Source organism: Euleptes europaea, chromosome 13 (assembly GCF_029931775.1).
Source record: "Euleptes europaea isolate rEulEur1 chromosome 13, rEulEur1.hap1, whole genome shotgun sequence".
In the NCBI taxonomy this organism is placed as follows: Eukaryota; Metazoa; Chordata; class Lepidosauria; order Squamata; family Sphaerodactylidae; genus Euleptes; species Euleptes europaea.
Window position 1 is genome coordinate 60,409,051 of NC_079324.1, and position 142,487 is coordinate 60,551,537.

Below are 142,487 nucleotides of genomic sequence, written 5' to 3' on the forward strand. Positions count from 1 at the left end.
ATCAGATCTAAATGAGATGCCCAGTGATGCTTGGGTTGGCAACCTCCGGATGGGGTCTGGAGATCTCCTGGAATTACATCTCCAGACAACAGAGATCAGTTCCCCTAAGAAAATGGCTGCTTCGAAAGGGTCATTATACCCCACTTAGGTTTTTCCCTCCCCAAACACTGTCCCCCACGCTCCACCCCCAGACCTCCCAAGAATTTCCCAACTCAGAGTTGGCAACCCTACAGCAATCCTAGGAGGTAGTTTGAACTGAGAGATACTGATTGGCCCCAAAACAGCCCGTGAGGTTTTGGCCTGAGTGGAAATTTGAACTCGGGTCCAGCACATTATGCATTTCATCACATTAGCTCTCACTCTGACTTCGCTGTTTGCATGTTTTTTAAACCAAAGCATTTGGTTTTGTATGTCAACCAGATATAGAAATCCCTACCTCATCTGTCTTCATAGCCCCCTCTGTTTCATTTCATGATCAGGCTTGTCTGGAAATATCCTGCAAGCCCATAAATTATTTATAAGTTATTAGAGGCTGGATTTCATGTCACAGTCGATACAAGCAGTGATTTGCAGCAGCCATAAGATTGAACCAGGCTCTGTTACTTTTTTAAAAAATGATGTCTGTGGCAAAGGGAGCAGAGAACTTGCAGGATTTAGAACCCCCACCCCAGTTCGCGAATCGATTCAGGTATGGTTTTAGTTGCTTCGAGTCACTGGTTTGATTTTTTTTGCTAACAATGTTTGAATGCACTTAGGAGCAATAATTATTTTCAGGACAAACGGGATCTGTTGTATGGAAGGTTGAGACAGTAACACTAATCTGTCAGTGTCAGGCATGGAGTCACAGATATTAAGCATTTATTTTAGACGATTGCTGTGCAATTGGGCCCAAGCATCACATCACAAATTAAATTATACGAGCATTCATACCCTTGGTGATTTAACATTTGCCTTCTCCCCCCCACTTTCCTGCATTTAATTTGACGTGGAGAAATCAACCTTGAAAGGTGCTGGACAAGTCAAAAAAAAAAAAAAGCAAAAATAAATAAAAACCCTTCTTAAATACCATTTAAAGTAAGAACAGGCAAAAATACCACTCTTTGATTCATTTCTTCTCTTTATGCGGTGTTGGAGACCATTCCTGAAAGAGGGGATAGATCCGCGGCGGCTGGGAGCGGCGCAGCCACACAGCCTCCTCAGAGGTTTCCTGGCCACCACGGAGACAAAAAAAAACCCTTTTAAAAAACAAAAACAGAAAAACTGGGGAAATGCCCCATTGTGCAAAGCAAGGCTGTGCCACCAAAAAAGGTGGCACAGCCACTCCGCTGCTGGAGAGGACGTTCCCGGGATGAATGGGGTTAGGAAGCTGCCCAAAGGCAGCTCTGCCCCCAGAAATACCCAGGGAACGCCCCCCTGTGCTGGCGTAGGCTTTCCCTTCCAGGAAATCCTTGCCGGCATGGCTGTGCTGGTGGCGGGGGCCGGTGGATTCTGGACGATGGGAGAGAGAAAGAAAAGGAGAAGAAGAGATTGGAAGAAGACAGGAAGGATGGAAAGGAGGAAGCAAGCAGGTCTGTGTTAGCTGTTCTTTTGAAGAAGCAGAACTTTGCCACAAATCTCCTGTGGCACAAGCGACAGTCTGGAATTTCTGGAACTTTAGATTAAAGCATTAACTTCAAAAAACAGCATACATTTAAAAAAAACCTTCAGACTGGTTTGCGAGAGAATTTTTAGTGACTCAAAGGCTAAACTGGCAACATGCATGCAACCCTGTAAGTGAACTGCATTTAGGGTTGCCGACCTGTGTTGGGAAATTCCTAGAGATTTGGGGCAGTGTCTGGGAAGGGTGAAGTTTGGAGAGGGGATAGAACTCAGCGGGGAGGGGATGCTGTAGAATCCACCCTCCAAAGCTGCCGTTTTCTCTAGGGGGTGTGATCTCTGTAGCCTGGAGATCAGTTGTAATTCCAGGCGATCTCCAGGCCCCACCTGGAGGTTGGCAACCCAATCTTAATTGAGAACATTTATGTGTTCCACCTTTGTTGATTCTTCTACTTTGCACAAAGTTCTGGGAAACGGAGAAGTTGCTAGCTGCCCCCTTTTCCAGCATCCTGCTCAAAGAGAGAATAATTCCAGCAGGGTACTTTATGTTACTGTGATCCGTGCCAAGGGAGGAGGGCAGGGCAGTGGGGTAGGGTGGTCTCTTTGCCACAGCCTGGCACATACACATATTTCCTTTCTCATCGAAAATGTATAAATGGGCTCTTCAGTTCTCTTCTATATAGCCAGAGTTATTCGAAAAGGAGATTCGTCCTCCCGTGCTCTCCCCCACCCCTCCCTGACCTGATTCGTGACTGTGCTTACACAAAATAGCCGTCTAATGCCTCTGTCGTTTCACTTTTGTTTCATTTCTCAGGCATGGAATAATTCGATATGCTAATTTTCCAGTAGCCATTTGGTGTAAGATCTTTGCTGTCATTAAAGTTTAAAAACGCCAATTTCAAGCTGGGAACATTGTGGTGGGGGAGCTGCGCGTAGCTGACACATTTAATACGGAAAGGAAAGCCTGAAATCCAATATTCTTTTCTCAGTAATGTTTTAGAAGAAATAAGATCTTATTTTCATGGATCCATATTTAAAACACTTTTTTTGGGGGGGGGTGAACGTTTCCCCCTCCCCTTTCTCATTCCCTGCTGCCGCAGGTCGGTATTTGATTGCCCTGTGACCTGTAACAAGATTTAATAGCTGCAGCGAGGCTGTATTGCATTTGGACTCACTCCATCCTTCTTCTGTAATAACTGTTGGCTTCCCAATGAGCTCTTAAATTCACAAGGTGACGTCAAAACCTCATCTAATAACAGAAGGGAGATTAAGCCCACATAAATGCAGCCGTTTCCCTTAGTATTCTGTGCAGGCAGCCGCTCTTGCATCTCTCTTTGTGCTTGTATCTACAGTATTTGGTCTCTTCAAATATTTGCTGAGAACGTTCCGTGTTAATAGTGATCCCCGCTATTTTCTAATGCTGTGCGCAGAGGACATTAATTGGCAGTTGGGATGAAGAAAACGCTTCTGATTCTAGGCCTGTGGATGGCGTGGTATGCAAAGGCCCGGCCAAATTGCGTTCCCATTAGTCGCTGTAATTGCCTAGAGGCTCTCAATGGGATGGTGCCCGTACCTGGTTGTGTTCGGCATTGGCTTTCTCCACAGTCTGGCTCACCTCGAAACATGAGTCTGTGTTTTTAAAACTGGATTCACCATGCCAGTGCTGGAAGGAGGTAAGAGGGTAGCGAGGCTGGGTAATTTCTGGGTCTTGAGAGCAAAAAAAATGCTCCACCACCCCTCATATCGTGTTAGGCAACCAAGGCCAGAGGTGGCATGAAAGAATTCTCGGTTTGCACACCTCTTCCCCTGGTATTGATGAATTTGCTTTGACTCTTAGGAGCCAAGCCGGCCTTAAAACTGAGGAGCCAAACTCATTTCTTTCAGCTGTTTGGGTTTTGTGTGGTAATTACCATTTTTTTTTGTTTCAAAATGTTTTTTATTTTACATTAAAAGAATACAAGACATAGACATACTATAACACTAACATAAATAAAAAATGTTACAAAACATACAATATGGAACAAAAGCTACCATATTACCCATTAACAAAGTGTGTTCTTTGCCATCACATAGCGGTATGAGACACCAAGAGCCTTTCCTCCCCCAGTTTTGCTGGATAACACATGAAGCTGCCTTATACTGAATCAGACCTTTGGTCCATCAAAGTCAGTATTGGCCATTTATGCATGGGAGGTTTTGCCTTGGATTTGCCACCCTCCAGATGCCCATTTTTCCCATCTGAAGTCCCAAAAATAAGCCCCCATGCAATCTTTTCAGAATTCGGATGGGGAAAATGTGCATCTAGAGAGCAGCAAATCCAAGGCAAAACCCCTCATTCATAATAAATGACCACAGTCTACTCAGACCGGCAGTGGCTCTCCAGGTTCTCAGGCAGAGGTCTTTCACGTCACCTACTTGCCTAGTCCCTTTAACTGGAGATGCCGGGGATTGAACCTGGGACCTTCTGCATGCCAAGCAGATGCTCTACCACTGAGCCACAGCCCCTCCCCAACAACATAACTTAAACAGGCCCTTGGGCATTAGACTCAGAGCTAACCCTACTGGGTTCTACCTCCAGAGCAGGGTTAAAATTCCAGTTCACCCCTGCTAAATGGATGGAGTTGATTTTTCCTGTTTCGTAAGATTTCTATAGGCTCCAAGTGGCAGAAGGTCTAATGACTATTTTTCAGTCTGAAATAAAATGTCGCAGTTTGATTGTCCATGTCTGCTTGAGAGATTATCTTTGCCACTTCATTATTAACACATTCTCCCCCGCCCCCCCGCCAGCATCTTGCTTCTGTGCAGTTTTTATTGCTTTTAAATTGATGGTTATATGGTGGTAGGGTTCTTTTAAAACACAAAGATACACACAAGATTAGAAATGGTTCTAGAGGGGCATGATTCTGTTTAATCAAACCTTTTAAAATAAACATATTTCTGAAGGGAGATTTCTTAGTGGTGGGAGATTTATGGGCTTTGACAGTCAGAATTCCTGGAAATACAATGTCCTTTCAGTGTGGGGATTTAGATTCTAGGCCTCTGTCTGCTTATGGCTATTATTGGCATGTTCAATAATATCCATTAAGACCAGTTTAATGAGATTATCCCCGCCCAGTTCTGGAATGTTCTCCTGACTGTCAGAGAAATTCTCTGGGTCAGTCTGTGAAGGAAGGAGAACGTGTTGGGGGGGGTCCCTGAATGGGAGTGCTTCCCTCGGGGGTCTGTCATGTCAGGGAAATTTCCTCTGGGGTTTGTGCTGACAGTCCTAATAGCAATTTGAAAGCAGTAAAAGGGCATGAAATGAGGAATCGAGACTGGAGGGGGAAGAGTTGTTTATCATGTAGCGCGAGACAGCTAATTTATTTAGGACTTCTGAGGGAGTTGAGATAGGCCTGTTTTATTACTGCCGTAATGAAAAACTCTTGCAGCCAGAGTTCATGGGGCGGTTGCTGCAGTAACGCCACCAAACGTGGCCTCCTTGGAGCAAGTGATTTCTGTCCCAAGGTAACATTAGAACATAAGAAAGGCCCTGCTGGATCAGACCAAGGTCCATCAAGTCCAGCGGTCTGTTCACACAGTGGCCAACCTGCCTCTGGAGGATGGGAGTGATGACTGTTTTGGTCTTAAGATGGTACAATCCATTGCCGACGTCACTTTAAGGGGGACCGTATCCTTCTGGGGTGAATGGAATTCACCTAGAAGGTGATATGACCAATGGGTTTTAGAACTCTTCCCCACCCTTCATTTTTCATGTGTCTTTGATACAGGGGCCGATCGGGCCATTTGCATGCCAAGCTTTTCGGCAGCCGTGCCCGTTCCCTCTTCTCATATGGCAAGGTCCAATCTTCCCTTGTTCTGACGTAGACAAAAGCAGAAGGGAAATTACGAGGTCACGGTGATTGGGGATGGTGTTGCACAAGGCTAAGGTTTAAGTGAAATATTGAGAACTGTAAGCTTTAATGGGCTTGATCATAGATTAAAGGTAAAGGTCCCCTGTGCAAGCACCGGGTCATTCCTGACCCATGGGGTGACGTCACATCCCGACATTTTCTAGGCAGACTTTGTTTACGGGGGTGGTTTGCCAGTGCCTTCCCCAGTCATCTTCCCTTTACCCCCAGCAAGCTGGGTCCTCATTTTACCAACCTCAGAGGGATGGAAGGCTGAGTCAACCTTGAGCCGTCTACCTGAAACCAACTTCCGTCGGGATGGAACTCTGGTCGTGAGCAGAGCTTGGACTGCAGTACTGCAGCTTACCGCTCTGCACCACGGGGCTAATCACCTAAAATTTTAGTTGATTAACTGGTGGGGCCCAATTTGAATTAACAAGAGCATCACTGATTAACGTTTGACTGAGAATTTTAAGGCCGCTTTGGCTGTGGGTGTTATTGTTCTTAAGAATGCAATTAAAGCTATTTCAGGATGGCCATTCCTTCTAACACTGAGCTCTTGTGTTTGCTAAATGGCAAGCTTCCCTGCAGATTAACATTTCTAAAAAAGCCCCAGTACTGAGACCAGGAATATGAAAATTTATTTATGAACGTATAGGTGATTGTACCATACAATTGTTTCGTGTAGCTCAGTATAGTCTGTTTTGATAGTAGCTGTCCAATATTTACTTCCTAAAATCCTGTAACTGAAGAGGCTGGGAATCGTTCCTGGAATCTTCTGCAGGTGACTTAGTAATTGAGCCATTACCTCACATAGGTGATTTTTTTTTTAGATATTGAAGGAAACATGAAGTAATTTACAATTAATAAATCAACTCTGGTTGATTAATGGGTTAAAGGCAGATGACTGCCTAAAAGCACTCCTAATTTCTCAGCTGTTGCATGGAAAAGAACATTGGACACCGAGGACTACCTTTCATTCATTAGTGACTTGCTGGCAATCCTCTCGCCTCACTTAAGAGTGGGGGGTGTCATTACTGAGTCTAATGCTGTGATAAAAGCTTTTGTGGTTCTTTTTTTAACTTTGCCTCATCTCCGCTAGAAGCCAGTAAAATCTTTTACAGGCAGGGCTGTGAAATTCACTGGCTGTAATGTTGGTAATTGTTCTCGGTAGCACATCTAGACTCTCCTGCTCTAGCAAGAACAGATTTAGGGGGCTTGATAGGCTTGCCGTTTGCCCACCTGTGGCAGGTACATCCCTGCCTTTGAGAAATACAGGAGTGGGGAAGGTGGAATATTTTTTAAAATAAAATGCATATTTTTCCTCTTTTATTTCAGGGGGCGTCAATGCACGAGCTTCGTTACTTAAGCATCCTCCAGTAAATACCTTTGGCTTTCGTTTCTGACCGGACCAAAGGGCCTGCTTGGATTTCAAGATGCTTATAAAGGAGTATCGGATTCCGCTTCCAATGAGTGTGGAAGAGTATAGGATTGCCCAGCTGTACATGATACAGGTTGGTACCTACACAGTTGTTGACATTCTTTCCCCTACAAGAACATCGAGTACAAGATAAGTAAGATATATCTTTCCTTTGGGCCATCATACATTAGGAATATGTCATCTTGGGAGTTACACAGAACTGTTTATTACCTCTTGGCAAGGCTGGAGTAACGGTGAGTGTGTACAAATGATTAAATGGCTTAAAAAAAACCTGAACCTTTGCATAAGTTAGCATGTAATTTCTCAGGAGGACTTACTCGTATACGCAGGGCTTTGCCCAAAGATGATGTTTCTGGAAAATGTGCTGTGATTATTTCCTCTTAATCTTCTCTACCACATTTAAATTAGATGTTTAACTAATAATAATAAAAAGTGCAGTAGGAGGGGAGGAAGCACATTAACTATGAAAAATTCAACAGTAGGATCATAAAACTGTATAAAGAGAGATATTTAGTAGCAGAGAGTAATTCAACGTGGGGGTTGGTGACGGGGGCGGGGGGGGGGAAGCCTTTCTTCTGCTTTTGTAGTTTTTCTTCTGAACTACATTTAGGTCCAAGTTCCATGCTTTTGACTATGGGGTATATGAGAAGAACATAAGAAAGGCCATGCTGGATCAGACCAAGGCTCACCAAGTCCAGCACTGTGTTCACACAGTGACCAACCAGGTACCTTTAGGAAGCCCACAAACAAGACAACTGCAGTAGCACCATCCTGCCTGTGTTCCACAGCACCTAATACAATAGGCATGCTCCTCTGATCCTGGAGAGAATAGGTATGCATCAAGACTAGAATCCATTTTGACTAGTAGCCATGGATAGCCCTCTCCTCTATGAACATGTCCACTCCCCTCTTCAAGCCTTCCAAGTTGGCAGCCATCCCCACGACCTGGGGCAGGGAGTTCCACAATTTTAACTATGTGTTTTGTGAGGAAATATTTCCTTTTATCTGTTTTTAATCTCTTACCCTCCAGCTTCAGCAGTTGACCCCATTTCTAGTATTATGAGAGAGGGAGAAAAGCTTCTTCCTGTCCACTTTCTCCGTACCATGCATAATTTTATAGACCTCTATCCTGTCTCCTCTTAACTGCCTTCTTTCCAAGCTAAACAGCCCTAAGCGTTTTAACCGCTCCTCATAGGGCAGTTGCTGTAGTCCCCTGATCATCTTGGTTGCTCTTTTCTGATAAAGTATATTACAGTCAGGGGCTGTCAGTAGTAGATATGTGTAGCTGAACCCTGATCCCATATTTTTTAATAGTAAAGTGCTGGTGGAAAGTGCTGTCAAGTCACAGTTGACTTATGGTGACCCCGTAGGGTTTTCAAGGCAAGAGACACTCAAGAGGGGGTTCTCCATTGCCTGTCTCCATGTGGGCTGAGAGAGTTCTGAAAGAACTGCAATTGGCCCAAGGTCACCCAGCAGGCTTCATGGAAAGCAGCTTTTAAGAAGAAGAAGAAGAGTTGATTTTTATATGTCACCTTCTCTTCCCCTCCCCACAACAGACACCCTGAGAGATAGGTGAGGCTGAGAGAGAATGACTAGCCCAAGGTCACCCAGCTGGCTTTGTGTGTAGGAGTGGGGAACCAAATCCAGTTCACCAGATTAGCCTCCGCCGCTCATGTGGAGGAGTGGGGAATCAAACCCGGATCTCCAGATCAGACTCCACCGCTCCAAACCACCATTCTTAACCACTACACCACTCTGGCTCTAGTAAAGGTAAAGGTCCCTTGTGCAAGCACTAGGTCATTCCTGACCCATGGGGTGACGTCACATCCCGACGTTTCTTAGGCAGACTTTGTTTACAGGGTGGCTTGCCAGTGCCTTCCCCAGTCATCTTCTCTTTACCCCCAGCAAGCTGGGTACTCATTTTACCGACCTCGGAAGGATGGAAGGCTGAGTCAACCTTGAGCCGGCTACCTGAAACCCACTTCCATCGGGATCAAACTCAGGTCGTGAGCAGAGCTTGGACTGCAGTACTGCAGCTTACCACTCTGCCCCACGGGGCTCTTAAAGCAGCTTTTAGGAGAGGGAAATTAGAAGGAGAGGAGAAGGCACTGTACCTTTTCCCCACTTACTTTTTCTGTGTTCCAATCAACCCCAGGTGGCTCCCTGCCTCCCCCCAATAAATTCTCAAAAAATATCTGCTGGGGGATACTGTTTGAAGCAGGGAAACGGGGGGGGGGCTAGGGAAAGGGTTTAGCTGCACCACCCATTCGTCCCGCTTTTCTGTTCCGAGTTTCTTCTCGCCCTTGTGTTATGAGAGAAGAATGAGTTCTGCTGAGCCTGCAGGTCACTAAGAAACTTGACACCAGCTGCAGATCCACGTCTGGTGCCTGAAGCCACAGTGGCAGAGAGGATGACGGATGCTCTGACGCTAGGTTGGAAGCCTGATGTGGGTGGTGGAGAAAGGCCACTGGGCCTAGACCTGTGGGAGCTCCCAGGGACGTCTGGCATCCTGCTGTTGGGAGAAGATTCCTGGAGTTGATGAACTCAGCAAAGCAATATTTTATGCTAACCCCAGCTCCTTCGGTGCTTTTGTTGCAATAAGTGACCTTGAATCTGATTTGAGTGCTACTGGGAGCCAAGGGAGGCGGTGGCTGCTTTTTCTCTGCTAAAATAGTTTCTGCTTTAAAACCCAGGTGGAAGCGATAAAAATGTACAGGGCCAGTTCTCTGCTGGGTCGCTCTTTGCTCATCCGTTCCAGTGGGTATGCAAGGTTGCAATGAATCATCTCTTTTTCATGCATCGTTTCTCCTCCGGTGGAATCCCCTGCTGAGGTTGAAAGTGTACAAATGCTGACGTAGGATTAATTGTAGCTTCTGAAGTATTTGTCACTTCCCCCCTTCCTTTCCCCCCCTCCCTTGTTTCTGTCTTCACGGTGCTTTCAGCACTTTGGCCGGCTGCCTTCTGGGTGGTGTTCTGCAAGCAGCGCATAACAGCTTCCATCAATTAGAATTAATTTTACATTACAGGAGTGGACTTAATGTACCCTGCACTTGCTTGCAGATCTGAACTTGGAGTTGGTTTCCTTTATTAGATTTTAGACTCTGTCAATATCAGCGTTTTCCATCTGGAAGTTTCCTGTTGCAGGTGTATGCTGGAGAATTTGGGTCGGTGCCTCTTTACCATGCTCAGCTGTGGAACGCGTTGGCTCTTCTGCCTGCCTGCCTGTCTGTGGTTTCACCGCTCCAAACCACCGCTCTTAATCACTATACCATGCTGGATCTCCAGGTATTTCCCATCCTGGAGCTGGCAACCCTATCCATTGGTCCTGCAGTTATTCCAGGCAACTGCCCTTTTACTTGGCGCTGCCGGAAGCATCCTGCACGCATGTGCTACAGAGAACAGATGTCTGGAAACAATAAATCCACTTACTTAATTGGAAGCCATGTGGGCATGCCTATAGTAGAATAGGGGGTTACGGAGCTGAGGTGAGGTTACAGACTTCAGCTTTTATTTATTGCTCCTTGAAACAGGAAGAACTGGCACCAAATTCGGAGCCCTAAATTGGGTGGAGACTCGGATGCGACCCCCACTCCCCAGTTAAACAAAACTGCCTGCCCCAGTCCGGCTCCTTTCTGTAACATCTCATGTCCTGTCATTGTGGTTCTCTGTTTTCCTCCACTTTTGTTCCACATTGTGTGGGGTGGGGGGAATGCAGGACGTCACAACACAAGGTCTTCTGTCATATGCCTTGGAGGGGAAAGTGGTGCTAGCTAGATGTGCAGCTAACATTTTTGGCAACAGCTGCATGTTCGGGGTAATGGCTAATACCTACTTGGCCCTCTACTGCTTCTCCCATGATGACGGAAAACATCTGTAATTATAGACTTAATGTTATTATTGTGACAATATAGATGGCCAAAAGCCGAGGAAAGACATAAGTTAGGGCCAGGGCTGAAAGCTTTACTTGCTTAATGGATGCAATTACTTCATTTTGATCTGTTTAAGTTTATAAATACATCCTTACCGATGCGGGCTGAGGCAGGGAATGACCTTATACGAACAAAATGGAAGCTTATTGTAAAGCAGTGTATGGAAACATATATTTTGCATTAGTAAAAAGCTTTGTCGAAGGCTTTCACGGTCAGAGTTCATTGGTTCTTGTAGGTTATCAGGGCTGTGTAACCGTGGTCTTGGTATTTTCTGTCCTGATGTTTCGCCAGCAGCTGTGGCAGGCATCTTCAGAGGAGTAACACTGAAGGACAGTGTCTCTCAGTGTCAAGTGTGTAGGAAGTGTAATATATAGTCAGAAAGGGGTCAGTCAACAATAGCCATGCAGATTAGCTTTGGATTTCACACATTAACAGATCACTTCAGGATACAATGGTTCCATTTTAACATACCACACCCTCATTAGCACATTATCTTGATACTTACAGGACAATGATTAGCACATTACCTTTGATACTTTTTGCAGGACAATGATTCAGCTCAACCCAACTCCTTTCTGACTATATATTACTCTTCCTACACACTTGACACTGAGATACACTGTCCTTCAGTGTTACTCCTCTGAAGATGCCTGCCACAGCTGCTGGCGAAACGTCAGGACAGAAAATACCAAGACCACGGTTTCACAGCCCGGATAACCTACAAGAACCAGTAAAAAGCTTTATTTGGCGAAACAACAGAATAGACCTCTGCCTGAAACCCTGGAGAGCCGCTGCCGGTCTGAGTAGACAATACTGACTTTGATGGACCAAGGCTCTGATTCAATAGAAGGCAGCTTCATGTGTTCATTGCTACCAGAAGTTCAGTGATTTCAAATGACAAGGATTTGTAGAAAGTGGTTGTGCCATGGATCCGGAAGACTCTTCTTCCAAATACCATCAAACCATCAGCATTTTCTACAGATAATGTAGAGCTTTTCACATCACCTACTTGCCTGGTCCCTTTAACTGGAGATGCCGGGGATTGAACCTGGGACCTTATGCATGCCATACGGATGCTCTACCACTGAGCCACAGCCCGTCCCCTTGGAGACCACCATGAGATGTGATAACTAACTGAATGCAAGGCAGTGGATTCCTGACTGGCAGATAGGTTTGCAGGTGGCTCACTAGGACTTTGTTTGGGGCCCTTTTTTTTTGCTGTTAAGTTAGCCTAGCAAAAGAAGCTAAAGAAGATGCGATCATACATTTGTTTTGGCCCTGCATGTTAATATGACAGGCCTACGGCACCCCCTTGTGCTTTGGGGCCCCCTCTTCACAAACCTTTCTTCCCCTGTTCCCATACTTAACCTGCCAATTTAGGATGCTACTCACTGCATGGCATTTAAGCTTACACTTCAGTACGATTAATTTCAGATGCTTGCCATAGCCTAATTACACATTACGTACAAAGGCATGTAAGAGAACCTCAACATCACATATTTGCAAGAGTAAGCATGCATTGGGGCACCACTCAGGAGAAAAAGCCTCTGGGGAGGAATAATTTGGAGGGGGGGGATAAGGGATAAGTGTTCTCTTCCCTATGTTTCTCCATTCTAAATTCCACTCTATTCTTGGTTCTTCTTGGTTTTTTAAAAAATTGAGTTCTTTTACATATGTGTAGCCCATGGTGCAGTTATGTTCCTCTTACCATTAACCCCTCATTTACCAATATCACCAGCATGGTGTACTGGTTAAGAACAGTGGTTTGGAGCAGTGGACTCTGATCTGGAGAACCGGGTTGGTTTCCCCACTCCTCCACATGAAGCCAGCTGGGTGATCTTGGGCTAGTCACAGCTCTCTTAGAGCTCTCTCAGCCCCACCTACCTCACAGGGTGTCTGTTGTGGGAGGGGAAGGGAAGGTGATTGTAAGCCGGTTTGAGTCTTTCTTAAGTGGTAGAGAAAGTCAGCATAGAAAAACCAACTCCTCTTCTTCATCATCATTTCTCTTGTCACTATCACAAATCTCTTCTAAGGGAAAAGCATCTCTGCTGCAGAGAAATGCAAAGGCTGTTCTGCAAATTAAGTTGCTTCAGATATTTTGAGGCTTTGCATTATTTTTTTCCTCAAGCATAAAAAATTGTCCTCCTTTGGCCACAAGTTGTGATTCTTGTTATTGCTCTTTTATGCAAGCAACCATTCTTACAGAGGGGCATTGTACTGCTAAATCCTTCTGGAGGCCTCCTTCCCCTTTTATACACTGTGCCCTTCCTCTCAACTATTTTTGGGCTGCCAGAGCTTTGCTGATATTGTTTCCTGGCTTCCTGCTTGCCAAAAAACAAAACAAAAAAAAACCAGTCGCAGATAGTACCAAACTGGGACGTCAACTCTAGATCCAGGAGCATCTGCTATTTTTATTTGTGTGTATGGAGAGATACAGCAAGATCTGGGTGAATGGTTTGCTATCCTAACAGCTGGCAGAACTCCTGTCCTCTTGAGGTCCTTCAGATTCATAGCACTGTGTTACAGAGCCATCTGTTTTGAACAGCCTGTGAAAGAGCAGTCCCTTTGGTGCCGTTATTGACAAGCTACCTCTTTCTCATTTTACATATCTACCACTCTCTTCCTGTCTCTAGACTCTTCTGTTGCACACAGTTCAGGTTAGTGTCCATTGTCCAGATTTGCCCCGAGCCTTCTGCCTCGGACCAGTCCTGGGAGACTCGGCCGGATGGGCCAAGATAGAACAAAGATAACTGGTTGAGGGTGTCATGCAACAGTTCCCATTCTGACAAGCCTTTTTTGAAGGCTATTGTAAAGACATCTGACCCTAGGGTTGCCAACCTCCAAGTAGTAGCTGAAGATCTCCTGCTATTACAACTGATCTCCAGCCAACAGAGATCAGTTCCCCTGGAAAAAATGGCCGCTTTGGCAATTGGACTCTATGGCATTGAAGTCCCTCCCCTCCCCAAACCTTGCCCTCCTCAGGCTCTGCCCCAAAAACCTCCTGTTTGTGGCAAAGAAGGACCTGGCAACCCTATCTGACCGGAAGCCCCTTTGGGATAGGGGGGCAGCCACCTTGACGTGAGAAAATGTTTCTTTAAAAAGTCACTGCCCACACTACAGCTGATTGGTGGGATCTACCAACAGTTGGAGGGGTGGGGCACAGAGACATCAACAGGCAGGCATCCTCCTGCTTCTCTCAAAGGCTGCTGTCTTCTCCAGAGGCAGAGCTCTGCCAGCAGGAATGTGCAAATTGTAGCACTGATATCAAAATAGATTGTGGGTTCCCTGGCTATGAAAAAAAGAAAAACCAAAGCCCCCTCCCATCTCCGGTCATGTAGATGGCAGCCCAGGCTGGAACTTTTTAACTGCTCTGGGCTATGAGAAACATAAGAACATAAGAAAAGTCATGCTGGATTGGACCAAGGTTCACAGGAACGAGGTCCACCGGTCTGTTCACACATTGGCGAATCAGGTGCCTCTAGGAAGCCCACAAACAGGACGACTGCAGCAGCATTATCCTGCCTGTGTTCCCAAGCACCTAATATAATAGGCATGCTCCTCTGATCCTGGAGAGAATAAGTGTGCATCATGACTAGTATCCATTTTGACCAGTAGCCATGAGTAACCCTCTCCTCCATGAACATGTCCCCTCTTAAAGCCTTCCAAGTTGGCAGCCATCACCACATCCTGGGGAAGGGAGTTCCACAATTTAACTATGCTGCTTGCTTCTGCTCCCATTGGAATTATATCCAGCTTCCCTTGGGTCCCACTACCTGCATGCTCATGGCCCAACATCCTCCAGACTCTGATCTGTCAACCAGTCCAGTTTTGTTCTTTTTCTGTCCACTGCTCTTGCTGTTCAACTAGATTCACTGGCACAGACATGCTTTGGCAACACAGACATTTTTGCCCCGTGGACTGAGAGCTTGACCTCTGCCTCAGTCTGGCATTATTGCAGGGTTCTGCTGGTGACAAGGATGGGGTCAGGCAGGGTGCCCCGGTGTTGGCTGAGCCATCATGACAAAAATGAATACCACCTCAGCTGAAAATAAAAATGACAAACTATTGGAAAAGCTCTGCATTCATTTAAAGAATATATATTTGGTGAATATAGATTCTTTCCTCCCTCCCTCCATTTCTTTGTCTCACGCAAAGATTCATGGGAGATGACAAAAATTAAAAAAACACACACACCAATAAATACAGTAAAAGCAGTTTACAAAATTAAAAACAACATCAGTGTCCCCTTTGTAGAAATGCCATCCTGAAAGGGTTATAGGTATCATCCAGGACCATGAACTGAATCTAGAAGCTAATAGGTAACCAAAGGAGAGGCTGTAGAATAGGTGTAATAACCTCTCCTTGTAGCTCCTGATTAATTAATTTAGTTGCATTGTTCTGTACCAGCTGACATTTCTGAGTTGTATTCAAGGATAGTCGCTTGTACAGTGTGTTATAGTAGTCTAGCCTTAAGGTTACTGTGGCATGGATCTATGTGGACAGATCAGCTAGGTGAAGGTAGGGAGCCATCCTTCGTGCTAAAATGTACTTAGGTCTGTTCATGGGTTCAGCGTTAATTCATTTAGAGTTCCTTTCTTTTTTAATTTTATCATACAAACTGATTTTATTCTACAAACAAACCATGCAAACATACATAGAAAAATGGTTATTCTAATTCTAATACAGCTCACAACAATACTGTAATCACAGTTGAGATAATATGAGTGATTCAACACAATGCCTTAGATGTCAACTGTTCCCGTATAATACAAAAGGAGTTCCAGGCATCATAAAGCATTGTTTCCAGCATGGTGTAGTGGTTAAGAGCAGTGGTTTGGAGTGGTGGACTTTGATCTGGAGAACCGGGTTCAATTCCCCACTCCTCCACATGAGCGGCAGAGGCTAATCTGGTGAACCGGGTTTGTTTACCCACTCCTACACATGAAGCCAGCTGGGTGACCTTGGGCTAGTCACAGTTTTATTAAGAGCTCTCCTACCCTATTAAGAGCTATACCTACCTCACAGGGTGCCTGTTGTGGGAGGAGAAGGTGATTGTAAGCTGGTTTGATTCTGCCTTAAGTGGTACAGAAAGTTGGCATAAAAAACCAACTCTTCTTCTCCTTCTCAGTGCAGTGTCCTCTTTTATTATTGTTCAAGAATAATCCACATTTATGTCAATCAAACTTCTGTTATTGGACTAGTAAGACTTTTCCAGGTTTTAGCCTGGTCATTTTGAGACCCTGTTTAGCCCTTTCATTGAGTTCAGCCCCAAGTGTTTCAAAGTGATCTCCTTGTATTCAGTACTCTTTGTATACATAATAATTACATACATTCTAATCAGATTGTTTTTAGAGGATGCATGTTTTGACTCAAATGGCGTGCACCGATCCCATTTGTGTCTGCCAGTGACATCATTTGATTTGCTATTAGTGCTAATGATTTACGTGCTAGGCAGAAGCCTGACCAAAGCTAGTCTAAAAAAAAAAATCCATTGGATTGCTGATGCAGTTGCGTTGCCGTGGAAACAGATGTTGGCGCTTAAGGCTGACTGTATCTATAGCGTGATGTTAGCTGGATAAGTGAAACAAAACAGACTAGGGATGCCGATAAACCTTAAAAGGAGATGAATATCTAGAAGAGCAAGTGGGAAATCCCCTTTCACAATCCCTTTAATTTTTTGGAGGAATAGGCTGCATAATTTAAAACTGCGCTCAATTACTATGTATGGTTGTGAAGGCTGGACAATGAAGAAAGCTGATAGGAAGAAAGTAGATTCCTTTGCAATGTGGTGTTGGAGGAGATTGTGACGGATTCCGTGGACTGCCAAAAAAACAAATCAGTGGGTTATAGATCAAATCAAGCCTGAACTGACCCTAGAAGCTGAAATGACTAAACTGAGGCTATCGTATTTTGGTCACATTATGAGAAGACAAGAGTCACTGGAAAAAATCATGCTAAGAAAAGCTGAAGGCAGCAGGAAAAGAGGAAGATCCAACAAGAGATGGATGGACTCTATAAAGGAAGCCACGGCCCTCAATTTGCAAGGCCTGAGCAAGGCTGTTTTGGAGGACATTGATTCCTAGGGTCGCCATGAGTTGGAAGCGACTTGACGGCACTTAACACAGAACTTGTGGTAAAAAAGTGCTTTGTGTTTTTATTTGGGCATCTAGTCTGTCCCCACCTTGGGATGGGGGGCACTATAAAAATACAGGCAAAAACAGAACAAACAGGCCTTGCAGTGTATCTTAAAGAGGCCCAGGGACATCTGATTTTATGTGTCTGTTCACATAAATGGGAATGGTTCTGTTTTAACAGGGACTGGAGTGTTAGGGAAAGGGACCTTGAACTCTTCCAGGCTTTGCCTTCCCTTAGCCTTTTGCTCCAGGCACTTTCTGGAAGAGTTGGTTTTTATATGTCGACTTTCTCTACTTCTTAAGGAAGAATCACACTGGCTTACAATCACCTTCCCTTCCCCACAACAGACACCCTGTGAGGTAGGTGAGGCTGAGAGAGCTGTGACTAGCCCAAGGTCACCCAGCTGGCTTTGTGTGTAGAAGTGGAGAAACAAATCCAGTTCACCAGATAAGCCTCCGCCGCTCATGTGGAGGAGTGGGGAATCAAACCCGGTTCTCCAGATCAGAGTCCACCGCTCCAACCAATGCTCTTAACCACTTCCCTGGTCTTCCAGCACTCTCCTCACACTGTCTTTCATTTGGTCTTGACCAATATCTGGGGTGTATGAGGCAGTCCCAAAGTACACTCTCTACTTGCTGCCATCTCCATTCTTTAAAATTGAATATTATGCAGACTTGCCTTTAGAGCGACAAGTTCCCGAAAGCTGACACCTTGGGCGGGGCTGCTGATCTTAAGACGCGAACTGTTGTTCTTTCTGGCCCACAGCAAACAACACCTCTGACCAGGAGGTTTTAAAATGGATATTCCAGCAGCTCAAGTGGTTTTTTCTCCTCTGTAATGTCCTTGATGCAAGGGTGCCTTTTCAGATTTCATTTGGTTTGTTGAAGGGGGAGGAGGTCCCAGTCAAGGTCTAGTCTTAGATACGTTAAAAATTAAGCCCTATGAAAAGGTGTTTTCTTTTTAAATTTTAAGACCATTTGTTGTGATTTAATTTTTTATACCTCATAACATTTGCAGCAATGTTGTCAAAACAGGCCAGTCACTTCTTTAAAAATAAAGGGATTTGTGCTTTTAGCATTTGTCACTAGTGCCTGTGTCTGTTTAATCATTCCTAACAATATTCCACAAATACAACTGGCGAGGTGGCTGGAAATGATTCTGAAGAATAATTGCATGGGCGGAGTGCCCCCCTATCCTACCTTAACTGATTTCTTTGCTTGCTGATTCTGGGAGACTTCAAGTCCTGGTTAATGGCCAGTTGTAAAATACCTAGTCTTGCAAATAGATCTGTATATCCCCATCAGAATGCTGCTGACGTTGCAGACAGATTGCCTAATGAGTTGTGTGTCTAGAATGAATGATCCAAAAGAATTGGTTAATGGTACCCTGCTCTGACTCATACCTTTGGAAAAAGACAGCCCCTCTTAAAGCTGACGCTCTCATGTACACGCAGCTTGCTGCAGAATACACAGGAGGTTGTTATCCAGAGGTCTTGGACAGGAAAGATTCACTGCAAACCAGCTGTGCTTTAGTTGCAGGTAATTCTGCCAATAACTGTCAGTGAGATTCTGCTTTTCGGATTTTGCTTTAATTAAATCTCCCAGCAAAGACAGCTGCAAACCTCGTCATCTATCATTGTCCTGTTTATTTGTTGCTCTTAGATGCTAGACCTCGCAGGTTTTGCTGTTGCGATGGGAACCTGCACTAGGCAGGCTTAAGGCTGACTGGTCAGCATTCCTTTTTGCTCATGCCAGCATTTCAGAGTCACAAGGTACTGAGTGTCCATCCACCTGGGGCAGAGGCAATTCTGCAGCTATAAAAAGGAGAGGAAAACGGAGTCTCTTAACGTCAAACCATGGTAGCTTTTCATTGGTCTGGACTTCTGCTTTGGTAGCGATGTGATACGATCCACACATCTTATGATTCTTGCTGCACATAGACATCGGCTGCAGGTGGACAGAAGAATTTGTACAGAGGAAAAGATCAGAGTCCCAGGTTTAAAAAGCTGCTCCAGAATTTCCATTGAACCCCCATGGGTTGCTTGGAAATTTAACTAGTGAGAATGTCAAACTTCCTTGAAAGACAAGTTGCTGACCACTACCTATAGTCCTCTAAAATGTGCAAATTCAGACAAATGTTGGCTTGGTTCCAGGGATCACTGTCTGTTCATGAGGGGCAGTGGTCTCCAGGCCTATGGGAATTGAATATGCACCCTAGAAGTGCTGCATATTCCTTTTATCTGTTTTGAATCTCTCACCCGCCAGTTTCAGCAGATGACCCCACGTTCTAGTATTATGAGAGAGGGAGAAAAGCTTCTCCCTGTCCACTCTCTCCGTACCATACATAATTTTATGGACCACTATCATGTCTCCCCTTAACCGCCTTCTTTCCAAGCCCTAAGCGTTTTAACCGCTCCCAGTCTGAATCGGACCAGCATGCCCCCGGGAATTAAGTTCCAAGCATGGGACTTCAGACTTATCTCTGATTGACAAGACCAATGGGGAACAAGTGGGCTTTATAATGTGTGAACTGGCCCACTTGTATTCTAGGTGCCTGCTTTCTACTGTTGCTCCCCCACCCGCAAAGACAGAGCTGTGTTCTGTAAAATGCACAGATTTACCTGTTATAGACAGTAATTCCTGGTACCTTGTCAACTTGCTCACTTATGCTGCAGTTACTCAGTGACAAAACACGATGATTACCTATAAATATGTGAAAGGGGAAACAACCTGGGTTAGACAGACATGAAGGATAAACAGGGATGCAGTATATAGCAGTTGTATGAGTGAGCAGTCAGACAGAAAGTTGGGACTGGTTTCATTAATTTTGCAATCCTAGGGGTAGCATTATTACATCTCTGCTGGTGCATATATTGTATCCCCGGGTGGTTCCTAAGGATGTGGTCCAGGAAGCTTTGTCCTAGTTTTAAATATAGACTTCTAAAAAGTACATGCTTAAAATGCAGTGTTTGAAGAGATGCTAAGGTGGGTTTCTTTGACATGGAGGTAAGTCTCTATGTAGCTCTTGCTGCACTCTGCATCTTTTCTTTTCTAACTCTGCAAGGAAAGGGGCTAGAATAAAAGCCTACCTCTTTCAGTGAAAGCTGAGAACTAGTACATTTTGCAGTAGCTTTTAAATAATTTTCTAATGCTGTAGCAGTCTGTCAATTACTTTTTTAAAAAAGCCCAAGAAAGGCCTCCAGAGGGAGGGATGGCAGCCATGACTGGCTGAGGTGAGGAAAGTGGCGCAGATGTGGGTGTAAGTTACAGAAATGCACGCCTTCCCATCCACGCAGCATCCAGGAAAGATTGCAGCAAAGCGAGGAAGAACATGGAAGAAGAACGTACAGAGGATATCAAGTGGATGCTCTCAGAAACATACTGGCTTTAAGGAAGCTGAGGCAGAGAAGAATATCCGTGTGGAAAAAGACAGGCTCTGTCTTTGTTCTTACTGAGTTAACCTCTAAGGGTCAAAAAAGCCACGGCTTCACTCTCTGGGTGCTAATAAGGACAGAGGTTGCACTCCCATTCTAGAATGACTTTAACAAGCTGGAGAGCTGGGCAGATAACCACAAAGTGGAATCCAACAGAGTTGAATGTAAAACAGTATGCGAGAGAATAATGAGCGACATTTGCAATGCTGGGAAGCCCTTCCTCGGAAAAGTTAGAGGTCATTATGGTGGGATAACAAAGCAAGCATGAGTTTGTCATGCGCTGCAGTGGCACGCAAGGTCAAACCCATCCGAAGTTGTGACAGCAGGAGCATTGTTTCCAGGATGCTTAGAAATACTATCTGATGATCTCCTCCAAATGGAAGTATTGCCATCATTGTGATAACGGATTCCAGCTGGAAATTACGAAGCAAAAGATGCATTTCTGGCTATTTGTTCTTGGAAAATAGGCTGTGTTGAGACTTTGCTCTCTTGGAACAGCAGGGTGTACTGAATGTGATGTTGTCAGGTTTTGGGGTGTTACGCTGATATGAGCCCTGTGCCTCTCACTTACAGTAAACACAGAGCCAGGAAGCTATATAAATACACCTCAGCAATCCGTGGAAACGAAAACACGCCAAGCCATTTGTAACTGTTGTGTAACTTGGATGTCTTTGAAAGGTTGTTCTGTAAGCTGTAATCACCAGTAAATAAGAGAACAATACATATCATCTGGGCTAGGAATCTACTCTAATGCCAAGCTCAGTTATTGCCTCTCAGATTTGCACATCCTTTGCAGATCTGTACTGAAAAGTAGGTTTTGCTGGAAATATTGTTTATGCATGCACTTCTTCTTCTTCAATGTGGTGTAGTCATTAAGAGCGGTGGTTTGGAGCTGTGGAGAACCGGGTTTGATTCCCCACTCTTCCAAGATCGATTATGATTGGGCTAAACCACTACCCATCCCAGCAAACCAGGACCAAACATTAAATTGTGAACTGGCAACATAATACATGACTCTCAGAATAATATAAATACATATATTTTGACTGATATCCTTAACTGGCTTGATGAAATTGCTGAATTAGGTTTTCAGAGTGTGGCCTTTCTTATTGGGGAATCTGGAAAGGTTTGCTCCTCTGGTGCTGTTATATAATAGAAGATTTCTACATGGAACACACTTCTGTGACGGAATTAACATACAACCTGAGCATATACTATGCATGACAATTGCACATATTGAACATGTTTTGGTGTGCACACATGTTCTGGGAAGCTGTAATTGGCAGTCATATAAAATCCTAATTCTTCTTCTACCATTTACCACAAAGGTCATTATAGTATTCTCTGGAGAGCCAGTGTGGTGTAGAGGTTAAGAGCGGTGGTTTGGAGCAGTGGACTTTAATCTGGAGAGCCAGGTTTGATTCCCCCTCCTCCATGTGAGCACTCCTCCACATGAAGCCTGCTGGGTGACCTTGGGCTAGTCACAGCTCTCTTAGAGCTCTCTCAGCCCCACCTACCTCACAGGGTGTCTGTTGTGGGGAAGGGAAGATGATTGTAAGCCAGTTTGATTCTCTCTTAAGTTGTAGAGAAAGTTGGCATATAAAAACCAGCTCTTCTTCTTCCTTTTCCTCCTCCTCTTCCTCCTTCTTTCATTGGGGAAAGGGATCCCACAGGTCTGCATCTCAAACCCCCCAACCCCGTCATCTGCAGAGCTGGCTGCAGCTTTTATGCTCGTGAAGAATTTTTGATAAATGGGAGTGAGTGACGGGGTGGGGAGTTGTTCTGCTTGCATGACATTCATCGGAATGGTTCTTTCCATAGCTGCTGTCGCGAAGTCATGTGCTTGCATCCTGTCCTGTGTATGTTTATGCCGTTTTGCTGGGAGATTTATTTTAATAGAAGCCTTTTAAGTAACTGCCATTCTTGCTAATCATAGTGCATCTGCTTCTCTGGGTTCCCTCTTATTAGTAATTTAATGCTATTACTTTAGCCAGGATGGATCTGTGTCACCATCTGCCCTGGAATTCTATCGACGGGGGCTGCCCAGAATGCCAGGAGTCGGTGTGACAGCCGCAAGGGGAGAGTGCTAAGGGGATGACTGGATTTTCTCTTGTAATTCAGTGTAAGAGGGTTTGCCATGATTATGTTTAGATGTAACTCTACTCTAAAAGCGTTGAGCTGCTCTTGCGGTCTGCTGAAGGGATCGTTCCCCTTGGGCATTCCAGGGGGGGCATGTTCTCATTTCTCCTGATCTCAGATTAACGCTTGGTTTGATCACACTTTTGTTTCCATGGGGTGGACAGAGGGTAAAGCGTTGAAGATTCTGCCTGCCACAAATAAGGCTTTAGCTAGCGGAAGAGCTCTGTAGAGGCACTGGGGCAGAAACAGTATCCCCTCAAATGGCAGATTTTTTTAAAAAAATTATTAATAAAAATGGACAGTCAACAGTAAATATATGCATAAACTAAAAACAAGTAGTCACATAATCACATGAAGTCACATAAAATATTTTACAACCATAGTTAAATTGTGGAACTCCCTGCCCCAGGATGTGGTGATGGCTGCCAACTTGAAAGGCTTTAAGAGGGGAGTGGACATGTTCATGGAGGAGAGCATGCCGAATATATTGGGTGCTGTGAAACACAGGCAGGATGGTGCTGCTGCAGTTGTCTTGTTGGTGGGCTTCCTAGAGGCCCCTGGTTGGCCACTGTGTGAACAGACTGCTGGACTTGATGGGCCTCGGTCTGATCCAGCATGGCTTTCTTATGTTCTTAACCCTGCATCCGTAGCCCCTTCTCGCTTAACCGAAACTATATTTTATTATAAAATTGACATTTCCATTCTTTGAATGGTTCTTGTCCATAACAGGTCTACGCTATTAATATCATTATTATTTTTTGGTTAAGCGGTTAGCTTCACTAAAATATACACCTGTTTTATTTTTGACAAGCAATCATGTATCTTAGGGGAGGTTTTCTGGTTCCACTGCCTAGTGAAGACCATTCTAGCTGCAGTTAACATATGTGACACTACATATGTGACACTACGTTAGTTCAGATGGCAGATTCAATAACGTGGTGGTGGAAAATGCCAACTTATGGTGACACCGTGGGGTTTTCAAGGCAAGAAACGTTCAGAGTTTGTTTGCCATGGCCTACTTCTGCGTAGCAACCCTAGACTTCCTTGGTGGAAGTAAGTCCAAATACTAAGTACGCCCAACCCTGCTTAGCTTCCAAGATCTGACGAGATTGGGCTGAAACTACATTGTCATTATTTTGGCGGGATGCAGTGTGTTCAAAAAGCCCAGCAATCCAGTTCTCCAAATTCTGGGCCAAAGAAAGCAGAATTCAGTGACCTGCCTAAATTGGCAAATTTAAGCAACCTTAGGACGGATGGTGGTTACTTTCTTGCAAGTCCTGTTTTACTGCTTTCACAGTATAAAGTGCATCATGTATAATTTAGCATATGAAATTATACTTTTTCACATATTTATTAAATTAAAAAGTGTATAAATGTTTCATTTCTCTGCAAGCAAAACTACAAATGTAGACAATACTGGGAAGACAGAGGGCTGCAAACTGCTGCAAACAGTACTACCTTTGCACACGTTTTTGTCACCTGACAGAGGGGGGGGGGAATTAAACCTGGAAATAGAAAGCATACATTTTGTTATAAGCAAAGGGAAAGGGCAGATATAGGGACAGACAAAGTAATCTGGTAACAAATAGAAGTGAAGGTCTGCTGAATTTGACTAAAATTTTATTATCTCCTCCTGCACCTGTTTCCCACTGTGGCAAACCAGATGCCCTCACACCATGGAGGCTATGGCTTTCTTCTTTGTTATTTCCCCACAGCAACTGGTATTTAGAGGTATACTGCCATCAAACATAGAGGTTTCATTTAGCCGTTACAGGGAATAACCATGGATTCCCTGAGGGCAGTGAGTTTAAAAACAGCTGCAGTTAGGGTTGCAAGCTCTGACTTGGAAAATACCTGGATATTTTAGGGGTGGATCCCGAGAAGGGTGAGGTTTGGGGAGGGGAGGGACCTCAGCCGGGTATAATGCCATAGAGTCCACCCTCGAAAGCAGCCATTTTCTCCTGGGGAACTCATCTCTGTCATCTGGAGATCAATTGTAATGGTGTCAGATCTCCAGGTGCTATCTGGAGGTTAGCAACCCTAGCTGCAGTCCTAAGCATTTTTCAGAACTTTCTCACTGCACACATCTAGACTTGAATGTTGCAGACTTATTCATGGAGCCTGCGTCTGTTAGTGGAGGACGAGGCAATTCTGTGCTCAAACGTGGGCTGCTTTAAACATTCTTTTTTTAAAGGCTATGGAACCTTAAACACAAAGTATTGCCTGGGAAAAAAACCCACATGGGCTGTCTCTCTCCCTCTCCTCCCTTATTAGCTGTTTTTCATGCCATCAGGTCCTCAGATGGAGATTTGGGTCTTTCGCATCTCATTAATCATTCTTTTTTTTGTTAAAACAGGAGTTTCTTTTCATCTTGTTTGCCTGCCAACAATAAAAGGTCATTACTAAAGTGTCTTTTACAGTCAATTCATAACTCTAATCTCAGCATGTCTTTAATTCCCTAAGTGCCAGTCTCTCAAAAGCACTTGTAAAATGCAAACCAAAGAAGGGAGAAAAAATGAAAGAAAAGGCTGAGAGCATTGTTTGGTTGCAAAAGGAAGAAATGGGAAAGGTCTTTCACTAGCCTTGATGATGAATTGAAAAGAATTGAAAAGAATGAACAGTTTCTTCCAGTTTAATTTGAGACACTGCGTATAACTTTTCTTATGGAAATACTAGAATTTTCACAAATACTATGGGATATTCTCTCGTATAAACTAAGCCTTGGGACTGAACAGACTAGGCCCATCTTGGGCTTTTCCATATTCTTGACTGACTCTTTGGCAGTCAATCCATAAACGTTGGAATAGGTTTGGGCATGGTTCTTCCACACATCCGCCCTTCCTCTGCATTTTCACAGTTGTGAAGTCAGTTTATTTCTCCACAAGGGGTGTACGTATGAGGATGCTCTGAGAGCCTTTGCCTTTCTCCCTCACAGGACATCACTTCCCAGAGCTCTCTGGGGAAAGGCAACAAACATTCAAACCAAGGTTTAAGTTTGTAGTGTTGCAATGCCCAGAGTAACTTTGCACATTCCAGTGATTCATGGGTGAGATGCTTCCTGTCAGTTGCATCAGAAAGATTTATTGGTGTTTTACCTGTGTCTGCACACCTGAAGTTTCCTAATACTGATAAGACGATTAGTCCATATAGCCCAGCACTTCTGCTTGGACGGTTCTACTCTTCTTTTAGCTGTGAATCCTGGGAGGTTGAACGAAGGACCTTCTACATTCAGAGCATGTGCTCCACCACAGAACTGTTGGCTCTTCCTTGAATTGTACATTTTCTTAGTCCCAAATGTGTATGGCCCAAATGTGCATGTAGGCATGCTGTCATAAGGAGAGCACTGAATCTGCAAATAATCTCCTTGTCGTTTCAGAAAAAGAGCCGAGAAGAGACATGCGGTGAAGGCAGCGGTGTAGAGATTTTGGAAAACAGGCCATACACAGATGGTCCTGGTGGCAACGGGCAGTACACCCATAAAGTATACCATATTGGTATGCATATTCCCAGTTGGTTTCGGTCTATACTGCCAAAGGCAGCATTAAGAGTCGAAGAGGAGTCCTGGAACGCGTATCCTTATACAAGGACGAGGTATTCTTTCTCTCCCCATTCTGTCCTTATTACATTTATAATTTCACAGATACATTGAATACACAGAGTGGTTTGTAAGGTTGCCCTATATTTGTCTCCTCAACAGCCCTGCGATGTAGGACATGGGGGGAAAGGAGTACTTTCCTTCTGGCACCCCATGCTTATGGTGGTGCTCTGTTCATGACAAAGCAGTTATCTCATTTGCTTGTAAGCTTTCTCTCAAGCCTGAGTTAGAGAGTTTGTGAGGAGTATACAAAATCACAAACTCCCAAGACATTATAGTCTGTATCTTTGCAAACTGGTTGAATTCTTATGTTTCATCTCATGATAGGCATTCTCAAACGTTTGACCAGATATAGCCATGGCCGAGAGGCAGCATTGTACAGTGGTTAGAGTGTTGGACTAGGGCTCTGAGTGACCCAGGTTAACGTCCCCGTGACTGTGAAGCTTATTAGGTGAGCTTGGGCCAGTCACATGCTCTCAGCCTAGCCTACCTTACTGGGGGCTCTTTTGAGGACAACATACAGGAGACCCTTGACACAAGCATAATAAGTAGAGATCCGTCGCTATAGTCTTTAACATTCCCAGTCCTTCAGCCCATCTTTAATTGCAGTTTGCATCATGGGACTCATTTTAATTCACTTCTGAATTCTGCTTTTACCTTTTGGCTGTCTGTCTTTGCCCGGTATCCTCCCCTACTTCCCCCCCTTTCCTTTCTCTCCTCATTTTTCTGCTTCCCACTCTTCTTTCCAAAGAGTAGTCATGGGGTCACTGGTATAACTCACCTTAGGTCACGTCAGGACACATTGTGAACATCCCAGCCTCTAACAGGTCCAGACCTGCCAAGCTGGGGTTCATTCTGTGCTCCACTGTCCCAGCTCTGTCCCTGGGAGGGGAACTGCCGGGACTCAGCTACATCAGCTAATTGGTCTCTATACATCAGAAGGCCAGAGCAAGTGATGCTTCCTGACCACCACCCCTTTCTGGATCACACTTGCTTCTTGGTCTCACTAACTTGGGGATTCTTGGCTATAGGCCTTTTGTCTTTTCTCCTGCTGGCCTTGCTCCACTTTTCTCTATCCCGCCCCCTTGTTTTAGTTTGTGTATTGTAAGGAGCCTTGAACAATTTCTGTGCAAGAGTAAGAGTCCAGTAGCACCTTAAGGACAAACAACATTTCTGGCAGGGTATGAGCTTTCATGAGCTTACCCTGCCAGAAATGTTGTTAGTCTTTAAGGTGCTACTGGACTCATGGAATTGTAGAGTTGGAAGGAGTGGGGAATCAAACCCGGATCTCCAGAACAGAGTCCACTACTCCAAACCACCGCTCTTAACATCTACACCACACTGGCTCTCCCTTGAGGAACAATGCTGTAAGCCGTCTGGGTGTAAATATTTAAATAAATCGATGTGATTAGGGCTGAGTGAGACCAATGGAAGGGAACCCCCCAGTGCAAAGCTACAAACAACTCTGTGGGAGATTATTTTGTCTGGGGCAGGAAGAAGTCCAACATCTATCAATGTGAAATCCCATTTCTTTTTTGGGATGCCACATATTTCTTTTTGAAAACTCAGGGGTGTCGAATTCAATTGTTACCAGGGCCAGATATGACATAAATGTCACTTGGTCGGGCCGGGCCATGCCTCGCCAGCCCAGATCCAGAGTGGAGGGGTGGCTGCCTCGCGGGCCAAATAAGAGCCCTCAAGGGGCTGGATCTGGTCCGCGGGCCTTATGTTTGACACCCTTACTCTAAACTAAAGAACCTACGTTCTAAACTATTGTTGTGTCATGCAGAGGATAAGCCATTAACTCTAAATTGGCATTTTGAGCAAAAGTTGGCATTAAATCTTATAAAAACAAGACGTTAATGAATTTTGTGTTATGCTGTAAGTCCGTGAGTCTTTCTGCTTTTACTCTGGAAAGCGGCTGTATATATAGCATGCTGGGTAAATGGATTTTTTTTTTTAAAGAAGCACTCTGGTGTGATTCTCTCTCAGGCTGCTTTAGGCTGAGTTTCCCTGTTGTGCTTTCTTTCTCAGGTACACATGCCCATTTGTGGAGAAATTCTCTATTGATATTGAAACCTATTATATAACTGACTCAGGAGAGCAAGCCAATGTGTTTAACCTTTCCCCTGCAGAGAAAAGGCAGACCGTTCTCGGTGAGGATCACTTTCTCCATACTACTGTTGTATATGCCTGTGTGTTTGTGTGTCTTGTTACTATTATGATTCTTGTTACTATTATGATTCATCGACGCGACATTCAGTAGCGTGGTACTTCGTGGAATAAAGGCTGACAAGGCCTTTACCCTGAGTATGAGGATAGATTCTTTGTTTACTGGGGGGCGAGAGTTTCATCTATGGGACCCATTTGGGATTGCTTCCAAGGAAAGATGGAGGAGGGGAGGGGCCGTGCTCAGTGGTAGAGCATCTGCTTGGCATGCGGAAGGTCCCAGGTTCAGTCCCGACATCTCCAGTTAAAGAGACTAGGCAAGTAGGTGACGTGAAAGACCTCTGCTGAGACCCTGGAGAGCTGCTGCCAGTCAGAGCAGACAATACTGACTTTGATGGACCAAGGGTCTGAGTTAGTATAAAGCAGCTTCATGTGTTCAATGCCAGCTATTGCTCCAAGGCCTGGACCTGGAGGGGGCGGGATTATGCGCATGTGTGCGCCAGCAGCAGCAGATTGTTTAATTAGTTCTGCACACAGCCTGTGCTGGCCAAGGCAGAGAGGAAGTGCGGCGGCCAGTGATGTCAGCAAGCTGTGTGGCTGCCTTGTTTTGGCTTCGGCGACTTCAATATTTGGGAGCAAAGGGCCGACGGGCTTGCTCTGTCCTTTGCAAAATCTAAGCTCCCCACGACTGATCCCGCAGATATTTCTTAATGAGTCCCTGGAACTATTTTAGACTCATAGAAGGACTTGTGCTCATTGTTTTGTTAAGCCTTGGCCAATTTAATTTTTTAAACTCCCCCTCAAGTGATGAATCAAACACAATTTTAGAATTTAGTTGTGCTTCTCAGTTTCGAAATGGTTTGGCAATTGGCTCGGGAAACTTCTTTTATAAACATGCCAGTCTGCATCTCTTCTCCGGCCTTCATGAAACTAGGACCATAATTTTTAGCATATGGCTCGATAGTTCTATAAGTTGGGACTGTTTCTGTGTTAGAGCACTGAAACCACAAAGCGACGGAATGGCCAGCGTGGTGTAGTGGTTAAGAGCAGTGGTTTGGAGTGGTGGACTGGAGAACTCTGATTCCCCACTCCTCCACATGACTGGCGGAGGCTAATCTGGTGAACTGGATTTGTTTCCCCACTCCTCCACATGAAGCCAGCTGGGTGACCTTGGGCTAGTCACAGCTCTCTCAGCCTCACCTACCTCCCAGGGTGTCTGTTGTGGGGAGGGGAAGGGAAGGTGATTGTAAGCCGGTTTGAGTCTCCCTTAAGTGGTAGAGAAAGTTGGCATATAAAAACCAACTCTTCTTCTTCTCTTCAACATGGTATAGTATGGGGAGCCTACTACAAATGGCTGCGTTTGGGGGAGGGGGGTCTTTAGCAACAGGTCTTGTGCATGTTTGGATAAAAAAGAGCTTGCAGCTCTTGAGATCAGTCCGTGTCAGCGCACTGTCCGTATTTGGGGAGGCGGAGGGTTCTGGGGGCTAACATTTCTGGAAATGTGTTTTCCCAGCAGCAGTCATTTATGGGGCACTTTTCTCCTCTGAAAACAATCTTTCTTTATTCTGTTCCATATGTTCGCAGACCAACAGGCCACGAGCAAATAAATAAATCTAGTAATACAGAACAAAATACAATGAACGCATGAAGCTGCCTTCTACTGACTCAGACCCTTGGTCCATCAAAGTCAGTATTGTCTACTCAGACCGGCAGCGGCTCTCCAGGGTCTCAGGCAGAGGTCTTTCTCCTCACCTACTTGCCTAGTCCCTTTAACGGGAGTTGCCGGGGATTGAACCTGGGACCTTCTGCGTGCCAAGCAGAAGCCCTGCCACTGAGCCATGGCCCCTTGCGAAATCAGGATGGTCTACTCAGACAGGCAGCAGCTCTCCAGGGTCTCCCGTCACAGAGGCAGAGGAACAAAATCTCTACCGCTGGCTTACAGAGATCTTGTAACTCATTTCGAAATGCGACTGGTTAACACCAGCTGAGTGGTAATGCCTTCTCCATGCATGGAGTGCCGATGGTGATGGCGGGGGGTGGGGGGCATCTCTTTTTTGGGAACCCAAAGACCAATTAATTCTCCGATAAAATTAACGGAGATATTTAAAAAAGCTTTCAGCCTAAGATTTAAATGCCTCCTGATTCCAGTTTCGGCATACAGGTTTATTTTAAGAGAGCCATTAATTAGTTCTGCTCCATTTGCAAAGCCACCTTTCCCCTGCATTGTGAAGTGTTTCTTGAATAACTCTCGAGGCTTAAAGAACGGGAGGGTTCTGGCTGCAAGAAGAAGAATGTGCAAACAATACCCTCTGTGGTGAAGAATGAGCAAACAATACCCTCTGTGTACCCTGCTGCTTGGGCCAGCCCAGCGTGGTTTGGTGCCCGAGGCAGAAAGTTCACACAACACTCCTTCCTCCCACAAAATACCTAAGGCAAGATCCAGCCAGAAGTTCTCCTGAGGAAGCCTCACTGAAATGAATGGGAGCTACTTTGCACTTGCACGGTTCTTGTTCATTTCACTGGACTTATGCCTCATTGGTCTGCCTGTTAATGTCCAGTTTCAAAGGGAGAGCCGTGCAGGCATGTCTGTTGCCTTCAGGTTCTCGTTCCGAGCTCCCAAGAAGCATCTGCCTGGCCGTGGCTCAGTGGTAGAGCATCTGCTTGGCATGCAGCATGTCCCAGGTTCAATCCCCGGCATCTCCAGTTAAAGGGACTAGGCAAGTAGGTGATGTGAAAGACCTCTGCCTGAGATCCTGGAGAGCCGCTGCCGGTCTGAGTAGACAATACTGACTTTGATGGACCGAGGGTCTGATTCGGTATAAGGCAGCTTCATGTGTTCATGTGTTCACTGTCGGAAACAGGATGCTGAGTTGGATGGACTTTAGCCTGAGCCAGCAAGGCAATTCCTGTGCTAGTTAAGAAGCTCCCATGTGCTATTACCAGCGTGGAGTAGTGGTTAGGAGTGGCGGACTCTAATCTGGAGAACCAGGTTCGATTCCCCACTCCTCCACATGAAGCCAGCTGGTTGACCTTGGGCTAGTCACAGCTCTCTCAGAACTTTCTCAGCCCCACTTACCTCACAAGGTGTCTGTTGTGGGGAGGGGAAGGGAAGGAGATTGTAAGCCAGTTTGATACACCTTAAAAGATAGAGAAAATCTGCATATCAAAACCAACTCTGCTTCTCTGCATGGTGTAGTGGTTAACAGCGGTGGTTTGGAGTGGTGGACTCTGATCTGGAGTAGTAGAAAAGGGCAAGAGTCCAGTAGCACCTTAAAGACTAACAAAAATATTTTCGTGAGCCACAGCTCGCTTCTTCAGATACAACTAGAATGTGAATCCATCTGTCTTTAAGTAGAGATGGATTCACATTCTAGCTGTACCTGAAGAAGTGAGCTGTGGCTCACGAAAGCTCATACCCTACCAGAAAATATTTTTGTTAGTCTTTAAGGTGCTACTGGACTCTTGCCCTTTTCTACTACTGCAGACAGACTAACACGGCTACCCACTGTGAATTGTCTGATCTGGAGAACCAGGTTGGTTTCCCCACTCCTTCACATGAAGCCATCTTGGGCTAGTCACAGCTCTGTTAGAGCTCTCTCACCCCACCTACCTCACAGGGTGTCTGTTGTGGGGAGAGGAGGGGAAGGGAAGAAGATTATAAGCCGGTTTGATTCGCCTTAAAAGGTAGAGAAAATCAGCATATAAAAAACAACTCTTCTTGTTATTATTCATTTGCTGAGGTAATCGAACATGCTTGTGACCGTCTCTGAGGCATTCGGACACTAGTTGCTGGACTAGATTGGGGTCCTCAACATGGTGTCCATGAACACCATGGCTCCCACTGAGACCTTTTTCTGACGCCCACCAAGTGTTTTTAGGAAGTGAGAGGGGCCGGGTAGGGCTTTTGCCCAGTGAGGCTTCTGACTGACTAATGGGGATTTGATCAGCTGTGCAGATTTTTTAAAATGTTGCTTTGGCAGCTGCTGCCAACACAGCACAAGGATCTGCACTGTGTGACTGAACTTAAGCTGTGACAGCCATTTTGTGGCGGGCTCCACCGCCTCCTGCGGCCGGCAGCCGTTGCATGGCACCCATTTTGTTGCTGTGCCCAGCAGGCCTTGTCAGAATTCCAAATGTGCCCGCAGGCTCAAAAAGGTTGGGGACCCCTGGACTAGATGGACCTTTGGTATAATGTCCTAACTGTCAAAGATAGGACATTTTAGAGGACTTTCATTCATAGGGTCGCCATGAGTCGGAAGCGACTTGATGGCACTTAACACACACACATAATTCTCCAGGGCTTTTTTAAGGTCGCCCCCACTTAAGGCAGCTGCCACACCTTACTATGGTAGGACCTAGGGTCGCCAACCTCCAGGTACTAGCTGGAGATCTCCTGCTATTACAACTGATCTCCAGCCGTTAGAGATCAGTTCACCTGGAGAAAATGGCCCCCTCAGCAATTGGACTCTATGGCATTGAAGTCCCTCCCCAAACCTCGCCCTCCTCAGGCTCCACCCCAAAAACCTCCTGCCGGTGGCGAAGAGGGACCTGGCAACCCTAGTAGGCCCACGTCTGGACACGGCGCTGAAATCTTGCTTTGGGGCTGTTGTTTGTACCCTCTAAGCCCATCTACCCACAAATTATTCTGGGAACATGCCATCGAGAGCCAAGGATTGTAAGCGGGAGCCCTGGTAGAATTGGCATTCCTTGCAGGTTTCATCCACTTAATCTTTGTACTGTAGCAATTCCTGTGGAACTCTAGTTTGAATTTATCTGTATTCTGTGGCGGTGCGCTTGAAATAATGGGAGATTGATATTGTAATGGCCAATTTAGTTCTGCTGGAATGTAGCATTGTTCAGAAGAGATGCTGCAGTCAGATGTGAAAGAGAGAATTCAACTTTACAGGAAAATACCCTCTCTGAGTGGAGGCCCTATTTGTGGCTGCTGGAGAGGAAATAAACAGAGGGCCTTGCTGTGAAAAGTGTAAATATCAGATGCTTCCATCTACATAGTCAGAGGCTAAGTGGCTATTGTATTGTATTTCTGTAATTTCCAGAACAAAACCACACTTTGGAAGAGTGTTTCGATGTTATCTTCTTACTGTTTTTTTTTTTTTTAAACTTGATTTCTTCTGCTCTCAGATCCCATCGACATTGTTAAAGATCCCATCCCCCCGCACGAATACAAGTCCGAAGAGGATCCCAGGCTGTATCAATCCATGAAGACTAAAAGAGGGCCTCTGTCCGAAGACTGGATCAAAGAGCAGAAGAACAACCCGGGCAGATACCCGATCATGTGTGCGTACAAGCTGTGCAAAGTGGAGTTCAGATACTGGGGGATGCAGTCGAAAATCGAGCGCTTCATCCACGATGTCGGTGAGTATTTCTACCCTGTTCTTTTTCTGGGGCTGCAGGCCTTGTGCCACGGTGGTTGTTTCTCCCCGGCTCAACCAGTCAGGCATTCCCAAAAAGTCCTGAGAGTACACTGGCAAAGCTCAAGCTGTAACTCGGGGGGGGGGGAGCAGGGGAGCAGGGCAGCTGCCGGCCCCGTGGCACGCAGAGAGAGCAGCAGAACTGCCTCTTCTACCCAGCCCGCTCCTCCTGTAGGAGAGGCAGTTCTGCCGCTCTCTGCATGCCACGGGGGTGGCAGCTTCCCTCCTTGAACACACACATGAACCAGACCCTCGGTCCATCAAAGTCAGTATCGTCTGCTCAGACCAACAGCGGCTCTCCAGGGTCTCAGGCTGAGGTCTTTCACATCACCTACCTGCCTAGTCCCTTTAACTGGAGATGCCGGGGAGTGAACCTGGGACCTTCTGCATGCTAAGCAGATGCTCTACCACTGACTCCTGCCCCCCCAGTTATGGCCCTGGCAAGGCTTGGCCTTGGAACCAAAGGCTGCATTCAAACGTTATGACCAAGCCTTGGAAGTCTGCATTCTTGTGGACTTTCTGCTAGTTACCTTGCACCTGGCTCAAGAATGGAAGACTTCCGCATCAGGAAAAATACAAGACTATGGCTTGTCTCTAGTGTGCAAACCGGTATTAAAATGTGATTTGGAACTGTGGTTTGTAGGTAAAAGGGTTTGTTTGTTTTTGTCAGAAATGTGGACGTTTTCCATTTCCAAGTGGCTTGTAGGGTGAGGAAGAGGGTGCAGGAAGGTGGAGTTTGCATGGCCAGCTCTCCCAAGGCTTATTCAGATGATAACAAACCGTGGTTTGTGGTTTGTGCATGATAGTGATGGGGAAAAGTAAGCTAAAATGTGGCGAGTGTCTGGATGGGCCCTAACCACCGGCCTGCTACCCTTTTGCAGGTCTGCGGAAGGTGATGGTGAGAGCCCACCGGCAGGCCTGGTGCTGGCAGGACGAATGGTACGGGCTGACCATCGAGGACATCCGGCAGCTGGAGAAGGAGGCCCAGCTGATGCTGGCCCAGAAGATGGCCCAGTTCAGCTGCAGCGACAGCGAGTCGGAGCAGCACCTTTCCAAAGACTCTCTGGGTGACAATGATACGGAAACAAAGGCCATATCCCCGTCTGCTGAGGCAGGGGACGCCACTAGCAATACTGGTGAAGCCTCATCAGGGCGAGTGCTGACCAAGCAGTGGTCGACGTCTTCCAAGTCCTCTTCCAAGAGAGGAGGTGAGTTGTGTTTGACAGGATTGGTTCTGTCTTGTCATCTTGGAATGCTTGAAGAGGGGAGTGGACATGTTCTAATAGTGGTATTTTCTAACAGTTGGAGCGGTTCCTCTGTGGAACAGATTTCCTCGGGAGGTGGTAAGCACGTCTTCCCTGGAAGTTTTTAAGAAGCGGTTAGATGGCCATCTTTCAGCAATGCTGATTCTGTGACCTTGGAGTGGCGGACTCTGATCTGGAGAAGTGGGCTTGATTCCCCACTCCTCCACATGAGTGGCGGACGCTAATCTGGTGAACCGGGTTGGTTTCCCCACTCCTCCACATGAAGCCAGCTGGGTGACCTTGGGCTAGTCACAGTGCTCTCAGAACTCTCTCAGCCCCACCTACCTCACAGTGTGTCTGTTGTGGGGAGGGGAAGGGAAGGTGATTGTAAGCCGGTTTGAGTCTTCCTTAAGTGGTAGAGAAAGTTGGCATATCAAAACCAACTCTTCCTCTTCCTCTCCTCCTCTCCATAGTATGCATCCCAATCGGGATTCACGTGTGTCTCATGGCTTCAGCGGTTGGTTTGTCCCATCTGAAAAGAATTCTTGCCGGGATGCACCTTACCCGCTGAATTGGAGAATGCTAGCAGTTTGCAGGCCGTCTTACTGCTGGATTACTCCTCATAGAGGGTAGCTAGAAGGCCTTAGAAACCTTCCTGTTTACCTACTCTGGAGACAAATTCTTCAGTGCAGAACATTATACCTCCCTCTAATGGAGAGGAGTATGCATTTTTAATAGGCCTGTCACTTTAAGTTCCTTTTAAAAACTACAAGCCAAGGAAATGTGCAACAGGTCGGGTTTCCTCGACTGCGGTGTTCCGTTCTGGCTGAAAATAGACAGTGGTTTTTCCAGAGAAGTGACAGGGCTATGGTGGAGTCAATATATGCTGCAATGTGTCTTCTCTTAGACTGTGGTCAAACTGATTGCTTAATCGCTGTGTGACCAGGGACGATAGTGGAGGTGAGCGCATTATGTTCAGTGATGGCAGTGGTTCATACCACCATCTGTGTCATACCCTATTTCTTTCCAAAATGCTGCAGGTAGAGTGAGAGCTCTAATTGCCATGGCAGGCAGGCAAGAACGGGTAGCTAGCAGGGCGACTGGAACGTGGAAGAATCCAGAGCACTGAAGTTAGGGCAGCAACACACAGTTTGATTGGTTAGATTAATCCTAATAATATGTTCTACATACTGATTGAAGAGGTAGGGAGATAAAATACATCCTTGCCTAAAACCTTTGCCAATTGGAAACCATTCAGTTTCTCCATATTCTGTCCTAACCGTGGCCTCTTGTCCAGAGTACAGGTCACACATCAAAACTATCAGATGTTGTGGCACACCCATTTATCAACAGAAGTATAGTGTCCAGATCACACGAAGTGATGGTGTTGCTCTGCTGTGCTTAGACCTCACCTAGAGTACTGTGTTCAGTTTTGGGCACTGCAATTTAAGAAGGATGTAGACAAGCTGGAACGTGTCCAGAGGAGGGCAACGAAGATGGTGAGGGGTCTGGAGGACAAGTCCTATGAGGAAAGGTTGAAGGAGCTGGGTATGTTTAGCCTGAAGAGGAGAAGACTGAGAGGGGATATGATAACCATATTCAAGTACTTGAAGGGCTGTCATATGGAGGATGGTGCCAAGTTGTTTTCTGTTGCCCCAGAACGTCGGACCAGAACCAACGGGTTGAAATTAAATCAAAAGAGTTTCCGTATAGACATTAGGAAGTACTTTCTAACAGTTAGAGAGGTTCCTCAGTGGGAACAGGCACCCTCGGGAAGTGGTGAGCTCTCCTTCCATGGAGGTTTTTAAGCAGAGGCTAGATGGCCATCTGTCAGCAATGCTGATTCTATGACCTTAGGCAGATAATGAGAGGGAGGGCATCTTGGCCATCTTCTGGGCATGGAGTATGGGTCACTGGGGGTGTGGGGGGGAGGTAGTTGTGAATTTCCTGCATTGTGCACCGGGTTGGACTAAATGACTCTGGTGGTCCCTTCCAACTCTATGATTTCCTTTAAAAGCAGCCATAGCTTTTCATGATCCACACAGTCAAAATTTATACATTAGTAAATCAATATGACGAATCAGCTGGAGAGTCCTTTAATTGGATGAAGGCCACAGTATTGTTGCATGCACGCTCGATGAGGCAGGTTCCCCAGCAGGCAAGCAGAACAGGAATTATATTAACGTCAAAGGATGCAGTGGAAAAAGGCATAGAGTTGGCCGGGGTGGGGGAGCGCAAGAGAGCAGCGACAGAAATGCCTCGGTGATTTGGAGGCTTGGAAACTTCTACTGTGGCATGATAGCCTCTGGTGATGTGCTGTGCCTGGACATGTACTTGTTGAATGGGAAATGCTAAACACAGAACAAGCAGCACTTAAGGAGCTGTGGTGTGATTAATGCTTGCATTTCACCATCCCCTGTTTTGGAACTCTCTGGCCTACACTGTCCATAGCAAAAGCATGTTCTTGCAATTTTCCCAAGAGGAATATGGGTTCATACAGCAGGGGCTGGTTCACCAGGGGAGATGTTACTAAACCTCCAGAGGGAGGGGCCCAAATCTTGAGAAAAAGGAAGGTGTTTAAGAGCAGGGGCTGTGGCTCAATAGTAGAGCATCTGCTTGGCACGCAGAAGGTCCCAGGTTCATTCCCCAGCATCTCCAGTTAAAAGGACCAGGCAGTAGGTGATGTGAAAGACCTCTGCCCGAGACACTGGAGAGCCACTGCCAATCCGCTTAGACAGTAGTGACCTTGATGGACCAATGGTCTGATTCAGTAGAGGGCAGCTTCATGTGTGTCCATGAAGGTCTTCATCCTTGCATTTCCAAAACATTATTTGGCTGAGATATGCAAAATGACTATTCGGACCAGAACCAACGGGTTGAAATTAAATCAAAAGACTTTCCATCTAAACATTAGGAAGAGCTTTCTAATGGTTTGAGAGGTTCCTCAGTGGAACAGGCTTCCTCGGGAGGTGGTGGGCTCTCCTTCCCTGGAGGTTTTTAAGCAGAGGCTAGATGGTCATCTGTCAGCAAGGCTGATTCTATGACCTTAGGCAGATGATGAGAGGGAGGGCATCTTGGCCATCTTCTGGGCATGGAATAAGGGTCACTGAGGGTGTGGGGGGAGATAGCTGTGAATTTCCTACATTGTGCAGGGGGTTGGACTAGATGACCCCAGTGGTACCTTCCAACTTTATGATTCTATCTGCCGGCAAAAGACCCTTCTTGATTGTCAGTAGATAAACCCTATCCCCTTTTCCTCCATGCTCACCCCAGCCTACTTTTAAAAACATAAGAATGTAAGAAAGGCCATGCTGGAGCAGTCCAAGGTCCACCAAGTCCAGCAGTCTGTTCACACAGGGGCCAACCAGGTGCCTCTAGGAAGCCCACAAGCAAGACGACTGCAGCAACATTATTCTGCCTGCGTTCCACAGCACCTAATATAATAGGCATGCTCCTCTGATCCTGGAGAGAATAGGTATGCATCATGACTAGTATCCATTTTGATTAGTAGCCATGAATAGCCCAATTCTCCATGGACATGTCCACACCCCTCTTAAAGCCTTCCAATTTTGGAAGCTGCTGCTTTGTTGTTTCCTTGTGCATGCCTTTAGATGAAGGCTGCTGCTGGGTTGGGGAGCAGGGAAGGTAGGATAAGTTTCGAGCAATAGCCTGTGCTCAAATGTTTGAGAAACACTGGCTTAGTAGCCAGAGGTATTTACCTCCCATAGATATTTGCACAAAGTGGTGTATGCATCTGGCACAGAACAGAAGTAACCATTGGAATGCCCATTGCAAACTGTATGAGATTTAGGACTGTCCTGCCAACCATCATCCTGTACATAGAAGCCGTGGCCGGCAGATGTGTTGCTCTGCATCTGACTCAGGCAATGGGAAACTCTTGGCATCTCCCTGGACCTCAGCATCTTGCACATGTCAGCAAAAGGCTCCCTTTTTGTTTTAAGCTGGATCCGTTTCGCCGGGGAAGGCAGTGAGAGAAGCAAATGGTAATGATTCAAAGTCTGTATTGACTGGGCGTTATTGTCGAATTCCAAAAGACCAATGTTTTTGCATCTGTGGAACATCTGCTCTGGAGGACTTCAACCACTTCTTAAATTGAATGCCCTCTATATGTGGAACCTAGGGCTAAATTTCTTGCTGGGTTGGTTTCTGTCCTAGTGCTGAGAAACTAGTATTTTTGTTAAAAGATAACGATGGGTTTGTTTCTTATAGAACTGCCCTGTATACTCTGGTGGCAAAGAAAATAAGGTCCCATATGGTTGCTAAGGGATCTGATCCTTCAAGTTGATTTTAGTGGTCGCTAGGTCCCATTCGATCTCGATGGAAGTTGGTTTCAGGGAGCTGGCTCAAGGTTGACTCAGCCTTCCATCCTTCCGAGGTCGGTAAAATGAGGACCCAGCTTGCTGGGGGTAAAGGGAAGATGACTGGGGAAGGCACTGGCAAACCACCCCCTAAACAAAGTCTGCCTAGTAAACATCAGGATGTGACGTCACCCCATGGGTGAGGAATGACCCGGTGCTTGCACAGGGGACCTTTACCTTTAGGTCCCATTGGCCGATTGGGACACCACCACAATTTTTAGTTATTATTTTTTGTTGTTGTTTCTGTATGCATCGATTTAGCATAGTTTTATTATGTATATTTATTATTAATCCACAGTTTTATTAACCTAGTATTTCCTTTTATTATGTATCTGTGGTATCCTTGACATGTTTGTAATGGCCTATGGCTAAATGCAAATAAAACAATTCAGCCTAAGTCTGGGAAGTACATCACAAGGGTATTTTAATCTTCACCTGAGCTAGGTACGGAAAAACCGCTGCACTCCGCAGAACCACTGAGGTTTCCAGCCGATTGGGAGGAGGGAGCGGGTGCTCCGTGTTTGCGGCTTGATCGGTCTTACGTTGTCTAAGTGAGACCCCTGGTGTAAGCAGGGGCCCTTGTTACAAGTCCGCCGGTATTATTATCTGCTCTATTTTTAGCACCTATTATGTGAGGACCTTTGACGTCAGTCTGGAGTGATCTAGCTGCGTCTTGTCAATCACCCTACTGCCTTATTCCCAGAGGGATGGAGTGGGATAGACAACTGCTATAGAGTGAATGCTGAAGCCATAATTAGCCTTGCCACTGATCCTTGGGGGTGGGGTCAATGGCCTTCCACATGACAGTTAGTAAAATTAGAATCCCAAAGTGGTTGGCTGGCATGCTTGTCCTTCTTTTGGTGGCACTATAATAAATAAATAGGTTTTCATGCTGCAACGTCTTTTAACGTGAGCCGCAGGTTGTCTTTCAGTGGCTTGATGTGAATTTAACAACCTCTGGCCCTTTCGCTGTCTTTATTAAGGGAGATGTGGCTGTTGGTATTTAGCGTGGATTCCCTCATCTTGTTATCCGTTACCAGACATCAGAGAGCGGAAATTGAGAAGAAAAAATCAGAATCAGCTTTAGGGAGCCAGTGTGGTGTAGTGGTTATTAGCGGTGGTTTGGAGCAGTGGACTCTAATCTGGAAAACCGGATTTGATTCCCCACGCTTCCACATGAGCGGCAGACGCTAATCTGGTGAACCAGGTTGGTTTCTCCACTGCTACACATGAAGCCAGCTGGGTGACCTTGGGCTAGTCACATCTCTGTTAGAGCTCTCTCAGCCTCACCTACCTCACAGGGTGTCTGTTGTGGGGAGGGGAAGGGAAGGTGATTGTAAGCCAGTTTGATTCTTCCTTAAGCGGTGGAGAAAATAAAACCATATAAAAACCAACTCCTCTTCTTCTTCTAGAGCTGGGGGAAGCCGGATATCTGCAAGGTCCTCAAAACTGTCACAGTTCATAGGGCGAAATGATACTCCATGCACAGTTGTACCATTCTATCTCTGGATAGGTTTAATTTTAATTTGAAAAGCCACCTCGGGACTTGTGGTACGCATAGAGACCAGGCTGAAGAGACTCCCCCCACCATTCCCAGCCTTTTCCTGTCCTGAAACAACCAATGGAGCCTGTTTTCTTTGCTGGGGAAACTTGCTTATAGCCCTCAGCACACATAAGATTCCCTGGTACTGCAAACAGCAGCTCCCCAGGGCCTGAGGAACAGCTCTGGGTGACTCAAAAACTTGCAGATTTTTTCCCTAGTGTAACAAACTGGTTTTTTCCCCCCTGTCGCGGTGACTTTGGAGGGGAATGTTTACAACCAGGTGACTTCCTTTTCTAATTGCCAACCTGAAAACTGAAATGATTTTACACATCCTCCCAACGCTTATAAATAGCTGCCCTTTGGAAACAGCAGCCCGGGATTGCCGAGCGTGGTGCTCTGGCATCTCGAACAATAAACATCGCTGGGAGGAAAGTTTGACATCACAGCGACATCACAGGGCATGCTGTGTGTTAACACTTAGGGGATGGGTTTTCGGCAGGACTGCCCAACTGTATCTTTGCCGCAAAGGGTACGCACAGACTGCCTCGCTTTCAGCCCTTGACTTATGCCACAAATCCTGTCTGTTTCTCCTAGCAAGCCCCTCGCGCCATAGCATCTCGGATTGGAGGATGGAGAGCATCGCAAGAGATTCAGACGAGAGCTCGGATGACGAGTTTTTCGACGCGCACGGTAGGTGGAGCAAAATAGGAGCAGCCGCTGAATCGGGCTGGGTGTGAACATTCTGTACACATCTGTGCTCACACGGGAGTGTATGTGTGAGACAGAAAAACTGTCTCTTCTCATTTGAAACTGTGTCACATTAGTAGCAGAAGCTGGTCGGCACACACGATCGAAAGCCGACGTGTGCTTTTTTCCTCGGCAGGTCGTTCTACTTAATGTGGGTACTTTTCATGCTCGCTGTGATACGTCTATGAATTTAAGTGTGTGTTCGTTTTCTTGTGGAGAAGACTCAAAAATTTCTGTTCGATGCCAAAAAAACCCCCAACCTTCTGGTGGTAAAAACAGAAAAATAATTGGTTCTTGTAGGTTATCCGGGCTGTGTAACCGTGGTCTTGCTATTTTCTTTCCTGACGTTTCGCCCGCAGCTGTGGCAGGCATAATTATCAGCAATTGCTGTGTTTTTATGGCACCCCAAAACCTGCAGCCCAAGACAGGTTGTCTCGTGGTGGGGTCAGCCCTGTTTTCTAGGTACATTGAGCTTGCGGCCAGTACACGTTGCGTTTCATTATGGCATACAGTGTTGGAAGATCTCTGTTTGCTAATGCGAAAAAGCTGTGACTGTAGTCAGCAACTTGCCTGCTGGGTGTAATGCAGTCGTCTTTCCGTTTAGATAGATTAGTAAGAAGATTATCATTGAAGGCCATAATAGCGGTGCACAGTGGTTAGAATATTAGGCTTAGGCAAGGCAGGCCAGGATTCACTAGACAACTCTGGATCAGCCGCTGCCTCTCGTCACCATCCTGTTTGATTTTTGAAGTATCTAAAAATACTAGCCGTAGTACAACCATAAGGGGAAAAAAATCATCCAGCCCTCTCAGCAGGTTTAGAATCTGAACTCCCCGGACCAAAAATCACACATGCAATGTAAAGAGCAGGAGGGCTGAAGTGTGATCATAAAGCAGCTCTTCTTCACAGCCCCCAGTCGATTCAGAAACCTGTTTCAAGTGTATTTCAAGTTGCTTGTTTAATCACAGGCCAGAAATGCAGTCCTTGCACGTTTAGAACAAGGTGGTGGAGGCTAATCTGGTGAGCCAGGCTGGTTTCCCCACTCCTCCATATGAAGCCAACAGGGTAACCAACTCTTCTTCTTCCTCCTCTTCCTCTTCTTCTTCCTCCTCCTCCTCTTCCTCCTCTTCCTCTTCCTCTTCCTCCTCCTCCTCCTTCTCCTCCAAACTTGCAAATGTCGTGGGCTGATCAGTGCCACCTGCAGCCGGATTCAGACTAGCGGAATTCTCCTTGAGAGCCCTTTTCAAAGCTGAAGGAGGAAAGACACATTTGTACTGAATGCAGCCAGGGTGCTTCTAAACCAACCAACACATTTTGGGAAGTGGAGCCCCTATTTGCCAAAACCTCTTGGTCCCGGTCCAACCGGAACATCTGCACTTGCTTTATTGAAATAAACGGAGATAACTCTCCATTAAAATGTGAAGCTTTTGGCTGAAAGGCTGGGTATAAATTTTGCTAATAAATTTATTTAAATATAAATTAAAATTTACTTTTGAGAAGACTCTCAGCGAAGCGACGCACCATTATTACCGGTAAATAGCATTTTGATTTTATCTGGGCATCTGATTGTCCCTGTTGCTTGGGGTTCCCCCTGACTGTTTGGATAGAGGCAATCATAAAGGAACATACCACATTCTAGAGCTAGATTTAGCTCTTTAACATGGCATTACAGTGTCACAAAAGGAGCTTATTTATTTATTTATTTATTTCATGTTATAAGTGCTTTAGGAGCCCCATGGCGCAGAGTGATAAGCTGCATTACTGCAGTCAAAAGCTCTGCTCACGACCTGAGTTCTATCCCCACGGAAGTCGGTTTCAGGTTGCCGGCTGTCAGGCTGCTATCTCGGTTTCGTTATTGCCTCTGTCTCTGTGCTGTATTGTCTGCCCCCCAAGGTCGCATGCCTAAGCCTAAGCCTGGGAACTCAGCTCCTGGGAAACTGTATTCCTGCGTGTAATCTCCCGCCTTTCCTGCCTTATAATATCTCCCAGCTAGTGAGCCTTTCATAGCTGTCATTTTATTCGTTTGCACTGTATGCCTATTTGATCAGTAAAATCCACCTGTTTGGACTCTATACGACTTTGTGGTGATTTCTGGTTCTGTGGGCCAAGGGCTGACATTATGACAGCTATCACACATCTTCACCATTCTCCTAGCCAGGCTGGAGCCCAGGGGGGTTCGCCTGCCACTTGGATGGGAGCTGTGCAGCTCTCCAGGTGATTTACTACCCTGGAGCCCTTCTCAGAGGACCCTACTCTGTTACAGGACTTAATTGCTGAACTTTTCCGGACGAACCGAGAGGTTTGCCGCTTGAGGGGACTGGTACACGCGCAGTGGCAATCTCTTACAGGACGTCTCTGGATGTTAACATCGGAGGATACTGATGCTCGTTTAGATCTTCAGGACTTGGATCAATTACTGGACGATGCCCGATTGGCGACTGAGGATTTACAAATATTAACTGGACTTTTGGATAATCTTATTTCTCGACAAACTCTTTCTACCATGGCGGGAGCCCCACCGGAGGGTTTTTCCCTGATCCCGGATGCGGCCAGCTGCCAGGCTGAGGCCAAGCGAGTCGCTATTAGCACCGCTCTTCTCCTTGTGGAATGTACAAAAGACACCCCGGTAGCCACCTTGGCTCAAGTTTTGACCCCGACGTTTGGAGCCGAGGCATCCGCACTGGCGGTTCGAGTACAACCTCTGCTGGGCGGGGAACCTGACCCCATACTCTTGCTCCTCGAGACAGAACTTTTGCCACGCATTACGGCAGAGGCTGCCCTAAGACTTGAGAACGCCAAAGTTCTTGCGGATCAGCAAGCCGCCGAAGCGGCTAGGGTCGCAAGAGAGAGAGAGGCGGCGGAAGCAGCCAGGGCGGCTGCAGCAAGGAATCAGGCGAACGTGGACACGCGCCCCAAGGACTATGTACTGGGACTATCAGGTCTCACCTTTTCCCCGGCGTTTGTCCCGTCGCGTACGACCCAACGCGCACGCCGTTTGGCTGACCGACGTCGAGACTCAGATGAGTCTGAAGACGAGGATTTATATGGGGATAGCTCTCAATGGGCCACGAGCTTCCGAACCAGTAAGCCTCATCTTACTGGGGGCCCAAGTGAGGAGGTTCATCTTTTACGAGCCCAGAATCGGGAGCTCTCCGACCGTGTGGATCAACTCCAAGAAGTAATGGAACTTATGCTTCACGAGAACAGGCAATTACAACAAACCCTGATAGCTCAGAGACAGCCCGTTCCGATACCGGGTCAGGCGGTACCCGTACAACCACCCGCTAATGTGCCTGCTCCACCCTTACCTCCTGGAGCTCCTGTTGCTCCTCCGCTCCGACCACCCGTGCAACCACCTGCTAATGTGCCTGCTCCACCCTTGCCTCCTGGAGCTCCTGTTGCTCCTCCGCCCGGACCACCCGTGCAACCGGGTCAGCCCGCGCCCGGCCCTTGGAAGCAACTCAAATTGAGGACTACGTATGACGGATCTCTTGAGACTTTGCCTTGTTTCTTGCATCAAGTGGACAGTTATATGCGAGAACAAGGTCAACTTTTCCCCACGGAAGATAGCCGGGTGCGGTACGTAGCTTCCCTCCTGACAGGCAAAGCGGCTGACTGGATGGTCCTCCAGTTTGACACCCGCTCTCGTGCGATTCGTTCCCTCAACAACTTCATGACTGCCCTGAGAAGGAGGTTTGAAGACCCCTTCCTGGGAGAAAGAGCCAAAACGGAACTTTTACAATTAAAACAAGGCTCTGCTACAGTTCGGGAATTTGCCGATGAATTTCAGCGACTGGCAAGTAAAATTGTAGGTTGGCCCGAGACCACCCTAATCCATCATTTCAGGGAAGCCTTGCATCCTGACATTCTGAACTGGTCTTACATGCGGGGCGATCCCGATACCCTCGAAGGCTGGATCCTATTAGCCGAGGAAGTGGAAAGCCGCCGCCGCTTTATTTCTCTCGTCCGTCAAAAGCACAAGGAGAAGGGCACCCAAAAGCCTCAACCCAAGGCACCACTGCTCGTCCCACGAAATCCCTCACGTCCGCTCCAGGAACGTGAAGTCCGATTTCAGAGGGGTGCCTGTCTTACATGCGGAGAAATGGGCCACTTTGCAGCCGTTTGCCCACGCCGCCAGGAATTATTTCGTCCCAGCACGACAACCCGCGCCCGAGGTCGTCCACCACGCAGAGGCACCGCGGCCACCCGCAGCGCAGCTCCGGGAAGGCCCACACCCTCTGCACTCCATGCCGGGGACCCAGCCTCCCTGCCTGCTTCCAACGACCCCGCCGGGTCTCGGATTACAAGTGCCCCATTGGGGGACAGCTTTCCCTCTTCGGATGAGGAAAACCCTTGGATTTCTCCAGCCTTAAACCTGGAATCTCCCCTCGACTTGTCAAAAAACGGCTCCGGTCTGTGGTGAATGGAGCATCTCCACAGACCTCTCAGGATCTTCCTATCAAACCGAATGCTCCTACCAAAATCAAAGAAGTGGACTCCACCGTCTACGTAGATGCAGTTTTACAACAACTTAACGGAGGTCCACAAATCCCCGTCAAAGCACTAATTGACTCCGGTTGCTGTCGCACTCTCATAAGCGAAGCCACGTTTGCTGCCCTCAGAGCCGACTCAGAGGCTTTACCCGCCCCCGTCCAATTTGCTCAAATGGACGGGAGCCAATTCCAGGGGGGTCCAGTTGATCATCGCACCATAGGGGTGGCAATGGGAATTGGTTCCCACTGGGAACAAATAGACTTCACTATAGCCCCTATCCGATTTGAAGTGGTCTTGGGAATTAACTGGATTAAAGGACATAGTCCCAGTATTGATTGGGAAACAGACACTATTTCTTTCGCTAGTCCCACCTGCGACCAGCATCGGCAAAACTTTGCTCTGCCATTTCCGCCCGTTCCAGCGTTAACCTCTACTGCCCCAGTACCACCGGCTCTACCCGCTGTATACCGGGACTTTGAAGATGTCTTCGACCTTAAGGAATGTGATGCCTTACCCCCCCACCGGGCCTCAGACTGTGCGATTGAAGTAGTAAAGGACTGCACATTAACCAAAAGTAAGATTTACCCTATGAGCGCTTCCGAGCGCACTGTCCTCCGGGACTTTTTGGACAAAAACCTCGCCAGAGGGTTCATTCGCCCTTCGAATGCCCCAAACTCGGCCCCCGCGTTTTTCGTCCGGAAAAAAGAGGGCGACCTTCGCCTGTGCATTGACTTCAGAAAGCTCAATGCGGTTACCCAGACCAACGCCTATCCTATCCCATTAATATCGGATATTTTGGGACAATTACAGGAAGGCCGTGTGTTCTCTAAATTAGACTTGGTGGAAGCCTACTACCGAGTCCGTATCCGCGAAGGAGATGAACACCTCACTGCCTTCTCTAGCTGTTTCGGAATGTATGAATTCCTTGTAATGCCGTTCGGATTAAAAGGGGCCCCGGGGGTCTTCATGCAACTCATCAATGAAATCCTACATGACCTTCTATATCGTGGGGTGGTGGTCTACTTAGATGACATTCTCATTTATTCGAAAACTATGGACGAGCATGTGACTCTGGTCAGAGAAGTTCTACAACGCCTGCGTAACCATCAACTGTTCGCTAAACTAGCTAAGTGTGAATTTCACCAAAGCAAACTCACGTTTTTGGGATACATCATCTCCCACCAAGGTCTTCGCATGGACCCCGCCAAAGTCCAAGCCGTCCTCGATTGGACTCCCCCCACCAACCGTAAGCAAGTACAGCAATTTCTGGGATTTGCAAACTTCTATCGGGGATTCATCCCTAACTTCGCCCAAGTGGCTCTACCCATTACGGACCTGCTGAAAACTAAAGGAAAAGTAAGCTCGGCTGCCTTGCCCTCCGCAAAGATCCTATGGACTGAGCAATGCCAAGCCGCCTTTCTGGCCCTCAAACGCCTCTTCACTTCGGAGCCGGTGCTACGGCACCCAGACCCAAATCAAATGTTCATTGTGCAAGTCGATGCTTCCGATGTAGCCATGGGAGGGGCTCTCCTCCAGCAAGGACCGGACGGTCTTCTTCACCCTTGCGCTTACTTTTCAAAAAAATTTGCGCACGCTCAATTAAACTGGCCCATCTGGGAGAAAGAGGCCTCTGCAGTTCATCATGCACTGACTTTATGGCGGCAATTCTTGGAAGGGTCTAAAATACCCTTTGAAGTTTGGACCGATCACAAAAATCTAGCTGCCCTCACGGGGTCCCATAAGCTATCGGCGAAACAACAACGGTGGGCGGAGTTCTTTGCTCAGTTCCGTTTCACCCTGAAGCACGTCCCTGGGAAGCAGAACGTTCTCGCGGATGCCCTCTCCCGTTTACCACAATATCCGGTAAAACTCGAAAGACCCACCAACTCTCTATTCACCCCTATGCAACGTGGGGCCCTACCTATGCTGGCTGTGCAAACCCGATCCCAGCATCAACACACCTCGCAAGCTCCGCCAGCCCAACCGGCTGCCCAGCCGCCACCGCAACAGACCGGAGTTCCCGCCCCTCCTACCCCTCCGACCGCTCAGCCGCCTGCAGTCTGCGCGCCGCCACACGTAAGCACTAGCCCTATAACTATTTCTCAGATCTCCAAAACCGACGGGGGGGCTCCCTCCAAACTCCCCATCTCCGAATCCTTTTTAACTGTCCTTCGGGACCAGTGCCTTTTAGAACGTTCCGCTCATACCCTACCTCCTGGTGTTTTGGAACAAGGGGGGTCCTGGTACAAAGACTCAAAATTGTATGTACCCAAAGCTCTCCGGAAGGACGTTTTACATTTAGCTCATGGAGCCAAAACAGCTGGGCACTTTGGGTTTCTGAAGACCCTTCACTTATTGCGCAGACAGTTCTGGTGGGGGGGAATGCGTTCCGACATTGACTCCTTCATCCGCAGCTGTCCCGTTTGTGCCGCTGCGAAACGATCGCAGGGCAAACCCCCGGGTCTGCTACAACCTCTTGAAACGCCCAGCAAACCTTGGGAAGTGATCGCTATGGACTTCATGACTGATCTCCCTCTCAGTGGGGGTAAAACTGTGTTGTGGGTTGTTACTGATTTGTTTTCTAAGCAAATACATTTGATTCCATGTGCAGGGATCCCCTCTGCTCAGAAACTAGCCCGCCTCTTCGTGACGCATATATTTCGTTTACATTCGTTTCCGCGTAAAATAATTTGTGACCGCGGAAGTGGTTTCGTTTCTAAGTTTTGGAAAGCTTTCCTCAAGTTGGTGGGGGTGGAACAGGGATTGTCTAGTGCATACCATCCTCAAACTGATGGTCAAACTGAACGTGTCAATGCTGTACTCGAATGTTATTTGCGTTGTTATGTTAACTACCACCAGGATAACTGGGTGGAACTGCTACCTTTAGCAGAATATGCCTACAATAATGCCATGCATCAATCCACAGGTTTTAGCCCGTTTTTTGCTGTGTATGGACAAGATTTCAGTCCCATCGTTCCTACAGATGATGTAGAGGGGGAGGGGAACCCCGACATTGCCTCCTGGGCACACGCCCTCCGTACCACTTGGCCCTGGCTCGTTAGCAACCTCGACCGGGCCAAACGTAAATACAAAGCGCAAGCTGACAAACATCGCTCCCCCGGGGGTGATCTGCAAGTGGGTGCTTTGGTTTACCTTTCCACCAAAAACCTCCGGTCCACCCAACCGTGCCATAAACTCAGCGCCAAATTCATTGGCCCTTTCCCCATTACTCGGGTCATAAACCCTGTCACAGTGGAACTGGCTCTCCCCAAATCTTTGAGGCGTGTGCATCCTGTTTTCCACATAAGCCTCCTCAAACCCCATGTTGCTTCTCCACGGTGGCATCCGGACCCACCGCCTGCGCAACCCATCATGGTGGGGGGGGAAGAACACTTCGAAGTCTCCAAGATCCTTGACTCCCGTATTCACCATGGTACTCTCCAGTATCTAGTTCGTTGGAAACATTTCCCCCCTGCCTATGACGAATGGGTGCGCGCACGAGATGTCTCCGCCCCCGACCTCATTGACGCCTTTCACATTGCTTACCCGAACAGGCCAGCCCCCTTGCGAACTGGGAGGGGGCCTTGAGGGGAGCAGAATGTCAGGCTGCTATCTCGGTTTCGTTATTGCCTCTGTCTCTGTGCTGTATTGTCTGCCCCCCAAGGTCGCATGCCTAAGCCTAAGCCTGGGAACTCAGCTCCTGGGAAACTGTATTCCTGCGTGTAATCTCCCGCCTTTCCTGCCTTATAATATCTCCCAGCTAGTGAGCCTTTCATAGCTGTCATTTTATTCGTTTGCACTGTATGCCTATTTGATCAGTAAAATCCACCTGTTTGGACTCTATACGACTTTGTGGTGATTTCTGGTTCTGTGGGCCAAGGGCTGACACCGGCTCAAGGTTGACTCAGCCTTCCGTCCTTCGGAGGTCGGTAAAATGAGCACCCAGCTTGCTGGGGGTAAAGGGAAGATGACTTGTTTGTGACTTCCTAGAGGCACCTGGTTTGCCACTGTGTGAACAGACTGCTGGACTTGATGGGACTTGGTCTGATCCAGCAGGGCCTTTCTTATGACTGGGGAAGGCCCTGGCAAACCACCCCGTAAACAAAGTCTGCCTAGTAAACGTCAGGATGTGACATCACCCCATGGGTCAGGAATGACCCGGTGTTTGCACAGGGGACTACCTTTACTTTTTAAAAGTGCTTTACATTTTTAACAGCCTGCTCGTACACATGTTTACTCGACAGAAAGTCTCACTGACTTCAGCAGGTCTTTCTCCCAATTATGAATGCCTAGGAAAGGCTCCTTCGTGTCTTTTTATCTCTGCAGCAACTCTCTGATAGGTCCACATAAAAGAAGATTTCAATACTCCACAGCTTCTCATATAAACACATTTGGTGGTAGCAGGAGAAGCTGCTTCTGCCAGAACCCTCAGACCACTATAAAATGGTCATTGAAAAAAGACATGCCTCATTGTCTCCACCTCTCCCATGGAACATGGGCAGAGTCTCTCTAGATATAGGATTTTTTGGATTTGTCATCCAGTAATGCTGAGGGCATAGCCTCACATCTTGCCAGAGTGAAGGCTCTCCTAATTCGGTGGGCTTCAAGTTGTGAAAGATAAGGGGCCGGGGCCATAATATGTTGAGATTTCATAGGGGACCTGAAACCTGGTGCATGAGACAGTTTCTTATGTTTGTTGTTGGGCCACTTTTGAATGTCATGACAAACTCCTGTTTGTCCACGACAGATAGAAACACAAGTTGTTGCTGTGTTTGCTCGCCCCGTCCGGCCTCCCCCATTCCTTTCAAAACCTCAACCCCCCCCCACTTCCTAAAAAATAAGACCAGTCTGTTTGTCATGCCTCTGCTTAAACACTGTATGGAAAGTAACTACTCACAGATAATGGAAATCTAAATCACCCACTGGCCTGTACACTTCATTCCTCCAGTGACTGACTTGGTACGTAGGAATTCAATTTGTGCCTTCTGACCTTCATCCCTGCCAAATTCATTCATCCAGGGTGAACGCTGACGGCACTCGCTGTATTCTGGTTTGAAATATGTCCATCACTTTCTGGCCCTGTTTTGTTTTGTTTGTTTCTTTGAGTTTTGCTTTCTTTTGGTCCATAAGTCCTTGCTCCTTAAGCTGTTTCTCTGGTATGGTAGGGAAGAATGATAGTATCCAGTAGAAATCTGATCTTGGACATACGGTACATTGAATAGCCTGATGGGCTACACATTGCTTCCCAGGTCCATTTCCGGATTGGGAACACATGAAGCTGCCTTATACTGAATCAGACCCTTGGTCCATCAGAGTCAGTATTGTCTACTCAGACCAGCAGCGGCTCTCCAGGGTCTCAGGCTGAGGTCTTTCACATCACCTACTTGCCTAGTCCCTTTAACTGGAGATGCCGGGGATTGAACCTGGGACCTTCTGCATGCCAAGCAGATGCTATACCACTGAGCCACAGCCCCTCACAAAAGGCCTGGGAGGAGGAAGGTCCCACTCCAGATTGGGTCCACACTGCCTGGGAAGCATAGACCTCCCAGACCACGTTCATTAACCCAACTCGGGATTCCTGGGAACACATGAAGCTGCCCTCTGCTGAATCAGGTGCCCCTTGGTCCCTCAGGGTCAGTATTGTCTACTCAGACTGGTAGCTGCTCTCCAGGGTCTCAGGCTGAGGTCTTTCACATTACTTACCAGCTGATTATTTTAGCTGTAGATGCTGGGGATTGAACCTGGGACCTTCTGCGTGCCAAGCAGACGCTCTACCACTGAGATGCTCCCCAAAATGTGTTATGTAGCTTGGCTCTTAACCATGGTCCTCTTCTCCACTCTGTTGCTCATATAGGCTCTTAATGACCCTTCACCTTGAACTGCTTCATAATTTTGGGGAGCATCAGCCTGCTAGCTAGCAGTGCAGCGTGGTGCTTCAATGCTCTTGTTAAGCAGCTGGAAGGCCGAATTAAGAGCTCCTGTGGACCAAAGGTGAAGAAGGGGCTGTCTCGCAGAGGAGAGCGCCCCTGTTAATTATGGCCCAGCCCCTGTCTGTAAGCAAGACAGGTACCTTTTGGCCCTTGGGTAGGCCCCAGCAAGAAGCTAACTGCGCCTCCCACATAGCCCAAACTGGGCCATAGTGGGTCAAAAGCCACACAAAAAGTGTGGACAAGAGTGGGCTGAAGAATGCTGTCCTTGTGATTCCATACACCATAACCCCCGTTGTGAGGACCAGGCAGGTGAGGTGGGAAACAGGTCCAGGAACACTTCCAGCCACACAAACACTCAATAATCCACATCCTAACTTAATCTTCTGCAGAAATATATATCTATTATTTCAACATTTCTGCCAACTTGGAAGACTTGAAGAGGGGAGTGGACATGTTCATGGAGGAGAGGGCTATTCACCGCTACTAGTCAAAACGAATACCAGTCATGATGCATACCTGTTCTCTCCAGGATCAGAGGAGCATGCCTATTATATTGGGTGCTGTGGAACACAGGCAGAACAATGCTGCTGCAGCCATCTTGTTTGTTGGCTTCCTAGAGGCACGTGGTTGGCCACGGTGTGAACAGACTGCTGGACCTGATGGGCCTTGGTCTGATCCAGCAGGGCCTTTCTTATGTTCTTATGAAATTAAGAACTAAATTTGTAATTTTAAAAAATGTCACAGGCCTTCCTACACATTCCCATTTGCTGGCAAAGCCTGACAAAGTGAATTGTTAATATCTAAAACTTGTGCGATTAAAAATGCAAATAATGGGATCAGGAGCCGGCTCATGGATTCTGGTATGCAGCATCGAGACCTATAATTAAGCCTCCCTTGGAAATGAGTTCAATATTTAGAGTAAATTGCGGGAACAAGCTTGCAATGTGAATTCACCCTTCTCTCCTCCCCACGTGCTCTACTCGGCAGATTATCAGACAGTGGGCAGAAAGCTTTATTGGATTAATCAGTGTGATATATTCATTAACTGCAGATTTAAAATACGCATTGTTAATCAGAGCCGCTTCCTGTATGGAAAGGGTAGTCAATCTCAACAATGTTGGAGATCAAAGTCATCTTTTGGTAGACACAATATCTGAACCAATCAGTGCTTTCATCTATGGTATTTATGCTGGATAAACGTCTTCCTTTGCTAAATGTTCTTTGCAGTTTGAGATGTTATAATTGATAGTTTAGCTGGTTCACTAATTAAGTAGTTAATAAGAAGAGAGACAGGCTTTTTCCACATGAATTATTTTGCTTTACTGTGACTTCCCTACAGTAGCACTGCTTTCAGAAGCACCCATATAACATTGTCTTCTCTTCATCCTGCTTCTTTGTTTTCCCTCACCTTTCTACAATCTTGCTGAAACCTGATTTGGTACAGTCTTTTTGGGAAGACAGCAATCAAAAGACCTTTGGACACAAGGGATGCATTTTTGTATGTCATGCCCGAATTGGTGCCATTTTCCTTGCCTCAGTCCACTACTGCTGCTATTACCCCCACATACACGCACTGAGGGGTCTGGGAGGCTTATTTAAAAAAATAAAAATAAAGCATTGCTAGATCACTACAGCATTATGAGGATCTGTTGCCACAACCTAGTAGTTCCCAGCTTGCATTTAAAAACAAAGTCTCTAGCCCTTTTTCTGCCAAACTTTTACCGTAGGGGAAAAGGTATAGGCTGCACCTTTCCCTTTATAACTCTGCAGTGAAAAGGGTAACTTTTTAAAATGAAAGCGGAGAACTAATAGATTGCAGCATTACATCATTCCATGACGTTATAATATAGCAAATCCTTCTAATGATAGAGATTTGTTGCTGTGGAGGGGAGGGGGCTGGGGCAAGGAAAGTACAGGAAAAACTGAGTATGGATACTGTCAGTTTCAGAAGGTAGCCATGTTAGGCTGCAGTGGAAGAGCTAGATTCGAGTCCAATAGCCTCTTATCTAGGGCTGCTGAGCCGTAGACAAAGATAAAATGTTCTTTCTCTGTCATTTAGCAAAAGGTTTAGTGAGCCTGGAAAACAGCCACTCACCCGTGCTGATTAACAGTTACTTGCCGGATCCGTGACTACCAGGTGACACAAATGTCCATGCTCCCAGAGAGTCTGTTGGAGTGCTGCGGTGATGTGTGTGTGTTAAGTGTGTGTTAAGTGCCGTCAAGTCGCTTCCGACTCATGGCGACCCTATGAATGAAAGTCCTCCAAAATGTCCTATCTTTGACAGCCTTGCTCAGATCTTGCACATTGAAGGCTGTGGCTTCCTTTATTGAGTCAATCCATCTCTTGTTGGGTCTTCCTCTTTTCCTGCTGCCCTCAACTTTTCCTATCATGACGGTCTTTTCCAGTGACTCTTGTCGTCTCATGACGTGACCAAAATACGACAGCCTCAGTTTAGTCATTTTAGCTTCTAGGGTCAGTTCAGGCCTGATTTGATCTATAACCCACTGATTTGTTTTTTTGGCAGTCCACGGAATCTGTAACACTCTCCTCCAACACCACATTTCAAAGGAATCTATTTTCTTCCTATCAGCTTTCTTCATTGTCCAGCTTTCACACCCATACATAGTAATAGGGAATATGATGGCATGAATTAATCTAGTCTTGGTGGCCAGAGTCACGGTGATGTAACTTGTTGTATTTAACTGCAGGGTTGCTGGACAGTGGTCAAGCATGGCAACTAGGGTTGCCAACCTCCATGTGGTGGCTGGAGATCTCCCGCTATTACAGCTGATCTCCAGCCAATAGAGATCAGTTCCCCTGGAGAAAGTGGCCACTTTGGCAATTGGACTCTATGGCATTGAAGTCCCTCTGGAGAAGCATGACGTTGTGAATGGATTGATGGAATTCATTTACCAAAAAATTTAAACATCGCATGAATATACAGCCTCATGCTACATAATTAAAAACTAATCCTTATTTCATGATGAATAACCTTTGGACTATGATGTATCTTAAATAGAAAACTATCTTTACATAGATTTTTCCTCAAAAAGCATTCTATTTTTAAAAACCATTTAAATTTTAAAAATTTGATTTTTTTATTTAAAAAAAAACACATTTATTTTTATCCACCCTGAGTGCAGGGTTGATCTACGGAAGTTTTGTTGCATCTTTACATCAGGATGGTGTTGAAGGCAAAGAGATTTCTGGTAGCAGCCAGGGATGTGTATCTCTGCTTACGGAAAGTAAGTGGCATTTACTAGTCTGGAAATAAGGTGAGCTGGTTTTGCAGTGACAATACAGGTTTTTAACAGGTGCCTGTTTAGAGCTAGTCTGCTTGGTCCGTGTCTTTTCTGAGTCATGTTTGATCTGAGAAGTCTTTGTCTGCTTCTTCTTTCAAGTCCTCTTCGATATTTCCTGTCCTCGGGACTGCTGTGGATTATGCAAGCACCAGATCTCCATGTTTCCCTGGCTAGCCTAGAGTGCTTAGAAGCTAACAAAGAGCTTTTGACCGGAGTTCCATTTGCGCTTATCAATATGATTATTTCTCTCTCTCTCTCTCTCTCTCTTTAAAGAGGATATTTCTGAAAACGAAGAGGTGTTCCCAAAAGAAATCACTAAGTGGAGTTCAAACGATCTCATGGATAAGATTGAAACTCCTGAATCTGAAGATGTCCCTGGTAATTTATTAGTTTAACACAGGGGTGGGGAACCTTTTTTCTGCCAAGGGCCATTTGCATATTTATAACATCATTCGGGGGCCATACCGGGCGTAGATCTCCCAGCAGGGATGGGGAGGAGAGAGGCTAGGGTTTTCAGGTCTTTGCCACCAGCTGGAGGTTTTTGGGGTGGAGCCTGAGGAGGGCGGGGTTTGGGGAGGAAGACTGCGTAGCCATAGAGCCCAATGGCCAAAGCGGCCATTTTCTCCAGGGGAACTGATGTCTATTGGCTGGAGATCAGTTGTAATAGCAGATCTCCAGCCACCACCTGGAGGTTGGCAACCCTAGGAGATGCTATGCAGAGAAGGCTTGGAGGATGCCTCTTTTCCCCCTGATCCTCCCCCTCCTCCCAGGCAGGAGGGCAGCCAGCGGCGGGCCTGGGCAACAGGGGCGCCAGGGGGGCGCAGCTTGCAGGCCGTGGGCAATCTGCATTGAAGGAAGGGAGGGAGGGAGGGGAGGGAGAGAGAGAAAGAAAAAAATAGAGAAAGGGAGAAAGGAATGGAGGGAGGGGAGAAAGAAAGAAAAGGAGGGAGACAGAAGGAAAGAGACAGAAAAAGCGGGAGAAAGAGAGGGAGAGAAAGAAAAGGAGACAGTGACAGAAAAAGAGGAAGAAAAGAGAGAAAAGCCTCCCCCCCTACACACACACACAGCTGCGCACGCAGCCCGGCGCAGCTGGGCTGAAGGCTTCCTGTCCTTCCCACACACACACACACACACACACACACATGGCGGCAATGGCAGCAGCTTCTGCGGGAGAGTCCACAGGCCCCAGCAAATGATGTCATGGGCCTTAAACGGTCCGTGGGCCGGAGGTTCCCCACCCCTGGTTTAACATGATACTGCTGGAGAAGACTGTGCCCATACCCTGTTAGATGTCTGTAACTTGAACAGCTGGCTGAACACACAGTCCTTGAAGTCTGCCATAGGATGTATCTTCTTTTCAAATCAATATTAGTTTTATATCAGTTTAACTTTTCCGGCAGCACCCTGGATATGGTAGTTCAGTGAGGCTGCAGAGAGCCCCTCTTAAAAAACATCTGCTCCCCTCCTTGGAACTAACACTCCAAGAGGAGGAGCTGTGGCTCAGTGGTAGAGCCTCTGCTTGGCATGCAGAAGGTCCCAGGTTCAATCCCCGGCATCTCCAGTTAAAGGGACTAGGCAAGGAGGTGATGTGAAAGACCTCTCTGCCTGAGACTCTGGAGAGCCACTGCCAGTCTGAGTAGACAATACTGACTTTGATGGACTGAGGGTCTGATTCAGTATAATGCAGCTTCATGTGTTCATGTATGCGTGTTTTGCAGAGACACAATGACCATTAAAGCAGATTAGATCTGTAACTGTGATATCAGTGGTTGTCTTAAAACCAAGATGAGATAAATGGCCTTCCCTTCCTCTCTAACAGCTAAGAGCATTTTCACGAGAGAAATGTAAATACCTGTTGAAATTACATAACTGCACATGAAGTTTATGCACACGGTTAGATGTTATGCTACTGTGATGCATGGACTTTCTAAACTGGAGATGATGAGCAAGTACTAGCTACATGGTTCCAAAACTGCAGTCTCAAAATCATGAGACGATCCCTGCTGAATCAGACCAAAGGCTCATGTAAGCCAGAATTCTGTTTCCCACTGTGGCCTGCAAAATTATTCTGGGAAAGACGGAACGAAGGAAAAGCCCCCCTCTGTGGTTGCTCCTCAGCAATTGGTATTCAGGGACAGTCTTTTTCCTACCATGTTAGTAACTCTAAGAATAGGTAGAGCTAGATCTTTTCCTACAAACAGTAGAACGGATAAATTATTCACATGACCAACCTCTTTCCTTCCAGATGATCAGTGCCTTGAATCGGCAGCAGAGTACAATGTTGGATCCAGCGTGGAAAGACTCAGCATCGTTGAGGTACAGAATCTCATATAATTCCCTTCTCTCTTTATTATTTAAAGAAACAAACAGCTTGCTAGCGGATCAGGGTAGTGTTTACCACGCTAGTCTCTTTGAGCATCAACACCTTGCCACCCGCTTATGAATGAGATGTAGTGCCTAGCAGCCGCCTGTACAAAATGTTTCGACAAACTTGCTTGGATAAATGATTAGGGACTGTGGTCTACACCGCTGTGTATAGCTTATTGTCAGTAGGATCCCATTTATGTAATTTCTGTACCGCTTAATGTGTCACGTGAATATTTGCGCTATGCTTCAGCTCTTTCTGGCTGTTGCAAACTTCTAAAATCCTAGTGCATTGGTTACTGAATGTCCCATTTTGTCGATGGTACTGGCTCATAGAATCATAGAGTTGGAAGGTACCACCAGGGTCATCTAGTCCAACCCCCTGCACAATACAGGAAATTCACAACTACCTCCCCCCCTACACCCCCAGTGACCCCTACTCCATGCCCAGAAGATGGCCAAGATGCCCTCCCTCTCATGAACTGTCTAAGGTCATAGAATCAGCCTTGCTGACAGATGGCCATCTAGCCTCTGCTTAAAAACCTCCAGAGAAGGAGCACTCTGTTCCACTGAGGAACCACTCTGTTAGCCGCCTTGAGTCCCTGTGAGAAAGGCAGACTATAAATAATGTAAATAAATAAATAAAAATGATAGAGTAACTTCCCTGTGAGGAGCTGTTAAAATGCTTAGGGCTGTTTAGCTTGGAATGAAGGCGGTTAAGGGGAAAGGGCTATAAAATTATGCATGGTGTGGAGAGAGTGGACAAGGAGAAGCTTTTCTCTCTCTCATATAATACTAGAATGTGGGGTCATCTGCTAAAGCTGGAGGGTGAGAGATTCAAAACAGATGAAGTATTTCTTCACCCAACACATAGTTCAATTGTAAAACTCCCTGTACCAGGACGTGGTGATGGCTACCAACTTGGAAGGCTAAGCCTACTTAGCCACTGGCCGAGAGCTGGGTAGGCAGAGGGAGCGGTTCAGAAGAGCGGGGAGTGGGACTGGAGACAGAGGGGCAGGAGGTGAAGGAAGAAGGGATACGTACTGGTTGGCTTAGAAGGCAGCCCTCCTCATTAGGGCTGTCCAGCCCTGGGAACAGTGAAATAGCTGGAGGGTGGATCTTTTAGCTCTGAAGGTCATCCAAGTGGGGCGCCATCACCTGAAAGAAAATCAATTAAATACTTACCAGAGCGGCACCTGAGGGGCCCGCTGCCAAGCAAAAGCTGCAGTCAAACAGAAAGAGAAACAGAAGACAGAATGCCAGCTCAATTGGGCATGTCCTCATCTCTTGGGCCACTGGCGTTTCTTGGAATCCTTGGCAAGCCAAGAAACAGCTAAAGCAAAACAAAATAGTCATTCAGCAAGATTATACAAGAAAGGGAGTATTCATCATGCCCACTTACAGTATGATGATCAACAGCATTATGAATGTGCCTTTATTGCATAACGTTGTGAGTAAATGGTGCAGCCAGTTTGTATCACTTCTCCCTTGCTGTCTTCTAAGGATCCCCCATTATTTGTGTCTGATGTAGGATTTACACTATGTTATTTTTTAAAGTTTTTATTATTTTTATTTTCAACATAACACATAACAAATTACAACACATATACTTAATACAACACTATTACCATACTAACACCATATTCTACCCATATTCAGGGCAAGTCTACAATCTACGGTCATCCTAGCTACTAATATTCTTAGAGCTTTTTATGCATATAAAGTATAAAATATAGGTAAATCAAGCAGAGCGGGGAGAGAAAGACTATATATTCAAGTTTATTAGATTACATTATCTATTGTGGTATTATATCACATATATATCATAGGCATTATATTAAAATGTTATTAAAATGCTATAAAAACTTGGTTATATTCTCTATATTGTATTATTGAATTGTATTATCTATCTTAAAACCATATCATTGTATTTAGTCTAATTGCAATACATACGTATTATAATGCTAAACAAATATTGTTAAGCTACTATTCTACTACCATTGCTGTTGTAACGTTTCATCTCGACTTTTAATTTTATCCCACTTATTTTACAGTGAAATTTAATCATAATACATTTTCCAGCTCTTTTAAGAACTCTTTCTAGGTCTTTGGCTCACGGCGTTGGTCATCTTGGCCATTACTGCATATTCCACTAATTTCTCTAGCCAATTGTTTAATGATGGGATTTACACTTAGTTATTATAGACCTATTCTTTTAATGGACTTGTGTGTGCTTTGACTGCCTTTAGAATTTTGTCCATGAAGCTGGTGGTTCTTCATGTATCCAGCAGTCAGCCGAGTGCTGAAGGGACAGCTCTGGCTGAGCAAAGCCAGAAAGGGAGGGGAAACTCAGCTTCGCGCTTGTATCTCTCTGTCCCGTACGCTCACACACACACCCTATCCTCCTAGTAAACAAGAGCACTGAGGGTGGGAACAGAAAAACATGGCGGGGGGGGGGACTTTCACTGGGAGCTGTAAGTACCAGGGTACCCCATCCTAGAGAAAGGGGTTAGGGATGAAGAGGTTTTCTTCTTTGGATTTTTTTAGAAAGAACCACAAAACCCGACCCTCATGGTTCCTTGGGCAGCCTGAAGTAGGAAGGAACGAAAGAGGGGGGCCAAGAAGGGAGTTTGTGGAACTCCCTGTCCCAGGATGTGGTGATGGCTGCCAACTTGGAAGGCTTTAAGAAGGGGGTGGACATATTCATGGAGGGCTATCCATGGCTACTAGTAAATGGATACTAGTCATGATGCATACCTATTCTCCCCAGCATCAGAGGAGCATGCCTATTATATTAGGTGCTGCAGAACACAGGCAGGATAATGCTGCTGCAGTCGTCTTGTTCGTTGGCTTCCTAGAGGCACCTGGTTGGCCACTGTGTGCTGGACTTGATGGGCTTGGGTCTGATACAGCAGGGCCTTTCTTATGCTCTAATAAAGTGGGGCTTCCTTCTGAGTAGACCTGCTGAAGGTTGTTCGCTTGGTTGCCTTCTTTCCCACAGAGCTTCACATTCCAGTTACTAAGAGGGGTAAAATAACAACTTTGTGAGCCAAGGCTCTGGAGTCTTAATGTATTTTTGGAAATCTCCTCAGTTCAGAAATTGTTGCCCTCTGCTACTCCATGAGCCCATTGAGACAGAAATTTCTTAACTGATGAGGGCACAAAAAGTGTGTTGACCTGGCAGGTAATTTTGTAAAATATTTTTTTTAATTGGGTTTTATAAAGTACTTATTTCACCACGGCCCCTCCTCCCTCCCAACGGTATTCCCATGTTGCACGAGAAAGTCAGTGTTCACGTTACACAGATGTTTAATGTATAATGAGAATGAGTGTGTAGAATTGTAGCATACAGTTAAGGCACAGATGTTTCTTGCAAAACGTAACTACAGTAAAAAATGGGGAAGGTGGGGAAAGCAAAGCACCACCAACTTTTCCAGGAAATTACGTAATATTTTGTGGAACTGTCCCAGTGCTTATCTCTTTGTTTGTATACCTCTAATATGCCATTAACTCAGACATTCTGCAGTATCCAAGCAACTCTGTTGGGAGCTGCTGGATTCTTCCAATGCTGAAGTACCAGATGCTTCACCAATATAATACTCTGTGATCTGAAAGTTTCCAGACAACTGGTACATAGCCAAGAATCATAATTGTTCTAAATCGGAAAGCACATTTGGTACTCGGGAAACAAATTCATCCTGATAACTCGTTTTGCATTTCTGTTTTATTCTACCCCCCCTCCTCCTTTTCAGGACGAAGTAGCACCGCCTCTAGCACAGCCCAGCAAAATCCACGTCTTGCTCTTGGTCCTTCACGGAGGCAACATCCTGGACACGGGAAGTGGCGACCAGAGCTCCAAGCAAGGCGACGTCAACACCATCGCCACCGTGTTTGACACGGTCATTCGGGTCCATTACCCAGCAGCCCTTGGACACATGGCCATTAAGTTAGTTCCTTGCCCAGCCATCTGCTCCGAAGCCTTTTCCCTCGTTTCCAAGTAAGTTAGCTCTTGGTTTTCAAAAGGGCGCTGTGAGTGAGAGAGCTGGGCACCCTTTAGGGAGGGGTAGAAAGAGGTGTTTCTGTCAATCTGTGTGATTAGTTATCAAGAATACCTTCATCTCTGACTCGCTGACTAGTGAAATGGGCCTAGGGCCTAGGTATGCATGTCAAAGGCAACTATTCCATGTCTGTTCTGTGTTGAGAGCCGGTACTACCCATTCAGCAATGCTGATTCTATGACCTTAAGCAGATGATGAGATGGAGGGCATCTTGGCCATCGTCTGGGCATGGAGTAGGGGGTCACTGGGATGTGGGGGGGTAGTTGTGAGTTCCCTGCATTGTGCAGGGGGTTGGACTAGATGACCTTGGTGGTCACTTCCAACTCTATGATTCTATGATTCCCACCCCACATACATACATTAAAATCTGAAACAGCACCCAGTGACAGACAGAAAATGAGTTTTGAAACGAGGTCCACATAGTGAAAGCGGGATAGAAACAGAAGTAAATAAAATAAATAAATGGTGAAGGACTGAATTCCCTCTCCCCCCCCACACACACACACTGTGGCCCTGATTTGAATTGGGCCCCTGCACCTTTGCTATTGCTTTTAAAAATTCCAGGAAGTTTTGTGAATGGGCCTCCTGGCATCAAATCTCTTTTGGCCCTTAGCCTGTTGCTTCAAAGAACCCAGCTCTTCACCTTCCCCACAACTTTGGGATCCAGCACATGAAGCTGCCTTCTACTGAATCAGACCCTTGGTCCATCAAAGTCAGTATTGTCTACTCAAACTGGCAGCGGCTCTCCAGGGTCTCAGGCAGGGGTCTTTCACATAAACCTGCTTCTCTAGTCCCTTTAACTGGAGATGCCAGGGATTGAACCTGAGACCTTCTGCATGCCAAGCAGATGCTCTACCACTGAGCCAAAGCCCTCCCCAACCAAAGGAATTGGCATACGGAAGGTCATATTGTCGCGGTTCAGTGCGTTTCAGCGCCTACGCTCTTAGAATGGACCCCTTCCTCAGAAGAGATTTATCTTATTCAGCAAGGCGCGTACTAGACAGGAATCACTACTTCTTACCGGAGTAAGCTTTCTTGTGAGATGTGTCAATAAATTTATAAGATGAAGCATAAAAGTATATAATGTTTACTGTATATAATGTATATATGCATGTAAATGGTTTAAATGTTACATTAGTTCAGACATTATAAGTCTTGAACTCATTCATGTTTGCAAGCAGTCATTTAACAATCTCTATGCCTCTATATGAGAATAATATTATTTCATTTAAGAATGTATACAGTTACAGAAATCATGTAAGTTGGTTAGTGCATTGGATCACATATATAATGCTCTAAGCATCTTATTGCAGAATACTTATAATCTTAGACATACATTACCCATTCATGTCAATTCAAACCTCCCCTTCACGGATTGGTATGGTCTGTCAATTGAAATTGTTCAAGACTTTCTATTCCTTGGCTCCACCATCAACCAAAAGGGAGACTGCAGCCAAGAAATTAGAAGGAGATTGAGACTGGGAAGGGCAGCCATGAAGGAGCTAGAAAAGATTTTGAAGTGTAAGGATGTGACTCTGGCCACCAAGATTAGATTAATTCATGCCATCATATTCTCTATTACTATGTATGGATGTGAAAGCTGGACAGTGAAGAAAGCTGATAGGAAGAAAATAGATTCCTTTGAAATGTGGTGTTGGAGGAGAGCGTTACGGATTCCGTGGACTGCCAAAAAAACAAATCAGTGGGTTATAGATCAAATCAAGCCTGAACTGACCCTAGAAGCTAAAATGACTAAACTGAGGCTGTCGTATTTTGGTCACGTCATGAGACGACAAGAGTCACTGGAAAAGACCGTCATGATAGGAAAAGTTGAGGGCAGCAGGAAAAGAGGAAGACCCAACAAGAGATGGATTGACTCAATAAAGGAAGCCACAGCCTTCAATGTGCAAGATCTGAGCAAGGCTGTCAAAGATAGGACATTTTGGAGGACTTTCATTCATAGGGTCGCCATGAGTCGGAAGCGACTTGACGGCACTTAACACACACACATGGTCTGTCAAGTTCCCAATGCCTGTTGAACCATCAATGTTGCTATTCCCACCTTTCCATCAATGTTGCAATCATTGATTGGTATTGTTATTATGTTGTATGCAAAGGTCTCTCTGGTTTCATGTATTCATGTAAGAGCTAAAGTCTGAAGCTCTTAATGCAGTCTATATCAGGACTGAAGTCATGAAACCATAGAATCATGAAGTTATATGTTATCATGTTTTATCATGCTTCTGATTTATGTTAGAATCAGGAAAGTCTATGCGTAAGCATAATGTGATGCTATGCATTACTGTAGTCAGTCAGTTGTAAGCTATGTGTAATCTTAGAGCTGTGTGTAAGCTATGTGTAAGCTTAGAGCTGTAAGATGTTCTCTCTGGCTGTGCCAATCTCAGAGAGTTCTGTGTGTGAACCTTGAAGCTGTAGGAGCTTGAAGCTCCATGGACCTTAATCCATGTATTATATGTAGAGTTCTGCATGAGAACTTAGTGTAGAGAATGTGCAGAGTTACCTCTGTTAGTTAGAGAGTCTCTGATGCATGCTCTGAGTATTAGCTCCTGGTCTCTTCAATTTTTGAAGGATCTGTGTAAAAGTTTTACAATCTCCATGTCTGTCAGGACTGGGATAAGGCTAGTTAGATTGGTGAGAACCCATATATAGCTAATAGCATCAATGAGATCTCAGTGTTATCATATTCAAATATGGTCAGATTTATACTCTTAGAATCCATGCTAAGATGGATGGTTTCTAAGGGTCTCCATCCCTCAAGATGGAGTAGCATTCAGACATTCATTCCACACATCCAGTCTTTGCTAGGGCTGTCTGTCTGGTAATGAATCCCCTTAGGGGAATTCTCCAGTCTCCAGTCATAGGTAGAATTGCAAAAGCAATATGTTTGTCATCATGAGAATATCAATCCATGCAAGGATTGCCTTTTACATCCCAGGTAAAGGGATGGAGAGATACCTGTGTAGGTCAATATGCAGTGACCTGTCACGTTCTCTGCCTGCTGGTTGGGTTGCTCCTCCTTATATACTGTTCAAGGACCTCTGTCCTTGTCCTCTGGAAGGATCTGTTACTTAAGGTAATACCTTTACCCTTGAGCTGCCAACAGTCATCACCTCATGAGGTACTTGCCTTCAATAGGTATGAAGAACTCATGAAGGACCTATGAAGGCCTCCAACTTAATAGTCTATTAATTAACTCTTCCTACACACTTGACACTGAGAGACACTGTCCTTCAGTGTTACTCCTCTGAAGATGTCTGTCACAGCTGCTGGTGAAATGTCAGGAAAGAAAATACCAAGACCACGGTCACACAGCCCAGATAATCTACAAGAACCAATTAATAGTCTATTATATGACAGTATGATGAGTCCTATAATATAACTTTAAACAGTATTTACATGGTGCTAAGAATACAGGTAATGCAACATATTTCATGCCATTATAAGACATCCTTAACTATACAAATATACATACATTTTCATGTATCAAGTATTACTTTACTTCAATGTCATTAGATCATTGCTATCCAAGTACAAGCTTAAAGTTAAAGCAATATGATTTGGAAGTCAGTTACATCTCTCTTCTTCCATCTGAAAGTCATTCAATTGTCTGTCCTTTCTTCCAGCTGGAAGCCTATCAGATATCTGTAGATATCATCTCTTTGGAGTTGCACTGTGTCACTGTGACATCCTTCTAAGTGCCAGGCAGTAACTTTGAAGCACAGGCTATGTCTTTAAGGGACAGATTGTATTAAACCTTGTAGAATCCTTTGATTCTCCTTGTGAAGTGTTGCTGCTGCTATGGGTTCTATAGGGGCAACGTTCTAACCTTGTATGCCATTGCCGGCGACAATATTTCCAAAGCTCCTGCCTTGAGGAGTATTTGTAATCTGCCTTGAGTCCCAATGAGAAAGGCAGACCATAAAAGAAAACTAATTCTTATTAAAAACAACAACAACAAAGAGATCTTAGAATGACCAAAGGGAGTTTGGAGGGAGGAGATAGTTTGGGGGAGTTTATTGTGGGTGGTATGGAAGAGCCACTGTTTCCCATGGGTAGTTTAATTCTTGTTATTTCTATGACACCATCAATGTGCCTGCCTTGAAGAATTTTTAATCAAAAATTTAACACTGGGAAGTCAAGAAAGGAAAGAGGGAGAGAGGGTTTGGATATGGATGGGGGGATATGTTTTCATCTGTTATTTTCTGCTTAGGAAGAGACTGTACTGTTTGCAATTTCAGTCTGCATGGCGCAGGCATTTGGGATGGGGAACTGATGGAAGTCTGCAGGGACCGCTCAGGAGATGAGTGGAATGGCTGGTGTTTGTTTCTGACTCTGCAGGTTTTAGAGTTTCAGAATTTAGCTCATTTGAGCACTCTTCTCAGTCTCTAGGCACAGTTGGTAAGAATGTGGGTGGCTGCAGCATAACCTGGGATTCCTTGTTCTTGCTGATGGCTTTTGTTATCTGAAGATTGCTTTAAAGCCCTTCGGGACATCTGAGCTGTTCTTCTTGCCCCCTGGGCAGTGCCTGTGGATTCCCATTGCTTCCCAATCTCAAACACCAGCAGGGCTGGATCAGCATGTTTTGCTGCCCCAAAGAGCTGTGCCACCCTGCCTCCCCCAGTTTTACAGACTAGTGGCCAGGGGGAGGGGGTGCCTTCTGTCATGCAGGCTCCAGCACCTCTACAGTCGGGTTTTTTTGGGGGGAGTGGTGCAACAGCTTCCAGCCTCCACCTCCACTTCTCTCCACCTATAACCAGAAGAAACTATCCCTGTTGTCCTCAGCAAGAATGGTGGAGAGGAGGTCAGGGGAATGAATGAGCCAAGCAGGCTAAGACCGAAGGCTTTGCATTTCAAAAAGCCTGTGTTCATGGCCTGCGTGGTGTAGAGAGCCAGCGTAGTGTAGTGGTTAAGAGCGGTGGTTTGGGGCAGTGAAGTCTAATCTAGAGAACCGGATTTGATTCCCCACTCCTACACACGAGCGGCAGACTCTAATCTGGTGAACTGGATTTGTTTCCCCATTCCTACAATGAAGCCAGCTGAGTGACCTTGAGCTAGTCACAACTCTTAGAGCTCTCTCAGCCCCACCTACCTCACAGGGTATCTGTTGTGGGGAGGGGAAGGGAACATGATTGTAAGCCAGTTTGATTCTCCCTTAAGTGGTAAAGAAAGTCAGCATATAAAAACCAACTCTTCTTCTTCCTCCTCCTTCTCTTCTTCCTCCTCCTCCTCCCCCCAGCAGCTATAATTGGAGGAACTTTGATCTTTTTAGTAAGTGTTGCCTTGTGCTACTGACGGTTGCCAGAGAGATAGTCCCTTGCAGTTAGAGACAGAGGGTAGAAGGAGGAATATTGGCCAGAGAAGGGTCAGGCCAAGCAAGCCGGGGGGGGCCATGACGGTAAAAATGCTGTCTCCATTGTCTCAAGTGGCTGCTTGTGCCATGGATTGGACCTGAATGCCAGGATTCTGCGGACTTGAACCACCAGAAGAAGCAACTGACCATCCTCTTAAGTATGCATATCTAAATCTGCAGGCCACAAGGGTCCGTTTTCTCCCATTTATGACCCCAGCAAGGGCCCACTCTTTGTGCCTCAAAAGCGCACTTCATTAATTATCCAGTAAGCCATCCAGTCTTAGCATTATACTTGCCTGTAATGAGTATAATGGCACTCTACTTGGAAAGCGGTAATAGATTTGTTCAAACTAATCAGATAAATAAGGGCTTAAACATGGATTTTCTGGGTTGCATGGAGAGCAAGTGGCCCTCAGATAATAACGCGCACTCTATGCCTCCAGGTATTGAGATGAAAAAATCATTCCTCAGTGAAGAGAAATCTGCCCGTGCTTATGAACACATAGTGGGGTTGATTGAGTTTTGATTTGTAGCTTCTGCTCTCCTCTTGCCTGCGGTGCAATATAAATAGAAGGTTTGCAGCCTTGCAATATGCAGGGGTTAGCTCTGATAGAGTCTGTCTGCAAAGCAAAGGAAATGGCTTCTGGTTGATGCCGCCTCCCATCATTTGGGTGGGACAACCCTGGTCGTACACTCATGCTTCAATACTGGATTCTCAGGGCACGGTTTTCAGGGTTGGCGCATAAGCACATCCCTTCTCTGGAGTCCCCATGTACAACAGCTTCACTGCCTGGCCACAGAGCCAAGGAGAAGAAGATCAAGCTTTGGGGCAAGGGGATATCAGAGGTCAGTGAGGGGCAAAGAGAGTGAGATATACAACACCTACAATCCTCTTTCCAGATGGGTTGTGATAGAAAACCTAAAAACCACTTTCTTCTGGAGGACTCTATGCCATTGGTTTTTGTAGGTTATAACTCTATGCCAGTTCGGTACCTGCGGCACCACCAAAGCACCTAAAAGTTGAGCTGAAAATTATAACAAAATACTGATATTATTTATTATGCAGTGTACACTAAATTAAAAACACTCGGACTTAAATATACAGGCTGATCAACTAAAAAGAATATATAAAAATAATTGCTGATTTGCCAACATAGTTGATGATAAAAAAATCAATATAAATGACCAATAAATAACCCAAATGTGTTTTGTCCTATGTGGCCTTCTTCAGTGGTCATACATACATTTACATATTTTAGAAACACATCCAGAAATACATATAGAACTTTTTTAGAGTGTGATCGTTAGAATATTTTACAATTTTATCAATTTTAAGGTGATGATTTTAACCAGGGGTTGTTTTTATTGATCTTACACCTTTATTTGTACGGGAAGTCTGTGATTCTGCGATGCAAGACTATTGAGTCTGGAAATTGTGATGTGTTGGCATGTGACTGGTCAGTTGACCGTATTAATAAATTTGATTTGATTTGATGTATGCTGTAAAGTAATAACCTTTTATATTGTGTGGCCCGTTGTCACTGGTTGTTGTAGAACATGGAATTTCCACCATTTAAACTGGCTCACATAGAGGTCTTACAATGTATTTTTAATGTCATATGGGTGTGTATATCATCAATCAATGATAAAGCATATGGGCCCTGCAGCATCGCCAACATGCCTTTTCCCAAGGATTTGTTTTAGTTTTGTTTTGTTTTTTAAACAGTAAGGTGAAAGTTGAATGTATGCATAAGTGATTGTGTAATCTTTTTTGGATTACTCATGAGGAGAGGTCCAAGACAGAGGGATGAGCCACTTGTGTTTGTATTCCGTCCTTCCAAGGATTTCAGAGCCAGTGCTTTGGCAGTTTTGTTTCCCCCCACTTTATCCTCACACAGTGACCCTGCGAGGCAGGTTAGGCTGTGAAACAGTCTGGTCCGAGGCATCCTGGTACGCTGTAGTGTATAAACAAAAACAAAAAAATGGGGTAAGGGGAAGTTATTTTTGAGCAAATGAGAATGCACAAATAAAATGGTACATTAGGAGTGTGTGTGTGTGTGCTAATATCCTTTTGTAGTGTGTGTGATGGAGAAGTAGAGGTGGGGAAACCTGCCTTTCTTTTGACCAGCGTTTCTCAACCGGGGTTTCTTGGAAGAAATCACTAGCGGTTCTGCGAGAAATAGTGATGAATAGGCTAATCAGGCATGGTGTAGTGGTTAAGAGCAATGGTTTGGAGTGGTGGCCTCTAATCTGGAGAACCGGGTTTGATTCCCCACTCCTCCACATGAGCGGCGGACACTAATCTGGTGAACTGAATTTGTTCCCCCACTCTTACACATGAAGCCAGCTGGGTGATCTTGGGCTAGTCACAGCTCTGTTAAGAGCTCTCTCAGCTCCACCTACCTCACCGGGTGTCTGTTGTGGGGAGGGGAAGGGAAGGTGGTTGTAAGCCGGTTTGAGTCTCCCTTAAGTGGCAGTGAAAGTCAGAATATAAAAACCAACTCTTGTTCTTCTTAAGTGGTAGAGAAAGTCGGCATATAAAAACAAACTCTTCTTCTTCTTTAGTGGTAGAGATAGTCGGCATATAAAAAAAAACTCTTCTTAAGTGGTAGAGAAAGAAGGCATATAAAAACCAACTCTTCTTCTTAAGTGGTGGAGAAAGTCGGCATATAAAAAAAAAACTCTTCTTCTTCTTAAGTGGTAGAGAAAGTCGGCATATAAAAACCAACTCTTCTTCTTCTCCCCTCTTCAGCCTCAGCCCTTACAGTTACGACGAAGGCTGCCTTTCCAACAGCCAGGATCACATTCCTCTTGCAGCGCTTCCTCTGCTGGCCACCTCGTCCCCACAGTACCAGGAGGCGGTTGCCACAGTGATCTTGAGAGCCAACCAGGTGTACAGCGAGTTCCTCAAGTCACAGGAAGGCATGTCATTCAGCGGCCAGGTTAGCAATGGGTCTTGTTTGGCAGCAGTAAATGGAAGAGCAGGTGGAGGTTTGTAAGAAAAGTTCAGTGTGTGTGGGATGGTTTCGTTTTCTGATCAATACTAGGGCTTTCACGCAAGTAAAGAAGTCATAGCTGATTAATTGTATTTCTCAATAAAGAACTGGTTAGTCATTTGATTAAAAATGCATGTGTTTGCAGAGGTATAAAACGGGGGAAGCATTCTCCGTTTGTAGCTGACACATGCCTGTGTTGCAGCAGATAGCACCTTAGAAGAGGAATTCCTTCACACGTGCGAGAAGAGGAATGCCTCTTATAAGAATACCTCACCTACATTTTTGCAAGTGTTGTTAAAAATAATTAACATTTTTTTAAAAAATCTGCTGCCCAGGTATCTGAAGAAGTGAGCTGTGGCTCACGAAAGCTCATACCCTACCAGAAAATATTTTTGTTAGTCTTTAAGGTGCTACTGGACTCTTGCCCTTTTCTACTATTGCTGCCCAGATTGATAGGGAGACCCTTTTAAACGACCCTTTTAAATGAAGGGCTGTAATCAGTTAACTAAACGGTTGAGTCTTAATCAATATTGAGCTTCATTTATTGCTTATGGGCATGGGGGATGGTTGATTATACTGAAAAAGAGTGTTAGCAGACTGTTAGAGGAGGCCATGAGTGAGAATTCTGCTTAAAACAATCACGGTTTCTATCAGTCCCAGCGGTTCCCAGACTGCTCCACGGAGCACTTGGTGCTCCACGAAACATCTCCTAGTGCTCCATGAAGAGATTGGAAAGAAAAATACTACTGTCATTTGGTTTAGTATATAGGTGCTAGGTGAAAATTAGTGTTCTCTGAAAAGCGCTCCATGACTCAAATAAAAAGTTTTGGAACCGCTGGTCTAAAGAATAATGCATATTGTGGCACCTTACAGACTAATTAATCAGAAACTGAGTCACACCTCAACTAAAAATACCTATTCCAGCATAAGCTTTCTTGAGTCATAGCTCACTTCATCAAGTACATGAAGTTTACATCCACAGTAGAGTAGTTATTTCTACTTAAAGTTACAAGCAACAGAAGTGGAAAAAGAGCAAGAGTCCAGTAGCACCTTAAAGACTAACAAAATTTCTGGCAGGGTATAAGCTTTCTTGAGTCACAGCTCACTTCTTCAAATACCTATTGTGATCTAAGCAACAGAAGGGCAGGAGTGGGGAGATATTACAAAGAGAGGCCCGTGAAGAAACAGTCAGCAGCCGTAGATAAAATTAGTCCATCCCCAGTGGATGAGAACTGCTCCCAAGTGTTGATGAGGGGCAAGAGTAGGACGCAATCCAATGTGGAAGTGCTGAATTAAAGATTCATCAAGAGTTTCTACACTCTATCTCCCCACCCCCGCCCCGCTTGAACAGAGACTTGGGTTTCCTCACTAACGATAGGTGCTAATAACTAATAACTCCGCACGGCCGACCCTTTACAAATGTTAATTAGTTCTTCTTATGTTTCACACCGCACCGTCATTGATTAGATTAGATTTTCTGCTAATCCTGCTTCCCAGCTTCAGCATATAAATTAAGCATCTCTTAATGTTGATGGTGGATATTTGAAATAGGTATGAATACTTATACCTTTGAGACGAAGAACAAAGTTTGAGCCCAGTAGTGCAGTTTAAGAAACAGCATGGTGTAGTGGTTAAGAGCGGTGGTTTGGAGCGGTGGACTCTGATCTGGAGAACTGGGTTTGATTCCCCACTCCTCCACCTGAGCGGCAGACGCTAATCTGGTGAACCGGGTTGGTTTCGCCACTCCTACACATTTAGCCAGCTGGGTGACCTTGGGCTAGTCACAGCTCTGTTAGAGCTCTCTCAGCCCCACCTATCTCACAGGGTGTCTGTTGTGGGGAGGGCAAGGGAAGGTGATTGTAAGCCGGTTTGATTCTTCCTTAAGTAGTAGAGAAAGTCGGCATATAAAAACCAACTCTTCTCCTTAAAACCAACAAAAATTTCCAGCATATTAAGTTTTCATGCGTCAGAGTTCAGAGACAAAGTTAGCCTATTCTTAACATCTGCAAATCCAAATTAAATCTTGTGATTTTTTTTTCCTGGAAGGTTAACTGTTTCTGTTCCTTGGGAGGGATGATCAGTCGGTTTTTGCTTTCCCTTACACAGGTGTGTTTGGTGGGAGACTGCGTCGGAGGGATCCTGGGTTTTGATGCCCTGTGCTACAGCAATCAGGCCATGTCTGAGAGCCAGAATAGTAGCCGTCGCGGGAGTGTTGTGAGCGTGCAGGTAAACACCCAGGGAGGGCAAGGAGTTACATTGCTTATAGTAGAAGAATTCCTTTCCCTAGATTTAACAGCCACTGGCTATCCATCAACCACTTCACACTTTAAAAGGGGAAATGAAATTTAATTTTTCCTTGACACTATAAAGAGAAAAGTTGCCACATCTCTAACGCAACTGACCGATCTATTTGACAGCAGGTAACGCAGTATCCGCTTCTCAGAAAGCATCTTTAGCTGTTTTATCAAGGGAGTAATATATTTATTTCATGCAATATTATTTTGTGGACATGCTAAAACAGTGTGGGCCAGGGAGTCTATTTGATCCGGACAAAATGGGCCTTTTCGTTCTTCTGCAATAATTTTATCGTCTCGCCTTTGTGTCTCTGCTGAGTCTAGGGCATTAACTGTAGAAGAATTCTGAATAATATTTAGCACATTTCAAGGGCTCTGAACACTTTGTGTACATTCCTCAGCTAGATTTGAGTCCAGTTGCGCCTTCAAGATCAACAAGATTTTGGGGGAGGGGTTGAGCTTTCAAGAGTCAAAGATTATCTGACAAAGGGAGCTTTGGAGTCCTGAAGGCTCACACCCCCAAAAATCTTCTTGGTTCCTAAGGTGCTACCAGACTGGAATCTAGCTGTTCTACTGCAGACCAACCCAGCTACTCTATTATATTAGGTGCGGTGGAACACAGGCAGGATAATTTTGCTGCAGTTGTCTTGTTTGTGGGCTTTCTAGAGGCACCTGGTTGGCCACTGTGTGAACAGACTGCTGGACTTGATGAGCCTGGGTCTGATCCAGCGTGGCTTTTCTTATTTTCTTATGTACCCTCTGAAATGGTATGTCACTCAGTAAGTAAAGAGAGTCAGCGTGGTGTAGTGGTTAAGAGTGGTGGTTTGGAGCAGTGGACTCTAATCTGGAGAACCAGGTTTGATTCCCCACTCCTCCACATGAAGCCAGATGAGTGACCTTGGGCTAGTCACAGCTCTCTCTGCCTCATCTACCTCACAGGGTGTCTGCTGTGGGGAGGGGAAGGGAAGGTGATTGTAAGCCAGTTTGATTATTCCTTAAGTGTTAGAGGAAGTCGGCATATAAAAACCAAGTCTTCTTCTTCTCCTCCTCCTCCTCCTCTTCCTCAAACCCCTCCTCTTGACCCTGGTTAGATCAGAAGGATGATGAGATGGTTTCCTTAAGACATGTTGCTATCAGAACTTGTAGTTCTGCCCTAGTTATTCCCATTAGAGAAAAACTCCTTTAGTGCTTCCAAAATTATACTCTGCACTCTTCAGAAACAGCATAGGGAAGTAGTTGTTTGGCAGCTTGGAAGGACTTGTCCTTGTAATGTTTTATGTAGACTTTGAAAGGTTTGGCTGGAGCTGAAGTTCTTTAGGGTTTTCAAGAGAATGAGAAGAATTTCAATTCCATAAGCAAAGTTTCTTGGGGCAAGGCTAGGACTTGGCAATCCACACATCTTTGTGTGGCCCGCTAGCATCACCAGTAGCAAAATGCATTTAGGGAGTCTTGCTGAAGCAAAACATCTGTATGCATTTTTTGAAGGAAACAAAATAATTCAGTGGGTGTGTTTTTCTGGGTTTGCACATCTGTAAGAGACAACTGAGCTCTGTCACCTTGGGGTCCTGCTTATGAGTACCCAGGGGCATTTGGCTAGCTGCTCCAAGCTGGACTAAGATGGGCCATGGATTTGATCCAGCAATGCAGTTCTTACAACAATAGATCCCTGGGAAGGTGCTCTCTGTGGTTACCTTGTTGTTACCACTGACTGCTTAGACCATGACGGCTGTACTGGTCCCTAGACTGGATAAGCAGCCCACAAAATGAGAAGCCTGAGTTCTACATCTGGGTCACAGAAATGAGGGACATGCATACTGTATAAGGGATACACTTCTGGGCAGCAGTGTGTGTGAACATGACCATAAGTTAAATATGAGCAGCCAGTGTGATGCGGCGACAAAAAAAGCTAATGTGATGTAGGGGTGCATCAACAGAGGCATAACATCCAAATCGCAAGATGTCATGGCTCTGCTGTACATTGCATTGGTCAGGCCGCACCTGGAGTTTTGTGTGCAAGTTCTGGAGGCCTCACTTCAAAAAGGATGTGGACAGAATGGAACGGGTGCAGAGGAGAGCAACGAAGATGATCAGGGGCCTGGAGACCAAGCCCTACCAGGAAAGGCTCAGGGAGTTGGGAAGGTTTCGTCTGGAGAAGAGGAGGTTGAAGGGGGACATGATTGCTCTCTTTAAGTATTTGAAAGGCTGTCAGAGGAGGGCAGGGAGTTGTTCCTGTTGGCAGCAGAGGATAGGACTTGCAATAATGGGTTTAAATTGCTAGTAGAAAGGTACCAGCTGGATATTAGGGGGGGGGGGAATTTACAGTGAGAGTTGTTCGACAGTGGAATCAGCTACCTAGGGAGGTGGTGAGCTCCCCCTCACTGGCAATCTTTAAGCAGAGGCTGGACAAGAACTTGTAAGGGATGCTCTAGGCTGATCCTGCATTGAGCAGGGGGTTGGACTTGATGGCCTGTGTGGCCCCTTCCAACTCTATGATTCTATGATTCTAAGCTAGGGGTCAAACACTGACATCTGGCAAAGCTAGTGACAGCCCATGGGGGCTTGTGGCTGGGCTGCGGGGCTGACCGGTCTGTCATTGTTTTCACACGGAGCGTCAACTCGATTGCCTTTTGTCAGACATCTGACACCTAGGCCTTGTGCCCTTCAAATTCCAGGACTCTGACCTCTTGTCTCCTGGAATCATTGTGAACAACAGTTACTGCTCGGGGGGCTCCAACCTGGAAGCCAGCCGACACCTCAGCCGGAGCAACATCGACATCCCTCGCAGCAACGGAGAGGACTCCAGGAAGCAGCTGCCGCGCAAGACGAGTGATTCATCCACCTACGAGCTGGACACGATAAAGCAGCACCAAGCGTTCCTCTCCAGGTAGGTCTTCAAAGGAACAGCCTCCACCCTTTAATCTCTGTCCTGACCTTTTACTCTTTATCGGGTGGATAAATTCAAGAAAGGAGCTGGAAAATTAAACTCGATTAGAAAGGAAGACATTAACTTTGAAACTGGAATCCTTGATTTGGGTGACTCAGACCTGATTAAGCAAGCACGCTCTCTGATTTTTCTGTGCGGCTCGCGAGCAAAGTCCTCTGGGACTCCTTGAAATAACCGAGCAGCTCACAGAAATGCCACCAGACTTACTGGTCAAGACAGTGGCCCACAAGCATTGCATCGTTCCATAATTCAGCCAGAAAATACTCAGGGGCAGGATGAAGCTAACTAAACCAAGAGCCTTCTGGAGTAGAGGTTGCAAGAGTAGGGTTGCCGGGTCCTTCTTCACCACCGGCGGGAGGTTTTTGGGGCGGAGCCTGAGGAGGGTGGGGTTTGGGGAGGGGAGGGACTTCAATGCCATAGAGCCCAATTGCCAAAGCAGCTGTTTTCTCCAGGTGAACTGATCTCTATCGGCTGAAGATCAGTTTTAATAGTGGGAGATCTCCAGCTAGTACCTGGAGTTTGGGTAAAAATAGACACCACTGTACTAGTATCAGGGAGATTAGGAAATCAGTACAGGAGCGATTCTCTCGCTCCTGTACTGAGTACCTGGAGGCTGGCAATGCAAGAGGGAGGCCGTGCCTCAGGTGACAGAAGGGGAGGTGGACAGATCTGAGCCACAAGATATTGGGGGTTACCGCATTATGTATTCCCAGCGATGTATTACGAGTTTGAAAATGTTATAAAAAACATCGCTTTAAAAGGGTTTTTGGATACCACGGCTAAAAAATGGTTGGAAGACGTCTTCACAGCTAAAGGGGCCAAAAAAAGTGCGAACAGTGTTTTTTATAATATTTTCAAACTCTTAATACATCCCTGGGAATACATAATGCGGTAACCCCCACAGTCCTCACATTCTCCTGTGCAAGCCCCATGGAAATGAGCAGATAATGCACAGAAGAAAATTCCGTAGTATGGAACAAAGCTTCATGTAACAAACCAGGGCCCATTACATGCCTGCTTGCTGGATGGCCTCCTCTTGGTTTGTTCAGGCTGAGGATTATCCATCACAGCCTAGGGAATAGCAAACTAACGTGGGCCTGGATTCATAAGGAATTTCCCACAACCACCCAATAGATCAGCTTCTGTTTCTTATCTGTAAAATGGGAATAGTGCCAAACAAGCTTAAAGCTCTCCAGGTATGTGGAACTTAAAGACCTGTGGAAATGATAACAGCCAATAAATGGATTGTAGTTTGAACCACACCTCAGATCTTGATAAGGCAAGAGGCCCACAAACACCGACAAATGTAGCTGCTCTCTGGATTTGTATTACAGGCTATTCCGAGCTCACGCTCATAAAACACTTCTACCCAACCACGCAGTTGTATGTTTTATTTATCTCACATACATTCTGCAGGAAAATTCTTTTGGCAATATTAATAAGATTTAGTGGATTCTGCTTCTATTGTTTGTTTTTCTCTCAGGCAGCTCTAAATAATAATGTGGGCTTGTCTTTCGGGCCTTGGAGGGACAGGAAAATTACATCTCCTTTGCCTCTGAACCCTCTCATCATTATTAACTACCCTCATCTCTTTGTAAATCACGCAGAGGGGCTACTGGTGGTTTGAAATTTCACACTCTTCTGAATAGAAGCTGCATTTCATTAAAAGAAGGGAATTCCCACCTGTCGTAGTCTAGAAAGAGACTTGGGACCTGGTCAATTGGAGGCTGTAGAAAGAGGAGATTTGTGAATTTTATATGGGATGAATTAAATCCAGTTTTCAGGCTTTTTTACTTTCAAGGAAATTTATTTTGCTTAATTGATCTAAAATATTTATAGAGAATCATAGAGTTGGAAGGTACCACCAGGGTCATCTAGTCCAACCCCCTGCACAATATATGTTTATATATTTCTCCCAATCGGCGTCCAAAATTTTTGCAAGGTTAGGGCTGAGATAGCATCAACCTAAGCAGAGACAGTTCCTGCTAGGGTTACCAGCCTCCGGGTGGATCCTGGAGAACCCCCAGAATTACAACTGGCCTCCAGGAAACAGAGATCAGTTCCCCTGGAGAAAACAGCTGCCTTGAAGGTGGAATCGGCTGCCTAGGGAGGTGGTGAGCTCCCCCTCACTGGCAGTCTTCAAGCAGTAGCTGGATGAACACTTGTCAGGGTTGCTCTAGGCTGATCCTGCTTTGAGCAGGGGGTTGGACTAGATGGCCTGTGTGGCACCTTGCAACTCTAACGAGTCTATACTTCTATAATTGCACAGAGAGTGGGACTAGATGACCCCTGAGGTCCCTTCCAGCTCCGTGTTTCTGTGCTTCTGTGTATTGCTTAGACGGTGCAGTCTCAAAAAAAAATTTCGGCATGACTGTACTCACGTGAAAAGGGTGGACGGGCATAATCAGTGGGCAGAACATATCTCACCATTATAACTGAATGCACAAGTTCTTGTGTGAAAAGACCTGCCATATTTCGTATGGCCCAAGCATGTTTGAATGTTTTATGCTAGTAAAAGAGATCAGCGGCATGCAAAGGTGCACGACGTCTCCCTTCCTGCCTGTTGTGATCTTTCTCTTTTCTCTTTCCTCTCTTCTCTCTTCTCTTTTATTAACCCCTTAACACTTGTCCCAACAACTTCTTTGAGGAAGAAATAGGTAAGCACTCGTTCACGGCTTTCCGTACCGTAGAGCGTTTGGGGAACTGCACGTACAAAACGTAACTGAGTCAGACCCTCAGTCCACCTGTCTCGGGATTGTCTTCTCTGACTGGTACCAGCTCTCAAGGGCCTCAGGAAGAGAACTGGTCTTTCCCAAGACCCTGCTAGATGAGCTCCTTTCCGAGGAGACGTCAGGGGTTCAGTCTGGCACCGTCTGCAAGCAAAGCCATAGGTTCTGTCACTGGGCCCACAGCACCTCCCTGTTTTCTGAGGTATAGAATAGGATGAGGTGGTGTGTCATTTTGGACCGATGGCTTAAAACACTTCCAGGCCCAATGATATTCTGGCCCTGTTCAGATTACCGTTGCGGTCCATTTTGGAATAAAGCGATACAAAGATGGGTGTTCATACCCCAGAAGGTCGGACCAGAACCAAATCAAAAGAGTTTCCATCTAGACATTGGGAAGAATTTTCTAACAGTTAGAGCAGTTCCTCAGTGGGAACAGGCTTCCTCAGGAGGTGGTGAGCCCTCCTTCCCTGGAAGTTTTTAAGCAGAGGCAAGATGGCCATCTGTCAGCAAGGCTGAGTCTATGACCTTAGGCAGATGATGAAAGGGAGGGCATCTTGGCCACCTAGGCATGGAGTAGGGATCACTGGGGGTGTGTGTGGGAGGTAGTTGTGAATTTCCTGCATTGTGCAGGGGACTAGATGACCCTGGTGGACCCTTCCAACTCTATGATTCTACAGCTCATTTCAGTCCATCTATGAGCCATCTCTAAAGTGCTCTGGCTATTTCAAACAGCCCAACAATTGTTTTTCTGCCTTTTTTGCCGGTGTGTTCTTTTCCAGCTTTTTTTTTAATGTTCCGAGATTTGTGTGGAACACTATAGCACTATAATGCAAATCTCAGAACGTTAAAACAAAACCCAGGGGAAAACCGAAAAACAACGCACCAGCAAAAAAGGCGGGGAAACAATCACAGTCCTTCCCAAAGCACTCCAGGCAGTTCAGACAGCACGCTGGAGCGATCAAGATGCGCAAGGAAGAACTGAAAACAGTTTAAAGCCGTTTTCATAAAAACCAGCTCCGCCTCTCTTTGCGAATGGGACACAAGTGGCTTTGTCTGAACGGGTAAAAACAAATCCGTAAGCAGCTGGGAGCCAAACCGGTTGTGTCTGAACTGACACAAAAAATCCATTAGCAACCTGCTGCTCAAACAGATTGTAGAGGCAGATTGAATAGGCCCTCTGTTTCAGCCACGAAGGTTTGAAGCTAAATGGATGAAAGATCAAAAGCCACCTTTCCTTCCAAAATATCTGGGCTTCTAATAAAGTGGGGTACAGTTCAAAAGATATAAATGTTAGGGATAAAAAGCTAGTTGGACTGCTAAAGTACTTTTCCTAGATTGCATTTTGTGTGGGCAACATAGCAGTAGCTCCATAATGTTCATATCAGAAAGCAGAGAAGCAGAGAGAGCCAGCTTGGTACAGGGGTTAAGAGCGGTGGACTCTGATCCGGAGAACCAGGTTTGATTCCCCACTCCACATGAGTGGCGGAGGCTAATCTGGTGAACTGGATTTGTTTCCCCACTCCTACACATGAAGCCAGCTGGATGACCTTGGGCTAGTCACACACTCTCAGCCCCACCCACCTCACAGGGTGTGTGTTGTGGGGAGGGAAAGGGAAGGTGATTGTAAGCCTGTTTGAGTCTCCCTTAAGTGGTAGAGAAAGTCAGCATATAAAAACCAACTCTTCTTCTTCTTCCGACACTGTTTAAGGCATTCTTTACAGTTGTTCGTGCCTCAGTTCCCTGTATGATAAAAAGGAAAAAATAAAGATGTGCCTCACAAAATGTATTGATTTAAAAAAACTGTGGACCACTTTTCTGGTAGCTCAAAACAGCTGTTTAAAACAAAGACCATAAACATAAGGCAAATGATAATACTAAAAAAAAAAAGACACAAAATAGCTGCAATAAATGTTGTTTCCTGGCTTTAGGGAAGGCTCTGATTCCCATTAAATTTTTTAAATGTATGTCGAACTCTTAGGAAGGATGCAACCCCCAGAAGAGAAGAAATCCATTTTGTTTAAATAGATCGCCAGTATGTTCTCTAATAAGCCCTTCCTTTGTAATTAAGCTCTTAAGAACTGCATGCACCATTAACAACAGCATGGTCTTCTTTCATGGTTGTCTGTCTGGTAGTTTCTTGCTTCCTTGTTGCTCATACTTTCCTTCCTTCTCTTTGTAGTTTACATTCTAGTGTCCTGAGAAACTATCCTGGATCACGGAGATCCAGTAGTTCCATCATGCTGGATGGCGGGAACCTTGGGAAATTTGAGTTTGAGATCACTGATTTCTTCCTCTTTGGATCTCCTTTGGGGCTGGTCCTCGCATTGAGAAAAACCGTCATTCCAACGCTCGACAGTAGGTTTCTGGTATGGGGCAGAGGGGCTTTGAAAATATGGTCTGCTTCTAAAAACGTTTGAGTATTCTAAACAAGGAAGCTCGCCTGGAAAGCTTAGAAAATTATAGAGCACAGAGACAGGAATAACGGTGTTTGTAGAAGAGTGGGGCCAGTTTGGAATTACTCTCACCGTTTGCAGTCCAAATGTGCCTTTTCATTTCAAGCTTTGAAAATTTCTGCAGCAAAAGTTGGCCAGGGAGCCAGTGTGGTGTAGTGGTTAAGAGCAGTGGTTTGGAGCTGTGGACGCTAATGTGGAGAACCGGGTTTGATTCCCCACTCCTCCACATGAGCGGCGGGCACTAATCTAGTGAGCCGAGTTGGTTTCCCCACTCCTCAGCATGAAGCCGGCTGGGTGACCTTGAGCCAGTCACAGTTTTCTCTGAACTCTCTCACCCCACCTACCTCACAAGGTGCCTGTTGTGGGGAGAGGAAGGGAAGGAGATTGTAAGCCGGTTTGATTCTCCTTTAAGTGGTAGAGAAAGTCAGCATATAAAAACCAACTCTTCTTCTTCTAGTTGGCTAGCACCGGTGGCGTCACCCAAATATTTCCCTCCCCCAGTAATTTTCAAAATATTTCCAAATAAAGCAGTGGATAAATTAATGCATGTGATGCATTAATTAAAAATGATTTAAAAAATGAAGGTGGGTAAACTACCTAAAGGATGTGGGGAAGGGTGAGACTGGCAGTGGGCACAATATTCAGCTTGAGAGAATGTATACTTTTGGGGCAAATTACCCAAGTTGGGCTCACGCTATGGGTGAAGAGTACACTATGACTTCTTGAAAGTTAAGTCTTTTTTCCTCACCCTTGAGGGGCTGTGGCTCAGTGACAGAGCATCTGCTTGGCATGCAGAAGGTCCCAGGTTCAATCCCCTGCGTCTCCAGTTAAAGGGAATAGGCAAGTAGGTGATGAGAAAGACCTCTGCCTGAGACCCTGGAGAGCCACTGCCGGTTTGAGTAGACAATACTGACTTTGATGGACCGAGGGTCTGAGTCAGTAGAAGGCAGCTTCATGTGTTTATGCGCTAATTGTTTTGTGGCGGTTTAGAACTGAACTGTAAATGTTAAGGTGTGAACATAGCTTAGAAAAGTTTGAGAGGGTAGCCATGTTGGTCTGCAATGGAAGAGCAAGATGAGAGTCTGGTAGCACCACAGACACCAACAAAGTTTTCCAGGTATGAGCTTTCGAGAGTCTGAGCAAGCTCCCTTTGTCAGATACCAGGTTAGTGGGTTTCCACTCCATGCGGCTGAACGTGGTGTCTTCCATGAAGATCGTTTCAGAGATCAGCCATTTTGGTCTGCAGTGGAACAGTTGGGTTCAAGTCCAATAGCACTTTAGAGATCAACAAGGATTTTGGGGCACAGGCTTTCAAGAGCCAAAGCTCCCTATGAGGAAAGGCTGAGGGAGTTGGGAATGTTTAGTCTGGAGAAGAGGAGGTCAAGGGGGGGACACACGATTGCTCTCTTTAAGTATTTGAAGGGCTGTCACTTAGAGGAGGGCAGGGAGTTGTTCCTGTTGGCAGCAGAGGAGAGGACTCGCAACAATAGGTTTAAATTATGGTACTGGCTGGATATTAGAGGAAAAAATTTACAGTAAGAGTTGTTCAGCAGTGGAACCAGCTGCCTAGGGAGGTGGTGAACTCCCCCTCACTGGCAGTCTTTAAGCAGAGGCTGGACAAGCACTTGTCAGGGATGCTCTAAGCTGATCATGCATTAAGCAGGGGGTTGGACTAGATGGCCGGTATGGCCCCTTCCAACTGTATGATTCCTTTCGTCAGATACTGGGAGCTTTGACTTTCAAAAGTTTATACCCCAAAAATCTTGTGGGTCTAAGGTGCTACCCAGCTCCAATATAGCTTAGAAAAGCATTCTTAAACAGCAGCTTACTTAAATATTAGTTGATTTGCAGCTGTGGTTGGTAGTGCTAGCAAACAGAATAATTGTCTCCTTTGTGCCTAGTGAATGTTAACAGCCGATTTAGCCATGTGGCCAGCCATCTCAACATCTTCTCTTTCATCTCTCACCCGTCACCCCGTTTAGTCTTCCAGTTGAGACCAGCCTGCCAGCAAGTGTACAATCTATTCCACCCCGCAGACCCGTCTGCCTCGCGCTTGGAGCCCCTCTTGGAGAAGAAGTTCCACATTCTGCCACCCTGTAACATCCCACGCTACCAGCGGTTCCCTCTTGGGGATGGCAGTTCGGCCCTCCTGGGTGAGTCAACTTTCCTCCCCCTAAGGCCCATTATCGGTGACCCGGCTGGCGCAAAGGTGGTAAAACCTTTGTCTGGGTTTTACTTCTTCGGGCAGCGAGGTTGGGCTTTGTGTGGTTTCAGAGCAGTTTGCAATGTGTCTACAATACAAATAAGAAAATAATCTCGTTAAAACAAACGACACACGTACATCTAATAGTAAAGTGTGTGGCTCATGCCGGTCATAAAAGCCATACAATCATGCTACCTACAGACAAGGTAAGGTTTTCCTGTACTGCTCAGAGATCAGCAGGAGCCTTGAGCCATGTGTAAATTGGGCGCTCTCTCTCAGCTAGGCCTTGGTACATTCCTTGACCCTGTATTTTTATCCTGGAAGTACTGGAGAGAGGAGTGTCTTGGTGTTGAGGAAAGGAATAAATGTTATTTATTTACTGGCAAGATTTGTGGTCTACTTTAGAAGAGCAGTTTCAAAAGTGGTACTTTTTCTCCCCAGCTCGCACACAGGTGCCGAGAAAATATCTCCTGCTGATACGGAGAAGGCGTGTCAACGCCCACCCGAAACAATAATTCCAAGAGTGCTTGCAGGAAAGCAAAAACATTATAAACAGTTTCAGTCTGTTTCATGTGCCTTTGGGTTTCAGCCCTTGGCACTGCTGCCCTGTTCAAACTTAGTTGGTGTGGGGGATAAATAAGCTGAGATTCTGACATCTAGAACTTGTACTTGGGAGTAAGTCTCCTTGAGCTCCAGTAAGCCTCACGCATGGGCTGATCTCCTCCCAGAAGCCAAATTCTGGATTTCGGCATAGTGTAGCACGCACAGCTGTATAGGGTGATGCTGAAGGTGGGTTAGGGTCTACCTGGGTATGACATCAGCAGATCCTGGATCATTGACAAACGGGTATAAAATGTGTGTGTACAGGTGGAGATTTTGTAGAAATAAAGAGTGAGTGGATGGGAAGAGGATGCTGGAATCTTCCCTCGCCCAGCTGTCTCCTCTGAAACTTGTCCGGATGGCAGTTTTTCTCCTAGTAGCCAGGTGAAAGGCAACTGTGGGGAGGCAAACCAGCACCTCCCTCCATCCCATTCCTTACCCCTTTCCTCTGTCTCCTGCCTCCCTGATGCAACCTGTCCTTCCTCTCAGCTGATTAGACCCTTTACTATGTCCTGTGTCTGAATTCCTTGATAAGAGCCCCAGAGGCATCGTTAGCATCAGTTGTGAGTCTGTGTTACGGTCTGTGTGGCCACATGTCTGCCGTTCTTGCCCCAATTTGTTTTCTTCCCTGTCTGCTTCTAGTCGAGACAGTCCAGAGCAACCCTCTTCTCCTCGTGGAAAGCAGCCCCCTGGTTGCTCTCCAGAACCAGGAAAGCTTCATGGAAACCAGTATCCCCGTTCCCATCCTGAATTGGCAAGACGCTCCCAGTAAAAATTCTGGATTTGCTGAGTGTGTGTAATCTGCCCTTCTCTCCCAGCGCTGTCTTTTCTGTCATGTGCTTGGGGCCTAGGCGATGCTCGGGAGACACCCGGTTGAACTGAGGGTCCTGAAAGCTTTCTCTGCCAGCTTAGTGGCTGGGTGGGCCCCCCCCCCCCCCCGGAAGAGGAATACAAACTCAGGGAGGCTGTTGATACTAGAACGCGGGGCCATCTGCTGGAGGGTGAAAGATTTGGAACAGATAAAAGGAAGTATTCACACAACGCATGGTTGAATTGTGGAACATCCTGCCCCAGGGTGTGGTGATGGCTTCCAACTTGGAAAGCTTGAAGAGGGGAGTGGACATGTTCATGGAGGAGAGGGCTATTCATGACTACTAGTCAAAATGGATACTAGTCATGATGCATACCTATTCTCTCCAGGATCAGAGGAGCAGACCTATTATATTAGGTGCTTTGGAGCACAGGCAGGACAATGCTTCTGGGGTCGTCTTGCTTGTGGGGTTCGAGGACTATTCTTTACAGGGCAGTAGATATGCACATTAGGGGGTTATCCAGCAATCATCTACTTTAGTGTTCAGAGCAAAAACTGAAGCAAGTAAACATAAAAAAGAGGCTGCGTTGCATCTGTTAATTGCCGTTATCTCATTTACTTATGTTAGGATGACGTTTTGTCCCCCCCCCCTTTTTTATTTTTGCTTTGAACCACTGAGACTATAGACGAGTCCTGCGTCACTCAAAATCCCACTTCCCAGCTCCTGGCCGGTTAAGAAGGTTTCCCTCTGCTTGCGTAGTCTTTCCTTCTGATAACTGGCAAGCAATTAAAACAAAAATCTTCTTTTTCTTTGCCATTTCTTGGGACTGAGGCCCTCACCAGGGCTGGAGACGCAGGTTGCATGTGAGGTGGTACCCACAGGGCTGAGACTTTAACATTTCCAGACTTGACAGTGGAAATGGTTTGGCGGCCAGAGAGGAATCTCTTTCTTTGGCGCTGCAGGCTGGGGAATGATTCAGCTAAACGCTGAGTCACTGGAAGGGTTTTTCTTTTCTTGGTAGCACTGAACAGCCTTGCACAAATTTCATTTCACATAGATGGTTGCTTGTGATTCCGGCCACTTTTTTTTAGAGGCTTGTCTGAATTGGTCATTTTCGATCCTACACCCAGTCAAACAACCTTCGATACTGAACAGGGGCGACAGCTTGCAAAACTGTGGTTTTTGTGGGTGACGAATGCATTGGACAAACTGGTTGCTACAGGCAAGGGAAGAAACTATTGACCCGAACCCAAGCTGGCCTGACTTTGTGTTAAATGTGGGAGGGTACTGCCCCAGTTAGACTCCCCCCTCCCAACGCTGTGCCTGGAGCTTTCCCTGCTTGCAGACATATAATGCAGTGCAACACATGCTTCTTGCTCTGTAGAAGCCCCTGTCCCCTGGACAGAAAGGCCCCACTTTTTTCCCACTGAAGGGCTCCTGAGAGCGCTAACAGCTACTTTAAAGCACAAAAGCGGATGGCAGGCTTCAGCTTAATGCTGCTGTGTCATAAGAACAAGAAAGGCCCTGCTGGATCAGACCAAGGTCCATGAAACCCAGACATCAGTTCACACAGTGGCCAACCAGGTGCCTCTAGGAAGAAACAAGACGACTGCAGCAGCATTATCCTGCCTGTGTTCCACAGCACCTAATATAATGATATCTAATATAATTATAATAAGAACATAAGAAAGGCCATGCTGGATCAGACCCAGGCCCAACAAGTCCAGCAGTCTGTTCACACAGTGGCCAACCAGGTGCTTCTAGGAAGCCCACAAACAAGACAACTGCAGCAGCATCCTCCTGCCTGTGTTCCAAAGCACCTAACATAATAGGCATGCTTTTCTGATCTTGGAGAGAATAGGGATGCATCATAAGAACATAAGAAAGACGCTACTGGATCAGACCAAGGTCCATGAAGTCCAGCAGTCTGTTCACACAGTGGCCAACCAGGTGCCTCTAGGAAGCCCACAAGCAAGGCGACTGCAGCAGCATTCTCCTGCCTGTGTTCCACAGCTCCTAATATAATAGGCCTGCTCCTCTGATCCCACTTTTCATGCTACACCAGGCTGCTTGCTTCAAATACAGGCTAGAAACATGCACAGCCGTTAACAAATTTGATTTAGAAACACTAATAGGCCTGTGGGACTTGGTGGTTTGAAAGAACACTCTGCAAATATCACAAGGTTCTCAGTAAAAGTGCTGGGAAGTTTTTTTAACCAATGCAAGGTGTACTTATTGCAGCGATGAAACCCAATCTAGATCTTTGTGCATGCACATATTTCAGGGAGGAGACTCCTGTTTGTATGGAGTGTCGTGTGTACAGCAGAATCTCTCCTTCCCTGCTGTTGCTGTGTGGGCAGCCTCTACAATTGGGAGCTTTTTAAAAAAATGTCCCCGGATCCATTTAGTATTCTATTCAGACAGTGTTTGTGAGTAACATTCATTGTTCGTATGGGAAAGCTTTCAAGACCCTGGTTCCTCAAGTAATTTCTGTTTGCCAAGTCAGTTTTGCTTTTTTGTTGCTGCTGCTGCCGCCGCCATCATTCTGCATGGTCGCTTGCTTTTTTCAGCCATACCTCGGAAAGACATTGAGGTTGATGTGTGAGAGTAATGCAGACGGATTGCCTCTCCTTTCTATGCCTCTTCTCTCAAATTGGGCTAGGCGGAGCTTTGGGAAGGGAGAGGAAGATCTGAAACCCAAACCTGATGTTATGAGTTACGCATGGACGCCTGCAAGAGCCCCATGGCGCAGAGCGGAAAGCTGCAGTCCAAGCTCTGCTCACAACCTGAGTTCGGTCCCGACGGAAGTCGGGTTCAGGTAGCCGGCTCAAGGTTGACTCGGCCTTCCATCCTTCCAAGGTCGGTAAAATGAGGACCCAGCTTGCTGGGGATAAAGGGAAGATGACTGGGGAAGGCACTGGCAAACCACCCCGTAAACAAAGTCTGCCTAGGAAACGTCAGGATGTGACATCACCCCATGGGTCAGGAATGACCCGGTGCTTGCACAGGGGACCTTTACCTTTATGGGCACCTGCAGCTTCCCCTGCAATGCCCAGTAAGATAAGGCGTACCATATGACATCTTTACAATCAGAGTATTCTGCCATCCCATTGGTTGCTGCTTCCAGGAATGGGGCAGTGCTTTCTGTGAGTGTGTCACGTGTCATCATTGACTGGGGAGATGTGAGTTGGACAGCAGCAGTTGTATCTTCATAATTCATGATGGGTAGCTATGTTAGCCTGTCTGTAGCAGTGGAAAAGAGCAACGAGTCCAGTAGCACCTTAAAGACTAACAAAATTTCTGGCAGGGTGTGAGCTTTCGTGAGCCACAGCTCACTTCTTCAGATATAGAAAAGAGCAAGAGTCCAGTAGCGCCTTAAAGACTAACCAAATTTCTGGCAGGGTGTGAGCTTTCGTGAGCAACAGCTCCCGTCTTCATCATTCATGTACTCCGTGTCCCATGAAGCGTTGGAAAGAGTCAACAAATAAAAAGGGGGAAAGAAAGATCCAACCTAAAAACAAAAGCTGGGTACCCAACGATTGGGTGGAGAAAGACTAAATAATATATAGAAACGTGTTTATTTTAAGGCGCTGATATCTATATTAAAAACATTAAAAGTCATATTAAAAGAAAGCACAATGGCAACTAATACAGGTTGATAAACCACAACCAAACGTGTTTCGGCCCTCTGGCCCTCATCAGTGGTATAATAAATGAAGGCCCGCTGGTATAATTGGAACAGCCAGATAAATTTACTAATAGCGGGGACAGTATAGCGAAGCTGATTCTATGTAGGACATATGCACTGATGTACTCTGGCTTTTTATCAGCACTCCGCAACTTCGTTCTGAGAGAAAGAAATTCACAGTGTGAACAGGCTCTCGGTATGCTTCACAGTGTGGAGCAGGCTGAGCCACTGCTTAGCAGCACGCCATGGGTTTTGAAGCCTAGCAGATCAAAGTGAGCTGCAGACAAGAACAGACACATCACAGGAGAGATGCCTTTTCTCGGTGAAAAGGATGGTGTGTCAGGACCAGAATCCAGCTAGGTTAGAAACTGAGACAGTCCAAGTCTCTTTTCTCCCTCCTGTCAATGAACGCACACTTACCAGCTTTAGTGACTTCTGTGATCAACATTGTTCACAGAATTTCTTCTTCACCCCAGTACTTAAATGTAGCTGCTTGAGGAAATACTCACATTTGAAAAGCCATCTAGCTGTCTGAGGGCAGCAGTTGTGAAGAGTTCAACTGTAGAGCCGGGCAAAGAGAATCCATTAAGCTAATTAAAGTAGTTCTATCACAACTAATCAGACCAACCGTTTCTAAAAAGACATCTTGAATTCTAACCAGGGTAATGATCCAAAGGGTGTGTGTTTGTTTGAATTAACGGGGTGGAAGAAAGGTACAGTTCTCCCCAAATGAAAAAGCCTTTCACAAAGGACTGCTTACAAGATGAAGGTATGACATCAACAGTAGAAAGCACAGGCTCTGCAACCTGACAACCCAAGTCTCTTCCTTACGGCCCTGTGCTGTTGGGTAGCTCAGCTGGAGATTGGCCATTCCTTAGCAAGCAGCTAAAGGCACAGAGATTTAGTCCTCTTCCTCTGGTTGTTCTGGCTAAACCCAACTTTGCACCAGCAGGTATTAAACTTCTGCATTCAGGGCCCCCCTTCCATTTTGCCTGTTCCGCTGAAGAACCCCTGTACCTTGCAGAGGGTTCTTCGGGAACTGGCAATCGTACCGCATAATCCAAGAAAACTCCCCCAAAGATCCCTCAGTGAACCTTGGAAGAAAAGTTCTGTGGGAGCAGCTGAGCTGGTCCACCAATTAATGGCACTTCTCCCTTGGGAACCCCAGATTTCCCCGGGTCATGGTTCGAAAACCACAGCACTGTACAAGTGAATCCATCCAACACTCAGACTGAGATCTCTGAATTTCTGTTTTCTTTTAAGATGATTAATTTGCTGTCATCATTTGGCAAATGGCTACCTAGCTGCCGCCCCCTTTTGTGTTTTGCTTGCGCTGGTGTGTGTTTCTTTTTCCAATCGGAGCTCGTTTTGGAACACTTATTCCTTCCGAAGGGTTTGGGTTGAGGTCTGCATCATCGTCGTCATCCTCTTCCACCTTTTCCTGTGTGTGCACGCATTGGTTTGATTCGGTGTCTGCATCCTTCTTGTCTCGCCACAACCTGTGTCCGTTTGGCCTAATATTCTCGATCTCCCTGTTTCATCTCCGTAGCGGATGTTGTTCAGTCTCATGGTGGCGTCTCCATGGAAAACGCATCCCCTTCTACTCCCATTTCAGCCCCCCAGTTCAGGGGCTTCCGGAGAGCCAGCGAGGCCAGCATTGCCAGCCAGGTGTCAGGAATGGCAGACAGTTACACTGCTTCCAACATAGCCAACAGTAAGTGTTCCTTCACGTCGGAGACAAGATCCTTCCTGGGAGTTAGTTCCCTGCACCCACACTCAGAGCGGCGGGGGAAACTGAGCTGCAATATTGCTTCTTCGGGGAGTTGTCTGTATCCAGAGGTCACAATCCTAGATGATAACCCCTGTCTAAAAGAGCAAGACGTTCTAGGCGCAGTTCATCTCCAAAAAGCAGAGGCACTGGGGCTCAAGCCTGCCTGGAAAAAATGCATCCTTTGAAGTCTCATTTTGTTTTGCCTCCTGGCGCTCCAGGCCATGCAAGCTGTGCAGTCCATGTGGCTGGTTTTCTGCATGGAAGGAAAGGGATGCCACGAGGGGAGGGGAGAGGGAGCTGTAATGCCCAGCACACTAGTGAACATCCGTTGTTGACCCCTCGTATTGGAGGAGGGTGCCAGGTTGTTTTCTGTTGCTCCAGAAGGTTGGACCAGAACCAACGGGTTGAAATTAGATCAAAAGAGTTTCCGTCTAGTCATTAGGAAGAATTCCGTCTAGACATTAGGAAGAATTTTCTAACAGTTAAAGCGGTTCCTCAGTGGAACAAGCTTTCTCGGGAGATGGTGAGCTCTCCTTCCCTGGAGGTTTTTAAACAGAGGCTAGATGGCAATCTGTCAGCAATGCTGATTCTATGACCTTAAGCAGATGATGAGAGGGAGGGCATCTTGGCCATCTTCTGGGCATGGAGTAGGGGTCACTGGGGGTGTGGGGGGAGGTAGTTGTGAATTTCCTGCATTGTGCAAGGGGTTGGACTAGATGACCCTGGTGGTGCCTTCCAACTCTAGGATTCTATGATTCTATGGTTGACTTTTATTGATGGGAGCCAAGGAAAACTAGCTAAAACCTGGAAAAGTGAGAACTGCTACAGCTTAGGAGTCCAGAGTATGTGCTGTGAGCTGGAAAGTCCCAGGTTCATATTAAACTTACTAAGTAGCCTTTAGAGAGGCCACTGTTTTTCGTCCTTAGCAGTATCTGCAACTCTGGGATCAAATTAGACCACCTTCCCAGGTTGTTGTAAGGACAACTGAGATAATGCACGTGAAGTGTTTTGAACGCTAGATACAATACGATAAAGTTGATTGTTTGTGGCTGGCCGTCACAATCTGTCATATAAAACCTACTCGTAAATAATAACATTAAAACAGTCTGACCAAAAAATGCTAGTCATTAAATGCATTAAATACCCTGATTAAAAACAGCTTTAGCCTGAATTTTCTTGGCTGCTAAGGCAAAGAGTGACACTTTAAACTGGATTGGAGCCTGTAAGGAGAAGGAGCAGCTTCTCTGAATCTGAAAAGAGTTCTATATAAATACAAAGTTGTCGTCACCATTATTATTAGGTATTTGTAATTACTTCAGCTAGGGTACAGAGTTGGACCAGGTGACTTTTAAAGTTTCTTTCCGTTTTTCCTTGACCTAAATGTTTTATTGTGAATTACCTGCTCATACCTGTTGGTAATCCTCCCCTCCCCAAGGCATGTTGACTTGTAATCTTATCAGAAGTGATATAAAATACATTGGTGGGATAATAAGTTATCTCCGCCACATGATAACCTTCCTTCTGGTTCAGGAAGGAAGTTGCATGACTAGAAAGGGCTTTGTGTGCTACCCGCACGTGTTTCATTCCCAAGCAGGAATGGAAAAAATCCTTCTGAACAGACATGAAATTGCCTTCTACTGAGTCAGACCCTTGGTCAAGTCTGCCAAGGTCAGTCTTGTCTCCTCTGACTGGTAGCGGCTCCCCAGGGTCGCAGGTATCGGTGTTTCACATCACCTGCTACTTCCCTCTTTTCACTGGAGATTCTAGATGTTGCATGCAAAGCAGGTTATCACTGGACATGGCCCCTCCCTCAAGGTCCTAAAATCTGATGATGCCTGTGAAGAATTTCCACCGTATTATACAGGGAGGACTGATATCTCATGACGAGGGTTGCAGGTTTGCATTTATTTGAACTTTTTTATAAATTCACCTTTCCCCAAGAAATCTGAGACCCAAGGTGGACAACATAGTTTGAAAACAATCAAAACACAACTAATCAATTTATAAATGTGATGGTATCGCTTTACTCTGCTCTGGTTAGACCTCACCTAGAGTACTGTGTTCAGTTTTGGGCACCGCAATTTAAGAAAGATGTAGACAAACTGGAATGTGTCCAGAGGAGGGCAACAAAGATGGTGAGGGGTCTGGAGACCAAGTCCTATGAGGAAAGGTTGAAGGAGCTGGGTATCTTTAGCCTGAAGAGGAGAAGACTATGGGGATATGATAACCATCTTCAAGTACTTGAAGGGCTGTCTTATAGAGGAGGATGCTGAGTTGTTTTCTGTTGCCCCAGAAGGTCGGACCAGAACTAACAGGTTGAAATTAAATCAAAAGAGTTTCCGTCTAGACATTAGGAAGTACTTTCTAACAGTTAGAGAGGTTCCTAAGTGGGAACAGGCTTCCTCAGGAGGTGGTAAGCTCTCCTTCCCTGGAGGTTTTTAAGCAGAAGCTAGATGGCCATCTGTCAGCAATGCTGATTCTATTACCTTAGGCAGATGATGAGAGGGAGGGCATTTTGGCCATCTTCTTGGCATGGAGTAGGCGTCACTGGGGGTGTGGGTGGGGAGGTAGTTGTGAATTTCCTGCATTGTGCAGGGGGTTGGACTAGATGACCCTGGTGGTCCCTTCCCACTCTATGGTTCTATTCTATAAATATTTTCAGTTCTACCTTTCTCCCATGCACAGGATCCTGCGGTCAGCCCCTGACGTTTTCAGTTAAAAGGGGTAGAAAAGCCTGAAAAGACCTCTACGCGTGACCTTGGTGACCCCCCCACATCTAAGTTGACTAATCCTCTGGCTCAGTACAAGGCAGATTCATGTTTATATGGGACTTAAGACCTTGGAAGCATTTTTCCAGCCCTGCTCCCAACTGATCACTCGGCAAGAGACCACCCCCAGCATCCTGTTTGTGCAGTGGTAACAAATGTTGTGCCTAAAGCATTCTGACAGTATTTTTCTACATTCAGTGGAACGGTGCGAATACTCATGGTTTTGTCTCCACGGTCAGTTGACTTGAAAGGCGTCCGTGATTTTGTCTCTTCCATGTCAGAGTAAGAGCTGCCTGCCCTCCGCTCATGTTGAGCTCAGTCATTTTGCCCTGTTGAAAAGACCAAATTCTTACGGGTTCAAGCAAATTGCTGTGGCTTCAGTGGTGCAGAGTACATATAAGAGAGTGTTTGTGCCCTCCCTTTCCCCACAGAGTTGCTCTTATGTGAGTGCACACTTGCTAGAGTCGGGATCCATTTGTCCTGAGTCTTAGCATGTGTTTCCATGTATTTCTTCCATAGCATAATGATGTTTTGGGAAGACAAAATTTTAAGTTTTCTATCACGTGACCATGTGAGTTAACTGGTACATTTATTTTGTGTTCTGTTTTAATTTCATTCCTTTTAGAAAACAAAAAACATCTCACCCACTCCAGGGGCTTTAGCTTACTAGCCCAGCTTGCCCTCCCGCACAAACCCCCCACCCAGCCCTTGCCCAAAAGACGTAGGTCATCTAAACCTGAGCAGTCCCAGAACCCCTTGAGAAGAAAGTTTGGGAGCTTCCCCCACCAGGAAGTGGATTCCATCCAGCAGATCCCAGACCTGGACATCGAGAAAGGTATTCTGGAGAGAGACGGGGAGCACAAGAAACAGCACCTTAACTAACCATCTCTGTCACCTGTCTCCAGAACAAATGGTCCGCTTTCCCCAGGGCACTTTGCAATCTCAGCATTCCGTTTTCAATAAACACTTTTTTGGTTCTGCTTTGAAGATTTAACTCTCATGCCACTAACACCCAGCTTTACTCGTGGAGCGCACTCAATTGTTTATTTTAACATTCTGCTCAGCATGTGAAGAATTCTCACCACGGTTTCTTAGGAGGAGGGGGTAAATGTTGGCCATCTTGTTTGGAGAATCCCAGATAATCTGAGGGCATGCATGTCTGGATGAACAGAAGGGGCAAAGTTGGAAAAGTCTCCGCTTCCAAGGAGACTGCATTCTTGGATGCAGAAAATAATTGGTCAGTTTGTTATGAAAAGTGCAGCAGTTCTGTGTTTCAGAAATCTGGGGCCAAATGGCTAACTCCAGCCAAAGGAAAAGAAGGCAGAAAGAAAAAAGGCAGAAGATCTTGATGCAGACGTCAGAGCTGCCAAAAAAAAGGAACAAGCAAATTTTAAAAATCGAGCAAATGAGTCCACCAAAATTGTGACATGCATGCAAATTAATGGGAATTCTCTTAACAGGCCGGGGTTTTCTCTTTCTCCCTCCTGCACCTGCATTTAAATCACAAAGCAAGAGGTCTTATAAGGAGGTGAGCAGAAAGGACATTCTTCCTAATGCAGATTTTTTTCTGGGCCTTTCTTTTGATTCTGGTGCTTTGGATGTTCTGTCGCTGATTTGTAAAGGGCTCGTGCAAAAATGTGTGTTTTTAAAATGCGAAGTTCTGAACAGGTAAGTGCCGGACAGCAGGCACAGAAGTGGTTTTCTCCATGGCGAGAAGATTACAAGAAGGAAGAGCGGTGAAGGCTGAATAAGAGATCTCGGTGGATTACAGAATTTGCTATTGCCTCTTTCAGGGTGAACAAGCGGGGAGTGCAATTTGGTCATCCCAGATGTTCTTCCTGTTTTGCTTTTAAAGGGACCTGCCCTCCTAAAGAATCCTGGCAATTGTCATTTGATTAGGAGACTGAGAAAAACTGTTAGAAATCGGTAGCCGTCTTCGTAGAAGGTCACAACTTTTCTTTGGAGAAAGGAAGTTATTGTTAAACCATTTTAAGGGCTGATTGAAATGCGACACTGGCGAGGCAAAAAAATTCACCGGTGAGATTTTGTGCTCACGTAGTTTCTCACTGAAGTTAGGTTGCTATCCATTCAAAGTTGCTGTGAGAGCCAGCATAGTGTAGTGGTTAAGAGCAGTGGTTTGGAGCGTTGGACTCTAATCTGGAGAACTGGGTTTGATTCCCCACTCCTCCACATGAGTGGCGGAGGCTAATCTGGTGAACCGGGTTGGTTTCCCCACTCCTTCACATGAAGCCAGCTGGGTGACCTTGAGCTAGTCAGAGCTCCCTTAGAGCTCTCTCAGCCCCATCTATCTCACCGGTTGTCTGTTGTGGAGAGGGGAAGGGAAGGTGATTGTAAGCCGGTTTGATTCTTCCTTAAGTGGTAGAGAAACTTGGCATATAAAAACCAACTCTTCTTCGTCTTCAAGAGCAGAGTATGCCAGTTCAACTCTTGCTCAGACAACCAGTTCCATGAAGGATGAAAGGCAAGGATATAACTAAACTAAATAAATAACTAAAAGTAGTGCCTCCATTTTGAATGGATGGCTCCTTCTCATGTTAACCATCTTTCCTATGAAGGCTTGGCTCTGACTTGGGGGAAAATGTGCCTTTTCTTAACAGAAGAAAGCAGTACAAGTGTGCATTCTGCCAGAGGTACATGAGTCAGGCTATCAACTGATCTCTTGGGGTGGGCATGGGAAAAACATCCTTGTGTACCTTCTTCAGGTGTGACAAAATAACAGGCCTTTTCTACATGGGACAATTGAGTTGGGGGGAAAGGAAGACCATGAGTCAAACTTTTAAAGTAGATTCTATATAGCCTTCACAGGCCAAGGTACATTCGCATACAGGTGCCACCTCCAGGCCGCCAAGGCTGGGCTCTTTGGCTTGATATGTTCCCTCTAGAAAATCCTTTTTCCATTTCAGTCATCCTTGTTCAAGAAGATTAGCCTCCCCCGCTCATGTGGAGGAGTGGGGAATCAAACCCGGTTCTCCAGATCAGACTCCGCCGCTCCAAACCACCACTCTTAACTGCTACGCCATGCTGGCTCTCAAAAGCGCGAGTATTTACCTACTTGTACCTGAGCAGTAATTAATGTCACCCCCTACCTTCACGCACGCACAGCATACCGTCCCAGTGAACTGCAGCCTGCAGCCTTTAACTCCTTGTGAATGAAAGGAGAACCGGCAGGTTCATCTGAGGCTCTTCTTCCTGCCAGACAGCTCATCTAAACCTGGCCTCATTATTTTAAAAAAGGCACACCGATTCATTACTCTCCCGTGTATTCAAAAGAGTCGTCTTGGGCATGTAAAAAGGGTTGTTAATACCGAGTACAAAAACATCCAGTCTTCATTCTCAAGTGCCTTCATACATCCTCTGGATGGAGTCATTGCCTATTCATATCTTCCTTTCAGTGTTGTCCTGTACTCGCTTTAATAAAGGATTGACCCATGCTGTCTGGTTCATGTTGTCCTCGCTTGGCTGTGATTAAACCTGGTTTCCGAGCACAGGAGGTACATCCACACCACAGATTAGTTTGTGATTTGTTCCCTCCCGCCGTCTGTAGGAACTGTAGGAAATTTCAAGCAGAGTTCTAGACAAACTAAGATTCCCAAGGTTTATTCACTGGGGAACCCACGACTGGTGTAAAATAGTTCCCAGTAAAGATATGCTTTGAAAGAAGGTTCTTTAAATACTTTTATCGGAGGAGCCGAGGACTTGGATGCTGAAGTGAACTTTAACTGGTTTATTATTCTTTTCTTTAAAAAAAAACCTTGGGGTTTTTTGCCATCTTCTGTTTTGCTTTCAGTTGCTGCCAGATGGTGGGGGACGAAAAGGATAGACTATGCTCTCTACTGCCCTGATGCCCTAACGGCCTTCCCCACAATCGCCTTACCGCACCTCTTCCACGCAAGCTACTGGGAGTCGACGGACGTGGTCTCCTTCCTGCTGAGACAGGTGAGGCCTCATGTGCCTTGCAGCTCTCGGAGGATAGGATACAAAATGCAGCTTGAAGGAAAGCGTTGGTATTCATTTGCAGAGTGAATTCAAGGTGACACAAGAAATTTTTTGGAGCAAAATCTGGAGGGCGTTAATTACTGTTGCCTTTTTTTTAAAAAATGTGGATTGTGATATCATTAGCAGAAGGTTCAGATTTCTAGTCCTCATGATGGCAGAGGAAAAAGATGAAGCTGAGCAGGCAAAGCTGAAAGTCACTCGTCTCTACTTAAGGATAGGTGGGCTCCCGTTCTAACTGTATCTGAGCTGTGGCTCACGAAATATCATATACCCTGCCAGAAATTTTGTTAGTCTTTAAGGTGCTAGTGGACTCTCGCTCTTCTAACACTGGTCTAGTCCAGTAGAATTCATAGATTCAAGCAAGTACTTTGCAAACTCCATGGAAATTCTTCTAACGGGTGTTTGCTGTAGCGATTGCTGACCAGGCTGCCCTTTTTTCCGCAGGTGATGAGGCACGAAAACTCCAGTATTCTGGAGCTGGATGGGAAGGAGGTCTCTGTCTTTACCCCTTCCAAGCCCAGAGAGAAGTGGCTTCGTAAGAGGACCCACGTTAAGCTAAGGGTAACGGCTTCTTTTCTTCTCTTATTATTTATTTTATTTCTCTGTTATTTGTCACATATGCCCTGTTTTCTGGTGGCTTTTTCCTACCCAGAAGCCAGAGCAAAGGGAAGGAAAACTTAGTTATAAATTGGTCTTCTAGAAATCTAACTTCTGAAATATCTCAGAGGTATAGATACTTAGCAAAGCCAACATAATAGTTTTATAAAAAAGGTTTATTGTAAAAGAGAGAGGAAAAAGGGGAAGGGTGGTTGAATTCCAAAGGAGGGGGGGACAAAATGCTGGGGGAAGCACATAGCAACAACACATTGGTTAATTGGTTTTTAATGGTGTATGAGAGCCAGCGTGGCGTAATGGTTAAGAGCAGTGGTTTGGAGCGGTGGATTCTGATCTGGAGAACTGGGTTTGATTCCCCACTCCTCCACATGAGCAGCGGAGGCTAATCTGGTGAACTGGATTTGTTTCCCCGCTCCGGCACATGAATCCAGCTGGGTGACCTTGGGCCAGTCACACACTCTCAGCCCCACCCACCTCCCAGGGTGTCTGTTGTGGGGAGGGGAAGGGAAGGTGATAGTAAGCCAGTTTGATTCTTCCTTAAGTGGTAGAGAAAGTTGGCATATAAAAACCAACTCTTCTTCTTTTTCTGTGTTTATATTTTGTAAGTTGCCTCGGACATTGTGGAAAGGCAGGATATCAATGTTTTAAATAAATAAATAAATAGTCTTTCTGCCCCCCCCCCATTTAATCTTCCTGCATGTCGTTGCACCTCAGGTGTCCAACTTGTTTTTCTTTCTTTTTGCAGAATGTCACAGCCAACCACAGAATAAATGATGCCATAGCCAATGAGGATGGTCTCCAGGTGTTAAATGGAAGGTTTATGTATGGGCCGTTAGATATGGTCACGCTCACGGGGGAGAAGGTATGTAGACATCTGATCATATAAAACACAAGAGACTCTAAATCTGCCATTGTATAGTTGTAACTGCAAGTTTTTAGAAGAATGTTGTAATGGGTGTTGCATCTTGTGAATGTTGACAGTCCAACTTTCACCTACTTTAAAGTCTGGATCAAATAAAATTGTAGTAGGGGCACACCTCATGTGATCAGTGCTAAATGGCTGTTTAAAGCTAAGCAGCTGATTGACATCATCATAATTCATCAGCTACCTAAAGCCAGATCAGCCCAGAGATAGACCAGAACTCAAGAAACGTTGAGAAGCTTCTAATCTAAATGGCAAACATAAGAGAAACATGTGGAATTGCCTAGTCAGACCACATTTTCTGTTCTGACCAAGGTCTCAGGTAGTGTGAGACTGGTTACTAGAGCTCTTTTTAACTGGAGATGATGAGAAATGAACACTACACTCGTTTGTGGCCTTCCCAAAGAGGGCAAAGGGATGTAGCAGAAAGATGTAGCAGAAAGAGAGAGGAAAGAGTAATAAAAGAAGTGTGCTTAGCTGAATTATTAGCAGAAAGAGAGAGGAAAGAGTACTAAAAGAAGTGTGCTTAGCTGAATTATTAATTGCTATGCCTTTTGGTGACTCTGCATTGTTCTGCTTTGTTCCTTGTTTGTGATCCAGGTTGACATTCACATCATGACACAGCCCCCATCAGGAGAGTGGGTTTACTTTGACACAGAAATCAGCAACAGCAGTGGGAGGATTTCCTATGTAATCCCTGAGAATAAGCGGCTGGGTATTGGGGTGTATCCTGTCAAAATGGTGGTCAGGTGAGTTCCGTGGCAGAGGCCTTTGAATCTGCAGAGCAACTGAGCCAAGACGGCCATGGCAGAAGGCAACAGATCAGATGGAGAAGTACAAAGAGCAACCAAAGATGGATAGCGCCAGCTTAGTTTGCAAACGTCGTATTTCCAAGTGGGCATCTCCAAGGCAGCCCATCCAGACCCTTAAGGCCCAAGGTTGGCTTTCAGGGATGGGGGAAGCAGAGAAGTAAACCTGAATGCATTTACAGCCATAGAACTGGAGAAATGTCTCCTCGACTCTGCAGTAAACTGGAAGAAGCCTGAATACAACCAGAATATATATATATATGAGTTGGAAGGTACTACCAGGGTCATCTAGTCCAACGCCTTGCACAGTGCAGGAAATCCAAAACTACCTCCCCCACACACACACATCCCCAGTGACCCCTACTCCATGCCCAGAAGATGGCAAAAACAAACAAAAAACCCCTCCAAGATCCCTGGCCAATCTGGCCTGGAGGAAAATTGCTTCCTGACCTCAAAGTGGCAATCGGTACTGCCCTGGGCATGTGAGAAAGGGCCACGGGAGCCAAACAATGATGCAAACCTTCCTGCCTTCCCTTTTGAATGTTGTATAAAAGTGTCGTAATGGCTGTACATCTTGCATTTCATCGTCTTGCATTCCACAGCCTTTCTCTCTCTCTCTCTCTCTCTCTCTCTCTCTCTCTCTCTCTGTGTGTGTGTGTGTGTGTGTGTGTGTAGATAAGCATGTCAGTTCATCCCATGCACTTCATCACATTCACAAAGCGGGCTCTCATCTGTGCAAGCTTCGGCCACAATAAATCTGTCAGACTTCATAGTGCCACAGAGCTCCTTTTGTTCTAGATGCAACAGATGAACACAGCTACTCCAGTGGAACATTTTAGACTTGGACATCTTCCCAGTTCTCTGCTTGTTTTTCTCTGTTGGCTTTGCCTTCTGTTTCTGTCGTGTGTCACAGACACACGAAGCGAATCCCACAGCAGCGGCTTCAAAGACCTAGAGGGGCCGTGCCGATACAGCACCCTCTTAGCTGGACAAGATACTTCACTCAGATTCTTTTTTTGTTTAATGCTTGTAATAGGTAGGTTTGGATAATGGTAACTTGAGTGAGCTCCAGCAGGTTCCAGAAGGTGGCTCAGGGAGCATCCAGACATACAGATTTTGCAGTGAGCCGGCTTTCTGTGGAATGGCATTCGCCTCAGTTGTGACACATCTTGTATCAAGCTTAGGGAAAACTGCTTTTTCAGGTGCAACTGAAGCTGGAGTTGCATGTTGCTGATTGGCTGGTCCTAGTGCCAATCACAGAAACGTCTCACCTCACCTTCTAAGAGCGCTTTTCAAAGTGATAAAAACAAAATGAGGAACGGCTGAGGGAGTTGGGAATGTGTCAGTCTGGAGAAGAGGAGGTTGAAGGGGGACATGGTTGCTGTCTTTAAGTATTTGAAGGGCTGCCACTTAGAGGAGGGCAGGGAGCTGTTCCTGTTGGCAGCAGAGGATAGGACTTGCAATAATGGGTTTAAATTGCGGGCGGAAAGGTACCGAATGGATGTTAGGGAAAAACCTTTTACAGTGAGAGTTGTTCGACATTGGAATCACCTGCCTAGGGAGGTGGTGAGCTCCCCCTCACTGGCAGTCTTTAAGCAGAGGCTGGACAAGCACTTGTCAGGGATGCTCTAGGCTGATCCTGCATTGAGCAGGGGGTTGGACTCGATGGCCTGTATGGCCCCTTCCAATTCTATGATTCTAAGAGTTCCTAAAGCAGATAAACCACCTTGATACCACCAAAGCAGCTGTACCTGCAGCTGGCAATATTTCTTTTAAAAATAAAGCACAATAAAATTCATGTTTGAAACACAAAAATGGATAGCACACCTGAATCTTTGGCGAGAGATTGTACATGTCATGGTGGGGGAAACAGAGCCCACTCCAGTGTGCACGTGCACATGCATGCTCCCATTTCAAGGTACATCTGCCCATACCCTTATTGAGGCTGGGGGAAATTGTAAGGATTACACCCTGAGTCACCATTCCTGTTGGCAGCAGAGCATAGGACTCACAATAATGGGCTTAAATTGCGGATGGAAAGGTACCGGCCAGATATTAGGATTATTATTTTTTACAGTAAGAGTATTTGGACAGTGGAATCAGCTGCCTAGGGAGGTGTTGAGCTCCCCATCACTGGCAGTCTTTAAGGAGAGGCTGGACAAGCACTTGTCAGGGATACTCTATGCTGATCCTGCATTGAGCAGGGGACTGGACTAGATGGCCTGTATGGCCCCTTCCAACTCTATGATTCTGTGATTCTAAAAGTGCTTTTTCAGTCTTGTGTATTTCAGTTGCAGTTTTCTCCCCCACCAACCTCCGGCAAAATGATTCCTTTTCTATTCGTTTTAGGGGTGACCACACGTTTGCTGACAGCTACATCACCATCCTGCCCAAGGGGACCGAATTTGTGGTCTTCAGTATCGATGGCTCCTTCGCTGCCAGCGTTTCCATCATGGGCAGTGACCCCAAAGTTCGGGCTGGAGCAGTTGATGTAGTAAGGTATGAGGACTTTGGAAATCCTGGTATTTGCAGTTGTGCAGATGTGGAGTGCATGTATAGGGTTATACATGTATAGAGAATGAGAAAGAAGCTGATTCTTTGTCGCTCAACGTGAGACTCGGGGCTTTTTCGCCTGTTAATTCTCCTCCTCCTGCCCCCTTTCTCAGGCACTGGCAAGATCTCGGCTACCTCATTATCTACGTCACAGGCCGCCCCGACATGCAGAAGCAGAGGGTGGTGGCTTGGTTAGCACAGCACAACTTTCCTCACGGGATCGTCTCCTTCTGTGACGGGCTGGTGCACGACCCCCTGCGGCACAAGGCCAACTTCCTGAAGTCCCTCATCATGGACGTAAGCGGGGGAGGATTCGAATCTTGCTCTCCAGTATCCTAGCCTGACACTCGAACCACTGCACCCTCCTGGCTCAATCATTTCATTGGATTGTTTTTTGTTTTTTTAAAGTTTGTATTATTTCTTGGCTTGCTTTTTTTCTTTCTTAGCCACCTTGAATAGGTATCTGGAGAGGCGAGAAGCATCAAGGTAGGGGCCGTGGCTCAGTGGTAGAGCATCTGCTTGGCATGCAGAAGGGCCCAGGTTCAATCCTGCAAACTCTCTGCACATTGACTCCTGCAGTGAGTTAATGTGCAGACGGGTCATCTTCACAGGGCTAGTGTAAGGCGCCTTCATGTGTTCATGTGAGATATAAATGTTCTAAATAACTAAAGATTATCCATCCAACAAAGCAAAACGGTCTCCAGTGATTCTGTTAATTCGTCAGGCAACTAAGCTTTGGTTAAAAATCCATTGAGGTGTTTTAACATTCAAGCCTACGTGCAAATTGGACTTCCAAGTGTAGCGTGTTGCACTACCTTGAGCGAACATTGAGAGTACGTGGCAGTTCTCGAGTGTCCGTTGTTTGTTCTGCTTGGCATTCCTCTGCTTTTGATTCCCCGTAGGTCCACATGAAGATCCATGCGGCCTACGGGTCCACCAAGGACATCTCCGTCTACTCCTCCATCAACCTGCCGCCCTTGCAGATCTACATTGTTGGACGGCCAACCAAGAAGTTGCAGAATCAGTGTCAGGTGAGGGTGCAAGCCTGTGAATGAGGTAAAAAAGGTAAAGGTAGTCCCCCTGTGCAAGCACCGGGTCATTCCTGACCCATGGGGTGACATCATATCCCAACGTTTCCTAGGCAGACTGCGTTTACAGGGTGGTTTGCCATTGCCTTCCCCAGTCATCTACACTTTACCTCCAGCAAGCTGGGTACTCATTTTACCGACCTCGGAAGGATGGAAGGCTGAGTAAGTGGGGAGAGCCAGCGTGGTGTAGCTGTTAAGAGTGGTGGTTTGGAGCGGTGGACTCTGATTTGGAGAACCGGGTTTGATTTCCCACTCTTCCACATAAGCGGTGGAGGCTAATCTGGTGAACTGGATTTGTTTCCCCACTCCTACACATGAAGCCAGCTGGGTGACCTTGGGCTAGTCACGCTCTCTCAGCCTACCTCACAGGGTGTCTGTTGTGGGGAGGGGAAGGGACAGTGATTGTAAGCCGGTTTGATTCTTCCTTAAGTGGTAGAGAAAGTCGGCATATATAAACCAACTCTTCTTCTTCTGAGTCAACCTTGAGCCAGCTACCTGAAACCAACTTCCGACGGGATAGAACTCAGGTCGTGAGCAGCGCTTGGACTGCAGTACTGCAGCTTACCACTCTGCGCCACGGGCCCTCTGAATTCAAGTGGGAAAACTGATGGCTGAAGAAGCTCTTGGCTTGGTGTTTGATATGTCCAGACCCTGCTACAGTGCACTGGCTATTAGTAAAGATGGATACTAGTCATGATGCATGCCTATTCTCTCCAGGATCGGAGGAGCAAGCCTATGATATTAGGTGCTGTGGAACACAGGCAGGACAATGCTGCTGCAGTTGTCTTGCTTGTGGATTTCCTAGAGGCACCTGGTTGGCCATTGTGTGAACAGACTGCTGGATTTGATGGGCCTTGGTCTGATCCAGCAGGCCTTTCTTACGTTCTTATGATCTTACTTTCTGGGCCAGATCCTTGACCCAGTTGCCATTTGGCAAAAGTTTATTTGTATTCATTTTCAGTAATGTCTGAAATTATAGCTGTGAAATTACATTGAGCACAGAACAAGAGTGGAGATATGGAATGTGTGTGGGGGGTGTTTTTTTTTCAAAGCAAGTTTCTCCTTTGGAGTGGTGGAGTCTGATCTGGAGAGCTGGGCTTGATTCCCCACTTCTCCACATGAGTGGCGGAGGCTAATCTGGTGAACTGGATTGGTTTCCCCGCTCCTACAGATGAAGCCAGCTAGGTGACCTCGGGCTAGTCTCAGCTCTCTTAGAGCTCTCTCAGCCCCACCTACCTCACAGGGTGCCTGTTGTGGGGAGGGGAAGGGAAGGTGATTGTAAGCCGGTTTGAGTCTCCCTTAAGTGGTAGAGAAAGTCAGCATATAAAAACCAACTCTTCTTCTTCTTCTTTTAAAAGAAATCATTTTGTTTTTAATTTCCAGTTCATTACCGAGGGATACGCAGCCCACCTAGCCCAGCTGGAATACACCCATCGCTCCCGGCCTGCCAAGAACACCACCCGGATGGCCCTTCGGAAAGGCAGCTTCGGCCTCCCCGGCCAGACCGAATTCCTGCGCAAGCGGAACCATTTGCTGCGCACCATCTCGTCCCAGCCCACGGCGGCTGGCGGGAGTGGCGGCCACAGGCCAGAGCGGACACACAGTCAGTCTGAGAGCGACCGGGAGAGAGACCGGGAGCGCAGCCAGCGCAGCATGAGCCTGGCCTCAGGGTGCTGGGGCCGGAGCGCAGCCACCAAACTCGAACCGGGGGCCCTCGGGCAGAAGTAGAGGGGGCCGTGCTCCGGCGACAGATGGGCGCAGATGCCTGTAGAAGAAGCAGAGTGCAGTGAAAGAACCGAGGCCTACAGTGTGGGACAAAAAGGCAAACATGGTGCTACTCATTACCAGCGAGGCGGCGATAGTTTTGAGAAAAGAGGGCGGAGCGTGTTTCTTTTCTCCACGCAAAACGGGCAGGCCTTCCGGCAAGGGTGCTCGATTGGCAAAGCATGATACTAAAGGAAAGAAGAAGGCCTGTTGCCGCAAAGGGTGTCAGGAGAGGGGGAAACGAGAATCTCAGCTGTCTCTGGCTGCGGCCCACACACTTCCCTGCCTCCCTTTTCTTATCCAGGTTTAGCAATTGTAAATACGTGCCTCCTCAGCTTCTTTAGCCATTTAGAAAGTTTCAATAGAAGGGGAGGCACTCTGGGTGCCAGGCAGAGGGCCAGGACTGAAGGAGCGCGTGGGGAGCGTTCCCATGAGTTTCCTCTGCCGTTCACATGGATGCCGTCGGGCACTGGTACTGCACAAGGGAAAGACATGGCTCTGTTTCCACAATCCTGAGACTTGGAGATGCAGAAGCATTTGTTACAGGCAAAGCGATGCAGTCCAGGCCGTTGATGTAATTGCCGTGGAATCAGATGAGCGGCTGAGTCGGGTGGCAATGAATGGTGGTTTATTTTTTTAAAATGAAAATCACAGGAATTAAAAAAATTCAGGTAGGATTTTAGAAGATGGTGGGATTACATGGCTGGTGCTAGTTTAGAAAAAGGACATAAGCAAGTTGAGCTGTCCTGAATCCCCGTCCAGAAGTATTTGGGGGGAGTGGGCTGGGCGATTGATTCTCCAGAAATCGTTAAAGTATGGGGAGCCTTTTGGAAACTTGGCCCAGGCAAGTTTCGAACAACATCTCAAGTGTGACCTTTTCACAGCCTAAAAAAAAAGTGAACTCTAAATTCTCCCCCCCCCTTGTTTCTTTTCTGCAAGCCACAGATGGGAAGCCAATTCCTTCTTCCCACCTTTGGCAATGTCTTTTGACCAAGATGATAAAACATTTTTGTTTCAACTGTAGTTATGCAACTGTAAAACCTCATCGTTTTTATTTGGTTTGCACTGAAAAGAGGAGGCCTGTTACTATTTTATAAAGTTGCACTCTCCCTATTTAAAGCGCATGGCAGTTCAGCGTTGCTAAACCAGGATACATGACACATGCACGCATGCACATCGGTGGAGGGTTCGAGGACCACCCCCCCATTTGGAGATTCAAGAGAAGTGTGCTAGGCTGTCAGGCAGCCCAACTAGAAGCAAATTGCAAATGAGAGACTTGCATCTTAAATTCCTCTAGCTTTTCTCTGAACAGGTGTTTCTGAGGTGGTAGCAGCACCTGAGAGAAGTGGGTTTGTTTGAACGTGTGAGGGGTTCCCCTCGTTTTAAAAGACACTCTCTTTACAAGGCCCTCTCTCAGAAAGGGAGGAACCACCCCAAGGAAAGGACACCAAAGGGAAAGTGCCTACAGAGAAGGGTCTACCTGAAAGCTCCCCCTGCCCTCTATCCCATGCCAGGATCCAGAATTCCCAGCTGTTATCAAGGGATATTCCTTTCCCGAGCACCATTATCTCGGGAGAAAAGAAGGCCCATTCGCCAAATGTCAGGGTTGCCCTGTCTTGCCTATAGCTTCTGGCATTTTTTTATATTTGCACAGGTGTCCTCCCGGTTCTGTGCCCCCTTTCCTCTCCCTCCTCTGACCATTTGTACCACTTTCTACTTTACAAAGCTCTTCTACGTAAAAGAGATTTTTTTCTAAACCAACAGCTTTGTTTCTTAGGGTGTGTTTTTTTCAATACTAAAGACTTGCAGCACTGTGAAGGCAGCGCGGCCTCTCGCAAGCCACGGTGGGGCTTTTGACAACTCATCCGGACAGGAAAAAACACACACGGACAACCACACCTGGTTTGCTGCTGGGGTTCCGACACCAAATTTAAATGGTGCGTGCCATCGAGGAGGGCGTGATTATCTGAAAAAGGTAAACTCACTTCTCTGAAAACCACGGCTCTTTTTGAAATGAAATTCACAACGCCCAACACATCTCAATGGTTTAAGTAGCCATACTGCAAGATTCGAAGCCACACGTCTCTGAGGAAGTCAACGAGAAGATTCTGGCAGGTTTTTACTACTGGGGAGGAAAACCTATTCACTTCCCTTTCTTCTCACTCAGCTGGGTTCCTTGTACATCCTTGTACGTCCTTGTACATCCAAAACCTCGAGGGGGAATCAACACAAATTACGTCATAGCACTTTGCTAAATGACGGTGGGCTATGGTTGTGCCAGCAAGCCATCATGCAAGCCACAATCCTGTCCGAAACGTTATCCAGGACATAATCATAAAAAGGACAACGTGATCACAAAATCTGGAATTATTCTTCACCAGTTCAACCTCTCCCTCCGAACGGTCCACAAGCCAAGGCGTGACATGGACATTTTTCAAACTTCAGAGAAGTTTAAGTCTTTTTATTGTGCGTGCTTCTAGGTAATGCTAAGCAAGGACAATGTAAATTTTTTTTGGGCGGGAGGGGAGGAAGGGTAGTATATATGATGTGGAAGTTATTTATTTTATGTAAAGTAGTTATGTCTGGAGGGAAAGAAATAGTCAGGGTTTATTATTAATATTTTGAAGTCTAGCATTTCCCTCCCTCTTGATTTCAGCCATTATGTACAAAACAAATTATTTTATGGACCAAGTTAAATTGTCAAAAGGATGCTGAAATGCAATCGTCTAACCACCTCTCGTCCATCCGTATTGGAAACAAATACGCCATTTAAGACTGACAATCACACCTGTGTGGGCCCCCGCCTTGGCCAACCTCCCCAACCAATTCTCCCTCTTTGATTTCTATTCCAGGAGATAAAACCATCTCTGTTCAGCACCTTTCTTTGCCATTGCAATAATATTGGGCAATGTAAACATGTATCGAAAGAAGATATATGGGTAGGGTTGGTTTCCTTTTTTATTTAGAAAGCCCTACTGGATTTCATAGTTGGTCAATGACATTCGTTCCCACCCCCCTCCACATTGTGTTGTCCTGTATTCTGAAAGATCAATTTACTACACCATAGCATTCGAAAAACAATAGCAATAGGTCTACTTGAGCGCATGTTTAGTTGTGGATCCTGTTTTGCAGAACTGATTTGGAGAACGGTTTTGTTTTGTTTTGACCTGGCAAACCAAATCCCCTTTGGCCAAACGCAGAGGCTTGGTCTGTGGAAACTGGAATTTTTTTAGCCATTTTGTATGATAAAATAGGCACACTTGTGAGTATAATGCTGCCATCAATCTTCGGGCTAAGCCTATTGAAGCCAAACGAACTTAGACTGGGGTAATTCTGCTTAGAATTGTATTGAAAAGGCCCCTCCTTAGAACGATGTCCTAGATTGCTTCCCCCCACCCCCATTAAATCTGGTCTACACATCTTACAAAGGTGCTCGTCTTGAGCTCATGGCTCGGTGTCACTGGGAAAGGCACGATTGATTGCTCTTGGCTTCATTAATTCCCATGGTGAGAAACCCAGCTGTGCTAATTGAGTAGCCCATTTTTGACTTGCAAGGGTCCAGCAGTTGTGTGAATGGGTTGTGGCTCAATAAGAGCAGATTCGGAACTATGCTTAAATTAGAAGAATCTGGAGGTATTTCTGGAATCCTTCAAAATGTCGATATTTTGCAAATTCTGCATTTTCATTCTGGCTAGAATCACAAAAACCCAGCATAAATTATAGGGGCCCCCTGGATTCGTTTCATTTTTCCAAAGAAAAGTAATTGAGGGGGAGGGGAACTAATCCACCACGGTTGGTGCAAGGTTGGGTATATTCTGCGGTGATGCCATAGAATAGTTATTAGAAGCAAAAATTTTAGCAATATGAGAATCTCCACGTTTGCTTAAGGAGCAAATTTCTAAATGGCTGTGGTGGTTGAGCTTGATGTCATGGGGGCGGTACCTAGCATCCCTGGTTGAAGGGACGGACCTTGGGTGCTGTGTCCACCATTTTGCCCGTTTTCTCAAGCAACAAATTATATATGATAAATGCAAAGGGGTTGTGGTTTGCATAATGTATTCTGATTACATGATTTTGAGATATCTTGGCATAGAACAGGATTTTTTTTCCAAGGCAGAGGTGTATGCAGATGTGATGGTATTTTCAAGATCTCACTTTTCTGCAGCTAGGTGAACGTTCTGCAGAAGAGCACAGCAGTGTGGTATGACTGAACCATTTCCCCTCAGTCAAACAATTTAAGGGCCCCACGTAAGATCGCTTCCGGTTTGGGGTCCATGCATACTCACACCTTTCGGCTTCCCAAGTTGCCATTTTAGCCATAATTGCTGCCAAGACCAAAAGCTTCAAGCTGCCAAAAAGCCAAGGCAGACGTGGGATTTAGCGAGGCGCTTCTGTCTCCCTCTCCTGCAGCTGCCCTCGCACTACCCCACACTTGCCAACCCGGTGCCCATTTTGCAGAACTTGCGGTCTGAAAAAAGACACGCAGGGATCACAAAAATAATGCACCTGGGCTTAACCTCTATGTGGTATTCCGAGTGCCGAGTTCACACGGGACTGCATTTTACTGAACCAGCCGTCCACCCTGGTCTTCACGTTATTGCCCGGTCCAGAGCGTCTCCTGTTTCCTCACACTGGATCAGGTGGTTAGCATATTTTGATAAAGACTCCCCCTTCCCAATCCGAAGAATGTTTACAGTGTCCTAGTGCTAGTTCAGAGGAAGTCGGCTGCCAAAGGGGGGGTGCGGACAAATCCGCCGCTCATCCGGAGAGGCCGTCCCGCACTTAACCGGAGTCGTCCCCCTTGTTCAGGTATCTTCGCCGTCGGTGCGGTTCCGTTAGTTCCAAAAGCCTTACAGTTTCCGTCACCCTCCCTGTGTCTTTTGAGCTCTTGGGAGTCTTCATTCCCAATTTGTCCGTTTGTATTCGGTAATGTTTGTTCCATTGAACTGGAAAATAGGCTGATACAGCTGGAGCAGGGCGAGGGGAAAGGACGGAAATATTCAAAACGCTTCAGTGGGGGGGAGGGACGGGAGAGGGGAAAAGCATCGGAGTCCAGCTGAGTCTGGCGTTTCATCTTTCTGTTCCTGCGTTTGCGTGTGCATGATGCCGTTGGTCTCCTCGCTCCTCTGTGTGGCAGCCCATACTTAACCGTACAACTCCCTTCTCCGTGCTGTTACTGCCGCCTTGTTCCGCTACCTGGATGTGCTTTGTATACGGTTATCACTTGTATGTTAACACCAATTAAAAGAAATGGGAAGGCTTCTTGCTGCATCTGCTTTCTTTGCAGGGCTCTTGGGTCAGTTGAAGGAGCTGCTGTCGATAGAGGGTTAAGATAGTTAAATTGCAGAACTCCCTGCCCCAGGATGTGGGGATGGCTGCCGACTTGGACGGCTTGAAGAGGGGAGTGGACATGTTCATGGAGGAGAGGGCTATCCACGGCTACTAGTTTTTTAATTTTATTACAGCCAAAAGCCAGTATAAGACGGCTACTAGTAAAAATGGATACTAGTCATGATGCATACCTATTCTCTCCAGGATCAGAGGAGCATGCCTATTATCTTGGGTGCTTTGGAGCACAGGCAGGATGCTGCTGCTGCAGTCGTCTTGTTTGTGGGCTTCCTAGAGGCACCTGGTTGGCCACTGTGTTAACAGACTGCTGGACTTGATGGACCTTGGTCTGATCCAGCAGGGCCTTTTTTATGTTCTTAAGGACAGGAGCCGTTGCCTTTTTGGCCAGGCGAAAGGTCCAGCCTGTGCAGTATTCTGGTTCCCCTTGTCAGATGCCTATAGGGAACTCACAAGCAAGGCACGGTGCCCCGGCCAAAAGTCAGTAAAAATGCAAAGGAAAAGTGGGAGGGGGGACAGATTGCTCACAGCACAGAGCTAACTGGGGGGGGGGGTTGCAGGAGGTACAGCAAGTGCAAAATGCAAGCTCTGGGTGCAGATCTAAATGGCTAGCTTGGGTAAGACCCAGCTTCTCAAAGCTAACCTACTTCACAGAGTTGTTATGAAGATATAGAATCATAGAGTTGGAGGGGACCACCAGGGTCATCTAGTCCAACCCCCTGCACAATGAAGGAAATTCACAACTACCTCCCCCCCATACCCCCAATGACCCGTACTACATGGCCAGAATGCTCTCCCTCCCATGATCTGCCTAAGGTCATAGAATCAGCATTGCTGACAGATGGCCATCTAGCCTCTGCTTAAAAACCTCCACTGAAGGAGAGCTTACCACCTCCTGAGGAAGCCTGTTCCACTGAGGAACTGCTCTAATTGTTAGAAAATTCTTCCTAATGTCTAGATGGAAACTCTTTTGATTTAATTTCAACCCGTTGGTTCTGGTCCGACCTTCTGGGGCAACAGAAAACAAGTTGGCACCATCCTCCATGTGACAGCCCTTCAAGTACTTGAAAGTGGTTATCATATCCCCTCTCAGTCTTCTCCTCTTCAGGCTAAACATACCCAGCTCCTTCAACCTTTCCTCATAGGACTTGGTCTCCAGACCCCTCACCATCTTTGTTGCCCTCCTCTGGACACGTTCCAGCTTGCCTACATCTTTCTTAAATCATATATCGTGAACTAAGGACGAGCTGTAACCAGGCCCGTGTCATTGGAGCAGAGCCAGTTGGTAATTGCTAAGTCCCGGGAACCTCGTTTCCCAAGATATAGACAAAGAGGAGTATTGGTGGGATTGAACACATGAAGCTGCCTTGTACTGAATCAGACCATTGGCCCTTCAAGGTTAGTACTGTCTACTCAGACTGGTAGAAACTCTCCAGAGTCTCAGGCAGAGGTCTTTCGCATCACCTACGACCTGATCTTTTTAAAATAGAGATGCAGGGGATTGAACCTGGGACCTTCTGCATGCCAAGCAGATGCTCTACCACGGAGCCACAGCCCCTTCCCTATCAAGGTCAGTATTGTCTACTCTGACGGGCAGCGGCTCTCCAGGGTCTCAGGCAGAGGTCTTTCACATCACCTACTTGCCTGGTCCCTTTAATTGGAGATGCCGGGATTGAACCTGGGACCTTCTGCATGCCAAGCAGATGCTCGGCCACTGAGCCACAGGCCTTCACCTGCTGCTTTCAGGTAGCAGGTGGCAGCCTGCCACAGGCCAGATTCAGGCTGGAGCTAACAACAACACACACACCCCTGCCACGCACACAATAGATAGTGCATATGTTGATAGCGCTGTGGCTTAAGCAACTATATTCGCTATTGATTCCCAACAGCCCTAGAGAGTCTGATGTATGTTTTGACACGCTAGAGTCGACTTTCTCCATTCAGAAAGGACCGCAGACAGTTGCTCCGTACCAACTCAACAGCCCCCCACCACTCCCGATACTTCTATTCTGAGACAAAGTCAAGAAAACAACCAGCCCCCTACTGCTCTGGAACAAGCATGCAGAAGCCGAGCGGTGCAAGACAGTTGCTGTTTTGCCAGATTTCAGCAATAAATCAATCTCTGGGGGGCTGAGCCCAAATCTCGGCTGCTTCAGGGGTTAAGCGTCTCAGTCATGGTGTGGAGACACTCTTTCCCCTCCCTTTGACCTTGGAGGGGCCTCACCTCCACGATGTGGCCCGTCCTGGTGAAGAGAGGCAGGCAGAATTTGCTCCTCCCTCCCCATACTCCGTGGGGCAGGGCTTAGCTGCAGCTGTTCCAAAGTGTCCGCCTCCCTTGGAAAAGATCTCTCTAGAACGTAATTTGTCAGGTCCTCCAGATATTATTCCTCCTTAACCTTTGTCCTATTTCTCCTAGTCTTCTATTTCTTCGGGAGAACAAAAATCTTGAGTTTGTGAACAAGGGAACTGGCTGGATGCTGGGTCAAGCTGTAAAGAGAAAGCATCATGCGGGACCAAGGCAAGTTCTCAATGGGGGAGGCCTCTGAAAACAGGAACACTATCGCCCCCCAGGCGATGTGTCTGTGAAACAGCTGTAGGGCCTCTCGCGTGGCCCATTTTCTCTCCAGACGTGCTCTGAGTGTTACGAGGGGAACATGTGACTGTTTTGGCAAAGCCTCGGTGTCTGGGAAGGCGTCTTTGGCACGTTGCAGGTCTACCCTGTTACTGAAGCATCCCTGTCTTCATCTGGAAGGAAAGGCCGTCTCCCCGGGTAGCTTGCTGAGAAGACAGAGGCAAAAGAGAAGAAGAGTTGGTTTTTATATGCCGACTTTCCCTACCACTTAAGGAAGAATCAAAGTAAAATCACCTTCCCTTCCCCTCCCCACAACAGACACCCTGTGAGGTAGGTGGGGCTGAGAGAGCTGTGACTAGCCCAAGGTCACCCAGCTGGCTTCATGTATAGGAGTGAGGAAACAAATCCCGTTCACCACATTAGCCTCCGCCGCTCATGTGGAGGAGTGGGGAATCAAACCTAGTTCACCAGATTAGAACCTGCTGCTCATGTGGAGGAGTGGGGGATCAAACCCGGTTCTCCATATCAGAGTCCACTGTTCCAAACCACCGCTCTTAACCACTACACCACACTGGCTCTCAAAAGAGGTCACTTTCATGTAGAGGGAAACAAAGCCAAGGTGCTGCATGCCTTACATTCAAGGGATCTCCTGTCCACTTACCCTAGTAAGTTTTGGCTCTATCCGAACTGGAAACCGCCGAATCGGGGGAAATTCGGCTGTTTTTCAGTTTGGATGGAACCGAATAGACAGCCCTAGTCCAGACTCAGCATCTATGGGGAGATTTTCAAACCGTTTGCTAAGCAGCAGAGGAACAGAATGTCTCCTGATCAAATCAAGTTTCTAGCCCTTATGAATGCAGAACGGACTGAAAACTGAGGAAGAACAGACCAAAAGTCTGTGAACCAGAGTAGGGTTGAGTGTAGCTTCTACCAGCTAGGAGGTGTAACTTTTGACAGTTCTCCCCCAGTGCCCAGCTTTACAGTGATAAAATAAAAAAGAGACTTTCCCATCAACCTATGGGCCAGAATATCCCTGCCAAAGTGAGCGCAGTTCCTTGAGAGCAGTGACATGATTAGATGCCGCTCTAGCCAGAAGCAGCTTTGCAGTTCAACCCTGTCCTCCAAATGCTCCTGACCACTTTGAATTCTGAAAGCTTCTGAGATGAAGAACCACCACATTACCTTGTTGATTTCTTTGTGTCTCTCCTTAGTAACGATCTCCTCTAGGACTTCACCGTCTCCCTTAATAAGTCTGTAAGAGAAGCGGAGTCAGTGCATCCCCCGACTTACAGGAAACAAGCTTCAATTCCCATAACAAATCTTTTAATAGGATAAGATACAAACTGGTTCGCTGCATCAGGCCAAAAGTTGCACCTTGTCCAGCACCTTATTAAAGTGCACAACCACATGCTTCCCAAAATACCTACAAGCAGGGCATACAGCCCCATACACACACACACACAAACATACACTATTGCCATTCAGCAGCTTATATTCACACGTGTACGGCTTCTGAACATGAAGATTTGAGTCAGCCATCCTCGCTAATGGCTGTTGATGGACCTCTCCTTTAGGGATGTGTTTAATGCTTTCTGAAGCCATCTAAGCAAGCGATGATCACTTAATCTTGTGGCAGGGAGTTCCACAAGTGAATTATGGATCACCCGAAGCAGAACTTCCTTTTGCTTGTGCTAGACCAGGGAACTATCCTGAATTGAAAAGCCTATTTAGCAAAGAGCTCGCTTGGTTGCCTTCTCTGCAAAACGGAAACGACGGACTGTTGCCCTAGACGTTGCGAGAACGAACAAGATAAAATGTAAAGATCTTCTTGCACCTTGAATATGCTTTAAAAATGGCAACTAATTAGCAAGATCAGAAAGTTTTAGATTGGAAAGCACATGCTGCGTCATGCGTGCACAGGAAACCAGTTTGGTTTCAGGTTTTCCTTCCATGGAAGAAAAAAAAGCAGATGCCTGTTTGACTATGCAAAGTTAGTAGGAATAGTGTATTCTCCTCCCCGCCCCCCACTCCGGCCCACAAGTGCACCTTGTTCTTCCCGTCTCAGGATCAACAACTCTCCTTATGACGCTCTGCCGTGCGTCCCACTCCTCCTTCGTCATCGGCTTCATGGCCTGGATGCGGGATTTCTGCTCATCCGTCAGGGCTGAAAGGGAAGAAGAAAAAGAAGAGGAAGACGTGGAGAAGTTGGTTTTTGTATGCCGACTTCCTCTACCACTTAAGGAAGAATCAAACCAGCTTACAATCTCCTTCCCTTCCCCACAACACACCCTGTGAGGTAGGTGGGGCTGAGAGTTCAGAGAGAACTGTGACTAGCCCAAGGTCACCCAGCAGGCTTCATATTGAGGAGTGGGGAAACCAACCCAGTTCACCAGATCAGCGTCCGCCGCTCATGTGGAGGGGTGGGGAATCGAACCCAGTTCTCCAGATCAGAGTCCACTGCTCTAAGCCACTGCTCTTAACCACTACACCACGCTGGCTCTCCGAGGTAAGCTTCGGTGGCATTGTCGGGAAGAGGTGGTCCTCTGCCACCACCTGTAGGCCCAGCAGCGTACTCATCTCCACCCCACATGGGAACCAGCCAGCCCAGAGCTTTCATGATTTGTGGCTCTTAGGACATCATATCTATAATGAAAGGTACCAAGTGGGGGACATCCTCCAGCAAGGAAGAAGAAAAAGAGTTGGTTTTTATATGCTGACTTTCTCTACCTTTTAGGGAGAATCAAACCAGCTTACAATCGCCTTCCCTTCCCCTCCCTACAACAGACACCTTGTGGAGTAGATGGGGCTGAGAGAGTTTGGAGAGAACTGACTAGCTCAAGGTCACCCAGCAGGCTTCATGTGTAGGAGTGGGGAAACCAACCTGGTTCTCCAGATTAGAGTCCACCTCGCTCAACCACTACACCACGCTGGCTCTCTGCTGAACAGCCTTAATGGCAGAGGGGAGCAGAGCAGACTCATGGTCTCTTTCTGCTGTTGCTGATCTGCTCAGATCCTAGCGACCGGCAAGGTAGGCAGAAGAGCAGTCTTGGGAAAGAGCTGTCTCAGGGAAGCAGAAGGGCCGAGAGGAGGGACAGGAAACAGTCCACAGGAATGGCCAGAGAAGCAGGCCAGAGGGAGCAACCTGACCCTGAAGGGACTCAGCCAGCCAAACAAATCTTGGCCTTACGTGAGCACAACTTATTTTCTAATTTATTTATTACATTATTTATAATCCACCTTTCTCACCTCGACTCAAGACGGATTACGCATTTTAAGTCAACGAAGTCAACAGGATGGGAGATCCAGTAAGCAATGTAATGAATTAAAATGGGAACGAATTGCAGAACGCCTGTCGCCTGGATGTGGCCAGTTTACCTTTTCAGACATGTCATAAACTGGGCTTTCCTGCCAGAAATGCAACCCATACCTGGGCCAGGTTCCACCAGCGTCTCTTTCTGCCACTGCTCCAGGGAAGGGCCGGGAAGCTCTTCTCCCCTGGACTTCACCTCTTTCACCCTCTCCTTCAGTTTCCTGCTTGCTTTCTTTTTGGCTTTCTTCTTTCTCTTCCTCTTCTTCTTTTTCTCTTTGGGCAGTTTCTTCTTGCTCTTTTTTTTCCTCTTGGCCTTGGACTCGCCGCCGCTTGACCCTTCCTCAGAGGAGGAAGAAGACCCGGAAGAAGATGAGGAAGTGGTGGTGTCTGAGGAGGAGGTACTGGCTTTTCTCCTTTTCTTGTCCTTTTTCTTCTTTTTCCCTGGAATGAAGCACTAAATTAACAAGGAACCAGAGGTTGCCGCGGATCTTCCACCATGCTACAAATCTAAAATGCTCCAGAACTGTCAATCTCAGTGAAAATATGAGCAAACTCTGTTCTGGTCCAATACTGGCCCACGTCTATCTGCACTTATAATAGGGCTTAACATAAGAAAGGCCCTGCTGGATCAGACCAAGGCCCATCAAGTCCAGCAGTCTGTTCACACAGTGGCCAACCAGGTGCCTCTAGGAAGCCCACAAACAAGACAACGGCAGCAGCTTAACTGCCAAGGCTCTCCCTTTAAGGAATCCTGGATGATGGAATTGAAGGGGAGAAGGGGTGAAAGAGTTGGCTGAAACTAGAAGCAGAGAAGATTCCGTGGCCCCCACAAACAACAGTTCCTGTGGCATCTAGCATATTTTTATTCCTGCTTTTCCGCCAAGGAGTTTTAGGTGGTGTACACAGTTCTGCCCTCTTCTGTTTTATTGTCACAACAACCCTGTGAAGTAGGTTAGGCTGAGAGGAAGCCATTGGCCCAAGGTCAACCAGGGAGCTTCAAAGCCGAGTATGGAGCTGATCCTACGGTCTAACCCCTACAGCACGTTGGCTGCACAGTAAGGGAGAAAGGCTGGACATTTTGAACGAGTGAAAGTCATTTGAGGCTCTACCGTGGGGGGGTGTCTCCCACCAGACACCATTCCTAGTTGGACGTCCAACGAATTATATACATTGGTCAATTGCCTAAAAACTCCCTTGTGAGCACCGGAAGCCAGCTTTCAGTGTGGTGCATTCATCAATCCCTTCTAGGAGGCAGGTCAAAGTCTGGGTTGTCGTGGTCCACGAGTAGAATTGATCAATACCAACCAGGCTTCCTTTCAGTTATTATCTATTCACTATGCAACAACCCTGGAACATTCCAAAGAGGCCCTGGCAGCTGCAGCAGGAGTTGCCACTCAGGCACATCCTTACCTTCTTTGGAGGAGACGGAGTGCCTCTGGGGCCCTTGAGACTCGGGGCCTCTCTTGCAGGCAGGAGATGGGCTTCGCCTCTCCCGGGAGTCTTTGCTCCTCTTCCTCTTCTCCTTCCTCTTCTCCATGTCTGGCCTGCTCCGAGAGGCACTCCTGCTCCTGGACCTGGACCTCTTCCTCACCTGGCTGTGAGCCATTCTCCTTTCGGGCCTGTACCAAACAAGTAGAGCTTATTTACAGGAGGGTAATTAATTGCTACCCTGCACTCGAACAGGATGCCTGGTCCTACGTGGCTGTCAAAGCAACAGCAAATTTACTGATCAGCCAGTAAGTAGGGTTGCCAGCTCCGGGTTGGGAAATACCTGGAGATTTGGGAGGTGGAGACTGAAGATGTTGGGGTTTGGAGAGGGGAGGGACTTCAATGCTGTAGAGTCCAATTGCCAAAGCGACCATTTTCTCCAGGGGAACTGATTGTTATCGCATGGAGATCAGTTGCAATAGCAGAAGACCTCCAGCCTCCACCTGGAGGTTGGCAACCCTGTGCATAAGAAGAGCTCCACTGGACCAGAACCAGAACCAAAGGCCCACCATCCTGTTTCCCAAAACCAGAAGTCCTGCAAGCAAGGCACAGATACCAAAGCCCTATCCCTGCTGCCTCTGCGCACAAGTTGTATTCAGAGGTATGCTACTTCTGAACATGGAGGTTTTTTTAAAAAAATATTTATTGCATTTATAGCCCTCCCTCATTCCCAGAAAGCCAGGCTCAGAGCGGGTTACAAAATTAAAATTCAGAAAACATTAATTTAAACACACTCTGAAACATACTTTAAAATTATAAGCTCCAAATCGATACAGAACAATACAAATACAATGAAGCAAGATGGCACTAATAAAAGGTAGAATCACAGGTACTGAAGAACCTGGCCAGGCAGTGGACCCCCCCCCCAAATCAAGTTGGGGAGGATGGGGGGGCCGGCAAGGTTTTATTTAACCAGCATGGCTAAGAGACGTTGAAGGATCTCTCCTCCCTGAAGGTGTCTGATCCCCTTTTGGAGTGGTCTAGGAGGTGACTGTCTAGCACAGTGGTGCCCAAACTTTTCAGGCCACCCGCCCCCTCGGCTCCACAAACTCAACCCCAGCGCCCCCTACCCTATAAAAAGCATTATTCAAAATAGGGGTTTTCATGATGCACTAAAGAAGATAATAATAAAATTTCAAAATAGTAACAATTAATTGCACATTATTCATAATCAAAACTTTTTAGTTTAAATTTATTCAACAAAACTGATGAACTTGATCCAGTGGTACCAGCTCTTCAAAGCCTGGGGGGGGGGGGGAAATCTGATAAGTTTCCACCAAATTTGCCAGCATGGTGCCATAGCTTGATCTATTGCAAACTAGGGAACAACACAGTTGAAGGGACCCACCCCTAGGTAATCCCACCGCCCCGCAGGGGGTGATACTGCCCACTTTGGGAACCACCGGTCTAGCATCTCATCCTGCGGCTGAAGCCCCCACAAGTTAATTATGCGCTCTCTCGAACTCAGCACCCTAAACGGGCCCTTTAAGAGGCGCCGCTCAGATTCCGCCAACCCTTCAAAGCCCCTCTCAGCCAATCCCCGCGTTCCGTTCGGGGCGTCCGCCGCCAAGCCCCGCCCTACCGCCTGCCAGCCGACCGGCGCGCACGCGCACTGGAGACCTGCCCGCTGGAAGCCCCGCGGACCCAATCCGGCCCGATCCAGCCCGGTTCCGGACGGGGACTCGCCGCTCGGGGGAGGCGGGCGCGAGACGGCGGGAAGAGGAGCCCCGGCTCTGGAGGCCTGGCCGGGCCCCCGCGCCTCACCTTCTCCGGGACCTCGGCAACTGAGCGGGGGACCCTGACAGCCTTCGCTGGCTTCCTCGCTTATTTCCGGTTTGACCCTGTGCGTGGCTTAAAAGTGTCCGGTGGGAAACGTGAACTCGCGTATCTGTGTTCCTTACTCGCTGGCGGTTTGAATCCTGTGTCATTTTGGGGTCGGTCAACTAAAGGAAGGGGGAAGTGAGGGAGAGGCCGGTTTACTGGAGAGTCTCCCCCCCCCCGTATTTTCCAACGCTTGCCTATGGTGGTTACCGCATTATGTATTCCCAGCGATGTATTAAGAGTTTGAAAATGTTATTAAAAAAGGGTTTTTGGATGCCACGGCTAAAAAACGGTTGGAAGACGTTGGTTCTTGTAGGTTATCCGGGCTGTGTGACCGTGGTCTTGGTATTTTCTTCCCTGACGTTTCGCCAGCCGCTGTGGCCGGCATCTTCAGAGGAGTAACGCTGAAGGACAGTGTCTCTCAGTGTCAAGTGTGTAGGAAGAGTAACATATAGTCTGAAAGGGGTTGGGTTGAGCTGAATCATTGCCCTGCAAAAAGTATCAAAGGTAATGTGCTAATCATTGTCCTGTAAGTATCAAGATAATGTGCTAATGAGGGTGTAGTATGTTAAAATGGAACCATTGTATCCTGAAGTGATCGGTTAATGTGTGAAATCCAAAGCTAATCTGCATGGCTATTGTGGACTGACCCCTTTCTGACTATATATTACTCTTCCTACACACTTGACACTGAGAGACACTGTCCTTCAGTGTTGCTCCTCTGAAGATGCCTACCACAGCTGCTGCCAAAACGTCAGGAAAGAAAATACCAAGACCACGGTCACACAGCCCGGATAACCTACAAGAACCAATGAACTCTGACCGTGAAAGCCTTCGACAATAGGTTGGAGGACGTCTTCACAGCTAAAGGGGCCAAACAAAGTGCGAACAGTATTTTTTTATAACATTTTCAAACTCTTAATACGTCGCTGGGAATACATAGGGGGTTACCGCACTTGTATTCCCAGCAATGTATTAAGAGTTTGAAAACGTTATAAAAAATACTGTTCGCACTTTCTATGTATTCCCACCGATGTATTAAGAGTTTGAAAATGTTATAAAAAATACTGTCCGCACTTTGTTTGGCCCCTTTAGCTGCGAAGACGTCTTCCAACCATTTATAAGCCGTGGTATCTAAAAACCCTTTTAAAGCGATGTTTTTTACAACATTTTCAAACTCTTAATACATCGCTGGGACTACAAAGTGCGGTAACCCCCATAATGCGGTAACCCCCATTAAAACGCTTAGGGCTGTTTAGCTTGGAAAGAACGTGGTTAAGGGGAGACATGATAGAGGTCTATAAAATTTTGCATGGTAAGGAGAGAGTGGGCAGGGAGAAGCTTTTCTCCCTCTCTCATAATACCAGTACGCAGGGTCATCGGCTGAAGCTGGAGGGAGATTCAAAACAGATCACAGGAAGTAGTTCTTCACACAACGCATAGTTAAATTGTGGAACTCCCTGCTCCAGGATGTGGTGATGGCTGCCAACTTGGAAAGCTTTAAGAGGGGAGTGGACATGTTCATGGAGGAGACGGCTATCCATGGCTACTAGTCAAAATGGATACTAGTCATGATTCATACCTGCTCTCTCTGCCTATTATGTGCTTTGGAACACAGGCAGGATAATAGATATTGAGAGACAGTATATCTGATTGCTAGAGGCAGGGGACAAACAATACAGGATTGTCACTGCTGTTGTACCTTCTGTGTGAGCTTCCTCAAAGCTGTCATGCTGTCCCATGTTGAAAGTAGGGGGCTGGACTAAATGAATCCTTAGTGTGATCCCACATGGTGATTATTTAAAAAAGCCAAAACAACCCTGATGTAGGCATATATTATTTATTTATTTAAAAGTTAATATTCTACTTCTCAACGAATTTATGCAGGCAGCTCACAAGTTGCATAAAAAATAGAATGCACTCAGACCCAGAATAAAATAAGACTATAGCAATGTTAAAAATTAAAAAGAATGCAGCCAAACAGTATGGAAGCAAAGCAGCTACAGCAAAGCATTAAAACCAAACCAGAAATTGCCTTGCACCAACTGCTGCCGATTAGGCCATCTAGCTCCATGCACATGAAGTTGCCTTATATTATCAAGGGTCAGTCTTTTCCACTGTGCCTGGGAGCAGCACTCTGAAGTCCCAGCTAGAGGTCTTTCTTACCACTGTGGCTCAGTGGTACAGCCTCTGCTTGGCATACAGAAGGTCCCAGGTTCAATCCCCGGCATCTCCAGTTAAAGGGACCAGGCGAGTAGGTGATGTGAAAGACGCCTGCCCGAGACCCTGAAGAGCCGCTGCCAGTCTGAACAGACAATACTGACTTTGATGGACCATGGGTGTGATTCAGTATAAGGCAGCTTCATGTGTTCATGTACCTGAACCTTTTTTAAGTGCAGATGCTGGGCATGGACCTGGAACCTGTTCAGAAAGGCAGGGACCAGACAAATGGATGCAGTAATTCCCTGTCCCCTCTTGAAGATGGGTCATAGAACAAGGCCTCTGAAGCAAGCTTGAGTGGGTGGTTTCTGTGGGAGCAGGCAGGCCTCAAGATCTTGTTGGCTATTCTGAATTGGGGTCTTGATGTTGGAACTGGAACTAAAACAGGGCTTCCTTGGTTCAGTTCCAACTAGTTTTCTTGCTCTTTACACCAGCAGAGAGCCTGGGTCTTGCGTTCCTGGTTGGGTTAATTTTCTGTGCTCATAACTTGGCAGGCCCAATTTTCCGTTCTGCATGTATACATACCCATTTCGTGACGAGACTGTAAAAATTCAATGCATATGTGATGTGCAACCATTTCCCTATTGCAGAGAAGATGAAACTCTTATTATTATGGAAATCAGTGGCTCTGCCAGCTATTATGGCTGTTCTGCTTTCAGAATGCAATTTTGACAAGTAATACAAATGGACAATTGTCCCAGAGCACTAATGACAGGTACATTCATAGGCACATTTCTGCTCTTTCCCCCAAGGAAATTAATGTTGTTTGGATTTTGCTTCCTTTTATCCAGGGGTTAATTATGCAGATGAGCAAAACATGCAGCTTGACTAGCAAAATAGAGTTTTCATTGCCTCAAGAGGCTTGTGTTAACCGAGACAATAGCCAACCAGCCCCAGACTTGCAAATTACATAAAATTAGTTTTCCCAGTGAAGGGTCCAACCTGGGGGTCAATTAGAATTAAAAACGAGACATTTCCCCCCAAGTTTGGAGTTACCAAATGTATGGATATCCTCTGAGGAAGTGTGAAGAGTAGAATGTTGATGTTTTAGCATAGGGCTAGGCAACTGGATGTCTGGGGGCCAAAACCGGCCCCAGTGTAGCTGCTGAGCCCACATATATCCCCCCTTCCAACGTACTATTTTGCATCTCAGCCCCTCTGCAGCCCAGTGAAGGACTCTAATCTTTTATCTCCCAGTGCAACCCAGCCACAGATGCACTGGAAACCCCTCAGGTTACCCAGAGAGACAGAGGTGGGGCTACTAATGCTGTTTGCCACTGGCAGCATTTTATTGAAATCGAGTTCCAAGTGTAGCCCCCGTGTCACCTGCCCCCTACGTTAAGGAGCACAGATCCATGGTTTCAGGCTGGTTGTCTTCAGGGTTCCCGGTGAACCCTTCTCCAAACCCCTCTGCTGGCACCAGCTCAGGTTGTCTGTTGCACATGGGGCAGAGCTGGTTTCGGACGGCAGACGATCGCATCCAGACAATCAAGTTCCAGCGTTCCCCGGAGGCGATGGGGAGTGCCCCGTGCATCTGTCCTCCCCGGTGGAACAATCCGTGGCAGGGCACATGCTCAACTTCAACGTAACGCGGCACAGGTTTGAGATCCTTAGAGAGAATGAAGGGAGATTGCCGGGGGAGGCGATTACTGTCTGCTCCCTGAAGCCCTGCCCAATGAGACTACCTCTGTGGGGAAGACCTTCCGAGGGAGTGCTTATTTGCATGATACAGAATCAACTTATGGAATTCACTGCCATGAAGCGACAGCAGACAACTGCTAGTTAGGTGACTTTTAAAAGGTTCAGAGAGCCAGCGTGGTGCTGTGGTTAAGAGCGGTGGTTTGGAGCGGAGGATTCTAGTCCGGAAAACTGGGTTGGTTTCCCCACTACTCCACATGAAGCCTGCTGGGTGATCTTGGGCTAGTCACAGTTCTTTTAGAGCTCTCCCAGCCCCACCTACCTCACAGGGTGTCTGTTGTTGGGTGGGGAAGGTGATTGTAAGCCAGTTTGATTCTTCCTTAAGTGGTAAAGAAAGTCAGCATATAGAGACCAACTCTTATTTTTCTTTTAAATTGGGCCCCCCCTCTATTTTAAGGCCCATCAGCAGCATTTAAACAAAGCCTCAGAGTAAGGCCCACCTAGGCCAGCATTTCTTTTCAAATGGCCTCTGGAATTTAAGGAACAAGGGCCTCCCCCCCTTGTTTGTCCCCCAGCATCTGATAACTAGCAGTAGACTGCTTCTACACATGGAATTTCCATCTAGCTGTCATGGCTAGGAGCTGTTGACAGCTCTCTTCTCCATCACTTTTGTCTAATCTAGGGGTCCCCAGCCTTTTTGAGCCTGCCGGCATCTTTGGAATTCACAAACAGGGTGGGGGCAATAAAAAAAATAGCTGTCCCTGGAGGCAGAGCCAACCTCAAAATGTCAGGGAGTCAGGTTATGCAAACATTTAATAGTATCTCTTCAGCATTTCAGGCGGAAGCTCTTATTAACAGAATGCCCTTTAAAATGAACATATTGTTGAAAAAAATACCGGCAGTTTTAGATTACTGATTTTATGTAATGGTTTTTATGTATTTTATTTACATTGTAAGCTGCCGTGAGTTCCTGTAACATAGGAAGGCAGCTAATAAATATTTTAAATAAATAAAATAAATAATCCTTGTGCTGTGATGGCAGCTGATGCAGAAGCAATTTTTTAAAATCTGCCCAGCCAATCAAAAGCTCTGCTGAGCAGAAGCCCCTCTGGCCCCACCCACTTTATAAAAGCACTTGACAGGTGCCAGGAAAGGTATCAGCGGATGCTATGGTGTCTGTGGGCACCATACTGGGGACCCCTAATCTAACCCGTTTTTTAAAGCCACTGAAGCTAGCAGCCATGGCTGCATCTGGTTCCAGCAAATTGTGTGTGTTACTTCCACACTGCATGAAGAAGCAAGAGGGACAACCACTGTAAGCCCTGTGGACTGTATTCCAAAGAATAGGCACCTGTCTGAATTCAGCAAAGTAGAGATTGCCCTCAGTGAATTCTTTCCCCAGGGAGACGTTCAGGGTCACTTCTGCATTGTCGTAGTGGGAGCTCAGGTCCAGGTCTTCGTGCAAGGCGTACTTCACGACGAAAGCTTTGTGGCTGTCCAAGCAGCCTCCCCCGCAGTCCGGGTACAGCAGCGCTGAAATGGGGCCCAGGTACTTTTCTCGGAGAGGCGTGATGAAAGCCTCATCCATCCCCAGCTCGTTTAAGAGAACCTGCAATGGAGAGTGCAAGCGTGCAAGAGAAAAGGGTAACAAAACCAGCTGCAGTGCAACAAATGAACACCCTTCTAGTAGAAGGGCCGGGCTTTCTGGCCCTGGGCAGGTTCTTTCCATGGCTGGGAAAGTTCTCCCTTTCTAACAGGTGCTCTGCTTGCCATTGGGGGGTGGGGGGAAGTGGATATAAATGCAAGGGCTGAATCCAAGAGAGCATAAAAATATCAGAGTACTTTAGAACATTCAAACACTTCACATAGAAGGAGGAGGAGTTGGTTTTTATATGCCAACTTTCTCTACCACTTAAGGGAGAATCAAACCGGCTTACAATCTCCTTCCCTTCCCCTCCCCACAACAGACACCCTGTGAGGTAGATGGGGCTGAGAGAGTTCAGAGAGAGCTGTGACTAGCCCAAGGTCGCCCAGCTGGCTTCATGTGTAGGAGTGGGGGAAGCAACCCGGTTCACCAGATTAGAGTCCACTGCTCACGTGGAGGAGTGCAGATCCATCTAGCTCAGCACTGGCTCTTCTGACTGGCTGCAGCTCCCCAGAGTCTCAGCCAAAGTTCTTTCTTGCCACCTGTTCCTTGAGATGCTGGGGGATGCACCTCAGGGCTTCTGCTTGGAAAACAGGTGCTGTATTACAGCCTCGACCTCCTGTCTTATCGGTAAATTGTCTCCATCTGTGCTCACCCCATAGTTATTCATGGTATTGGGCCTCCCCTTGGGCATCTCGGACTGTTCAAAGTTCTCCAGCTCCTCGATGAACGCTTGGCAGAATTCCTCAGTGAAGATGGGGAGTCGGTAGATTCTCTTATCTGATGTGGGGAAACAAGAAGAAGAAGAGTTGGTTTTTATATGCCGACTTTCTCTACCGCTTAAGGAAGACTCAAACCAGCTTACAATCATCTTCCCTTCCCCTCCCCACAACAGACACCCTGTGAGGTAGGTGGGGCTGAGAGAGCTCTAACAGAGCTGTAACTTGCCCAAGGTCACCCAGCTGGCTTCAAGTGGAGGAGTGGGGAAACAAATCTAGTTCACCAGATTAGCCTCCGCCGCTCATGTGGAGGAGTGGGGAATCAAACCTGGCTCTCCAGATCAGAATCCACCACTCCAAACCACAGCTCTTAACCACCACATCATGCTGGCTCCCAAGAGCAATAAAAAGATGCTGACATATTTGTAATTGTTTGGTCTCCTCCTGGTGAGCAAAAATAGTCTCCAGGCGACCAGCCATGGAAGGCTGTGTTTTGTTTTGCTTTTGTAAACTAGAAGCAACTGGCAACTTCAGTCCTTACATCATGCTACAAATGACCACCATAGGACAGGCGTGGCTAGTAGAATGTCTTTGGTGGGCTGTTTTAATGATAGTTTTACCAGATAGCCCAAATCCAAGTAACAAGCATGGTCTTATTTTTGTTGTGCAAAGTTCAGCAAAGAAACCCCCCTCGCTTATGCTTAAAATGGAGCCCTGGCATTGAAACTCTCGTGTCCGCTTTTCAGACCAGGACCAAAGAGGCCTTGGAAAGTATGTGTGAAGCAGCTGTTCAGTTTTACGGGAAAGAAAGCAAAGACCAGGAGGACATTTTTAAAACATGACAGTATTGCCATACAAAATACAGGTCTGGTCAAACATGCTTTTATAAGACCCATGCCTGGGGAGATGTAATGTGATGCTATTCTGCTCACCTGAGATAGATTCCACATGGTTCAGCAGACCCTGGAGATCTGCACCACTGGATGCGCAGTACTTAACAGTTTCTACAAATTCCGGGGCCAAAAATGAATCCTAGTGTTGGGAGGAAAGGGAGAAACAGAATGGAACTTAACGTCCTCACAAAAATAGTTGTTTCTGGAAGCACTGCTAAGCATATCTACTCAACAGTAAGTCCCATTTTATTCATTTAGGCTAAGTCTCAGGAAAGGATTCTTAGGATTGCAGCCTCTACTTAAAAACCTTTAGTGTGTTTTAACGTTAGCTCAGTATAGTGAGTTCTTTACCTGTAAAGTATACAGTTCTGGATGTTTTGGTCTGTAGTTCTGGGAAATGATTGTTTTTCTTTCTCTGGAGTGGCGATCTAATTCCTTTCTCCTCTGCACTTCTTTTTCAACCTGCGGGAAAAGCCATAATTATGAAGATGAAAGGGAGACATTCAGCCCCATTCCTATCCATTATGACTTGGGATGCAGCGAATTCAGTGCACTTTAATTCAGAAGTAAGTCCTACTGAGTACCGTGGGACATATACTCAAGTAGTGGTATATAACATGGCAGTCTTACAGCCTGATCCTATGCAGAATAATTACATGTGACTCACTCTTTATGGGATTGTACTGTTGGATATTTTTGGTGAATCCCCAAGCAGGGTATGAAGGTGACAGCTTGCCCGGCCCTGCTATTGCCCCCAGCAACTGGTATTGTGGCATACTGCCTCTGAACATGGAGGCTCCATTGAGCTAGTGATAGACCAAACCTTCATTTATTTTTTGTTTAATCTTCTTTGAAAACCATATAAGCCAGTGGCAATGAGTTCTGCAAGATAACGAAATATACGAAAGTGCCAAAAATACTTTATTTTGTTCACTAATATTGGGTGACCCTGAGTATCAGCATTATGAGCAAGTGAGAACAGGTTCTCAGTCCACTTTCTGGACACTACAGATAATTTCAGAAGCCTCTCTTATTCCTGCCCTCCCCCAAAAAACTTTTTTTCTTAAACTTGTCCAGCTTGACTGTACCTCTTGTATTACAGCTTCAAACTCTTCCTCAGTTCTGCATCCACGCTCTCTTAAGGCCTGAGGTAGAAAGAGACACTTCAGGCTTTTATGTAGTGCACACACACAGATTGCAAACCCATACTAAGATTATAATGTATAGTCCCCATTCTATAATCAAGGTCCCCTTCTGCTCTCACCCCATATCTTAGTTGTGTCTCCAGGACAAAACAAAGGTGACTATAATCCTTGGGTGCATTCACACTGACTTGTGTGGACTATATTTAATAAACAAATAAACATGACCTCTTTTGTGTTCACAAAGGCTAACTTAAGGAACTTTTAGATCTGAGTCCAGTAGCCGCTTAGAGACCAACAAGATTTTTGGGGTATGAGCTTTTGAGAGTCAAAGCTCCCTTCATCAGCTACAGGTATCTAATGAAAGCAAATTTGACTCTGGAAAGCTCATACCTCAAAAATCTTGCTGGTCTCTAAGCTGTTACTGGACTTGATGTTTAGTTGTTATCTGAAACTAAAGTGACTCAGAAAGAAATGCCATTCGATGCAATCCTTAGTCCAGATCAACCAGCGCCCTGGATTCATAAAGACCTTAGATAGATGAGAAAATGTTACACCATTTAAGTCTCAACCTGTGCGATCAAATCTACTGAGACATTGAAGGTAAATGTAGTCCCCTGTGCAAGTACCAGGTCATTATTGACCCACTTTACTAGGCAGACTATGTTTATGGGGTGGTTTGCCAGCGCCTTCCCCAGTCATCTTCCCTTTACCCCCAGCAAGCCGGGTCCTCATTTTACCGACCTCGGAAAGGTGGAAGGCTGAGTCAACCTTGAGCCGTCTCTCTGAAACCGACTTCCATCAGGATCGAACTCCGGTCCCGAGCAGAGCTTTTGGCTGCAGTGCTGCAGCTTGAGTCCCCCTGTTAAGTCCTTTGTTGACGAATGGCAACTTTAAGATCAACCAGAGTGGTTGTGGCTCACGAAAGCTCCTACCCTACCAGGAAATATTTTTGTTATTCTTTAAGGTGCTACTGGACTCTGGCCCTTTTCGACTACTGCAACCAGACTAACACGGCTACCCACTGCGAACCAGAGTGGTGTCGTGGTTACAGTGTTCTACGTAGGGGGGAGGGGCATACCTGGGTTCAAACCCTCACACCCACTCAACCATGAAGTCCCCTGGGCGACCTACGGGCCGGTCACCTCACCCCATCCCACCTCGCAGGGCTGTGGCGAAGGCCAAACAGAGGAGGGGAGAACTGTGCGCTCCGAGTCGATAGGATTCTGAGAGTGGGGCTGTGGCTCGATGATGGAGCATCTGCTTGGCTGATGGAGCATCTGCTCGGCATGCAGAAGGTCCCAGGTCCCAAAGGCAACCCTGACTCGGATGGACCCAGGGCCTGGTTCAGTGCAAGGCAGCCTCGTGTGTGGTGAGGACGAGCTTCCCCCCTCCCTCCCTCCGTGTACCTGCCCATACTCCTTCCGCAGCTGCTCCGGGTCTCCCCAGTAGCGCAGGTGGAGGCCGTAGCGAGGCACGAAGAGGTGGTCGGTGAGGAAGCAGGCGCAGGCCCGGAAGCCGCCCCGCCCCGGCCCCATCCCGCCCGGCCCCATGATTCCACCCGGCCCCTCAAAGGGGCCGGAACCGAGCCCCGCAGGCAACGGGTCCGCCGGGGAAAGCGCCCCGGTGGGAAACAAAGCGAGCCGAGTAAGGGAGCGTCGGCAAATGACGCGGCGGCGCGAAGAGCGCAGTAAAGCGGCCTTGGCCTTCTTTGCAGCCCGCTCGCCGGCGGGGAGACCAAAGGCTTTTAAACCTCTTTGGCTTCTACCGAAAACGATTCCGTGGACTGCCCAAAAAACAAAGCAGTGGGTTATAGATGAAATCAAGCCTGAACTGACCCTAGAAGCTACAATGACTAAACTGAGGCTGTCGTATTTTGGTCACGTCATGAGACGACAAGCGTCACTGGAAAAGACAATCATGCTAGGAAAAGTTGAGGGCTGCAGGAAAAGAGGAAGACCCAACAAAAGATGGGCTGACTCAATAAAGGAAGCCACAGCCCTCAATTTGCAAGATCTGAGCAAGGCTGTCAAAGATAGGACATTTTGGAGGACATTGATTCATAGGGTCGCCCTGAGTCAGAAGCGACTTGACGGCACTTAACACACACACACACAAAAAAACGATCCTCACATTAGTGTTTCTAACATTATAGATAATTCACAGTGGGTAGCCGTGTTAGTCTGTCTGCAGTAGTAGAAAAGAGCAAGAGTCCAGTAGCACCTTAAAGACTAACAAAAATATTTTCTGGCAGGGTATGAGCTTTTGTGAGCCACAGCTCACGAAGTGAGCTGTGGCTCACGAAAGCTCATACCCTGCCAGAAAATATTCTTATTAGTCTTTAAGGTGCTACTGGACTCTTGCTCTTTTCTACTACTAACATCATAGAGTATTCTTTTGGACCACACCCAATTCTGATTCCAACCAACACAGGAGCCTTGTGTTTTCTGCAAGACGTCACAAATTGTTATTCTGCTACAAACTCTTCACAGATTAGAACCTATTTCCTCAGATGCTCTTGTAAATTCACAAGCAGGGCACGAAAGCCTTCCTTTGTCCATATTTGGAGATCTACTGCTTCTGAAAATGGAGGTTCCATTTAGCCACGTATAGCTCTCCTCTATAAATTTTACCGATTTTTTGTTGTTGTTGTTGTTAAAAAGAAAATATATCTAAGATACAGGATCGTCTACACCTGTTGTGGCACCAATCAGTTATACTCTGCACAAATGGTTTTCATTTTTATCCCACTCTTCCTCCAAAGAGCTCAGGGTGGCGCACATTATTGCCCCCTCTGTTTTGTTCTCGCAAACAACCCTGTCAGGTAGGTTGGGCTGAAAGGATGTGGCAGCCCCAAAGTCGCCCAGTGAACTGAGTGGGGATCTGAATGTGGACCTCCCCTCGCTTATCTTCATCAGTGGCAATTACCTAGCTTGTTATTTCCTGAAAGGACATCTGAACAGGATGCAGGCAGGTGGGCCGTGGCACTCCTTCAGTTGTGGCAGAGCTCCAAGTGAAGTCCCTTGAGAGGCACAGGCAAGTGCGCAGAGACCTGGCTAAGGGGAGGTTCCCCGAGCACTTCTCTGCCATGCAGAAAAGGAGTCTGCGCAGATCGGCCATCAAATGTTAAGTGTGAGCTGAGTGCGAGGAGATGGCCCAAATAGCTCTTGCTGGGCTTCCCAGGAGAGTCTCTCCGGCTGCTTCCATCACAACCAATGGGCTCATCTGGTATCTGCCTCAAGCCTCTTTGTCGGCTGTGACAAATGTGGCACAACTCACGCTCTGTCAGCTCTCACATGAACTTGGCAAGGACATAATTCGGCAGTGGAGCATGCACTGTGCATCAATGAGGCTTCAGGATCAATCCCCCGTATCTCTGACTAGAAGGGCTGCCTCTACCTGGGGCCCTGGTGACCAGCCCCAGGTACTCACAAGACTTGCTATATTTACCTAACTTAGAGGACCCCACAGCAGCTTTTCCAGTCCCCCTCCCCATGTCAGAAATCTTGGCTAGAGGCCCCTGGTTGGCCACTGTGTGAACAGGCGGCTGGACGTGATGATCCTTGGTCTGATCCAGCAGGGTTTTTGTTACGCTCTTACGCTAAAATTGCATTTGGCAAACATTTCTGGCTCTATTCTACTTTCTCTCCCCTTGTAACAGCATCCAGACGCGCCCACAAGGAGAGCCTAAGATGCTCCACGGAGATGACATAAGAACATAAGAAAAGCCCTGCTGGACCAGACCAAGGCCCAGCAGTCTGTTCACCCCGTGGCCAACCAGGTGCCTCTAAAACACTGGTTCCCAACCAGGGGTCCGTGGACCCCCAGGGGTCCGCGAGAACTAAATTAAGGTCCGTGAAACAAACTTATAAACCCATAATAAATTAACATTTTCAATTAAAAGTTCTCTATTATAAAATATATATATTCGAATATTATTCTAAGTTTAATGTTTAACTAACAGTTATGATTAAAGTTTATTTTTCAAATTCCCGGAATTTTTTATTTTGAACCTTGCGGTCCCTGCACCGGAGAAAAAAAGTCCTAGTGGTCCCTGGTCAAAAAAAGGTTGGGAACCACTGCTCTAAAAAGCCCACAAGCAAGACGGCGGCAGCAGCGCCCAAAAGAATGGGCCGGCTCCTCGAATCCAGGGATGCACCGTGCCTGACTCGTGTCCGTTTGGACTAGCAGGCACGGGTCGCCCTCTCCTCCACGGACAGGCCCGCTTTCCTCGGGAAGAAAGCCCTCCACGCTGGCAGCCGTCCCCACGCATCCCGGGGCGGGGAGCGCCACCCTTGCGCTCGCGCCCCCGAGTCGGTCGGCATAGGCGCGGCTTGCAGAGAGCCCGGGCGGAGGCGCGCGACCCTCCACGCCCGCTGCAGCGCGGAGCATGGAGGCGCCCTTGCAGGTGGCCGAGGAGGAGGCGGCGGCGGCGGCGTCCTGCGGCGGCCCCGGCAGCAAGTTCGAGGACATCTTCCGCCTGCTCTCCGAGGGCTGCTTCCCGCCCGGCTTCTGCTCCATCAAGAGGAAGAACCTCAAGCGCTACGCCCAGAAATTCCTCGTGGAAGGTAAGGCAGGCAGGTAGGCAGGTAGGCAGGCAGGCAGGCAGGCGGGCGGGGCCGGCTGGGCAGGAGGAGGCGGTTCTCTTACCCCCCCCCCAACCCCCGGCCGCTTCCTGGCCCCCCGGCTGGGACAAAGGTGCCTCCCAAAGTGGGGCCATTTTTGAGCACATGAAGCTGCCTTCTACCGAATCAGGCCCTCGGTCCATCAAAGTCAGCATTGTCTGCTCAGACCGGCAGAGGCTGTGCAGGGTCTCAGGCAGAGGAGGTCTTTGACATCACCTGCTTGCCTGGTTCCTTAACTGGAGATGCCGGGGATAGAACCTGGGACCTTCTGCATGCCAAGCAGAGGCTTTACCACTGAGCCACGGCCCCTCTCTATGGCTCTCCAGGGTCTCAGGCAGAGGTCTTTCACATCAGGTACTCGCCTAGTCCCTTTAACTGGAGATGCCGGGGATTGAACGTGGGACCTTCTGCATGCCAACCAGATGCTCTAGCACTGCGCCACGGCCTCTCTCCATGGCTCTCCAGGGTCTCAGGCAGAGGTCTTTCACATCACCTACTTGCCTGGTCCCTTTAACTGGAGATGCCAGGGATTGAACCTGGGACCTTCTGCATGCCAACCAGATGCTCTAGCACTGCGCCACAGCCTCTCTCCATGGCTCTCCAGGGTCTCAGGCAGGGGTCTTTCACATCACCTACTTGCCTGGTCCCTTTAACTGGAGATGCCAGGGATTGAACCTGGGGCCTTCTGCATGCCAAGCAGAGGCTCTGTCACTGAGCCCACGGCCCCTCCCATCAGTATTGTCTACTCAGACCAGCAGCAGCTCTCCCGGGTCTCAGGAAGAGGGTCTTTCACATCACCTACTTGCCTTGCCCCTTTAACTGGAGATTGAACTGGGGATTGATCCTGGGGCCTTCTGCATGCCAAGCAGAGGCTCTGTCACTGAGCCCACATCCCCACTCCAGGGTCTCAGGCAGAGGTCTTTCACATCACCCACTTGCCTAGTCCCTTTAGCTGGAGATGCCAAGGATTGAACCTGGGGCCTTGTGCATGTCAAGCAGAGGCTCTGTCACTGAGCCCACAGCCCCTCCCATCAGTACTGTCTACTCAGACCAGCAGCAGCTCTCCCGGGTCTCAGGAAGAGGGTCTTTCACATCACCTACTTGTCCCTTTAACTGGAGATGCTGGGGATTGAACCTGGAACCTTCCGCGTGCCAAGCAGATGCTTTACCACTGAGCCACAGCCTCTCAATGCCCAGGTTCCTTGGCAAATTCTAGAGGACTGCAGAGAAGTATTTGGGCTCACCTGCCACTCTGGAAGACCCAATCTTTATTTTGGAAACTCTCCTCCCAGCTGGGGGTTGGGAAAGGCACTCTGCACATGCTTATTGAAACATAGAAGCATAGTGCTGGAAGGGATCTCAAGGGTCATCTAGTTGAACCCCCTTAGGGTTGCCAGCCTCCAGGTAGTAGCTTCCAAGATTCTTCCAAGATGCTCAGGATGGAGCATGTGCAATTTCCCCATTTTGTATCCTTGCCAAAATCCTGGAAGGTTGGTTAGGCTGCAAGCGAGGTGACTAGGCCAAGCTGAGCCAGGATTTGAATCTGGGCCACGTCCAGCCTCCTTACCCGCTGCAGCATGCCAGGGCGCTGCATTCTAACCACTAGGCCTCCATGTGCTCTTCCCGCAGGGGGCTGCCTCTACTACGTTGGGGCGAAGAAAGAGGAGAAACGCGAAGTCGTGGTTGACCCTGAGAGGAGGCGGCAGGTCTTTCTCGAAAGCCATTTCACAGAGACGGGGAACCACCTGGGGCAGAAGAAGACGGTGCACCGGATTCAGAGCCGATACTACTGGCTGGGCATTGTCAAGGATGTGGTGGACTGGGTAAAGCTGGCAAATCCCCACCCCCCAGTCTTCTGCTACGGCTGTTGGTGCCCCACAGCTGGGAAATGTCTTATGGCAAGAGGCTGAGGGCTCCCTAACTTTGTCAAGCCTGCAGGCACTTTTGAGAATTTTGAGGAAAAGTTTGTGGGCACCAGCACAAAACAGGGCGTAAAGAGGGGTTTTTACTGTACTTTAGATCACGATGGGTAGCCATGTTAGTCTGCCACTAGCAGTAGAAAAGAGCAAGAGTCCAGTAGCACCTTAAAGACTAACAAAATTTCTGGCAAGGCATACCCAGAAGTTTTATTAGTCTTTAAGGTGCTACGGGACTCTTGCTCTTTTCTGTTACTGTACTTTAAAAAGAAAAATGGGAACTGAAAGCTGGGCGGTGTAGTGGTTGAGAGCGGTGGTTTGGAGCGGAGGACTCTGATCTGGTGAACTGGGTTTGAGTCCCCACTCCTCCACATGAGTGGTGGACGCTAATCTGGTGAACCGGGTCTGTTTCCCCTCTCCTCCACACGAAGCCAGCTGGATAACCTTAGGCTAGTCTCAGCTCTCTTAGAGCTCTCTCAGCCCCACCTACCTCACTGAGTGTCTGTTGTGCAGAGGGGAAGGGGAAGCCGGTTTGAGTTTTCCTTAAGTGGCAGAGAAAGTCAGTATATAAAAACCAACTCCTTCTTCTTCTCCTTCTCTCTGTGGCTTTAGGGAGAGGCTTCTTAGGTGAGAAACATCAGGAAGTCTGCTTCTGGGCAAGCTGGGGATGAATGGCTGATGCATCTGTCAAGGATGATCTCAGTGGTAGTTACTAAGTTAGTTACTAAGTTAGTAGTTACTAAGGAGAACCCCAAAGTCCCCACTCTTTTTCCCTCTTCCCTTTGGATTGCATCCCCAAGACTGAAGATGCAAGAGGGCACCAGAAAACACATTGGCGGGTGCTATGTTGGTGCTGGCTGTTTGTTGCTGGCCCGGCATAGGCACAGTGCGAGTGGTGTGGGGCTGCTCGGCCACCTGTCTGGGCGCAATCTGTCACCTCTGTAAGGCCCCTGTTCTGATTTCTCTTCCCCCCCAGATCAAGATGTGTGAAACCTGCCAAAACGCAGAGTACAGCAAGAGTATGTCGAAGAAAGTGTGGCCGGTCAAAGTGGAATCCCCGTGGGAAGTGCTGGGGCTGGACGTCTATGGTATGTCCTGGTAATGGGTGAGCACGCCCTGGGAAGCACTTGTGGTTCTGCGCAGCATTTGGTGTTATGAACACATGAATTTTCCTTATACTAAATCAGACCCTTGGTCCACCAAAGTATTGTTTACACATACCGGCAGCAGCTCTCCAGGGTCTCAGGCAGAGGTCTTTCACATCACCTACTTGCCTAGTCCCTTTAACTGGAGATGCCGGGGATTGAACCGGGGGACCTTCTGCATGCCAAGCAAATGCTTTACCACTGAGCCACAGCCCCTCCCCATTGTTGTTGCTTTTTAAAACTTCTTTGGAATTCACCGCCACAGGATATAGTGAAGGCGGCAGGGGTAGACGGCTTTAAAAGGGGATTGGAAAGATTTGTGGAAGAGAGGTCCCTCGGTGGCTACTAGAACTGGTGGCTAAAGGGAACCCAAAGGTTGGGTGGAGAAAGGCAAAATAATATGTAGAAATATATTTGTTTTATCAGGACCGTTTTATCAGGTTGGTAGTTGCATGCATGCTCTGCATGGGAAACTAATATAGCCCAGAGTAGAACAACTTGCAGGTATTCCGCCTTAGTGGGCTTTCAGATTTGAAAATTGATATACACCCTTACACACATACCTGGGCTTTTCTAATTCTGTTTATATGTTGTGATACATTGGTATATTGTTTGTGTGTCATTATATGGGATTTTATCTGACCACTGATGAAGGCTAGTTGGCCAAAACCTGTATGGTGTGTGGTTTAAGTTTATCAACCTTAATAGCTGCTATTGTTCTTTGTTTTATTGTTTTTTAATGTTTTTAACCCTGATATAAGCACCTTAAAATAAATATATTTCTATATAACACTATTTTACTTTTCTCCACCCAACCTTTGGGTACCCAGCTTTTGGTTTTTCAGGTTGGGTCTCCCCCCCCCTTTTTTTTTGTTTAATGGCTAAAGGGAGCCTCCATGTTCAGAGACAGTCAGCCTCTGAATACCAGTGCCAGGTGGCAGCATCAGGGGAAGGCTTCGGCCTCTCTGCCCTGTTGTTGGCCACTGTGGGAGACAGGATGCTGGACTAGATGGACTTCTCTGATCCAGCAGGGCTCTTTTTACGTGTTTATGAACGTACCTGATTGGATTTGCTGTCCCTAGGCCCTTTCCCGGAGTCCAGCCTGGGCAACACGCACGTCCTTGCTGTAACGGATCACTACACCAAGTGGGTCGAAGCCATCCCTCTGCGGAAGAGAGACGCCTCCTCAGTGGCCAAGGGCCTGGCTTCCATCTTTTACAGGTGAAGTAGTCTATGCCAACATTGGTTTCGTTCAGGTTCTACACCAGCAGAGCTGAAGAGCATTCCAGCAGCCAACGTTTGGTTAGTCAGGGGGAAGGTCCGAGAGAGGGCTGTGTGGACGTGGTGCATCTTTGCGCACTCCGTGGCTCTGGCTCTCCGCTGCTCCTGATTCCAGCTGTGCTGCTGCGACTGAGAGTCAGGTAGAGCTTTAAAGGTCAAAAACAATGCCTTGAATTGGGCTTGGGAACGGATTAGTAGCTGGTGTAATTGCTGCAGTCTCTGGCTCACACGCTGTTAATAGCTGCCCCCAACCAGCAGTCTAGCCATAGCATTCTGCTCTAGCTACAGCCTCCAAACACTCTTCAAGGGTAGCCCCAAGTAGAGCACACTGCAGTAGTCCAGTCTAGATGTAACTTAGGTGAGATGGATTTGGAAGCAGCGGAGGGCAGCCTACCTGCTTCCCATCCATCACCGTTGGAACCTGGAGGCCTCCCCCATCGAGGTCCTCAGCTGTGCTGGATTTGGGCACAGTGGAGGTGGGCTAATGGCACGGTGCGGGGACCAATCGTGTGCTTTTGTCTTTTCATGAATCAGGTTTGGCGCATCCAAGAATATCTACTGCAGTTTGAGCTGGGACTTCTGTGAAGCGGTAGGTTGGTGTGGGGGGGCAGGGGCTTGTGTTGTGAGCATCGGGTTTCTGTTTTGCACGGTACAATCTCTCTCTTATCTAGTCAAGAACCACAAGTTGTTACTGGTACCGAAGTAAGCAAAGAAGGCAACTTTGTGGAGCTGCACTTCTTGTATTTAGAATATTTTAAAATCACCAGTCTAAACTCAGCCAGGCACTCAAAATGCTGCCACAGCTTACCTTCAGTCACACCATGAAGATCCTTGTGCTATAGTGGCTGCTTCCGCCAAAGCAATGTTTTTAAAGTCTGTACAGCCAATCAGGTCTCGGATGCCTTGCTGGGCATAAGCCCCACCTGACCCCGCCCACTTTCTTAAAACACCTGGTGGGCGCTGGGGAAGAAGCCGCAAGCCTTTCTCCACTTCCATCATTTTGCTGGCCTCCCCATCCCACCCCCCAACTAGATTTGGGGGTCCACTGTTCACCAGGCCTGTTTAGTGTTGGCAAACGAAAGGGAATGCCATCTTGTTCTATTGTTTTAATATATAATGAAGACTAATTTTAAAGTATGTTTTAATCTATGTTTTATCATGTTACCTGCTCTGAGCCTGGCTTGCCAGGAATGAGGGTGGGATAGAATTGCAATCAATCAATCAATCAATCAATCAATAAGAGTTGGTTTTTATATGCCGACTTTCTCTGCCTTTTAAGTAGAATCAAACCAGCTTACAGTCTCCTTCCCTTCCTCTCCCCACAACAGACACCTTGTGAGGTAGGTGGGGCTGAGAGAGCTCAGAACTGTGACTAGCCCAAGGTCACCGAGCTGGCTTCATGTGTAGGAGAGGGGAAACCAACCCGGTTCACCAGATTAGCCTCCTCCACTCATGTGGAGGAGTGGGGAATCAAACCCGGTTCTCCAGATCAGAGTCCACCACTCCAAACCACCACTCTTAACCACTACACCACTACATTTGGATATGCACAGCCTGGGCTTAAGTGATTTGCATTCTGCCGTCTGAAGGCCGGTTTGCTTTGCAGGTGATTCAACTTTTGTCCGAGCGATGGAACATCTCCCAAATTCTGACCCCGGCCGATCCAGCCAGTTGCAGTGGCCTGGACAGCCGAACCAACGAACTTTTGAAATCCTCCATCTCCAACATCGTGAACGAGAAACCAAGTGATTGGGACGAGTCCCTCGACCCTCTCCTGTTTGACTTCCGCACCTCCGTCAGCTCGGTGACCAAATACACCCCTTTCTTCCTCCTCTACAACAGATACGTCTGCCTGTCCTCAGAGGTAATGGCTTTGAAAGTAAATCCCAGAAGAGCATAGTAGAGAAGGCCAGGGAACTCGGTCACCTTGGGGACTCCCTCCCTGTGAGTTACGTGGGGTGCGTTTGGGTGAAAACGCATGGGAGGTTTTGCCTTGGATTTGCCTCTCTCTAGATGCACATTTTCCCCATCTGAATTTTCAAAACTCTGCATGAGGGCTCATTTTTGAGGTTTGGCTGGGGACAATATGCATTTAGAAAGTGGCAAATCCAAGATAAACCCTCCCATGCGTTTTCACCTTTTGTCTCTGCTCTTAAAAATGTTTTCATTTTGGAAGGCCTTTTTTTTGCGGAGCTATTTGTCCTTTGTAAATGGTTTTTAACTTAAGTTTTTGTTATTTAATTGTTATTGTTGAGCAGTTGTGAGCCTCTTTGAGCAATGACGCAAGTGGAGGAGCAGCATATAAGTTTCCTAAAGAGACAGACGAGGCTTTAAGTGGAGCACCTGTTGCTTCCTTCAGTGCATGGAAGGGACGTGGAGATCCCCCCCTCCAAAAAAGATGCCAGCCTCAACAGCCAGCTCAAAGAGCCAGCATGGTATAATGATGGATGGGTCCAACTGTCAAGAGATCCGGGTTCAAATCCCCACTCTGCTGTGAAGCTTGCAGAGACCTTGAGCCAGTTGTTCTCTCTCCGTGTGGCCTACCTCACAGGATTGTTGTGACAATAAATGAGGAGGAAAGAGCCATGTATACCAACTCCTTTGAGGAACAGTGAGATGATGGGGCAGAAGATGGCAGAATTCTGGGGGAAGTTGCCAGGCAGGGCCTACCCTTTCCCTTTTATCTCACAACCCAGTAGCAGTGTGGGGACATCAAAGTGTTTGCAGAGCATGACTTTCCCCTAGTTTCTCATCCCTGATTCAGCCACCTGAATGTGGGCAGGGTAGAACTGCATATCCAATTCAAATAAGAAGAGTTGGTTTTTATATGCCGACTTTCTCTACTACTTAAGGGAGAATCAAACTGGCTTACAATCACCTTCTCTTCCCCTCCCCACAACAGACACCCTAAGAGGTAGGTGAGGCTGAGAGAATGTAACTTGCCCAAGGTCACCCAGCTGGCTTCGTGTGTAGGAGTGGGGAAACAAATCCAGTTCACCAGATTAGCCTCCGCCGCTCATGTGGAGGAGTGGGGAATCAAACTCGGTTCTCCAGATCAGACTTCACTGCTCCAAACCACTGCTCTTAACCACTATACCACACTGGCCCTACAGTAGTAAATAAGATTGCAGCATTGATGGAAACATCCATAGAAATATTCTAAATAAACAAAAAGCCACAGTGTATATTTATATGTGTGTGAGAGAGAGATTCAAACTAGTTTTCAGCCTGGGTGTGTCTGTCTCTCTCTCTCTCTCTCTCTCTCTCTCTTTCTTTTCTTTCTTTCTTTCTTTCTTTCTTTCTTTCTTTCTTTCTTTCTTTCTTTCTTTCTTTCTTTCTTTCTTTCTTTCTTTCTTTCTTTCTTTCTTTCTTTCTAGGCTGAGTACACCAAGGATACAAAAGAGACGGGTATCAGTCCCTTGAGAACCAACGGCCTCCCATCGTTCACAGCTGCTGTTCAGGAGCAGCAGAATGCAGTGAAAGAGATTGTAAGTGCCGCTGAGTTCTCTGGCTTTCGTAGATGCCAAAAGGTAGTCCTGAACCCCGCTTAGAGGGAAGCGTCAGCTGGTTCAGCATTAGCGACCTATTTTGGGGGCTGATCTCTGGGCTGCATGACATGCTGGACAGTCCCTGCTCAGAATTTGTGCATCCTGATCCTAAGTGTGTCCGCTGGGGAACGGTTTACAAGAAAATACCAAAGCACACACTGTGAACAAGATAGTGTGACAGTTCACTTATATTACAAATATAAGTTCACTTATATTACACTTGTATCCTGCCCACAAGCAACACAATATATGTTTTATGGCAAACCAAAAACTATATTCAGAAATTCAAATTCCAGAAATTCTGGCATGCAGATACAGGAATCCAGATGTACTCCTTAATTTCTGCATATTGTTTTTGGCTTGTGGGCAGGATTTGTAATGGAAGTGAATTGTTACACTCTCATTCACAGCTTTGGCATTTCTCATTTTGGGAAACAATTCACACTCATGACGGGGTTGTCCTACATGACTGTGCACAGACAAGACCCATGCCACTTCCTGCCCATAAGTGCATCTTGGAGACACAGGTGGCTGCGGGTACCATCCCCATGGGGACACACCACAGAGAAAACCACCTCCCTTGAGTCTCATTGTAGATGCCCCAAAGGGCATTTCTGGGCAGAAAATGGGCACTGTGTGGTATCTTTTTACTTCTGTCATAAATATTCACCTTGATACTTTTAAGTATCTCCTCTCTCCCTGTTTCCCCTTTATTTTTGGTTTGTGGGTATGTTGAATAGGGTTGCCAACCAGGTATTGGCTAGAGATCTCCTGCTATTACAACAGATCTCCAGCAGATAGAGATCAGTTCACCTGGAGAAAATGGCCGCTTTGGCAATTGGACTTTATGGCGTTGAAGTCTCTCCTCTCCCCAAACCCCGCCTTCTTCAGGCTCTGCCCCAAAACTGGCAACCCTACTGTTGAATGATCTTTTTTGCCTAGTTAAAGAATGGGATCCCATCTGTCGACGCAGTGTGGGTGCTAAACTGGATGAACTGAGGAAACCTGGGTCCAAATTCCCACTCAGGCATGCAGTTTATTGGGCAGCTATAAGCAAGGCCATGACTTTCCACATAACCTCCCTCGCCAGGTTGTAGGGGGCATAAAATAGGATGACCCCCGTGTATGTTGAGCCCCTTGGAGGAGGTGACGGATGGAATTAAAAAATAATAATAATCCAAAGTGCTGCCAGCTGCCCTCCGGTTAGGGTGGGACAGTTCTCTCAACAGAGGAAATAAACCTTCAGCCCTCTGTGTCCTTCACAGGTGATCGCCAATATGGCCGCTGCATACAAGCAGGAAAGGAAAAGCGCCAAGCGGAAAATGAGGGGCCTCTCATCTCTGACTTTCAAAATGGAGGACGGGGTGTTCGGCAGCAGCGACGATCAGGGGCTGAAAAAACTCAAGAAGAACCAATTTGTGTCTTTTGAGATCGAGACAGTCTTACCCCCCGAGCAGAGTATATCTGGCGCAAAGAAAGCGGCCTGAAAGCGAAACTGTAGCCTCAACATAATGGCACTTTTTTTTCAAACATTACATATAGATGAATATGGGCATTTAATGAAGAAGCTCAGGAGCTTGCTTCAGACTCACAACCGAACACTGTGGACTCTTTGAAGTTGCCGGGTGGCAAGTGAATGTTCAAACCATCATGGACCTCCACTGCACCAGGAAGTATTGGATATTGACCTTGGAAACCCGAGTTCAAATCCCACATTGGTTACAAGCACACAGAATGACTGAGGGGAGGCACATCCTGATTTCTCAGCCCTGGTATTCATGTCTGGGAAACGGCCTATTACCTCTCTCTATAACTCAGTGCATGACTGCGTTCCTGATCATCCCTTGGCAAGTGCAGAAATCTGTTGTCTGCACCAAATGTAGCGTTCTAAGAATACTGGAAAAGGAAGTGTCTAGTGCTGAATGGGACAATGCGGGATGAAGGTTGGAGAGGGGCTGTGACTCAGTTTGTAGAGCATCTGCTTGGCATGCAGAAGGTCCCAGGTTCAATCCCCAGCATCTCCAGTTAAAGGGACCAGGCAAGAAGGTAATGTGAAAGACTGAGACGCTGGAGAGCTGCTGCCGGTCTGAGTAGACAGTGCTGACTTTGATGGACCGAGGATCTGATTCAGGCAGCTTCATGTGTTCAAAAACGGGAAAGTGAGGCTTAGCAATGGATTGGGTCTTTAGTAGACCTCAGAAAGCCCCGGCTGGCCGTTGCCCTGGAGAGCTGCTGACAGCCAGGTGAGAGCTGGGCCAGGGGACAAGGTGATAGTCAAGCCCGCCCTGAGGTTGTTGCCGACCAGAGCAAAGCTGAGCTGTCCTTGTGGAGATGTCAGTGCTTCAGGGGCCACAGGGCTCCCTCCTTCTGGGGTTTTTTAATACCTCAATCATCTTCCATGGGGAGGGAGGAGGGGCTGAGCAGACTTCAGAGTCATGGACGGCTTGTACCTTTCCCCTGCCTACTACAGTTAAAGTAACCTATGCCAGTACGCATACACTTGATTTCCGTAGCAGAAACATGTTGCAGAATCATGTTTTCTTGGTCCAGAATTTTAATCCTGTCTGCCCACAGGATTGCTTTGAATTTGGGGCAGGGATTGTGGCTCAGTGGCAGAGCATCTGCTCGGCATGCAGAAGGTCCCAGGTTCAATCCCTGCCATCTTCAGTTGAAAGAACCAGGTACAAGGTGATGTGAAGGACCTCTGCCTGAGACCCTAGAGAGTCGCTGCCAGTTGGAGTAGACAATACTGACCTTGATGAATCAATGGTCTGATTCAGTATGGGCAGCTTCATGTGTTCATGTGGTACCTGCCAGATCTGGCGCTAGAAAAAATGTTGAAGTACCTTCTGGAACGTTCAAAGGATTTTGACTATTAAGGAAGCAGTCCAAGCTGTCTGTGTTGCAAGCAGTGTGAATTTTTCCTCTGGGGATCTGTTATAAGCAGTGGATCACTGGCAGCA

General features: G+C 46.7%; 3 protein-coding genes across 8 annotated transcripts; 1 reads left to right on the plus strand and 2 right to left on the minus strand.

Moving 5' to 3' along the window:
* The first annotated feature begins 6,862 nt into the window (after window positions 1-6,862).
* Window positions 6,863-104,179, plus strand: PITPNM2 (phosphatidylinositol transfer protein membrane associated 2). 6 transcript variants are annotated; one of them, XM_056859228.1, is made up of 25 exons: window positions 6,863-6,997; window positions 25,937-26,151; window positions 28,190-28,311; window positions 33,467-33,700; window positions 34,638-34,964; window positions 41,517-41,612; window positions 55,670-55,774; window positions 57,642-57,712; window positions 61,513-61,757; window positions 69,942-70,131; window positions 72,292-72,411; window positions 75,152-75,363; window positions 80,332-80,507; window positions 82,588-82,758; window positions 84,051-84,200; window positions 89,458-89,622; window positions 93,073-93,282; window positions 96,256-96,404; window positions 96,909-97,025; window positions 97,825-97,941; window positions 98,602-98,750; window positions 101,160-101,309; window positions 101,477-101,660; window positions 102,266-102,394; window positions 103,835-104,179. In XM_056859228.1, exons 1-25 carry the CDS (start codon window positions 6,920-6,922, stop codon window positions 104,177-104,179), a joined length of 4,227 nt encoding a protein of 1,408 aa, XP_056715206.1. In that variant the 5' UTR covers window positions 6,863-6,919. The 6 variants fall into 6 exon arrangements, with proteins under 6 accessions (XP_056715206.1, XP_056715207.1, XP_056715208.1 ...); XM_056859229.1 differs by lacking the exon at window positions 93,073-93,282; XM_056859230.1 differs by lacking the exon at window positions 93,073-93,282 and having other exon boundaries at window positions 84,051-84,176.
* Window positions 104,180-112,247: 8,068 nt separating this feature from the next.
* ARL6IP4 (ADP ribosylation factor like GTPase 6 interacting protein 4) lies at window positions 112,248-117,059 on the minus strand. The gene is made up of 5 exons (XM_056859665.1): window positions 116,854-117,059; window positions 115,561-115,884; window positions 114,180-114,297; window positions 113,316-113,385; window positions 112,248-112,339 (listed from the first exon to the last, which is right to left on the minus strand). The coding sequence occupies exons 1-5, from the start codon at window positions 117,047-117,049 to the stop codon at window positions 112,283-112,285; spliced, it is 765 nt and encodes a 254-aa protein (XP_056715643.1). The 5' UTR covers window positions 117,050-117,059; the 3' UTR covers window positions 112,248-112,282.
* A 5,246-nt stretch (window positions 117,060-122,305) lies between these two features.
* OGFOD2 (2-oxoglutarate and iron dependent oxygenase domain containing 2) lies at window positions 122,306-128,562 on the minus strand. Its single transcript, XM_056859600.1, has 7 exons — window positions 128,419-128,562; window positions 126,956-127,012; window positions 126,219-126,329; window positions 125,907-126,006; window positions 124,911-125,035; window positions 123,962-124,219; window positions 122,306-122,581 (listed from the first exon to the last, which is right to left on the minus strand). Exons 1-7 carry the CDS (start codon window positions 128,560-128,562, stop codon window positions 122,306-122,308), a joined length of 1,071 nt encoding a protein of 356 aa, XP_056715578.1.
* Window positions 128,563-142,487: the final 13,925 nt, after the last annotated feature.

What these genes read in the sequence shown, in the direction of transcription:
- ARL6IP4 (XM_056859665.1), bottom strand. Translation starts at nt 117,049, where the DNA reads ATGGCTCACAGCCAGGTGAGGAAGAGGTCCAGGTCCAGGAGCAGGAGT. An exon ending in CTCCGTCTCCTCCAAAGAAG is followed by an intron (nt 115,885 to 116,853) that starts GTAAGGATGTGC and finishes GCTTCATTCCAG; the next exon opens with GGAAAAAGAAGAAAAAGGAC. An exon ending in GACACAAAGAAATCAACAAG is followed by an intron (nt 112,340 to 113,315) that starts GTAATGTGGTGG and finishes CTGTCTTCTCAG; the next exon opens with CAAGCTACCCGGGGAGACGG.
- PITPNM2 (XM_056859228.1), top strand. Translation starts at nt 6,920, where the DNA reads ATGCTTATAAAGGAGTATCGGATTCCGCTTCCAATGAGTGTGGAAGAG. An exon ending in AAAGACTCAGCATCGTTGAG is followed by an intron (nt 57,713 to 61,512) that starts GTACAGAATCTC and finishes CCTCCTTTTCAG; the next exon opens with GACGAAGTAGCACCGCCTCT. An exon ending in CCTGTCAAAATGGTGGTCAG is followed by an intron (nt 98,751 to 101,159) that starts GTGAGTTCCGTG and finishes TATTCGTTTTAG; the next exon opens with GGGTGACCACACGTTTGCTG.
- OGFOD2 (XM_056859600.1), bottom strand. Translation starts at nt 128,562, where the DNA reads ATGGGGCCGGGCGGGATGGGGCCGGGGCGGGGCGGCTTCCGGGCCTGC. An exon ending in CAGAACTGTATACTTTACAG is followed by an intron (nt 126,007 to 126,218) that starts GTAAAGAACTCA and finishes TCCCAACACTAG; the next exon opens with GATTCATTTTTGGCCCCGGA. An exon ending in ATACCATGAATAACTATGGG is followed by an intron (nt 124,220 to 124,910) that starts GTGAGCACAGAT and finishes TCTCCATTGCAG; the next exon opens with GTTCTCTTAAACGAGCTGGG.